This window comes from Camponotus vicinus, unplaced genomic scaffold, assembly GCF_025532165.1.
Source record: "Camponotus vicinus isolate PSW18456_S1 unplaced genomic scaffold, iyCamVici1.0 SCAF_5, whole genome shotgun sequence".
In the NCBI taxonomy this organism is placed as follows: Eukaryota; Metazoa; Arthropoda; class Insecta; order Hymenoptera; family Formicidae; genus Camponotus; species Camponotus vicinus.
Genome location: NW_028141977.1, coordinates 8,850,978 through 8,960,973, shown reverse-complemented (window position 1 = coordinate 8,960,973; position 109,996 = coordinate 8,850,978). Strand labels below are relative to the sequence as shown.

At 35.4% G+C, this 109,996-nt stretch overlaps 1 protein-coding gene across 1 annotated transcript; it reads right to left on the bottom strand.

Moving 5' to 3' along the window:
- Positions 1-274: 274 nt before the first annotated feature.
- Positions 275-108,623, bottom strand: LOC145972387 (uncharacterized). Its single transcript, XM_083100950.1, has 4 exons — positions 108,563-108,623; positions 98,345-98,477; positions 86,979-87,167; positions 275-341 (listed from the first exon to the last, which is right to left on the bottom strand). The coding sequence occupies exons 1-4, from the start codon at positions 108,621-108,623 to the stop codon at positions 338-340; spliced, it is 387 nt and encodes a 128-aa protein (XP_082957076.1). The 3' UTR covers positions 275-337.
- Between the last annotated feature and the right edge of the window lie 1,373 nt (positions 108,624-109,996).

Below are 109,996 nucleotides of genomic sequence, written 5' to 3'. Positions count from 1 at the left end.
CGCATTTATCGGCGTACAACGTTCAACGCGATACAGAGGATACGAAGACGTCAAAAGGGCCGAAGAGCAACGAATATCGAATAATAGTGGCGCCGCCAAGTATTTCATGAATCCGCACAAGAAAGGTCATCAGGCGCGAGCGCGCATTTGCGACCCCCGCATTTGCGAGCGATTGCGAATCGCGTGTGTCTTATATAAGCGCAACGCACTCACCCAAGATGCGCCGCAGTCAGCACCGCCTCCGAGAGTCTGAAAGGCCGGCATGCATCTGAACGTCATTCTGAGCTCTACCGCCGAATTATTATCCAAAGGTCGATCGCGGTTCTCCGGTCACAACTTACCTAGAACAAAGCGAAACACTTAGTTAGCGATCAAATGGATCTTGTTCGTTGTGGGACGCAAGATGTCATAAAGATTACGATTCAGGGTTGGTAAGGAAATTAATAAACTTGTAGAACGTATGCTAAAGTTCATCTTAAGCAAAAAATTCAGGCATTATAGGTCAATTTTTATCGAGATGTGAGAAATTTAATTCTTGTCAGGAATGTTGATTCTATATCATGATCGATCTTCTGACTTATCATCTCTGGATTTTTGTTCATGGGAGTGTTTGAAGTCTTGTATATATACAATGATAGTAAACCAGAGATCTGTCAACATTTAGTTAACATAATAATAGAGATCACAATAATATTTAAATTGAATTTGGTTTAATTAATTGGTGGTGATCTGTGGAGCAGCAGCAATATTGCTTGCAAACAAAAGATGGATATTTTGAACAATCAATATGATTAAGAGAATAAAATATTCACGTAATAAAAATTATGTCTGGTATTTCGTATCTGTTGCAATATTAATAAAATGATCTAACTATTGACAGGTCTCTGGTTCATCGTCATTATATGTATAAAACTTCAAACTATCTCACAAAAAAAGTCCAAAGATAATAATTCAATTAATATGATTAAGAGAATAAAATATTCACATAATAAAAATTATGTCTGGTATATTTTTGATCTGTTACAATATTAATAAAATTATCTAACTGTTGACAGGTCTCTGGTTCATCGTCATTATATGTATGAGACTTCAAATTATCTCACAAAAAAGTCCAGAGATAATAAATTCAATTAATATGATTAAGAGAATAAAATATTCACGTAATAAAAATTATGTCTGGTATTTTATCTGTTGCAATATTAATAAAATTATCTAACTGTTGACAGTTCTCTGGTTCATCGTCATTATATGTATGAAACTTCAAACTATCTCACAAAAAAAGTCCAGAGATAATAATTCAATTAATATGATTAAGAGAATAAAATATTCACATAATAAAAATTATGTCTGGTATATTTTTGATCTGTTACAATATTAATAAAATTATCTAACTGTTGACAGGTCTCTGGTTCATCGTCATTATATATATGAGACTTCAAACTATCTCACAAAAAAATTCCAAAGATAATAATTCAATTAATATGATTAAGAGAATAAAATATTCACATAATAAAAATTATGTCTGGTATATTTTTGATCTGTTACAATATTAATAAAATTATCTAACTGTTGACAACAGGTCTCTGGTTCATTGTCATTATATATACGAGACTTCAAACTGTCTCACAAAAAAATTTAGAGATAATAATTCAGAAGATCAAGCAAGCCATGATCAGACAAGATTAGATTGTTATTGACAAGAATTTAATTCTTCATTTCGATAACTAAACTAAATTGATTTATAATGTACAAACTTTTTTCTTTAAAATCTCCTTATACGCAAAAAATATTTCTCAAAAATTATCCTGATGTGAGATTACAATAAACGCGTAAGTAACTTTCCTTTAGATTCCCCGATGCTTCCAAGATCCCGCGTTCGAGCGTTCCATAAGACGCGCGATTGGTAACGCATCGTTCGACGATTATCTCCCGGCGAACCGAATCTGCATAACGTCCTGCAGATGCCGCAGAAAATACGAGTATATATATGTATATATATTGCAGAACGAAGAGTCCGCCTGATATCAGCGGCGCCCTTCGCGATCGCGTTTATAGATACCGAGAGATCTACCGGCGATAAGCGAGGGTGCTCATCGTAGAAGGGTCCGATTATCCGAGGCTCATTAAACGCGCGAACGCGCGTGTCCTTTAAGCGGATAGCCTGGCATTTACGCGGTAAATTGAGATTATTGTGGGACACATTACGAGAAGCCGTAATCGTCGCGACGGTTCGTTTCAGTAGCTCACGTTGTATGTTAACCGTCGCGGAGGAAATTGTGGAACTACGTGCATTTTATTAGGAATTTTTTGTGATGCTCCCCTTTTGCAAGTTTTCATTTTCTACGTAAATGTAAATTATAAATAAATAAGTCGTCAAAAATAATGACGATTCTATCGCTTTTACGTCGAGATACCGATAGTTTTATAAAATTATGTACATATAATATTTGATTAAATTTTAGATAAATTATACATAAATAAAAAATAAATAAAATTATACATAAATTTAGATAAATTACACATAATATTAAATTAAAGTTTAGATAAATTAAATAGTATGGGAGCGTAATATTTTAGCTCGCATTCTTTTATTATAACAGGGAAATTTAATTTAAAGTCCTTTATTATACGACGTTTAATATGGATAATTAAAAATGCATAATATTTAGCTGATTTAAATTTGAAATGGACTCCGAAAGTAAAAAAAATAGGAATTCTGAAATTTGATTCGACATTCGTCCGGTATGATTCACCACGCATCATCGCGTTCGTCTGGATCAGAGCTGCGATTCCGTCATCGACCATTTGAAATGTTAGTAATTCAGGAGCAATCGAGATACGGCGGGAGATCACGATGTGTTTCGCGCGGCGAAGGAATCCCAAAAATCCGGCCGCACACTGTTGCGTAAGCGGAGCTCTCCCCTCGTCCCTTTCGAAGGGGTTATTAGGCCGAGCGCAGGGCGCATTCTTTCGCGCGTCCGAATAAAACTACAAGGAATGAAAAGGAGATGTAAAAGAAGAAGAGGATGTCGACACAGAGAGAGGAGGATAGAACGTGGGTCTGTAAGAAGAAGCGAGAGAGACGGTAGAAAAAGAGGCGAAACGCGCCGAGATGAGATTCCGCGAGAGATGGAAAGGGACAGCGATAGAGACTATATACACTTTTTCTCATCTGACGGAGTCTATTCGATTCTTTCAACCAACGACTCGTTTATACAATTTGTTTCGGTACAAAATGGTAAATAAAATATCTTAACCAGAGAATATCTATTCAAATCTTGTAAGAAAAAAGTCTGAAAATTCTCTGATATTTTCCAGGTAATATTTCTATAAAATTCCAGATAAAGAAGATATCTTGAAGAGATATCTTTTTTATGCTACTTTCTAAAATAAGTTTTTTTATCGGATGCGTTTTCTAATGTTTTTTTTTATGAAAAAAAAATCATTTAAGTTTCGAGTGCTAGATTTGCAAATGTTTTGAAAAAAAAAATAGCTTTCGTAAGATAAATATTTTTTATTTGCATAAACGTTTTCATTTTTTCATCACTAAAAGTTACAATAAAATATATGTAATTGCATGTATTTAATATTTTAAAAAGATCAAAAGATAGATACATATTTATAATATATTTTAAAGTACATAATTCACTTGAATAATTACTTACAATATAGGAGCAAAATTATCAAAGAAAGAATTTTTAAAAAATTCCACAAACTCAATAAAATTCCATGAGAATTTCCCGATTTTTCCATACAATATAATAGACACAGTTACAAAAGAAATTTCTGAAAATTCCAAGTTTTTCCATGTTTTTCAGGAAATAGAAACCTTGCCTGACACAATCTTTGCGGGCATTTGAAGTAAATAAAAGTCTAAAAAATTTGCACGTTTAGGGATTAAGCCCGTTCTCTCTCGATGGAATCAATCTCGCGCGGATTCTGGAATGAAAAAAAAAAAAGAGTCGAAAAACGAAAATTCGACTTTTTCGCTTTACTCTCCGCTGTCTGTTTCGCGCTCCGCATTTCGGCGCGGAAAACGCGAGCCCTTGCTCATGTCGCTGCGGGAATGAATAATGGATTCGCGCGCAGCCATGCCGGGTACGCTCGGTTGAATATTCATAATGCATCTCTACGTCACCCGTGCGTGAGGACAACACGCGAGAGTGTGTGCGTGCGCGTGCGCAACAGAGTCCGTTTCGTTGGCCATGCCGCTACACGCGTGGCTCGCGTGCGTGCTTTGCGCGCGCGCGCGCGTAGCTTAACCGGAGCCGAATCGAAGCGAACCGCGCACGCTAGCGAAGGGACGCTTAAATTTAATCAGCTATCGGTGCTTTTACGTATTCAACGTCGATAAGTAATAATAATGTCACTTGGAAACTTCTTGCTGGCAGATTCTCTTTGATAGTTTATGAAAAATAATTGGTTTTTTTTTATTTCGTGATCCTTTTCTCAAAATGTTTCAGAATATGAGGTAACAAATATGTAAAATATATGTTTTCAAGGAGAGAAGGGCGAGAGAAAAATGAAGATGTGCTATTGGTGCTTTAGTCAACATCGAACGCCGCGATAAGTAATAATGTTACTCGGAAACTTCTTGTTAGCAGACTCTCTTTGATGGTTTATAAAAAATAATTGAAATTTTTTTTAGTTCGTGATCCTTTTCTCAAAATGTTACAAAATACGAGATAACAAATATGTAAAATATATGTTTTCAAGGGAAGGGAGAGAGAAAAATGAAGATGTGCTATTGATGCTTTAAATAACATCGAATGAATCTGCGATAAGTAATAATGTCACTCGGAAATTTCTTACTAGTAGACTCTTTGATGGTTTATAAAAAATAATTGCAATTTTTTTTATATTTCTCAGGCGATACAAGAGTAACAAAAGTACATGTAACGTTTTGAAGAAGAAAGGGAGGAAGAAAGATGAAGATGAGCGGATCCTTTAGCTCTTTTGATGAACGGGGGAATTTTTCGAAAAGTGAATTTATATAAAATAATTTTTATATAACTCTTTCCCCGTTCAAAACATTATATATACTTTCGTTATGTAATATTTTAGAGAAAGCAATACTCGCTCATGATATTTTGTTTTCCTTTTCTTTTCGATTTTCTCGTATATGATTTCGTTTCGCAATCACTCGAAAAAATATTTTGTTGATGTAAGTAGATTTCTAGCTGTAACAATGAAAATTTATCGCCATTTCTTGCCATTTCTGCAAAAACATCGTTTGTAACATGTAGAATTTATAGTAATATCTTTAATATCTAGTAATGTTTAGTATATCTTCTAGTGTTTAGTATCTTCAATATCTTTATATCTAGTACAATATATATAATAGTAATATCTATTTAGTATTGTTATAATAGTAATGCCTTTAATATCTAATAATATCTTTTGATAAATTTATGTATTTATTCTCAAATACTAATCATTGCATTGATTAAATATGAGTTTCGATACTATAGTTGGAATGATCTTTGTGAAAAAAGATTTTTGTGTCAAATTTTATAACAAATATGATTAACCTTAACATGATTAGACGCTACAAAAAAAAAGACTTTCTTTCTAAATTTCACTAATAGTTCAAATACAAATTCTGTATTTGTCATTCGAATTGTTTGAGTGCAAAACCTACATATCACAGTGTTTGTTAATTACTTATCTACCTCAGTCAATTTTTCACATTCCGAACATTGTTGCCGTAATTGCAAGACCATTTTTTTTTTAATTGAATGAAAGCACCATTGAATCTACGCGACTGTTCTCGCACTAGAATATGAAATGGGACGCATTACAATCGCTCGAACGAGCATCAAATGTACACCATGTAAACGCGAGCACGCATGCGTACGTGCATTTCCACCCAACTCTCTCCCAAAATTGGACCGCCAGATTGAAACTGTCGCCTATCCTCTTCTAGCGAACGGAGTGACGGGATGTTTGGGGGAGCGAGGAGGGACAGGAAAGAGAGGAGACCGCGTCCCGGGTCTCCTCGATGTGTTGCTCGCACATCCCTCGAAGTCTCGTTTCATCGGAGAGGACACGAAGACACGAGGGTGCCGCCCCTCGTCACCCATGTTACAGCGCGATGCGACGGTGTGTAATCGTCGAAGCTGCGCGGGCAGGTTTAATCTGGGATACGTTTGAAGTGTGGAGAATTTTTGCGCCAGCTCTCGAGAATTTAAGCCGACTTTGCTCCGAGAGATGGGATTTTTCAATCTAAGATCCGTATATTTCTCCTGTGCCGTCTCTTTTTTCCGTTTGGATATATGTACATGGGTTTTCATTTTCGATTGCGGTAGGAATCAAATCTGACTTCAGCGAAAATATGCATTTCGTCTTCATCTCATTCTATTTTTGTCGGCATAATTATTTGTCTTTTTATCGATAAAAATTAAGAAACTTTATATTTTTTTAATTTGTTCGCATAAATTGTGTAAAAACAGGCATATAATATTAATATAACAGCTGATAATTTCATAGAAATATTTTTAAAAATTTAACATTATGAAGTACTTTCCAAAGGTATATACATGTTAGAGTTACACGATTGCATCTCTTTGAAATACATACATCTTGTAATTCCAATATTACTATAGCCTTACCACGAACTATGCAACGAAGATTGGAATTCATCGATTGAGATGCAAATATCGTTACAGCATCTTGACTATGACTATGAAATAGTCAATTGTAACATATAAATTCATTTCACAATACAATGCAGAATAGGTACAATTGATGTAGAACGATGTAAGCTGTAAAACGATTATCCCTAATTTTGAATAATAATAGATATTGTAACAAACCTCGAATCTCTTTATAGAGCTTACCGCCTTTTCTTTACGGAAATATTTATTTTATTCGATACACATCTTCATCATCTTTTATATATATGTATTTGCATGGAACTTTTGATTAAATAATATTTTCTAAAGCGATTATAAATTTTGCATCATATTTTAATGCGAATCATTCTATTAAAAAAATAGTTTGTTCCAGTTTCAATATGTAATATTATATTATTTTCTGATTAATTTTGATATCGAATATAATCTTAAGACATTTTATTTTCTTTTTATTTTGGTGCGAACCTACTTATTCTATTGGCATAATTAATTCCATGTTAAGATATTTCACTTGTGTGTTAAATTGCTGGATAACAAGGCGCCGCACGCGAGAAACAATAACGAGAGAGATAGAGTTAACAGAGTTATATCAGGACTGAATGAGAGAAGTTTTACACCGGCAATCTTCGGCGTTATCATCTTTTATAGGTATTGTTCGCGCGTGCGAGACGAGAATCGGAGATACGAGGTGAAACCGGTAAGGCACAGATACAATAACACGAATGTGCATCTCTCTCTTTCTCTCTCGAGCGTTAACGATTCCCGGTATCCCAAATTCCGAGTGCATCACCGTTTTTTATGGTCACCAGAGCGATCCCGGGGTATATACGACTGCTAACGATGTGCCATTAAATCGAGTTAACGAGGGTGGCCGCGCTATTTGCCGAGCTATTTCCTAGCCGCCGCGATCGTTTCGCTTCGGCATCGGTAAACCACAAACGGCGCGGCCTTTCAGAGAAACAGCATTTCCGTGGACACTTTCGCGACAGGCTGTCTCGATTCGTTTCGCAATGAGAATGGATTCTTTTTTTTATCGGGGTGCAGCGTCATCCGGCGCGTCTCCTCCCATTAATTCACTAAGATCTATGAAATTCGATGCCGTCATCGATCCTCTCGATCGTTAAGAACATCTGAACAATTCGCTCTCGATGATTATCCTTGGGCGAGTCAATCAGATTGAAGAGAACCGAGTCTTTCCTCCACGAGAATTTGTATATCATTGAGAATAAAAATGAATTAATCGATGCAATTCCACAGAGACTCTCTATTTTAACTTCTTTAATACATTCAACGAAGATTACGTCGGACATTTTCTTGTTTTAAAATTACGATTCCTTGTGAATCTATGTAATTTCATTTGTAATTCTATACTTTGAAGAATAATGTGATTCGCGTCAAGATTTTGATTGATAGATTCTTTGAGCATCTACTTGTGATGAAATATATTATTAAAAGAGCATTTCAGATACTTTATATAATCTTCAATTAACCGCAAAGCGTGAGCAATATTGATAGAGCATATAAATTTCGAAATCGTTATTGTAACCGGGATAAGTGAATATCTTGCGAATGCATCGAATTAATTTAGCGCAATAAAGTATACATTATCGTTATCATTAGAATAATCCTTTCATTCGCGCTGACCCGGCGATTTATGAAGGGTTAAGCGAATATCGCAACACACACAAATCATAGAAAGCTATTCGATTATTTAACAATAATAATAAGCAACGCACATTTCATCAACGTGCCTTATAGCTCGTTGGTACCATCATACGTTACGAGACGCTGATTTATGAGTCCGATGAAAGGGACGATTACATTCCGCCATTATCCCGAGCTTCATTTAATGCGCGGAACCCTATACCTTTTCTATTACTTATTCATTCGGTACACTACCATCCTCTTATTTCAGGCGCATAATTACGGACGACGGTTATCCGATCGCGACGCTGAGCCAATCTTACTTTTTCCCTTTGTACATTATATTTTCGATCTTGCTAAGAAAGATAAATAAGAGAGCACTTCGAATATTACCATAAAAAGTTTAACACATTTGCTGCTGTGTATTGTTCATAAATATTAATATCGCGAAAATAGATAGTAAGTAGAGCATTAAAAAGAGATAAGAATAAAAAATATATTTTAATTAAAGAGCATAAAAGGAAATAAGGGCGATATAAAACATTATAAAAAATATATTTAATGATAAAAAGATTTGTAAAAGGACTAAAGGCTCTTAAATTTTAAATTTAAGCATTATAAAGTAACGTGTACGAAAAAGCTGATAAATTTTGGTCCTTAATATGCTTATATTTAAGAAAGAACATGAATAAAAAATTTAAAAAAATATAACATACTCTTTTACACGTTTTTATCGCAGCATAATCAAATTTCTATAAACACATTTTTCAAACCGAAAATCTTGACTGTTAAATCTCTTTGATACACGATTATAGATTCGAGAATCGATAGAAATAAGATTACGCTTTGTATAATCGTCGGGAGGAGAAAATAGTCGTGGATCTCGATGGGCAACGCGAAAATACTCAAGAGATAATTTGTCATATAATATAATTACACATCGGCGTTACCGCTTTAATTGCCATGTGATTTATGTAGCCGGTGCATTAATTTCGAGCCGTGGTCTTCCCGCCGCGATTTTCTCTCGCCCGATTATTTCGTCGTGCTTTATTGCGAACGAGACCGGCGACAATTTCGCCGCGGTATATTGAATATCGAATAGGCGACTAGAGTGGTTCAGCTTGTAGGAGCGTAACGCCGTGCCGGTTATACGCCCCGAAGGCGTTTCTAAATCGACCGCCTGAACTACATCGGGTGTTCCCTACTTCTGTCCGATACGGCGTGGACCTAGTTTACTTCTGGCCCGATTATTACTTCGAGCGCCGAGCGTCCGGGTGATCTTCGTCTAGGGTATTGAGTTTATCCTCCTAAAACTTTTCAGACAGGTTCTAATGGTCCGCCAGAGTGTCGCTTAAATTGTAAAGAATATGATAATAATATTTATTCGCAGATTAATTCATCGCAGATAAGGTCTAAGTAATATTTTCTCCTCTTTCCCCCTTTTTCCGTTTATTATTAAATTCAAGTAATTTTTACTTTAAATTTGTAAAATTGCTAAAAATATTAATACTAGAAATTGGAAAATTGTGTTAAACAATTTCGATGTCGCTGAATATCCTTGTCGAGAAGAAACATCAATTTGTCGGAGAATCTGTGCTCGAGATATTTTTAGATAAATCTCGAACACCATGTATAAGAGGAGAGACATGTTTTTCACTATTATGCATAAGCTTCCCACGTGCGACGCATCGCAAAATCGAAATGCGTGAGACATTCGTAATCATATATCTAAAAAAAAAAAAAGAAAAATTATATTCGCCGCGGATTCGATAATGGCGAATGCGAGGAATGAGGAAAAATAAAATAAAATAAACGCGCAAGATTCGAAATTGGTCTGGGAGAGAACCAACTCCTACCCTAAAGAGCGAACGCGCAACATTCCGATCCATTACAATTACCGAATAATTCCAATGTTGGCCCACATTGAAGGAAAGGAACCCGAAATTAGGTTGATTAGAGGCTACCGTTCGTCAGGATAGCCACTACCGGAATTTAACCAGTTATTATATAGATACGGCCTTTCTCTACGGGAGAGAGAGCCATAGTACGGGCGCGTTAAAAGAAAACGTGCTCCACAAAATTAGATTCTCGACCGGCATGCGTTGCATGGGAAGCGCCGTGGCAGGTCAATAATTATGTCATAGAGAATCAAAGTTTGCACGCTGCTCACGTAATCTCATCGGTCTCTTGCACCAGTGCAGTATGCAAACAGTGACTCTGACTTTAATTTAATTCTACAAACTCACGAGACGTGATACCTCTATTTGTTTGCGAAGGAGAGATAGAAATAGATACGTAAAAAATAGATTAGCTAGAATAGATGAATTGATAATGGCAGTAATGACGATAATTTCAGCCACGCTGTCATCCGAGGCGGACGATGATATTGATCCACTTGTTTTCGGAGTAATTAAACCATTTTGTTAACGGAGATAAACGGCGAGCCGAGCCGTTCTGCCAGAATTATCCGCCCCGCTGCTCATGCATCCGATTATTAAAACAAAAATACTGAGACAACGTGATTGCGTTAGCTATGAAGTAAATGCCGTGCGTGTAATTTATCTGATCGCGTGAACCACGGACCGTGGACGAACCTCTTTTTCGTTTCCCTTCTAATGCGTGCGCTCTGAAGAATTCATTCTCCCCGTATACGCACTAATGACATCACCTTATTAGCGTTATTATTTCAAGATTAAATAAACAGACAAGGGCTTATCGATTTAAAAATGAGAGAAAAAATTTCACGATAGTATTTATAAATACAATCACATCAAATCAGTTCAATTATTCGAAATTATCAGATGTAGAATATATTTTCTTTATATTTAACTGATATTAAATATTTATATTAAATATTTATATTAAATATTTATATTAAATATTTATATTAAATATTTATATTAAATGCATTTGACTAGGAAAAGATTTTCATGCGCTGTAAGAGCAAAAGTGCGATGAACAATGGATGATCCGTTGTGGAATATTGAGAGGCACACATTTGAAGAAGAAGAATGAAAGCCATACATTTGAAATTAATCTACGGAAAAGCACTTTATCAATGATATCGCAACGTGCGCGTGAAAAAGATCATAACGAAAGAAGATGCGATAGAGCAAAAAGCTGATATGCGAGATGCGTGAGTAACTGTCTTTTCAATTTCGCAGATAATTAATGTCTGACGATATAATTTCATTAAAGACAATAGGCTCACGGTGTTTGTTTGAATTATGATACCCACGTTGATAAATCGCGCGCTTTAATAGCTACCACATGCCGAAGTAATTATTGTTGCGCCAAGTTCACCGGTTGTGCGATGCTGCCCACGCAAAATGCTCAAGTGAATAATATAAGGTAATGTAATATATATATATTTATTACGGTTACATTAATAATTATTTAATTAATAATTATTTTATTAAAATTAGAGGAGCCTCCCCCTCTTAATTATATTTTATATTTATTCTTTTCTAAAATTTTCTTTTTAAAACTTACATTTATATCACTCTTGATATTTCAATTTCTTTTTACATTTTTTACATATATAGAAAAAAATAAAGTGAAATGAAAATGCTAAGAATGATATAAATTTTAAAAGAAAGTAAAAAAGATACAGCTGAGAGGGAAGCTCTTCTAATTTAACTAATTTTGATTGACTTCATATTTTTTTCTCTGAGATGTAACTTGACAGTTAACGTCGAATTTTTGGCATGATTCATTCAAATGGAGTACACCTGAATTTATAATAATAAAGTTAATAATAAATATTCATGCATATACTTGATATATTTTCTTGATCTTTAAGAAAATTATCTCCATGATAAAAAAAGAATTCAAAAATTCTCTCTCTCTTCAATTCTAAATAAATCGCATAAGCTAAAATATCATCTGTTGAGCAGTTGACAATTTTTAAACAGTAGCTACTTTTTTGGATCGTATCAATATAATAGTCCTCGGATAGAAATGTTCATTTTGTTAAGAGCATGGCTTAGATCCGCATCATTTTTGGCGCTTGAAGTGCAATCGAATGCGTAGGCGTTGCTACGGCAATATCGCGGCCAAAAAAAATCGTAATGGCTTACCCCCCGACGACGCCTCCGCGCGCGCGCGAAGATTTACATTTTCATTTTCCCCCGATATCAATTTTTGCAGTTTGTTTTCATACGTGGGAGTAGCGGCGCCGTATTCCGGAAACGCCAGATTCGGCGATATCGAATACGTGATATCGAAAAAAATATGCGAACGAGATACCGACGAAGCCGCGCGGGCTCGTTCGCCGACATCGCGAGCGTTTGTTTACGCTGAACCATTCCTCAAAAAACATTACAAAGAAAAATGCGTCAGATGCGAGTACCTATCTGTGAGCGATTACAATATTGCATACGATGGAATATGGTTTACTATTATTTTAGCGCAAAAATATTTTTCTCTCGCCCATGATATGATACAACAACTCAGATAGTAACTGAAGTACACACTCGATTAATTCAATGTCTTCGCCGTCAATAATTTTTCGGTATCAAAAAATAAAAAAACATTACAGAAAATATTGGTTTCACAATAATTGAAATAATACGAGAGTTACTCGCGTAAACTTAAATGTAATATAGATTGTAGATCTGTCTTCTCTCTCTCTCTCTCCCGATGTAATGTTTCGCTCATGACGCGGTTATGACATTACTCGCCCAAATTCTTTAATACCGAAATAGGCTTGAAACCGTTTCGTTTCAGAGGTTAACCAGGGTCCCTTCAGTACGCGTCTGGCAGTTCTGCCGTCTGAATGGCTAGTTAGCACGAAGATTGGTTTTCTTCGCATTATTCGTCCCTTCGTCGGGCGGCGTTATTGGGATCACCCAAACACACGGCAGTAAAATCAGCTAAGCTGGCGGTTATTTATTGCTCGCGGTGGCACAGGTGAAAGATACGCGCCTCACTCACGTTCTCGCCATCCTCCTATCCCTATTCGTCTCTCGCCTACTTTTTCTATGCACGTGTCTCTTCTTTTCGTTCTTTTCTTTTAAAAAAATGTGTGACGTGCCGAGATTCCTACTGCCCGATTCGGGTAGAAATGTCTTCGACGAGATAATATGGAGACTAAAATCATACAGTGAATACTGTTATCACTCTTTTGACAGCATATTTTAATTTATATAAAGCGCTCAATAAACGCTGTTCATCGCCAAGTGAATTTTACGTTAATTGAATTTTGTTAGCCAGTAAATTTATGTTTAAATTGCAGTCATAAATATTTTGTGATGAAAAGAAATAAATAAGAGGAGAAAATCGTGTAATTATATATAGGTAATATAAATATTCAAATTTTTATAATATAAAAGAATTGAATGAAAAAGAACTTATATTATTTTTTGTCATCCAGAGAGGGTGAAAAGATTAATGTGTACCGAGAAATTTAATGCTCGATTCGTTGTTGAAGAATATTTTCAGCGAGGAGAATCATAAATTAATATAATAAATATAATAACCGACACATATATACCCTCTTTTTCTCTCACTCTTTCTTTCTCTTTGTTACATGAGCGAAAACTATCAATTTTTATGAGCGTTTCGAAACAATTTTTACATTTCCTTACAATTTCCCACTGATTGCTCTTTTAGATTGCTGAAAACATCTCTATACTTTCTCCTTCTAATGACATATATGATTTTATAATAATATATGATTTAAAATATCCAATGTTATTAATCATCAGATATTGTTTCAGACATTAGTGTTCGAAATTTATATTGACGCGTGCTTTAGTAGACTTTCTTCAAACTGAGTAGAAAAAACTACTAATGAGATACGGTATATCTAATATCAAAGTCGAGATTAACACAACATAGTGTTTAGAAGAAATTAAGTATTTCACATTTTAATCTGCCGAAAGCATATATATTTCCTTTAACAAATTTCCATAAATTTATATATATGTATAAATCCTAACTCACACACATAATATGCGTGTACGATTTTCTTTATGCGTGCGTATGTAAATTATTTTATATGAATATTTTTATAAACTTTATACAAATTTATCTTTCTCATCTTTTTATTGTTTAATTAACTCGATATCATTCGCAAAAATAATGTACTCTATCCCGCAATCAACAAAGGTCTATCTGCATTTTGTAATATTTTTTTATAAACGAAAAAGAAAATAAAAGCGACGATGCATTATATTGATGCATCCGCTTTTATTAACTTTACTATTTTCGTGCGTTGTTGCACAACTTGTGTTTTGTATACTTTGTTACATGATTTACGTCTAGTTTGAATTTCATTTGCATGTCCTCGTTATAATTTGCACGCCTTATAATTTCCGAGAACAGTCTATCCAGATCGGGCGAACACAGGCTAAAGAAGACGGGCTTAAATAGCGATGACAACAAGGTCTATCATCGATCTTATTTCTTACCGGTCGGCCATTAATGCCGTGTTCTGTTAACGAGCGTTGCATTATTTCCAATAGTACCTGCTCGCGAGCCGGCTATCGGCCTCTAATTTATGGCTGTTTAATAACGCAAGTCCAATCAGGAAATACGGTCACATTTCCGTTTTTCACTTTGGCGACGCTCGTCGTCCGGGAATAAGTTAATCTTGATTAGTCCGAGCACAGATGACATACCCGCCAGCAGATTGCGAAACGTGTTTTGACGACAAACCGCGAGTTTCATTTAGTTACATGTGGTCCACCCGTTTTAATCTCTCGACATAGAGATAGATAATTTCAGGATAGCGCGTGTGCTATTCCTTCACATGATGCGCTTGATGCTGAAACTGGCGAAATCTGCACTCAAAGTTATCAATATCTTTCGTTTATTCCAGAATAAACATATTTCTTGGCCGAGGGGTAAAATCAATTTCTCCGTCGCTAAAATCGATATTGTTAAATATAGTATTAGTTCGATCGATTGAAATGATTAATCATAAATTCTAAGAAGAATGTAGATGTTACAAACTGTGTGAATCATGTTTGAAGAATTGCCAATAAGATGATCGAACAACAATACATCCAGGAAAGATATTTTAATGGAATCAAAAGTCTTAGAGAAAAATCAAATACATATCACATTAATTATTTTGCAATAATCAAAGAATTGAGAATTCAAAGTATCTATTATTTAAATAATGATTAATGTGTCTAAATTTTTATGAAGAATATTTCTTCATTTCTTTTTCAATATATTTGCACATATAATTGTTTTTAAAAGGATTTGCTTTTCGATAAATCAAATGATTAATTACAAACCACAAATATGATATTGTGAAAATATTATTCGCAATACAATGTTATTGACGAGTGGCAAAATCAGCATTGCTGGTCATAAAGAAGAATACTACGTAACAAAAATCGGGGAGCGGTTGATTGAAACGTCAGCTAAGAGGAATTATGCGTCTGTGATGTACTATAGTTTATGTGGTCTTACGTAGTCACGTAGTAGAACGCACTATACAAAACTTACATGCGTACAATATTTAGTTTACAAATTACATATAGGTGTCGTATACTGATTTTTTATTATGTTTTTCATCGTGACATAATTGTATAGAATTTTTCTTATTATTTATAAACAAAAGGATTTATTTAATAAAAGTGAATAAAAAAGACAAAAACAAAAAATGTATCTTACTAAGTAGTTAAGATGAATTATTAATGTTTCATAAAAATTTGAGTATAGTTATCAAGAGTTCAACTAATATTCGTGAAAATTTGAGTATAGTTATCAAGAGTTGAACTAATTAATAATTAATCAATCTCTTTCGTTCAAAAACTCTAATAGAAATTTGAATTTAGAGGCATGTATATACTTATACTATATTAATCTTGCCGAGGATCTTTCACCTGCCGCGTCTCACATTGGTCGACCGATTTTGGCCAGTCCTATAAAAGCACGTACGTGCATACACGTGCACATTCGGCTACACCGTCCAAGTAATTGGTGATCGTAAAGCATCGAAGGTGCTAACGAAAATGTTGCAGGCGCATCCACTCATCCGTTCGAGTGATGATTAACAACCTAAGAAAGATCTGCCTCAACTTAAAGTTTGAAATTATAAATTGCAAACTAATGTAAAGTATGTCATGCCTAATGTAAATTTTATATTATATTATTTTATTATATATATTATTTTTTCTATTATACTTTTATGCATGAATTATATATAATATGAAAGATTTCCTCACAATCAGTAAAAATAGGAAAGAGAAAGTTTAATTTATTCATTAAAAAAATTTACTCTAATGTGTAAAACCAAATTAAATCTAGATCTGTATCCAACGTTATTGTTATTTTGATAAATCTAGAATTGCTTTTTCTAAAAGAAAGAATTTATGTGATAGCGACAACAATCTTTTTCTTCTTTCTTGTCATTTTTAATTTTCAATATTAAATATTTGCATTTAAATATTAAGATTTCATCTTTTATTATCATTAAAAACTTGCATTTTTATTCTTATATCATTTTGATTATATATTTTTTCAAATGCAATATAACATAAATTATTTATTTATTAATATATTTGAAAAATTCTAATTGCGCACTTCTAGAATTGCTTCATGATATCTCATTACAACAGCTAAAGTAAATTTGTTAAATTACAGCATTTAATGGTTGGTTTGCGGTAATAGCATTACATTTCGCTTTGTCAATATTGAAGCCGCTAGTCGATCGGACTTGTTAATTTGATATCAAACATTTAACTTCAGCTGGGAACGCAGGCCTATTTTGCTTCCATATTTACAATAAAATTTATACATAATCGTATGTGTACGCGTCAAAATACTTGCGCAATGCAAGATGCGACGTAATGAATGTAAATGAATGCAATCTCTCTCTCTCTCTCTCTCTCTCTCTCTCTCTCTCTCTCTCACTCTCTCACTACTTGTTGCAAATAAATAACAAAAAGTAAGAGAGATTCTCCTTCTTAACAATACTATTTTCTTTACTAATCAGGATCGATTAATTTAGTATTAATTTAATTGCAATAGCAATATGCATTATATGCTTTATATTAAAGCATAGATGAAAACATGTATATCTTTTTAATCTGATAATTCATATGTTTTTCTCTTCGACAAGCGATCAAAATATATATACTTCTGGAAAAACGTTTATTAAAATTAAGTTAATTTTCAAACTAATGTTTAATTTTTAACTCCAATTTTTAGTCACATTCTTCTTAAGATAGTCCAAAATTAATATTGCTATCGAGCAATTTGAACTATTTCTTTCAATGAGAAATTTATAAACGAAAACAAATTATGTATTTTACTTTTTTTCCTTCAAATTCTGTTGTTCGGCCACCACAACGCTTAAGAAAATTCGCCAAAAAAAAATAAATTGTGACGAAAATGATAAAAATTATTGAAATTAAATCCAACATTTCATTTATCCTGCATTCTCTCTCTTTCTTTTTCTCTCGTATATATATTTGGCGCATTTGCGTGAATATAGAACAAAAAAATCTTTTTATATTATTCAATTTATGGCATTCCACGTGTAAAAAATCGAACACATGGATATATTTGCTATTTCATGTCTATTATGATACAGAATGCAAATGCATCTGTAAGAACATCGCGCAACGTTGCGGAATGATTCCATTGTACCAAGATTTTACGAGTCGCTCTTAAAGTCTGTCATTATACGGCGTCTGTGGTTGGCAGTGGGCATGTGCGTTTGCGCGTGGTACGTTCCAAAGAAATCTTCAATGATTTACCGCTCAATTTTATGAACTTATATTCCATAAGACTGACGTATCTATTTCACTTAAACGCGTCCTCGGGGCGCGTGACGAATTGCGTGTCGTAACGTCGTTGTAGCCGTTTATTACTCGCGACCAGATGTACGTTTCAGATCTAAGGCAGTGTCAATTGTCTATGAATAGACTTTCTAATTTAACGCTATTTCCAAATACACCTCGATGCTCTTATGTTAGACGCAATCATTAAAACGCGATTTCAAGTACGAGAAGACGCAGCATGTAAACAGATTTCCATCCCCATATTTGGCACAGGTAACATATGTATAAAGAATTAAAAATTTTCAAAAATTGGGGAAGGATTAATTATTGCGATAAATTACAATTTCAATTATTGCAATAAGTTACATGTAAATATATTTAATTTTATTATTTTATTGCATTAATTTATCTTCGAGTTTTTCTGTAGTATTATTTCTGTAATTTATTATTTTCAAGTTTTTCTGATATTATTAAATTGTAAGCTAAATCTTTAGGCAATACCAAATTAATAGATCATCAAGGTTTCTCTCAATATTAATGATAACTGTTAATTATAATGACACTGTACATGTTTCCTTGCATACGTTACAACTTCACCTTTTAAAATTAATAATACCCACGTCCAATAAGAGAAGCAAACGACTTATAATATAATCAAGTATATTTTGAAAAGAGTTTACCATTTGATGCATTCTCGCGGTATTGTAGTAGTCTAGGTTCGGCATTCGGCTGCTTTGTGTGTAAGGAATGTCTACGATAATTCAAACTGATCCACGATCGATCGACCGTCCATCGGTCCGCAAGAACGCGATATGATCTGTATATCCGCTCGAATCTCCTACGCTCGCTCGTCCATCGCTCGAGGCGCAAAGACTGTCCGCCGCAAAAGCACTCGATGACACCACTATTGTACATGCACCACTTTCAGAATCCAGCAGATACTAAGCACCGGGGTGTAAAATGCGAATCGTTGACAGTATCGATCCCGATCGTCTCACCGACGAGCCAACGACATCCTGGACCGACTCGGCGCGCACCCAAGATATCCGTCGTGTGTTGACGTTGATGCGACGGGCCCACCGAAAACAGCAGAGATGGACCTCTCCCCCTGATCACTGTGCACAGATTTCGTAACTCGACGGCGGATCTCGCTTCGCGACCTCTAATTCACGGTTTCCGCGGACTTTTCGGAGTGCTCCAAAGTTTGGTGACTGTTCGCCGGCAAAGGACGAGAGGGAGATAAAGTAATGAGAGAGTAGATGCGCAAAAAGAAGAGAGAGAGAGAGAGAGAGAAAGATAAAGAATAAAAGATAAAAAGAGAGAAAGGATGATGGGTGAGTCCAAGATATATCGAGTTACTGGCACCGTGGATATTGTTTTCCGATATCTCGACCTTTGTATAGGTATTCGCCTTAAACCGTCGTACGCGCAGGAGGACTCGAGGGTTACTGCGCCCGCGGGGCCTTAGCTACCAGATAGACGCACCGGTGGAACGGTCGGGGTAGGAGCTGGGACGGGCCTCAAGGCCCAGGTATTTCTCAGCTTGGTACCTCTCGGACCCGTATTGGCTGACCGATGCGAGCTGGGACCCAATAGAACCTCGTCTCTTGCCGCAACGTTCAAAGAGACGGGACGCCCAGACTCGCCCGGATTGGCTCGCGCTCGCCAACAACTCTCGTGGATAAACCTCCGGATAATGTCGTGGAGATTTTATTTCTCGAATAAAGGATAGGTCTCTATCTCGCGAGCATCTGCTCCGCGCGCCCCGCCTGTATCGCGATTGCCGGCTGGGGTCTTGAGGATCTCGCCGCGCGATCGCGCGTCTGGATCCTGCGATCGATGAATTTCGAGACCGAGGACCAGGAATCTTGATCTATTATCGACGTAATATATAACTCCGATTTTATTTTCTTTGGCGATCTGCGCTCGACAAGAAACGTATTGCCGTAGAAAATTAACATTTTTCTCAAGCGTTACACGTGGAGCTTGATAAACGAGTAATGAGTTTTTGCATATCATTATACGTGTATTACCGTTCAAAAAAATACTGACATATGACACTAATATTTCTTTGTAACGCTTAAAACCTGTCGGATGATATTGCAAAAATGTAGCATAGTTTACATTTTTTGGATGGACTTTATAATTTATGCAAACCGCGATTGTGTGCTTAAACACAATTTGAAATAATGTTTAAGTGCTACCATGCATTAAACATTATATCGTGTACTATACAGAATAATATTTTTGCGCTTATTTTAATAATATCATGAGCAAATGATCAGTGATATCAATCATATACACATGATAGCTGGGCGCACGAATATATCAATGATGTAAATTTATTCCATTATCGGTAAAATATATAAATATTATTATTACGTATCATTTTTTTTGAAAAAATATTTTTTAGATAATACATAGTATATAAAGTCTGAGATTCTTTTAAATAGATTATAGAAAAATGTATAAAATAAATATCAGAAAATAAACTTTCTCGGTATTTTTTATTATGCTGAATTTTTCTTGATAATTAATGATTGATGATTTTGCAAAATAGTGTATTAAAAGTTATTATTTCTTTATTATCGTGTATCATTAATTATCTTGGAGAACCTAAAGATAATTGAAAAAGTTACGCGCGATTACACGATGCTGATAAGCACGTTAACAAAATTAACGACGATAAATTTATCGCGTCGATATTTCTGGGAAATATTTCTCGCGTCGTTTCACTAATTACACGACCGCGTAGTTTCGATCTACACGAACCGCGATGACCACGCAAACACACCGAATGTGACCAGACTATCGTTCTGGTCGACGACCTGGTTTCAGCCGAGGGCGGTCTCGAGGGTAGATTTTTGATCAGCTACCTGAGCAATAAACGAATGAATGGAATTCCTTTGGCATTCCCGTAGGACATGTCTTTCTTGTTTTTAATTTTTCGCCTAAGCTCTTGGTTTCTAGGCGCACGATGACGTTGATGAAGACACTCGGGTGATTCTTTTAATTAACCCTAAGTTAGACCGCCAAAGAATTAGGGATCTCCGCTATTGGAACAGTTTAACTCTGTTTTTTTTTTCTTTACGAGAATGAAATGCGACACTCGAGTTTGTGAATGATCGTAAATTCTCGCTGTCAAAAGATGCTTTCTCTCGTTTCACAATATTTTTCATCAACTATTTCTTTTACTTTTTTTAATAAAAAAAATTCCTATTTTTTCATTAATTATTTTAGAGAGAATCTTTCCTCTCTTCCTTGTATAATCAATTTTTTTTTAAGAATACTATTTTTTCATTAATTAAAAAATTTATACAATTTAATACTGCTCTGAAATGTGATACTTTTTAATTTATTATAAACATTCTCTGCAAATATTGTACACATAAATAAAAGTACATATACATGTATACTCGTACTCTTAAGTTGTATAAAGAAAATTAAATATTCTAAAGTTGATATTATTCATATTGCATTGTGAAATCTTTCCATGGCACATGAGGCTGGATGGAAATATTTAAATTACATGTAGATTAATCAGAGAATTCTTGTTTTTCTACTTAACTTTGAAACGATAACTGTAAAATCGGCTTTTATAACATGCGTTTTCCGTTGAAATGTGCTCGTTTCGTATTTATTTCACCATCATCAGCACATCGTGTGGTTTCTATGCGATCGCTCTCGTCACTTCATAGACACGTAAAGAAGATTAAGACGCACTTATGAACGAGTAGCTCGAGGTACGGGAGGTATGCGTACGAGGGCAACAGGAATTCCAAAGATGAAATTACCTTACGAGGAATTCCTGAATCGGTTATACGAACGCGGCAGTTAGGTCCGAATCGTGACAGCCCAGGGCGTGCACGCGAGCTTACAAGAAAATTTCAGATCGACCTGGCGAAATTGGAAGGGAGGCCTTTTAACGAGATACGGTCATCGTTGCGGTCCGACGTGTGGTCATCTTTTTACGGTCATTTTTTCGACGCGTGTACTCCCTCCCTCCTTCTCCCCCTTTCTCTCTCTCTCTCCCCCTGGCCGACCGACGATTGTAATTACTTTTGCGATACTTCACCTCCGCGGCTTTTCAATTGCGCACACCCGCTATATCGCGCCGCACCGCAATTTTTTCTCCCGTTACGCTTTACGCATACCCATTTGCAGACTCTGTTTGTAACATATCACATCTGTGTAATGCAGTTCGTATATTTTCACGAATGCACTATGCACAATGGAAAATTGTTGTTCGCGTTTAATGGGTCACAAATAAACCCGTGTATTTTCTGCGAGTATCGTATCGTGTTCCAAGGCTATATATGCGGCCATGCACGAGTAGTTGACATGAAAAATGTTACGCGTTGCAAATCACGAGTAATAAGCGTTGTTGTTTATCAAACGAAAGAACCCAACTGAAATTCGGGATCGAATCGTTTTGCTTCACCGAGATAAAATAAACTGAAAATGCAGGAATATATATTGCTAAACTTATTTACAATCATATTTTTCACATAACGTACAATGTAAATTTTGCGCTGATGCCATCATATGTCCACAGCATAGTTTCTCTAACTATGCATATAACGGAAACAATTAAGTATTGTTATTTTAAAGTTTTCAAATAAAATTTAAAACAAACAAAAATGTCTCTCTTCGAAATAAAACGCACAATAACATGTTCTTTCTTTTATGATTAAGATTATTACACGTCCAGATTTTTAATTATTTGTGAAAACAGTACAAAACTCAATGGACAATACAAGTTTGATGTTACAAATTTACGCAGAAACACATTTCTTTTTAAAATTTATGTAAAATAATTCTTCGAGGTATACATATAGAAAGAATTTTCAGAAAAAGCAATCGCTGTAAGACAGCTCTCGCTTCGAAAATGTACGAATATATTTGCTAAACTTATTTATAATCATATTTTTAAAATAGCGTACAATGTAAATTTTGCGCTGGCCATAAGATGTCCATAGCATAGTTTCTCTAACTATGCATATAACGAAAATAATTAAGTATTGTTATTTTAAAGTTTTCAAATAAAATTTAAAACAAACAAAAATGTCTCTCTTCGAAATAAAACGCACAATAATATGTTCTTTCTTTTATGATTAATATTATTATATGTCCAGATTTTTAATTATTTGTGAAAACAGTACAAAATTCAATAGACAATACAAGTATGATGTAACAAATTTACGCAGAAACACATTTCTTTCTAAAATTTATATGAAATAATTCTTTGAAGTATATAGAAAGAATTTTTAGAAAAAGCAATCGCTGTAAAATAGCTCGATCTCTCGCTTCGAAAATGTACGAATATATATATTTGCTAAACTTATTTACAATCATATTTTTAAAATAACGTACAATGTAAATTTTGCGCTGGCCATAAGATGTCCATAGCATAGTTTCTCTAACTATACATAAAACGGAAATAAAGTATTGTTATTTTAAAGTTTTCAAATTAAATTTAAAACAAACAAAAATGTCTTTCTTCGAAATAAAATGCACAACATGTTCTTTCTTTTATGATTAATATTATTACACGTCCAGATTTTTAATTATTTGTTGAAACAGTACAAAATTCAATGGACAATACAAGTTTGATGTAACAAATTCACGTAGAAACACATTTCTTTTTGAAATTTATGTGAAATAATTGTTCAACGTATATAGAAAGAATTTTTAGAAAAGTAATCGCTGTAAGACAGCTCGATCCCTCGCTTCGATGAAATCCAATAAAGATTTTCCCAGTCATCACATAATGCTGAAGCTCAAAATATATTTCAAGCCATCGTTCTGGCACTACCTCATATGTCAAATGATACAAACCCGACTACAAAAAGTTTTTGATGCCGTTTATCACGTTTTAGTGTCCGATGTACGTATATGCGGTGTTCTATGGTAAACGCAAGTTCCTAGTCGCGAATTTAAACCGACGACGGTATATATCTCAGGGCGTAACCAAAGAGGTAGGTAGTTGGTAGGTAGGTATAAGGGATCTTATTGATCTGGTAGCCCGGGGCGTGTCATCCTGGGCTGTTGGCCGCAGGGAGGACCGCGGCTAACCCTAAAGCAAAGGGGGATCCCCGTAGCGCCGCGCATGCGCCCGAGAAACCGTTTTCTCTGCCCAGAGGGCTAACTTACACCAATCACCAGGAGCTAGAAACCCTTTTCGCCGAGGGGTCCTCTAAGAACTTCCCTCTGAAAGGGGAGAAAAACTATATATTTGCCGCCCGCTCTCTCTTCTGTCTCTCCCTCGCTCCTTCTTTTGTGATTGTTCCGCTCTCCGCTCCAAATTCACCTCTCTACCCAAATGTCTTACCTCCTAAAATTTCCCGAAGATGAGGCGACTGAATCAACGAAAAACTCGCAAGAGTTTTAATCTTATTATCGAAAAATACCGTTCCACATGTTTACATAATTTTCATATGATTTGGGCAAAATTATCGAAATTGTAATATCTCATTTGATACGAAGGAAGTGAAAGACTATAATATTGTTCCTATTAATTAATTGTAAAAAAATACAAAAATAAATACAGCATAATCTCTGTACAGTACATGTGTTATGCTAGCTTGGATAATAAATATTCCTACTTCTCTCTCCTTTCTTCCTTTGACAGAATAGTAAATCGCGAAATAATAAATTCTGCATTCAGTATTAGTACAAACAGTGCTTACAGTGTTAACTATGTTATCATAAGGTAAAAAAATAAATGCACGATTCGAAATGAGCATCGCCTACGACTCTAAACCAGTTGCTGGCGCGCATATAAAGATATCCCACTCGTAACATCGTAATTACGGCTGTCGGAATAGTCATAATTTTACCGGATACATTCTCACATCCATAGACCGGGAGGGCTATGTCGCTATTGACGTACATACAGAAGTGTTAAATGGCGCAAGTTTATTGTGGGTAATCGATACCGACGAGTACATACCAGGTGCAAGACTGCGCTTACGTGCATAGAAAAGATCGTCGACAGAAACGCATATTCTCTAAGTCTCGAGAGATTTATCATTATGACACGATCCAGGAATGAGTTATTGCAAATTTACATTACGCGTATTTACATCTCTTTCGATGCGCAGAATTATTTCACGTCAGCGCGATATTATCCTCGTGTGTTGCAAGTTTTCATATAATTTGCGTAGGAGAAACATTATCTTCGACACTGCGTTTCTATGGATAACAATCTTAAAATCCAGTTAAAGATCTTTGAAAAAAGATTTTCGAAATCAGGTCTGATAAAATCAATTAAAAAAGCCACTTGTGATAAAAAGACTTTATCTTTATATCGTGTACTTGAGATAAAAGGACTTTATAGACATTTTAAAATTTAACATTGTTCAATTATTACCCTAAAAATTTAATTATTAGTTACACTTTACATTCAATAAGGATTTCTGAGAATTAAATTGCTGAAACCTTATTAACGGCGTATGTTCTAATCAAAGTACATAACAGGAGTAATTAATCGATGAAATTGAAACAATGAAACATGCTTATGTATCTTCCTACTCGACGCTTTTAGAAAATCTTGCACAAACGGTCTTCATTCAGAGCCTGAAGTCGATTAAGACCCGGGTCGGTTGAGACACGACCCTTGACTCACGCAGAGCACGCGTGTACGCACGGGGGGTTAACGTAGCGATAACGTTATGGGCTATTAAAGGGACGGTCTCCGAAGGGAAGCGCGGGGGCGTGAATGCCGATATTTAACGAGCACGCTAACTATTGGTACTTATCCGCCGTGTTTACACGCATCGCGTTATGGACTTCTTCTCTCGCGAGCCCGTTCCTTCTTGTTCCTTCCACGCCTCGGAGAAACGTCGGCCCGCGGCGCGCGGCCGTCGTAAATCACCGTGGAAGTCGGCGCTTCCACCAAGTGCACAGGATGCGTCTATCGTAAGGTATCGACGAGAGAGCATTTCGAGGGGAACAGCTTAAAACAGATCGGTAGACAAGTATTTAATTTTTTTCACTCCTTCTCAACAAAATCTATAAATGCACGAGAGTTTTCTCCTTTCCCCTTTTTTAGAGAATTAAATAATTATAAGCAAAATTTCCTCGATTCTCTTTACATTCGAATTATTAAAAATATCTTAAAGAATAAGATAAAATAAATTTTCAATTTTTTTTAAATTGAATATGTATTAAAAGAAATCAATATTATTTTCCATAAATTTTACAAATTTATGAAAAATGATTTTTTTTTATTTGAAAAGAAATATCATAGAGCAATATTTAATTTTTTTTACTCCTTCTCTTTCTCCAACAGAATCTACAAGTCCATGAGAGTTTTCTCCTTTTCCCTTTTTAGAGAATTAAATAATTATAAACGAAATTTCCTCGATTCTCTTTACATTCGAATTATTAAAAATATCTTAAATAAGAATAAGATAAAATAAATTTTCAATTTTTTTTAAATTGAATATGTATTAAAAAAGAAATCAATTATTATTTTCCATAAATTGTTACAAATTTATGAAAAATAAATTTTTTTTATTTGAAAAAAATATCGTTGTATTGTAAAGATAATGTAAAATATTAAAGTAAAAGTTGGATATTTGCATATCATCATACAGATTAAGCTTAACACAATTGCTATCAATAATTCATTTGCTGACAATTAATACAAGACTTCGAAATTGATCCTTTCTGAAGGATTTGTTTCAAAATTAAATCCAATTGTTTGCTGTTTAACAATCTACGAGTTTATAGGGTTATCGTAGAATCTTATGAAAATTTAGCACGCGTATTCGCATATTCAAATTTGATCGCCTGCGCTTTACATAATTATCTAAATATGTATCGGCCACCTAATATTTATTTTCGCACGGTTGCTTATTAAATTTAAGATCGTGTATTACTAAATACACGATGATAGCACGGTACGCTAATACGAATTCCAATGCAAATCGCCCGCAAAGATCCTCGTCCCAATCGAGTGACGCTGTGTAACTACTGAACCTAGTTTCGATGTAAACCTACTGAAATACGGTTTTGGCAAATATCGACTTCGATTCCGGCAGTTGCCGTGTGTACCGAATTCGGTTTCGGTAAATACATTGGCAGCAGTTAATCGAAAATTTCCGCTATCGCTATCTATTATAACATACCTGCGTTAACTTATGCATACGTCGCATTACACAAACGCAATATTTGTCGTGAAAAATAAGACGAAAAATGAGAATACAAAGATGAACATAATCTCCGAAAAATAGATATGATGTTTCTCTTTATCGATATCTTATCAAAGTGTTAATAATATAAATTATATGTATAATAATAAAATTTTTAACGAAATACATAAAATTTGTGAAAAAAATAGTAAGAGAAATTAAATCCAAATTCATGAGAAATAATATAATTTTCCACGAGAAGACTCTAAAATAAAATATGCAAATTATATTAATATATAAGAAAAAAATATGTAATTCAAAAAGATGTAGACAGGATAAATAAAATAGATAGATATTAGAAGATACAGATTGAGCAGATTTTGTGCTGGATACTTTCATCAGAAATATGTAGCAATCATATGTGCTCATAACACGTGTGCAAGGAGAAACCTCTAGTCTTGCCAGCGGCATTCTAAACTCTTTCTCTCTTTCTCTCTATTTCTCTCCAGCGATCGTTATCGCATCCCGATAAATCGGGCACGTTGTATCGTTAGATACAAGTGCGAAGATAAGCGTCGGAGAACCATCGTATCCAGTGCGTGCACAGATTGCCGTCGTAAAAAAAAGCGGAAGATATTGTGCGTAGAGGCAGGTTATAATTCGCGTCAAAAGGGAGAAGTATGTATTTCGAGAAAAAAAAAAGAAATCGACCTAAGACGCGAATAATAGCGGAACTAGCTAATAATGAAAGGTGCAAAATGATTACATACTGAATCTAATAAATCTTGTGCTAAAATTAGACGGAAGAAAATTCATGTATTCTCAATTTAAAAAATATCTCGTTATGGCAAATTTTGCACCGATACAATCATTTATCAGTTGATTAAATAAAATAAAGTTTTTTCTGTAAATTGAAGTTAATAAGAAAATTTGAAATGAAAAATCGAAATTTTTTTTCATTTAAAATTCTCTCCCTACATGTCATCTATTTATTTCCTTACATGGCGGAAATTGACACTAATGTAAGCAATGATGGAGTGTCGTTTCTGGGATTTAAGATTCATAAAAGGGGAAAGAGATGGGAAGGGAGAAGCGTTACTACATCCGACACAATCTGGACGTCGAATCTCCTTGGTCCAGGAGATAAGCACCGATCCGCGATGAAAAAGACGAGTCTTGAAAATTCGCAACGCATCCACGCAGATACCCTCATCAAGAGAAAGGGGAAGGAGAAAAGAAGAGGAGCATTCACGCTCTCTTCCTTCCTCTGGCTTCCTTCGGCGCAATCTACTTTGTATATCCTCTAGTTGCTATATAATACGTTGTTCGCGATTCTCTCTCGAAGCACGAAGAAGTGCGAGAAGGACGACTAAAAGAACGAGGATCAGGACGAGAATGACGACGACGACGACGAGAACGAAAGCAAAGAAGGGGGCAGTGGATCGCGGTGGAGAAGAGCAGGAGGGAGGGGGGGACGCAAGGGGTTAGACGTCGGTGCATAATCGATGATCACAGTCATAATAAATGAAGTATGTCTTGGTAGAAGGTGGGTAGGATGTAGGTACCTGACGACGGCCCCGGGCGTCCGCAGGAAGATCATCTTCCCCGGCCCGTAATCCGAGGTGTGCGTCGCGTATCGCGTATCCGATCGGAATCTCCGGCGCTCCCCGGGACCGGACCGAAAGTAGCTAATCATAATAACGTGCCGGTACCCTAGTACCCAGGTGCGTGCACGCCCTGCTACGATTACCCGACATTATAAATTTCAGTTGCCCTCGACGCGCACATGTACCCCGTCGCGCCCGCCATCCCTTCGCTCTCCTGCAAAGATGTAGTACTCGATGCTTCTTTCGCTGGTTTCGACGCGCCGTTCCAGCCTTCTTCACGGTCGTCGCGACGGAAATAAGCTATGGCGATCGGCCGAACGAATGGCGGATTATTCAGCGAAAGCCGAGTGCTTATCACCGCAATTCAATTCATTAGCGTTATTTATCAAACTGCCTGGGAATTCTCTGGCTCTATCGCAATTTTTAACACCTTTATTATCAAGAGGAATATACCTGAAATTACCCGAAAGCACAATTTATGTCGCGTACACACATCACGACTACGAACTATACAATCCTATAGCTTTGCAAAACACGTAAAGCCGGAAATAGAGAAAACATCGGATCTATATTCCAGATATCTTTGATTAAAAGTATTTTTTATTCACATCTATAAACCACATCCATGGAAAAGCAAAAAGAAAAATATAACATTTTAGTCATATTTCTCGCGTCAGTGCTGTGGAAAGAATTTTTCATTCGTAAAAAAACTAACCAACTGTATTGCAATTTTATGAAATTTTGAACAAAGCATTTTTTTTATATAAATTAAAATAAAAATCTTATTACACTTATAATCTCAATATCATTCATATTCGATGTATAATAATTCTTTTCTTAATTCATTTAGATTAATTCAATTACTTATAGAAAAATATATAGTGTTTCTGAGATCTCACGCATCATTTGATCTATCTCCCATGTAAAATAATGCCTGACAAGCTCCCGAGCCGCAATCACAAACGAACCCAAGATAGAGAGCTCGAACAGGAGTAAGCGGGGCTGCGTCGTACGAAAGACACAAGGGGAGAAAGATGAAAGATATCCCTTCGAGACAAGGACGATGGGACATATGGACAAAGAAACAGGATGTAAGATTGCCGCGGAAGGGAGAGTCGCGCAAAAGAGACGGAAGCGCGCGGAAAAGCGTATATACGAAGCGAGAGAAGAGAGACGAGGGGTCTCGACGACGAAAGGACCGGCGGGGGAGGACGCAGGGGGGAGGAAGAGGGGGCGGAGGGAGAGGGGGTAGAATAGAGTCGGAGAGGCACCGAAGTTGGAATTGATCGGAGGAGGAAGGATTGCAGGGACGAACGCGGAGGGTCGCCCGCAGCGCAAGCGCCCCTCAGGCGACGTCACATTGATTCCTCCGGGAAGAGCTTACAAAATGGCCGCCGGCGTTCCATTCCTTCCTTGCTATTCGTACGGGGTAGGCTTCCGTCTATCTAGGTCTCTTTGTCTGAGAGGGGTATGTATGCGTGGGCGGCTGCCGTGGCGTCGGCGAGGCGGTGTGAGGAAATCGATGCACCTTGGAGGAGAACTATGAAGCTGCGGGTCTCCTCTCTCGTATAATCTCGCTAGCTTCAGCCTAGAAGAGACGACGACCGGATGGCTGGTTGGTTGGTTGGCTGGATGGATGAGAGAACGAAGGAGAGTTACAAGCGCGGAAGGAATCGAATTATCAACCGAGGCGGAAGGTGCAACCTCCAAGGATAAACTGCCTGTCTAAAGTGAATCTTAATCCGATACTGACGATGTAACAGTTTATCAGATAAGGTTGCCGCGGCCTACCGAGATTAGACGACACAGTAGAATGCACAGCTTTCCCTGTTCGTCGATCGGGAAACAACGTTGCCGATTGTGAGTTACGTTGCACAACGTTACCTGTACGTGAGCTGTTCTTGAATAATTAATTACGCAATAACGTGATGTAGCTATACTGAATAATATATAAAGCGAGATTTCTATCAGTTGTTGATCGCCGTTATACACACATAAATTCCAAATATATAACTAACTATATAACTAACTAACTACATTATGTATTTTTAGATTTTCAACTTGATATGCAAAATTTACGTTCTCATCACCAAACAAGAAACTATAATTCTGAACTGGAAAGAAACCGAGAGAGTGTATGATGTTTATATAATAGCAACACTATGCTTGTGTGTATAACACATATGTTAACTAAATCCAATAACAATTCCCGGACTTGAATAAATTATTTTTTCTCTTTATATATAACCATTTTTTATTTCCATCTCCTTTCACAATTTGAGGAAATAACGATACTATTTTAAGCGACGTTAAATCCGCAGATTGACAAACGAGCTAAAGCGAAATCCACTTCCTCGACTCGATCCAGATTGCAAATTTCATCGATTATGACGCGCGTCTACAATGCCTCGAGAGCAGTCTGATCGCTGGCGTTGCACGCTCGCATCGCCTGTGGCCTCCACATGGCTCGTACATACACACACACACACGTGTAAGAATGGATGTGCGCGCGTCTCTCCCCGAGAGCTCGAGCTCTGCGCCATAAATATCAAGAAACGCTATAAACAAAGTCATCGATTATAATAAGACGAGCTGCATATGTCGTGCATCTCGAGGACGCGCACCTGACATCGAACCCATCGCGAAGTCACGGCCGATATTATATTTAAAGGCAGGATAATTGGGCTTAAATATTGTTGCAAAATCTTGTGTTAGAGAACGCAAGACACACGAAAGAATTCGGCGATCCCCGCATCAATGGTGCGCCTTGTTTTACAGCCCCGAAACAGGTACCTTTTTACGAGCGTTGGTAATAAAAGAGAGGAAACAAAGATGCAAAGCACTGCGGGCTCTCGCGCGGAAATTTCAATTACCCTTCATATCCTAACTGCAATATTGACGCGTACATCCAACGATTGCACGTATTTGTCAGCGAGATTATAACGTTAACAGTCGATGACAATTACATGTTATTCACAAAATAGCTGATGCCTATGGACGATAAATCAATGTGCGAATACGTTCGATAAAGCCTGCTGATGATTTATGTTTAAGCGTGGTGACATTTGTATAAATTGCTATATTTCGTTTTATGATCCTTTTCATCTTAATGACACTACAAAACGTGCCGAAATTAATTTGCCAAATTTATATCTGGTAATTTTAGACGTTATTAATTTTATTATAATAATTTGGCTTTTTACAAAGTACGTGATAATTGAGAATAATTATCGCTACACGGTGATTTAAGGCAAGAAATGAACGCATACTCTTGCATTCGTAAACATTTCTCTTGAAATTGCGATGCGACTTTCCAGCTGCGCATAATGATGCAGAGTATTAAAACTTGTTTTCATATGGAAAAATGACTTCCTCGCTTATTATCGCATCACAGCGAAGCGAATTGCTAGGTATCTACAATGATTGCCCGGTATTAAGGTGTCATGATCCACGCGTATCCATAAAATACAGAACATCATATATTATATCATATAATGTTGACTTTTTCATATTTTCGATATTATCGCACGGTTATTTAAAAGAATAATCTTTTTCGACCCATCTCTTGATGCATGTTTCATAAATCTGTCATAAATCTACGATATCTTTCCGATCACGATGAAAATGAAATATTTATTATTATTTAAAAATATAAATATCACATTTTCCTATAAAATAAAAAAAAAATATTTTTAACAAAAAAACAAACTCGTTAATATTTTCAATCAAAATTCTCGATATTCTCACACATGTCTATTTTTATAGTTAATAGAAACGAGAGAATTGATTTTATTCACAAAAATTGCGAATACTTAAAATATATAAAAATTACATGTTTCTGATTTAAATGGCGATACTCTTTTAGCGCTCATCAAACGCCAACCGTTTAAATGTTCCAGGCGATCGCGTCGTTACCAGAATACCCTACAAACTCACCCTCAAGTGGGGACTTTCAGTCTGCGGTGACCATGAAATGACGCTTCAATATGCATGTGGTACGCGGTCCTTTCACCCCTTTGGCCACCACGACATCCTTGTTGCTCTATCGGCAACCTTTGCTTCCTCACGTCTCTGTGTATTTTTCTTCTTTTTTCCTTCCTCTTTCTTTCTCTCCCTCTCTCTCATTTGTCGGGTGAGCTCTTCAGTAGGGTGGTTGCTGTTAATGTCGACTGGATCATTATCCATTCTCTCTCCCCTCGTTCAAACCACCCTCGGTCTCTCTCTCTTTGTCTCTCTTCTCTCTCTCTTCTTCGCTATATATATATATATATAGAGAGAGAGAGAGAGCACATATGATATATATATTTCCTCCCGTTTGCGCAGCTCGTCTCTTCGGTTATCCGGCAATCGTGATTTTCCGTCCCCGCATCGACGCCCAACGTAAACCGAGATCCGCCGCCGCATGAGAGCGGGCCAGATGTGACTACATTCCGCTTTGTGTCCCGCGGGTTAGCAAAATTCCCGCGTGAGCGAGTGAGACCACCGCCATCAACGGTATACCGCGCCGCATTCCCCACGCGATTCCCCTGCTGTCTCTTACTCTCTTATCCCCTTCTCCATTCGATATATCCGCATTTCTGCCTCGTTTTCCTAGTCGCGTCTTTCATTGGCTATCCCGTTCTACATTTCCGAAAATGGCAGAGTTGCATACTATGGAATTCCAGCCTAATAATATTGATTTATCACAATTATTTTAAGTTTTGATTTGTAACAAATTTTTAAATTATCCTAAATTATAAGCTTATGAGATAGATAAATTTCTAACTAATTCCTCTCTCTCTCTTTCCCCTTTTTTTGCTTTTTAAAATCATTAATGATTATATAAATATAATACAAATAGATAAATATAAGTCAATAAATAATTTAACTAATAAAAATTGTTTTAAATTTAATGTTCAATTAGATTGTTTTCGAGCGTATATTTTAATTTGCTTTTATCATTACATGTATTTTCTTTTTATAGTGGATTATCGTATTCGATATTATCACGATATTATGTTAAGGAAATTTTATACATATATATGTATATGTGCATGTGTGTGCGTGTATTTAAAAATAGATTCCTATAAAATTATAATATAGTAAAGTATATATATATATACCCAATATTGTATATTAAATTCTGATATTGTTACATGGTAATATATGCATTGTTATTACAATGTATCGCATAACGAACAACGTTATTATATTACAAAGTTGTTGCATACGCACACAAATACTCATAGTCCCATTTGCGCATCTAAAATTAATATCGGCGTCGATAAACAAACATCGAGCGCGGCCAGATTTTCGTACCTTTGAGCCTACTGATCATCGGACTGCTTAATCATTGGTATATACGTGCCCACGATGTAATGTCTAATAAAGCAGAAATGATTAAACAAAGGAACAGTACACACTCTCGTTCCCTCAGGCTGCATATACATTGTAGTTCGGTACGCAGCTGACACAGCTATTGCAATTTCAAAGCAATAATAATACAGTTCGTAAACACAGGCAATTACTAAATTCGGAGGATTATATTTAGAACATTAATTTGGCGTTCAGAAGATTATCATTGAGCTAATATCCTTTACGTGTTCTAGTACTGTAAATTTCGCCAGCAGAACTGCAACATTAGTAAACTTTGAGTGGTTTGGCACACGCTTTCGTACTAAAGTGTTAAATGTAATGTAACATAATTAATTGCACATATCCTATATAATCAATGTGTGTCCATGTATATATATATATATATATATATATATATATATACATATATATATATATATATATATATATATATATATATATATATACATATTATAAATTCATTTCATAAAGTTATTAGAATTTAGTACCTATCAATTAGCTATTTAGCATTTAATATAATAATAAAAAAATAGAATTTCTTTTTTAGAAATCATTTTTAAATTAATATTTAGAAGAAATTAATTATTTTCGCTCTTTTTCCTCAAAAAATATAGATATAATATAAATTTTTGTATACACAATTATTATTATTTACTGATCATTTTTTCATTCAGTGATAATTTTATACTTTTAATGTTTTTCTTCAATTTTGGAAAAAGAAAACTGAAAAGAATTTTTTTTTAATTTCAAAACTAATAGCGGAAATTTATATTTTTTAATTCTTAAAAAATATGTAAGAATTTAATACATTTTCAATTGGCAAAATAAGATTTGCTTAATAATACTTTTTCAAGTTTAAATGTTTATATAGAAGAATTTCATTCAATAGTTCCGCTATTCTTATATTGTTCTTCTAATTATTAATCCCTTTCTATATTTTAATAATTCCTTAATAATAAATTTTCCTTATAACATCGTGAATGAATGCCTTTATCGGCAAAGCGACAAGTCGCGTATGTATAGCCACGTGCCGTGAGGTCGCCCCGCGCTCACTTCCGCCGCGGTCGTCGAAATCCAGCGTGTTAGCGCCGGAGCGGCAAGATTGATGTGCCTGGTGTCAGAAACGTAATTGAATGAGTGGCCGGTACCTGCGTCAGTGCCCGTAGCAAACGCCGCCGCTGTCCTCGCTCTTAATTCCGCCGCTCGCGGGTACGCGCACGGGTTTAGGACCCTAAACCTGCGATCAATTAACGATGAACACCTGGGACGCAGGTCCGCACGTCAACTCCGGAATTGGTCCTGAGCGTTCCTTCATCGATTCGAGCCTCCCCATTCTGTGGGGTCGTTTCTGCTGATTCGAGCGATGCTGTCACGTGCCCCGAAAGAGTGAACTTTCCGATGAAGATTCTACTTCTTGGGTTTATACAGGTCCCTTCTTATTTTATGACTTTTAGATTCCGCAGTTATTGTTGTTTGTTATTTGTATAAATTTTTAATATCCACGAAATGAGAGAGAGAGAATTGATAATAGCCATTAAGCTTCTATGAGATATTTCGAAAGCTGTTTTCATAATTTTTATCTATTAATTTTTTGACTAATTCTTGGAGAGTTATTTTTTCGATATATCTGTTTCGAAAATCAGCTAGTTGAATATATATTTAGAAGATACGAGATACTCTATATATGTTTCATATGAATTTTATAGTGTTGGACAATTTGAATTGATTGTAAATGCAGTCTGCAACGAAATTATGCCATTTAGCGCCCTAGAAACGTGAATTCCGGATTACACTTAGCAATTAATCAAAACATGAACTGAATTAAAAAAAGAAGCGCTCAAAAAGTTTAGAAAAATGATATTCTTGCACGATTTAAAAGAAAATCATATTTTAAGTTACAAACCTAACCAATCTTTTATAAGATTGGTTATGAATTAGAAAAAAAAGATTTTTTTTATTTACAATTGTAAAAGTTAAAATATCGAGCAGAAATAATTTAATAATATATTTGAAATAAAATTGTAAAATTAAATATAAGAAGAGGACAAGGTTTATTAAAGATTAATGATAATTTCTGGTTATATTGCAGAAGAGAATTTTTTTACAAGAATTTAGGAAACGTAGCTCGCATGTCATGTCAGCTCGCTTTTGACGTTGCAAGTTGCTTTCTGTGAAACGAAATGTCCTTGCACAAAGCTTCAACAGCAAATGTGACCGGTCGCGCACGCGATGTCTTATTTCTCTTCTAATTCCGCAAACTCTTGCGAAGCTATTTCAATTACAGCGCTAGACAGCAATTCTTCTTTGATCCGGATGCATTTAAATAAAATATCACTCGGTAAGCGCCGAGAGTCTTCTTTGCGTTTTCTTGCAAATGTCTGTAATGCATCACTTGCCGTTCCTCTCAAGTAGTTGCTTTTATGCACTACCTGACCTACAATCTCAGTGCGATGCTATTTCTAGACAGTTTTAAAAAATGCGTCGGTATATTCGCATAAATATCTTAAAGAATGCGCACCGTTTGGTTCATATGCTGCTTTTTAATAGCGTTTTTACAGAGAAAAATAAATGAAATTACGGAGAATTGGCGATACTTCTCTCGTATGCTTTCGATTGTAATCAGTCAGAGCAATTGATTCCGTTTACGTTACAGTAACTATTAGCGTCAGGACAATTATCGTTGTTTGTTAAGCAAACATGTAATTGTACGCTTCGCCTAAACATTATCGTTCATTTACGTTCATCATTTATTAATTCGTCCACTCGGAAAACTTGATCAGATTTCTTTGAAGAACAAAGCTAATTATTAGTTATGAACGTTTTTAATTTTAATTTTTTCGCTCATTATATAAATCAATATAAACTTTTATATGATTTTCTCATCGCACACATATTTTTTCGTAATTTTAACTTTATGATATTGTACATTTGACAATTTATATTAATTACAAAAATTAATTAAGAAAACATCCAATAAAAAAATATACTCCGAGATCACATGAACATTCCTTATCGCGTGTACTTTAACTCGAGGAAGTTAAAGGAATACCGTAGTGTGGGAATCTCACGTACGCCGCGGTGGAATGTGTGGAATGGAGGGCACGAGTAGGCTAACCACCCATTAAGGGGAGCCCTAATCTCTAATTATTTAATAAAAATATGTTTACGACGTGGCGCATCGTACGCCCCCTTCGAGCTCGTCTTGCACCTTTTGCTTGTTTCGAAAAACACGATTGTGGTGGGGGTCGGGTCTTCGAAGGGTCGGAGGTCGATCTAACGAGCCGACGGAGATACCAAGGGCCGAAAAGAAAAGAAGTCGTGCACGCGCGAATATATGCCAAATTTACGATTGGATAAAGACCGCCACGAAATTTCAGCACATTTCAAACGCTTGTTAAGGTCGTTTCATTACAAAAATAATTTTTAATTAACGATTGACGATACAGTTCGACATTAACATCTCTTATATGTTGCAAAAATATTTTTTATACTGTTGTAAATTATATTTTCTATTTTAAATATCTCGATAAAAAATCATAGTTTTTTTTAATTAATAAATTAATAAATTTTCATCGCACGCTAAAGATTATCCGAAAGGACGAGTATCCACGGTTGTTCTTTGCTTCTGATCTATATACTTTTTTAGAATAAGTAAGTGAGAGGAGAGAATGCCCGACGAAACATTTGCTCCATCACGGATCGCCGCGTAGCTGAATTGGAAGCCCGGTGCTCTTCTGTTCAAACAGACCAAGGTGCCGTGTGTACACTGGTTTCGTCCACACATATTTCTCTGTCTACATGTATATACACATATACACATTCTCTGTCTACATATACGCACAAACATCCTACACAATGATCGCGAATGGGTCTAATATCGTACTCGGCTTTGTCGCACTTGTTTACCTTGGCCCATTCTTGTCGGTATCGATCTTGTCCGCAATTTGGCGGAAGATCGAGAATAAAAAAGAAGAAAGAGAGGACGGGCTAGACTTTTCACAAGGCTCTTTCGATTGAACATTCGCCTTTTGCTAATCGAGAGAAGCATGATTCGAGGAAAATCTTATTAATCCAATTGCAATATTCTATTATAAATGCGATATAATGCAATTTGCACATACATTGACAATGAATGCAGCAAAAATTAACACTATATATGTGACAAATTTGAAAGCATCAATGAAAACAAGCTTGTACATAAGCCATCTTTTCATTCGCTGCACATATGTATAAAAAGTCGAGATGAGAAGGACAGACAGACGCGAATCAAATTAATAAACTCGTTAACAAACTTTTCTAGAAATCTCATCTTCTCACAATGTTTCATTGGTCATGAAACTCTCCCACAAGGATACAGTAGATTCCAAGAGAATCGCATCTTGGAAAGCGAGCGAGGGAGGCACAGAGAAAAAGAGAGAGAGAGAGGGAGCGATTGCCTAGCCGAAACAGTCGAAAACTGTGGTTATGCTCTTCAAGAGCCACTAAAAGGGCGCCTACCTGCCAGAACCATTGATTACCGAAACGCTTCCCACACAGTCTCGCAGTCGGAACAAGTCAAACTCAGTTAAAAAGCGCTAACGGAGTTCACGAGGAACGGTAAGTATATCCTTGCGCCACTTAGGGACCACTGTAATTTCCATTAGGGATTTCGGTGTGTACTCGCCACGAAGAATAGTCTCGACCGCGGATATTCTACGCCCCGAAATGCCATTGCACGATACCGCGAATTCGCGAACCAAATTGGAAGCTCTCTCATGCCACTATTCGAAAATCAGGAATATGAAACTTTGAAATATATTTTTTTTAAATACTTAGTTTTGCAACATAAAGTATACATCGTACACACGAAGATTTGCAAAATTAATAATGATCTAAATTACAAAATATCTGCATGACTAATGTTAAAACTTTATTTTATCAATTAGAAATTTTTAGATTTTTTTAAAAGCATGCATTAAGAAATATATTTAAAAAAATATTTTGAATGTATCTATACATGCCGTTTAAAATTTATAATTTTTGAAGCTGTATAAATTGAATTTTTATTTAATTTAGCACACGTGTTATTATTTCAGTATTTACTTTATAGTAACGAAAGATATTTTTCCTTATATATTTTCTTCTTTAGTTGTACTTAACGTGTATTAGAATATTATTCTTAAGTCGATAGAATTGATTACGTAATGCTGGTAAAAGCGTTTATCTAGAAGAGTTATCTAGAAGAGTCGTCATTAAAGGCAATGATTATTACATATTTGTAGTTACAAGATAAGAAACTTGCTTGTGAAGCTTCATTGCCATGATTTAGTATCAGATAATATAAAGGATGACCAGAGGTGCTTCAAGAAAGTGACGTAAATAAGAAATTATACAGCGATATGTATCTAAAAAATCTATCCGAAGGATTAATCAACGCAATTAACATCTTATTTTTAAGTTATCTTATCCTGTTTATTATACAATAAATCTATGAGATTCAATTGAGAACTGTAATCAATCGCTTCCGAAATCACGATTAGATTTTAACGATTACATTTTAGTTTTTTAACACTGTAAATTTATTTATTGATGAGTGACTGTTCTTTCTCCTCTTTAGAAAATTAACAATATTGAAAAATAAATTTGTTATACTACTGTTACTCTCTATTTTAATTTTATTTATTTATATTAGTATCAGATAGCACTTGCAATAAAAGCAGGATGTTGAATGATATCCGGTCGACCGTTATTCACGGAAATAATCAATTTCGTTATTTATCTGCTCTCCACACTGGTCATTTATCATATTTTCACTAATTTTATCACAAGATATTTCAAAGTTGCCATTTTTATTTTTAGCAAAATTGTTTCTACAGAAATAGAATTTTAATTATATGAACATAAAAATCATAATCTATGGAATAATAATATTTAATCTAGCTAAAGGATAATTTCAAAAAGTTTCATATGATAAAAAAAATATATACATATATAATTAAATACATAATTAAGTTTTTTCTTGGATATAATTTTTCACTTGATGCGAGTAAACGTGGTGAAGTCAAACACAGGAATTAAATAGGAAACTTTGCCAAAGATGTTCACGCAAAAATAGGAATTTAGCAGCGTCTAGTCTACGTGGGCGGCGGATTTGAGGGTACCACGCTATTTCCTCGATCGGCGGGGTGATGATTCGCGGAAATCTGAAACTCCACCGCGAAATTTCTCATGAGCCAGATTAGCGGTGTACCTTTCGTTTCGGGGAGTCTCTCTCTCTCTCCTCTTTCTGTCTCTCGGCAAGTAGACGTATATCCGGGCCAAAGGGGATCCCCAGCTAGAGAAGAAGGAGGCGCCAGGGCGTTCTGGCGGGGTCAAGTAACCTTTTCATTAGCTAACCCCGTGCAGGCCGCATCAACCGCGGCCTATAAAGTCCTAAAACATTGACGCGATCCCCTACGGGACCGACCAGCGCAGCCACGGACAAGTATATAATTACCAGCGTGCCGCGGATAAGCCTAATAATTTCGTGGCGCCATGGAACACTCGGGCGTTTGGAGACACGCGAGCGGTAATTATCACCTGAACCAGATGGAGGGCCCCCTGCCCTCTCGTTCCCGATTTCCGATCTCTCGTTCTTCATCGCGTCTCATCTCCACCCACGCGTCGAGTGGCGATTAAAGCCGTCTATGGATTATTAACACACCGCATAGATCGGGATTTTGTTCGTGTTTTCTCTCTAGACACTAGAGATTGTTTTGTCGATATCTCGAAAATTCTGTGTGCTTGTTTTTTCCCTGTTGTGGAATCGATGAGCGAAAAAATTCTACGACGAGGAAATATCAAATATCATTTCGAAATCTCGATGATAAATATCAAGATGTCTGTTGTTTAATAAAATATTATGTAAACCATCTATCTAATTGTGAATACATTCAAACGTGCGCTCTATTATTCTTATTGCACGAACTAACAAGCAGATACTAGTTGACTTTTATTCTCTGGAGCTTTTTTTAAAGATTGGGTTTCATTTTACCTCCATTCACCTATCGATTTATTCGTCACGTTATAAAGTGCAATACGCGAATCGTTTCGCTCTAACACCAAGTAGTTATCTCCACAGCATATTCAAGGCCTCGTTAATCAAATATCATTATTATTATTATATAGCGATTGCCAATATATTGACTTGAACCCATTTCAGATTTTATCGTACATAAATCATGTGTGAGTGTTTAACTCAAGCGCATTTAATTGCTCGGAGACACGCGAAAGGTAATTATTAATTTTACGCGCCAGATGAATGAGCTTTGCTCCGATTCTTTTCACACGATAGTATGTCACCTTTATACACGTGCAATGCTCAGAGATTGTTAATTCAGTTTACGCAAGAGAATATTGCGCGTAAACTACTAATCAAATAATCACCGCGAGACTATTTTTTTGGGCAAACGCAAGCAATCAGAATCTCTAACTGATTGTTAACATTAAGATTCATGAAATGAAGCCTCATCAATATAATCATTACAAATTGATTATATTGTAAGAAGAAGAAAATTGAATCTTTTGAGATGCAAATGACAAACCGATGCTGCAAATGACAAACAAGTCTTATTGCAAAGTTTTTGCTGCACTTCGTATTGCATTTTTTATCAAATGTAATTTTAACTAATTATATTCTCAGAAATCGACCGCTAATTCCATAGCTCTAACTTTGGAGGATATTGTTAAACTCAATTTATGATGTGACGATGCGATAATAATCATTCTCGATATGGAAATATCTCTGTTAAACAACGCTACGCGACCTGCTTTTATGTATAATCGTTTATTAATGCGTGCAAGCTCACCTAATAACGATCCGATCACAATAAGAAGTTTACCTTGGCCACAAGCGCGACGACGTTTGAAAAGCAATAACGATGCAATTTCCGTCGCTCGTAAACTAATTGCCTGCAAGTTACACGGAATGGCATGTGTTCACCTTTCCGCGATATTAATTATGAAATCCGCTCCTTTCGCGCGAGCAAATGCAGAAAGAGCTCCGATAATACTTTCGCATAAATTAATATCTAATTTATCGCGTTGATACTGCTTAAAGTCGCATCTGCCATTTTGCGTTAATATTATACAGATACGCGGCAGTTTTCAGTACTAGTTCAGTTTCTCCTTGTTTCTTTATTCTTCAATTATATTGGAACACGTACCGGAAGATATTTTCAAGCATCAGATGTAAAATAGCCGATCATTGGACGCATCATATTAATAATAAATCACTATTATTAGAGAGGCCACAGAGGCAATAATTTGCAACTAACAATTGTTATTAAATGTTTATACAATATGGTCCTAAGTAGATAATTGCAGACAGACAAACAATGAATAGGCAAGCTCGAGGCGATGCAATGGAGAGAAATAGAGAAAGAAAGAAAGTCGATTATCTACTAGATCCAATTGCTCTCTATCATTTATACGTGTAGAAGTATTGAAATTCGAATTATATAGCGCATACACCGTATTAAAGTATGCTTAATTCTACTCTGAGATATCATCTTCTTTCTTAAGAATCAAGGATATCAAATTAATAATTCTTATTAAATGTCGTTAAAGTTGACAATTTGATGTATGACAGTTCGAAGTACATTCTTATTACTTTTAGAAAGAAATTCGAGCATATTTATAAAGTTGATATTATCAAAATATATATTCAAAAGATTCAAATATATACGCAATATAATATTTATATAAATATGCAAAAGAGAAGTAATTTGATGTAAAAATATATATCGCATAAGAATAACTATAACATTGCAAAGTATATGTGAAAATACATTTGAAATTTTATTTTCATATAGAATCACACATAATTTCTTCCTATATATCTGTGTTAAAAAATTAAGTATACATAGCTAAAAGTCCAAGTTTTTCTTCAATTCTTTACATTTCAAGAAATTCTTTATATTTCTTATTAAGAATTGAATATTGTAAAAATTGAAAACTCGAAACAGTTGAAATCCTTTCAACAAATAATTCTTATTAAATGTCGTTGACGTTGACTATTTGATGTATGACAGTTCAAAGTATATTCTTATTACTTTTAGAAAGAAATTCGAACATATTTATAAAGTTAATATTATCAAAATATATATTCAAAAGATTCATATATGCAATATAATATTTATATAAATATGCAAAAGAGAAGTAATTTAATGTAAAAATATATATCGCATAAGAATAACTATAACATTGCAAAGTATATGTGAGAATACATTTGGAATTTTATTATCGTATAAAATCACACAATTTCTTCCTATATATCTGTATTAAAAAATGAAGTATACATAGCTAAAAGTCCAAGTTTTTCTTCAATTCTTTACATTTCAAAAAATTGTTTATATTTCTTATTAAGAATTGAATATTGTAAAAATTGAAAACTCGAAACAGTTGAAATCCTTTTAACAAATAAACAAAGATTCTCTCAACCAGGCAGGAATAAATTACATCCGCTACAATAAAATCGACGTCGACACTTCAATTTCCTGCGTGCGAAATCCGGTATCGGTTAGTCGCGAATTAAACATCGCTTGATTTTCTTGAAATGGAGCGAGAGCACGCGCATATGTGAAGCACTTAACTGCTCCCACATGTACGTACGTACGCGCGCAAATTGCCGGATCCTGTATCGGCGAGCCCTAAGGATATGCACGCTCTTCGTTCTAGCGAGAGTAGCGGCAAAGGGACGAAGCCGAGCGAATAGACGGACGAACGAACGGATGGATGGGCAAACGGGCAGACGGACGGATGGACGGACGGACGGACGGACGGACGGGTGGACGGGTGGACGGACCAAGGTACAGAATGCGCGTGCGTAGGCGGTGCTACGTCTTACACGTGTTTCCACGTAGAACCCCAAGGTTGGAGAACGAGTGGTAGTTAGCTAAGGATAAACCATTGAAAAGTAAACCCGCTGAACGTCGCTTGAAGCCAAAAAGTCGGCAGTCGCGGAAAAGCACGGATATTTTCTGCTCGTAATCTTTTCACAATGCAATAGCAAAATAATGTCTTATATTTCAGATACAATTTTAATAAATGCAAAACAGGATAAAAACGAGGTATAAATTGGTATGAAGGTACATATACTGCAGCGTTACGTTATATCTGCAACAACGTAACTGAGAAACGCGACATAAACTGTAATTAATTAAGAAAATAAATTTTCAATTACTTTCGATGGTGATATTATCGTACTTTCAGCAGAATAAAAGGGCAAGGAAAGATAAAGGACTTTTTGATGGTGGGTAAAAATGTAAAAGCGAACGTTTAAATTGGAAACTTTAGAATAAAGGGTTCGATATCTCTTACTTGTGAAGTCTGCCTTTTCCCCAAAAACTTTCTACGCTTTTCGTCCAAGTGATTTACCGTCACCGATGATCTATACGCTATTCAAGCCGGATTGGAGGTTAAACAAGATGAGATAATGCCCAACAAAAGGCCAAAGTGGAAGATTAGAGGCGATTATCATGCGATCAGGTGCGCGCATATTCGACCGTAATTCAGCCAAGCCGACGCGTGGGTGGCTTTTATTTGTTACCAGCTGGTAGAACAAAAACATCATTGTATATGTTTCGGCTTTTTAAAAAATCAGATCGATCATCTTTAGTCATCCTTGCGAAAAATTGCTTGAGAAAACTTTCGTCCGTAAAAAAAAAAAAAGATTATTTCAATATCTATCAAAAGAGATAATTATAAATTATATTGCATGTTGTTTTAATTCGTATTACATAAATCTTATATAATATTATGTTACTTTGTTATATCATAGGCAACATACTCCCCCTCGATAGGCAATTCACGTAGTCTTGTTTCAAGCCTTCGATCAAACTATAAATTTGCTACAATCGATAACTTCTAGATATCCGCCCCCTAATTGGGGTTTTCGAAAGAATGATTTTAAGACACCTGACCGTTATAGACCTATGCTTGTCAGTTTGGACTAAGATTTAGAATCGATCAATTGTACACATATGAGATTTCGAAAATCGTGTAAAGTCAGATATTAAGTGTGTAGATCCTTAATTAGTAGCAACGTTGTTGGCGGAATAAACGCGGAATTATAAGCGGCAGATTTCAACGCGCCGGATTTCAACATGAGATTTCAGTTTTGAAAATTTAATTCGGGGCATTTTGATCGGAATTACAAAATGCGGATCTCGTGAGAATATTTACTTATTTTTTTTCTCCAATTAAAGAAATTTTTTATATAATTTTTATATAATTTCAAATACATACATACATATCACATATATATGTAATATATTAAAGAAATGAATTGACTAAATTCATATTACGTAAATTTCAACAATTATATCATTTTTGTATTAAAAAATACTTGATAAAAAATATTTATACATGCACAAAAAAAATATTTATATATTATATATAATTTAATATGAAATATTTATTTAAAAATATTTAAAAATTCAATGCTTTCTAAAATTAATTTGCATCTACTATTAATAGTTTGCAACATCTGCTGGTAAAAAATTTAATAAAAAAGGAATAAAAAAGAAAACCGACTTTAGTGCAATATAATTTAAACAATTGGTTCTATTCTTATTTTTTAAATTTCTATTTTCTCTAAATCTAATTGCAACAAAGACATACTTTTTATATAAAATCAAACAATACACGAAAGATAAAAATCCATTAATGAAAAAATTTGGGAAAGAACGAAACAATTAGGCGCTATTAAAATTCATGTAAGCTGTGCGATATAAATAGCTTATCTGTTTATCTGCTGCATAGCCTCTCATCTGGAATAATTCCACGCTCAAAGAATCGATATGAACGATATATCGATATAATCATACATATATTAAAATTGCGAAATGACAGCGGCCGCGAGAATACGAAATGACCCTAGCCGAAAAGTTCGTACAGGTATCGTCCGTGGTGAAGATCCGAATCTCCCGCTGATATTCCGCAGGATCGAGGTGGGGACTGTATCATTTGGCGGATTAGCATAATGACTGGGGGATTTATATTGCGCGTCTTCGCGAAAAGGGCACGCTGGTAGCAAATGCGCCGAATGAAATAATGAATAGCATAGTTTCTGGTATTCGATGATTATACGCATCCCAACAGGCAAATTATAGATTTGTGGTTCCTGCGTTGCTCGACGCATCAGATCGAGGAGAAGCGGGAGGAAAGGCACAGCGAGAAACGTATGGCGGAGAGAAAGAAAAATGTGCAATAGATATAAATTTAGCGCCCAGCAACGAACGGAAACCGTGCGTTTATTGCGAAAAAGAAGAAGCTACACGCGATATTTTAATGTTAAATTATGGGACAAAAGATGTTATTAAGCTGTGATAAAAATAGACAATAAACGGAAAAAAAAAGAAAGTAATTTATATTCATATTGTATGTCACAAGAGAGAGAATTTAAAAGAAAATCACATCCGATATAGTATCAATTAAAAAATTTTTCGGCAAAGCATGTATTTAATTAATTGGATTAATAATTGTATCAGTAATATAATAATAATATAACATGCCTTCGCAAAAATGGACTTTGAGAGAATGAAAAACAGATGCGTATAAATCAAGGCTGATAGATACTTTGATATATTAGAAATCTAAAAAACTGATTGCATATTCCAAGGAAATAGATCCAAACGGAAATAGCAATATCGATTTATAATAGTGAAAGGAAATATGATAAACTAGATAGAAAAACGAATATATAAAAACTGATTTACATGCGCGCCAAGGATTTAAAGCGACAGAGATGCTTGTATGCGCAGAAGAGGATAAAGAAGATTGTGGCAAAAGACAAATAAAAGGAAATGAAAGAGAAAGGAAGATTCAAATAAAGTTTTCTTCTACTTTGCGAAATGAGTAAAAACGTTTTTATTCTATTGAGGAGAAAAAACCTATTATAATTCGATAGACATAAGGTGTGGAATATATTGTTGAAGCGCTTTATATGTATATAATTCGTTAATTATATTTTCCATAAATTTCTTTTACGCTCCGTTTCGTACTGTTTATGTTATCGTCGGCGGTATGATTTTTTTTTTGACGGTAATAGAGCGAGTTTATAACATCATCGATGCACACGATGCGATATATTTATTGATATATTACAAAAACAATTATAAAGCAATAAAAACAATTCATTATTGAAAAAATCATAGCCTCTGGTATTCTTTCTTTGATATTTTTTTTTATATTTCATTGTTTTTTTTGTCCAAATAATAAAATACCGCGCAACAAATCTATTCCTTTTATCTTCATAAATAAAAAATTCATTGAAAGATAATATTAGAGTCATAAAGAAATCGTTAGAAGATTGTTGAGGAGATCGTTGCAGTTAGCGTGACGAGAACTATCTATGGACAAAAACGTTTCGAAATCGTGTGATTGTTGAGAGGGGAAGGCAGGGGAAAGGGGAGACGGGCCATAGTGCGAGCCATACCGCCGAAATGGGAGGTGAAATGACAAAACAAGGATACACACAGGGATACTGAAATACCGGGTATTAAGTATAAATCTGAGAAAATGAGTGTTTATGGCTCTTACGTCGCAATTATTATCGAATAAAGAGTCGTTTATGAGAGCTGCTCACAAATGACACACGATCTTTATAACCGGTAATTCTAGACTTGTAGACTCTTCTAGACTCGGATATAGTTTAAACTTTGCAAGATTCTCGATCGCACCAGATTATCCAATAAAATATAACATCTCGCGTTTTATTCTCTCTCATTTCTCGTAATCCGTGTGTCATATCACATTTCAATAATTTAAATAAATCACGCAGATATAATTTAATTAAATTATTGATATAAAAATCATGTACTTTGTATAAATTACTAAATTATATAAGAATTATTCTCCAGTCTAAAAATATACATATTTAATTTTACATTGATGTTGAAATATCCAACACAATAAAATCGCTGTAAATCACGCTATTTTTAACAATATTGCGAGATATTAATCGGTGCAGTCTGCTGATATAACAATCAGTAATATTTTCCGCGTAGTAATAAACAGAGCGTGTGTCAAGATTTAACAGAAATTAGCGAGCATAATGATAAACACGTTTTTCTAGAGCACTATAATACGTTTCTGCCTTCGAACACGGACGTGATAAGTTCCACGAAAAGAATACACGATTCTATCTCACGGGACGAGGTATGTCTCATTGTTAGTGTCAGCTTGACGGCAGAAGATGAGGGTGGACTATTTAGGAAATTATCGACAAGCTGGAAATTGGAAAATTATAGGCGCGACCGGGGGTGGGAAATTATTTTTTTTTTCTCTCGGATAACGTCTGGGATATTTCGTAATAGTTCCGAAACGCCATGAACGATACGCCACGGTACCAATGCCGTGACTAACTCTCGGGAACAGGTGGGTTCGTCTAGGCCAATTATATGGCCGGGCTATTATTAAACCCAAGCAACGAACACACGATGCCTGTCCTCTCGCTTGATATCGCTATCGATTTTTTTCCGCAACGCGATGATAATCAAGCTTTATGCCACATGTATAAACTAAATAGTTATATATCCTGATTATCAATTTTAAATTGTGTTAATATTTGTAATAAATTTTTAATAATGAGAATCATAAAATAATAAAATTATAAAAAATTATAAAATTATGAAAATTATAAAAATCCAAATATTAAATTGTTAGCTTTAAATCTAAGTCATTGCTTTCACAATAATATTAAACCTTTTTAATACATATAAAAATACTTTATAAATTATTTTTGAATTTCTAAATCGCTTGTTTAATGCAATAAGAAGATAAGTGAATAATGAAAAAATCCCAGAACTTCAAAATTTCCAAATCTATAACATGTGTTTTAATATAATTGTTTAATTATGAAAATTAAATATCCGATTTCACGCCATTTTCTACATTATCTAGATAAAGAAAAAAAACCGTTTTTGTCAGATATTACTCATCGTTCTACTGACGAATAAAAACTATCACTTCCACTCTGTTCATCGTTATCAGATTGCGACGTCTACGATAAAAGCTTGATTATCTTGGTCTATTTCTTTATCAAGTATATCTTAGAAGCTTTAAAATGACGCGAATAAGAGAATTATAATATCTTTATATATTGGAAGCTGAGATACAATGATATATAATGTCAAAGCTATCTGAATTTCGATAAAAGTTTCTGCCACCTAGAAATAAATAATAAACTAATAATAAACAATAAATTAATGAAACTATATTAAGCATATTTTAAAAGCATATATAAATTTTTAAAGCGTTTGTTATCAATATATTTTACGTAATAAAATTTCATACATATACCTATGTGTATTATTTGAACTGTATATTTTATCATATTCATTTTCATATATTGAAAGATATAATAAAATATTTTATTGCATACAATATACAATAGATACCGTCCTTGTGCATGTTTCATTACATTAAATCGCTTATAATTCAAACCAATGAATGTCGCGCGTATAGAGTACGATTTTATATCAAATTATAAAAATAATTAATCATATGAAAAATGTTGCAAGCAATTATAGGTAATATGAAGCGTAAAATATAAAATATATATTATTACTAATAAATTATTGTAAAAGAAATATCAAAGTAATTTGCAAGATGTAAGATGACAGTGCAAATCCCTCCCCGATCTTAACACACAGAAAGAAATTGTTCTACAGGGTGAGCCATTTTAATTAACGCACGCAATTATTTCGGAAACAAAGCATTTTAGAGAAAAATGTTTCAGACAAAAGTTTTATGGTTTCGAGGGGGCCATAAGATGGTATCATTGGTTTGACACTGAAGAGTCATTTGAAGGTCACGTGAAGGTCACTTCAATTTTTTTAAATGGAACACCCTATATATTTTTGCACACTCTTGTAGCTTATCTCGAGAGCTTTCCAAAACACTATAATTAAGTACCTTTTCGTTAAGTACTTTTTGAGTTATGAGGCTTGAAATAATTTCTCAATTTTACATAAACCGTAAAATATCTTGTAAAATATTCATTTTTCGATTATCTTACCTTAATACTTTTACGTACAAAATAATGAGAGGAATCAACTGGTGTAAAGAAAACACATAGTTGTTTTGAAGAAAAAATATGTAATTTGCAATTAACAATTCCATATTTCTTCTTAAAAACAACTATGTGTTTTCTTTACACCAATTGATTCCTCTCATTATTTTGTACATAAAAGTATTAAGGTAAGATAATCGAAAAATAAATATTTTACAAGATATTTTACGGTTTATGTAAAATTAAGAAATGATTTCAAGCCTTATAACTCAAAAAGTACTTGAGGGAAAAATATTTTATTATAGTGTTTTGGAAAGCTCTCGAGATAAGCTACAAGAGTGTGCAAAAATATATAGGGTGTTCCATGTAAAAAAATTGAAGTGACCTTCACGTGACCTTCAAATGACTCTTCAGTGTCAAACCAATGATACCATCTTATGGCCCCCTCGAAACCATAAAACTTTTGTCTGAAACATTTTTCTCTAAAATGCTTTGTTTCCGAAATAATTGCGTGCGTTAATTAAAATGGCTCACCCTGTATATACAAATTAAAAAGTATTTCTCTTAAAAATCTAAAATTAACGCGCAACTAAGGTATCTTCGAGATACCAGCATCTTTTCTATCCAATATTGTCATCCACGAGTACGAAAGTCGGCGGTTCATTTGCGATCGGATACGGACTGCGCGGGCGGCGGGGCCCGAGGAAACTGCAGCATCAAGTAGGGGGAGAGAATATAGGCAGGGGGACCCCGACGGACAGACGGACGGATGGACCGACCGAGCGAGCGAGCGAGCGAGCGAGCGAACGCCAGCTCGGCGAAGTGGGGCCGGAGGGGGTGGTGTGTAAGAGGGGCCTGACACGCGATGCCTGCCCCGGGGAAGCAATCACGCGGCGGGCGGCGGGGGCGGCTCTCGAGAGGGGGACCACGTTGGCTCTTCCACCCTGTTCGCTACCCCTCCTACACCTCCGCGCGATCCCTCTTCCCGTGCAACGGTGCCCCACCTCCCCCACATTGCCCCCCACCTCCCCCCCCCGGCAAACATGCACCAAAGTCCCCCTCCGGTGGCATCGAGCCGCCTCGACGACTCAACCTGCCAGCCAGCGCCTCCAACCCCACCCTGTCGGACCCCCCTTCCACCCTTCTACTTCCACCACTTTGATAGGCAGCATCTCTCTCGCCCCCTTCTTTGCGCGCCGCGCGGAGTACGAGGGAAAAAAATGATCCCCCTGCCTCTCTTTATCTCTCTTGGAGCCGATGCCGCCGTCACCGTCACCGTCGACGCGATCGCGGCCGAGCAACCCCCTCGGTCCGCTCTCTGCCTCATCCCTTGCCCTGCATCCGTGGGTTACTCGGGGCCCGAGCGCGCACCGCTACGGGGCACTGTGATTACGTGGTATAGAGGTACCGACCACCGCCGACAAAACGAGACGCGAGCGCGATGAGGAGCGGCGTTGTCCGGACACCCCTCGTGCTCTCTCTCGTCCGTTCGCGTAATGAGCATCGGGCCTAAGTGCCGTCGGAGGCGTACATAGCGACGACGTCCGGCAGGATTTGTCGCTCTTCCACGCACCCTTCGGTCATCTCCTCCCCCGCCCCCCCATCCCCTCGCTGGCTAAGTCGACGATTTGCATCGACCGGCCGACATGTTTATCGCTGGAACGTGAAGCACCGCTCGTGAATATAGGCAGCTGCGAGCTCCGAACCGAGAAAGCAACAGATTTCCCGCCCACGTGGAATTAGCCGCCGCAATTAGCGAGCTGTTACTCCCGTGTGATTTGCTACATTCCCCGAAGTCTTCGTAGAAATAGGCGAAACGCATGTCCGCCGCTTCGTTATTCAAACTCGGCCTCGGTATTCGCCGGGGTATTAGTTACGTCGTCATCAGCGAACCGTAATACCATTCTCCGTGATGAATGCATCCACGCAATCGTTTGCAAGCAGAATTATCGGCCCCGATCGCATAACAACCGATCGCTTGTCCTCCACGCGTCTAGTTTACCTCCGGAGGCATACGTATCCCGTTTCCTATCCCAGGATTCGTTAGTTAACTCATCTTATCGACGTACACTCGTGGAGAAATTGGAATTGATTTATATCTTTGAGTATGCTCCGCATAGTTTCGTTGTAAAAAAATTGTTCCAGTACGGAAGTAGCACTTAATATGTTCGCGGTTGTGATATCTCAACTAAGGAAGAAGTCTGCATTAAATCTAGCTTTAAGAAAATTTATAGGAAAAAATAATAGATTAAATTACATAGAGAAATTATTAATTTTTCCGTAAATGTATAAATTACTTAAAAAATGTATGTCGCAAATAAATAATTATAATATTGAATAGTTTATGACCATATTTATATTAGAAAAAAAAACAAGTTCAGAAAACTTATACTTAACAAAGCATATGTCAAGATTTCTTAACAAATTTCGTTTATGCAGAAACGAAATAAATATTTTCGTGCTATAAATTTTCTGACATGGTTTATTATTATTATCTTAAACACATCTGACAATAGCATTTCTAGGCAGTGTGATTCACGAAAACCCCCCGAGGTAACAAAACGCGTACGTGTACAATTCGCCCTCAGCCCGGAAGATCATCGTCATGCAACGATTGTCGGAATAAATGCAGCAAAGTTGGAGTTGCCAAGAGTGTCAAGTGGCAGAAGAAAACGAGAAACAGAAGAAGAAGCAGAGAAAGAAACAACAGGGAGGAAAAAATAGAAGGAAGAAGTAGAAGTAGAAGAAGAAGAAGGCAAAGAAGAGGGCAACAAAGATAGGAAGGTAGGAGGTGGGAGAGGGCATCTGCAGCTCCGGGGCTAACTATGTAAATGAGAACGGAGAACGGATCGCCTCGGTTCAATAGACCTTCGACCCTTGAGTCCGGATAATTTGTTTATGAGCAACGCACGCGGCTATCCTCTGTATCCGCCGCGGGGTAAGAAGCCGCACGGTCCATCTCGCCGCAGATTCTATACGGGGCCTCCTTCATCCAGGCGGTCGCGCGACCAGGACGGGAGAGATCTGCTATACGATTTACATACGATTACCGGGCAAAGTGAAGGCACGCACACCCACGCCACGCAAACGAAAAGAAGGGAGCACCGGACCGGACCAGCAGTCAGAGAAGCGGAGCCCGAGGAAAGGAATACGGTGACGGGGAAGCGGGAGAGAGTAATGGAGAAAGAGAGAATTCGAGGACGGAGGAAGAGAAAGAGGGTTATTCGCGAAGGAGGTGGAAGAAGCTGCAGAAGAAGAAGAAGATGAAGAAGAAGGACGGGTCCGAACATGGGGAGGATCGCGAAGAGCCGTTCTGGATTCGAGTCCTGGGGCTGTCGGGATGTCGATGAGCGGCAGTCGGCGTGGGCCGCTCAGTAGGACGCCAGCAACCTGAAGAAGCCCGCGCCCTTCGGGCGAACTCGCTCGGAAACAATGCCCACAACCTGCGGGACATTGCACACCTCCCCCGGATGAGGCCACCTCATTTTACATTGTAGGAAAAGGAGGACTTTAACGCGCGGGTGGCTCAATCAAATCTCATTTAAATGCGTACTCCTATCAAGAACACGCGCTTATAATATAATGTTACGAAAAACGCGCGATTATTTGAATGCATTAAAATATTAAAAAATTTAAAGCTTTCGATAGAAACTGAAATAAATTTCTAAAATATTAATTAAAAAAAGTAAAAGATTCTCTACGTTCTTGAACAAAATGTAAATACATATAATCGATATCAACGATTGTAAATTTTTGTATGTATATGATAAATTTAATTTTAATAAATAAAATATATATTGTAATATAGTAAATTGATAGCAATTGCATCATTACAATCAATTTATAATATACTCATATTTCTTACACACAACCATTTTAATATTATAAAGACATCGTTCATGTTTTTATTTTATTAATCTTGATTTTCGATATATATATATATATATATATATTATTTCCGGGTGAATTATCCGCGCAATGAATAAATTTCTCTCCCGCATTTTGCTCCTCTCATTCGGTAGAAAATCTGTCGAATATGCATTCATACATATGCATGCACGCATATACATATTAGAGTTCTCTTGTCTCATCACTATTCATCCGCATATGTATTTGTTCCCGGTTCCCGTAGGAACGCAAGATTCTGTATTTTCGACATAGCAACTACCTCCAAAACTTTTTCGACTATTTTTATTAGCTGTGTAAAAAAATTTAGAGAGTAACTCTAACAATAGAAAATCAATAATATTAATAGTAAAATATACAAGAAAAATAAACGATAAAATTTTGATTAAATGCGATATTTTTAACTAAAAACCTGTGCTTCGTGCTGAATTAATAGAGTTTGTTTGTATCAATTTTACCATTATTACTTTAATATCTTTAATAGAAATTTAATTTTTAAAAGAGCTCTGAAAAATCATTTTGCGTATCAATTTAAAAAAAATTGTATCTACAAAATAATTTTTTATACACTTATAAATTTATAAAACTTTTTTTACTAAAAATACAGAAATAATCTTTCTATGTGTAAAATAAATTTCTATTTTCAAAATTATGTAAGTATAAATTCTAAAATTTTATATAAATTAGAATTAAAAATATGGTATTCTCAATTTAAGTATTTACTATCTATTTTATCCCAATGATACACATAATATGATTATCTTTGTAATTCTTGATTATTTGTAATTCATGAATTTTAATTGTGAAATTAATAAAATTCGCTTTTTTTCAGATTATATTATAAAAATATACTATAAAAATTATATTATAAAAATTAATGAACTTATCTCTGTTTGCGCCCGCGAGTCTTCCGCGACATGGGATTATTTAGAATATTTAGAATGGCATACTTTCGTATTGCATACTTTCACTCAGTAATTCACGAAAGTTCAAATGTCAGATAAGATACGGTAACATTTACATTCTATTACTTTACCAACTTTACTGTTCAAAGCTTTCTCGTCCAGCTAAATTGACTTGTATGATGAAATGCACGCGTGATTTTCAAGTGACAAGTTATTAAAAAAGGTATAAATAAGATGCTCTTTCAAATACTCGCCGATAATCGTGCTGAATTAATTTATCCGTCTTTATCTTATCCAGTTTAATAAATGAAATCGATTTTTCGATTTTAGAAAAAAATTTTTTAAAATATATATATTTTTTAATATAATTTCCTGACTTTTGGAACATTTTTCTCAAATTATATATCTTTTTTAAATCTTTTTAAATATGAGATATTTATCTTTCCATCAATTCATATAATAGATTAATAACAAATTGATTTATTACCTATTAAACTAACGATTTACAAACACATACTTTCAGAAGCTGCACTACAGCTCATATATTTCGTAAAATTATTCAAATATTATAATAGTGTTTAATTTTCAATATGTTGAAGTTTGTGTCAGATAAAATACATGTAAACCACTTAAAATTCGAAACAATAAACATAAAATCTCATTTTCACCTCAAGAAATTTTAGAAATATCTTTTTATCTTTTCACAGTAGTATTCATTTATCATTTATCTTTTGTCAATTATGACAGACTTTTAACAGAAAATATTGTATCAGAAAATATTGCGCGGTTATCTTCGTGTCGCAAAATGCGATTCAAGACTCCGAGTTGCAGTGGCGGGATTTTTTAATTATCAAATGCGTTAAAAGAGTGTCCCACCCGTGAAAGAAGAGCAATCCTATTTTATGAAACCGTTTACATTCGAGCGAAGGGACAAACGAGTCGGCGAAATACCGGAGAAGCACACATGGCCTTATCTCCCATAAGTCGTACGGACGCCATGTAGTCGCGCCCGCCATCTTGTAATTAGGGGATCAAGGAGGCATCGCGCTTTAATGAGCCGCGGGCTCGGTTCGTTCGCTCGTTCGCGCTGCGCAATGCGAGAGCAAAACTCGTAATATAAAAGCACACGCGGGCGCAGGAGCAAAAAGGTGTGCTCGAGCAAAGTATTTCATACGCTAAGACAGAGATGAAAGACCGAGAGAAGAGAGAAAGAGAGAGAGAGAGAACGACGCAGAAAAGCGAGGACAGCAGAAACGTGCACCGAGAGAAAGAGAGAGAGAGAAGTTCAAGAGAAACAAGTAAAGGTACAGTGCAAAGATGCAGAACTGCATGGCACGAAGAAGAAGAAACAGAAGGACAGAGAGACAGAGAGAAAGAGAGAACTGTAGAGATGATATAAGAAGGAGGAAAAGAAGCGGATATGGAAGAAACGGACGAGAGAGAAGGCAAGAATAGAGAAAACGATCAGAAGGAGAAAGAGAGATAGAGATCGCGGAGAAGAGAAGAGAAGAGAGAGGAGACTCAGGAGAGCCAGGAGTGCGCAAGGGTAAAGAGAGAATCCAGGACGAGGAGGAGAGGGGGGGGAGGGAGAGAGCTGGAAAACCGAGAGGGATTCAATTGCAATAAAAGCACCGTGTCCGTAATCTTAGACGGCGAGGTGTAGGAGAAGGAGAGAAAGGGTCTGGTAGGTCGAGCCACCGCACGAGTTACGTATGAGGAATCCGCCACGGGCGTGGCTACATCAACGAGTGCGCGAGCGGAGAGAAGCTCTCCTCTTCCCCGTCGCTATTTTTTTTTCCTCCAGCGCGGCATTACACGTAGGGAAAAGAAAAATAGCGAGATTTTAGTTATCTCGAGAGTTAATTATTATGTGCAGCAATTCGACAGGCTGCTGGAAATCCGCTTCTTTGCGAAACTATTTCGTCCATTTCAATTAAAACGTGTACCTTGACTCTTATATTTCTATAAATGTTTGCGGAAATTCTTAAGTACCAAAAAAATGATTTCGATATAAATATTATTAAGAGGTAATCTTTAAATTTATTTAAACATTTTATTTAGAGAGGGAAAAGTTTGATCGAAAAATGTATTGGAAATGTAGAAAATAATAAACACTGCAAACTTTCTTGAAGATCCCTCTTATGTATCCGACGATTAAAATAATATTTGTATATTTCACGAGATATTTTGATTATCATAGTAATCTGTTTAATCTTTTAAATCATACAAAAACTTCTTTCCTTCTCTTTCTTTTTACCAATTTATTATACAATATCAGAACAAAAGATGCGAGCAATCGAGCCAAAAATATCATGTAACATAATAAGAGATAAAAGAGAAATGCCGAAATCGAGAGTATCAAATAAGGTATCGGTATTTTTTTCTAGTTGTATGCCATCGTAATGGTATCGCGGCGGATTGGAATACTATATCGATATAGCACTCTGGCATTGAAACGCGGCTGTACTGAAAGAATCGAGTTGTGCATACATAAACGATTACTATGAACCGGTATCTACAGAGCCGGTTGTGCATACACGCGTGATACACGGGCAGATATCGAGCCGCCGGTGCAGTATCGGAGTCGCCGATGCATATGTATGCGTGTGTGTGCGTGTATATGTTGCATATGCCGCATGCTGATTTGTAGAGTCAGCTACACAAGGCGGGTTCCAGCTGTATCCAATACTATACGTATAGAGTAATGTACAATACATACTACACATTCTCGCGCATTCAGTCTTAAATGTAATTATATGAATCAAAGTTCATGAAGATATCGAGAGAGAGAAGAGAAGCGTGTAAATAAATACTGGGAAAAACACGAGTAAGAATATTAAAAGTTTATTCTGAATAGGTGAAGCAAATTATCTGTCTTAATAATGAATGTAAATATTATGTAAAGTATAATTATGAAGAAAGTATTTTTTTATTTTTAATTCGTATATATTTAAACTCCATATCTGAATTATTATAAATGGAAATATAAATCTTACGATTCTCCCAAAAACTTTTGATAGAAAATAGCAATATGATTATTGATACATTAATTTTTAAATAAAATTATTTTTTAAAGAAATTAATCAATTGAAAAGTAGAAAATCAAGATTATAAATACTTTAGAATCTTTAATAAATATTATTTTTTAAAATGTAAATTAAAGATCCATGTCATCATTAAACATATTACAAATTTTAAACTTTAAACATAAATGTCTGTAAAAAAATCCTGTACTAAACTACCTTGCACATGTCTGCAAGTTCATCATGAATTTCGCTACAGGGCAGGTTACGAGTTACGTCCTCCAGATACTGCGAAATATACGCTGATCTACGCGTCGTTCGTACCCAGGCAAGATTAGACGTGATCTATCGCGTTTGCAACAAAATCTCGCATGTTACGTGCATCTCATCGATTGCTATAGATCTGCCGCGACCCAAGGCATTATCGAGACATGCAATTGCGCCCATTTCCAGCTAACAATTTACGTGCGACCAATCTGCACCTTGTTCGAGGCGGTAGGATTAGAAATGATATCCTCGATCCGTCATAGGACGTAATGGTTCAGCGAGCCATAGAAACCTATCGATCTGTCGATCATTCGTCCAAACACGATGTAGGCATTATTGAATGGCAATCGCGCTACCAATCGCGTTGCAGTTGTACTTTGTTCGCGATATAGCCGAGTAAGTGTACGCCCAACCGATCAACGAGAATCGATAGAAGTATAACTCGAGTTTTCTTAGCATCTGTAAGGTATATCTACCAAACAACTCGCCATATTGTATTCCAGTATGACTATCATGTGATCAAAGTTACGTAATGGATGAATAATTTTCTCTGATTAATAAATATAATATAGTTCAATTAAAATATTTTAACTTCTTTTGTCAAATATATTGAAAATTTATAAACAGACTAAACATTATGTTGATTCTTTGTAATTGATATTGTATCAATGCATGTTACGCGCGATTACAAGCAAATCTAATACAAAAGCTATAGAAATATCAAAAATTTAAAAAAATCGAATTCATTAATACATTTATTTTTTCAGAGAAAATATTTTATTTCCACATTTTTCAATTTTATTTTGAATGTTTAAGATTCATTTATCCGATAACAAAATGATTTAATATAAAAATATCTTTAAAATTATAACAAAAACCCTCTCTCTCTCTCTTTCAATAAATATATTTTTTCTCTTCTTTATCTTTTATACTTTTTAGTCTCAAGTGACTTTTCCTATCACTTATATCCCTTGCTAATTTATAAACATTTATTGGGAAAAAATCGTAATGCTGCAAGGGACAATTATCTACTGCCATTCCTGCGCATAGATATGAATTTGTAACAAGCGCAGTTGTCAATTTGCCTGCTGCAATAAGTCCAACGTAATTATGTATTCGTACGTATACTATTTGCCTAGTTAACGTATGCCCTGCATTAATGATCAGGAGGATATAACATCAGCTATGCGAAAATACACAAATGGAGACATAGATTGCAAGATAACCGTATAAACTGTACGGTTAATTATTCTCTTCGGGCGATCCACCCGCTGATGAGCCAAAGTTTCTCTGTACGAGTTCCGCGATATCGCCAACGGAAATCTTATCGCGTTATTCGATCGCGAAACAAGGACTATATTTGCCATATTAACATGTTATTCGAGACAATACGTCATGTCCCTCCCACACTTCAGCGCCAACATTGCCAACCAAGTGGTTAAATGATATGCCGTTCGACATCGTTCTTGATTGCACACCCAAGGAAAGTATGTTACATATACATCCACACGAACATGTCAATTCGTAATTTTCTGGGAATATCGCGGCAACAAAGGATCATAATTGAGCTACGCAGATGTCCAAGTCACGAATCGCTCCTCATCATCTGCTTACGACGTAAGCGTTTCGATGGAATCGCCGATTATCACCCTCGATAGCTAAATTTTGAATACCCCGAAGAAGAGAAAGAACATTAAAGAATCGAATGTCGCATCATGACTTGGACTGTGGATGAATTTCAATATCGTTATATATGTGTATGAGACAATAAAATATATTAATATAAATTAATATAAATGCTCTTCTAAAATATAGAGTTATAAATTATTACATTTAAGTGTACCTGAAACTTTAACAATTGGCACTTGTATGTTTGATATTTAATGACATGAAAATTTGAACTTTAATAAATAGGAAAAGGAAAGAAAGAGAAAATTTGTAATGTCACAAGAGATAAGATTATGCAAGATATTCGTAAAAAATTCTACCCGTTTATTATCAAAATAATGCACAATCCTTTCCGAAATTAAAAAGTTAAATTTTCCATAATCGCAAACCCACGTAACATTGACAATTTCGCAAAAGCTAAATGCGACTCTCGCAAAAGATTAATACAAACTTTTCGAGGAGAATAATCAGCAAGTATCCAAACTAACGAGATAGCTCGTTTGGAAGTTGACGCAGAGAACGACGGAGCGACGAAGGAAGCGGAGGAAAAGTATAATTCTCGAAATGTATAGTTAGCACAGAGAGCGGAGTTTAGTTACGTAATACTCGAAAGACGTAACGAGCGGAGCTCGTATATATCAGGTCACCCGGAGCTTTCGCCGTGTTATTAGCAAATTCCGTCGAATCCCGTGTCCGACGAAATCGATCGAGCGGGCGGTCGGATTTATCGAGAGATCCGCTCTTCGGATCTCTCGGGGTCCGCGCGAAAGAGGGGCTCGCGCGCCTAGAGACCCGGGGAGACGAGAGATAAACCAACGTCGGATACACTTTGGGTTATATTTAAATGAAGCGTCGCGTCCCTCCCCTCCTCGCCTCCCTCTGTTATTTGCCGGTTGTCTAGGATAGGGCCCCGCTCGCTTGGGCATCGCTCGCGCGCGGCTCACGGGGCTTACCAGAAACGTGCTCTTATAGCACGACTGAAAATGTTACTCCGTTTACGCCAGCTTCACCTCGTGGATCAGATACAGGTATCTGCAGCATAATATATCACACAAGAACGTTTGGCTCGAGCCCCTCGGGACATGCGGGTGTATAATCTTTGGCCGGTCGAGCGGAGCTAAGAGTTTGGGCCCAATTACAGGGCCAGTACCACCGAGCGGACGGACGGATGGACGCTCGGACGGACGGACGAACGAACGAACGAACGAAAGAAAGAAAGAACGAACGCACGTCTTCACCTTCGAAACTTTCGTGCATCGCGATTATGGCGATGGTATGTGTGTATATGCGCGAGCATATAAATGTACAGCGCCGCTGTTTCATCATGTTGCAAAACGATGAACGTTACAGGAATTTGCAAAGGGAACCCGCCACGTGGAAAGAGGATAGATGATAATAAAATTCGAAACATTTCTGTTGTTTTTATAATCCTTATTGATCATTATTGCCTTCTATGTATGATAAGTAGATCGACTAATCTGATGAATTTGTTAAACGCGAAATGATGTAGAAACAGTTTTCAATTTTTAAGATACATTTCCACCATTTACTTATTAATTTTCTATAAATTTTCTATAAATAATTGATATTTATATAACAATTTTGCGCAAGTCCCAAACTCTACTATTAAATTTATAAAATTCTTATCTGTGAATGTTACCTCGTTTTTTAAAAATTGGAGAAAATTTAACATTCATCTATCTTCGAAAGAAACATTTATCATAAACTCGTTAAACATATTAATTAATTAACGCATTACGTCATACAGAAAATCACGATGTAACAAATATTAGAAGGACATAATTTAACAAACGAAAGTGAAATTGTAATTTTGGCGAAATATTAAATGTGTTATTGGATGAAACAGATTCGCGACGAGTCAATTAATATTCCGGCGCTAAAAAGTGTTAAATACGGATAGCGTTTCTGTAATTGCGAGCAAATGAGGTACGTAATCAACATGCATTATAATCGAAACTGCGATATAATTGGGTAAATTAACCGTGGGAGATGCCATACCCGTAACAATTATTGAAACAAATATTAACGATTTTATAAGAGTATTTGGAATATTCGCGCGGAAATGATAGCTATTCGCGGGTGACGGTGGCGATAATATTAAAATGCTTATATCACAGAATAACGAATGCGCCAGAAATTGAAGATGGAAAAGATACATACAGCGCGAATATCCGAAAAGTAGTATTCAATATATGAGATTATCCAATATAAAATTAAATAAAATAATAAAGTTAAATAATTAAAATGATACCATTCGATATGAAATAATTGACGATTTAAGCTGAAATTAATTAGATTCAGAAAAGGAAATTTATTTTTTGATTCCTTTAATTCAAAAAATTTTCACAGTAAAATCTCTTCGTTATATCGAATATTTTATATTAATTTTTTAATAATTACGACTTTAGGCGCTTCTTTTTTATGTGAAAAATTGAACAAACTTTAAATATGGCTTTAAATAACATTCAGAAAAATGTGCGATTACATGTGACCTACCATTTATATTATTTACAAAGAATTTGCTTTACGATTAAATATTTTATACAACTTATCTTCCGTTCTGATCTTTCCCCATAGTTCATCGCAACGTACGTCTATTCATTAAACTATAATTATGTCGTTATATTCGCGATATTTTTGCGAAATCCACGAGGCGATTTTATTGTCAATGGGTGGTCGCGAACGATATGACGAGGTCCAAAGGGCGAATGTAAGGAAGGGCTTCTCTTCCTGGCCAGACGAAGCCAGGACTTCTCGGGCACATAATTAGCCAACATCTATCAGCCCGGAGCTATCAGCTCTGTATCCGAACCACCCTCGAGACAACGTTGCATACGGCATTTGTGTCTTCTTATAGCAACGAGTTATCTATCAAGTGAAGAAAAAATGTCCGTTATATGCTTTCATCGAAACAAACGTATCTTTCTCGCAAGGCTTCGGTATGTCATCATTGTATGTAACAAGGTAATATAGAATTATTATAAAATTTTTAGAAAGCTGTTTTCCCTTTCTTTCTTTGTTTTAAAGACAAGAACAGAAATAATGATGTAATAAATAAAGTAAAAAATAATAAAATACAGATGTATCTCTAATAACGAATGCATCAATTATCTAAACTATCGCAACATTTGATAAACGTTATTGTATTATGTTATAGAAGCTAATTTATCGTCAAATATTTATTCTCTGTACAGTTTTATAAATTAATTATAAAAATTGAAATTTAACACATTTCTTAAACAATCAATAAACTCCAAAAATTTTTCATTTATAATATATTTAATATTCACTGATGAATTTATATCAAATATATTCATTAAATCAATTATCTCAATTTTAACTGTCGACAAAAAATAATGTAATTATTTTTTTAATGCGAGTCATTAAATGCATCAGTTTGTTTCATTTGAAATCGGAATTAATTTTGCCAAAATTATGAAAATCGTTTATCACGTGATAACATGTTTCGTGACAATTCGAGGTTTAAATATCCGACATTTTGTATATGTAATGATCTAATATCTCCCATTATCGCTCCATTCGATGCACGTAATTGATAATGTACACGTTAAAGGGAGCGTGCTAATTACGAGATACAGTCAGCCTGCGCTCGTCGGCAGGTGCGCGCGGTGCGTGCTTTTTTCTCGTCGAAATTCCGCCACACGCGATTTTGACAAACAAAACCTCTCCCGTGCGCGAGGCGAACTTCCGAAACTAATTATTTTGTCAGTTGCATTTCGACGAGCCGTAGCCAGAATCGACAGTTGAACACTGAAGCCGATTTCTCATCCGTCAAACGATCCGTCCCTCGAAATATTGAATTCACCGTTTACCGAAGCTCCGCTCCGCGTTACGAATATTAATTTTCATCTATTGTCTACTATTGACGTGTCTCTGGAAACCTTGCCAATCATCGAGTGTTGATATTACGAGAGATGTCCGATTGTTTATACTGAAAGAATTGCAAATTGAGAGACATTTTTACTACTAATACTTTAAAAATTTTTATTTTATATAAATATAATAAATAAGAATGAGTTTTATGTAAAATGAATTAACAATTTAGTGATAAAAGCAATTATTTTTTTAAATGCTATACGAAAATTCACCATACACAACGTGTAAATAAAAATTTAGTTTTCAAACTTTTTCAAACTTTTATCAATAATATAAAAGTCACATTTTTAATAATATGTGAATCTAAAATATTTTAATATAAAAGCATATGTAAAATTGCATCAAAAATATTGCAAACAAATTTTTTTTAATTTTATAGTGAAAGATGTATAAATGATAAGTAATATGCAATATTATTAAAAAATTCAATTTAGTATTTTTCTCCGTAAAAAAATTGCTCAAAGCACAAAGACGATATAAATTTTTAGATATTGTTAAAAAGATATTGTTAAATTAAACTAGATATTGTTAAAAATTTCAGAGTCGGCGAGACAATGTCTGGTAAAGTGGTCAATTATCGATAGCCTCGTCTGATAAAAGTGTGCAACACATATTGTTGATTATCTGTTCATCAAATGCACTCAACAAATTTCCTCAAGCGATCTACCTTTCATGTCGGTAAACGAAACCTGCGCGCTGATTGTGGGCGAAAATTGAAGAAAATAAAAGTATGTGCGCCGTATGCAGTGCGAAATTTCTAAGAACAATCAGTAGAATTTTGAGATAATCTTGAAATGTGTGGCACGAGCTCTATATTATATTAATTATATTCTGCGCGCTATTATATAATATTTCTACACCACGGAAATTATTACCTCGTTTCTGCTAGCTTATCAGATGATATGTTATACAATACGTAATGAGAGTCTCGAAACAAGCAAGCATTGCACCTGCAGCCAATCATCCGCAAAAAGAATATGACATAGTTTGGCCTGCTGTTGCACGTTTCTGAATTTTAAAAATTTATGATGTCTATAAGACACAATTCTATTTTATATTAAAAGATGATTAAATATTAAATATAACTGACATAATTCATAAATTTAAAAAGCACAACATAGAACCTTAATTTTCAATTAAGAAAATTAATCTTTATCTATATGATATTCTTAAATTATTTTAATTATTATTAAATTATTATTTTTCTAAAAATTATTTTTTTAAGTTCTAAGAATGTAAAAAAAGATCTTAAGAGAGATCTTTAGATATTATGAAATTTCTTTTCGTAGTCTTATATTTCTATGTATAAATATAAATATCGAAGTGAAAAGAGTTCAAAAATGTTTAAAGATAAGTGAGAGAATAAATTTTATAAAGTACAAATATCATTTGTTTAAATATTTAGGATTTAACATCTTTGAATGCTAAATCTTTGATTCTTTTGAATTTTTCAGACTCTAAATTGTAATATCCAATCTTTCGCTTTGACAGATCATCCGCAAGAATAATAAAAACGTAAGATAACTGATAAAATGTATATATATATAATATACGTGCCGTAATCTTTAACGATAATCTTCAACATTGAAAAAATATTAATTAACCTCGATCGATTTCCTGAAACGATTATGCAGATTATTAATTAGATATTGCAGTAAGATATTGTTGGTTATCTAGCAAATCGCGCGAAAGCACGCACGTAGTTTATCTCAACGTTTCGCGATGCTTGACACATCCGCACGAGGAACACCTGCGGGCAAGCCGCATACGAAAATTCCTCTGGTTAACATTCGTGCTGGCGGGCACATCTGGCACACTAGCAACGGCCGGGCTAAATCTTAAAAGAAAGTGAAAGCCCGATTTATATTCATCGTATAACTTCCGTGACCATGGCCAATATTAATTTTCATAATCACGCAGATAATTCCAGGCGAATGCTTGCATCGTATAACAAAAATTAAGAAAATAAGGAATATAATTTTTTAATATATATATTCAAACTTTTCGAAATAATCTTAAAAGCCCAATTTTTTAATTCTATTTTATATATAAAGATATGTGTATCAGAAAAGCTGCAATCTCCACATTTCAATGATACATTTGGTGACAAATTCGGTTTTCCGTTAAAAGAAAATTTCAAACAAATCAATTAGTTGTTATAATTTATCAAAATATACAACACAAAGATATAATTTATAAACTTTTCTCGAATTAACATCACTTATTATTTTTTTTAAACTGATGCGCGTATTCACGATAACCGAATCGAATCGATCGAGTTAATAACGAGAGCAGCTTTGCGATTTATGCTTGATACGATCCGATCTCGGACGAAACGAAGAAGTGACATTCGCGATTCAAAAATGCATGGTGATATATTCGCGCCGCGAGCGATGCCGGGATCCGTACCCGCGGATGCAGCTTCGTATATGCACCGCGGCTCCGCGATGTGCCTCGGACGATCCGGACCTTTCGGGTAAAGGGGAAGAGGGAGGAGGAAGGGAGGGTGGTCCGGTCTGCGAGCGTTTACCATAATTCATGTTAATTGTCCTCAGCACGCGCGCAGCTGTCCCAAATCCCACGCGCCGTGATTGCATTTCGCTGCGGGACAAACATTTCGAACAGTTTCGGAGTCTGTACTTAGGCGCGCAGACTCAACGGGGCATTATCGTCTCCGCGCGGCTAACGCAAACCCCCTTTGTGTCCGGGAGGTACGTTTTTTCTACATGCATTTCTACGTGCATTTCGCCCCGATCTCGATCTTTGTAAATCTAATGGCGGATACGCGGCATTGGGGCGTTATTACGAGACGTTTCGCAGACGTGGAATGTGATTAACAAGAATTAAGCGATAATAAGCAAAAAATTAGAGCGAACCTAATCCCGTATTATTTTGCAAGATTTTATGCACTTTAAAAGATACGCTTTTTGCCATTAAATGGTACATCTCCGTTATTTCTCTCATATACTTTATTATTTGGGAATCTAGAATGTGGTCCTGTTCACACGTGATATGAATATATGTCAATATTTTCTATTATTTGATTTTTTATTATCTTTTATTATAAAAGAGAAGAGTTATATATAATAAAAAAATAAAATATATGAGGGAGAGAGAGAGAGAGAACTATTAAAAATAGTTTTAATAACTTTACATTTATATAATAAATCGTCTCTCTTGAATTAGAGAATCATTAGTTGTCTCTTATACTTTACTCTTATATTTCTTGGATTTTATAATATATCTCATAAATCTTTTTGCGATTAAAAACGAAGCAATTATAGAGCACGAAATTATCCGTCGAAAATATTCGCCCAAGATTCACTATTAGATGCATAAAACGGGCTGTTAAAGTTCCGCAATTAATTACTCGTTCAACGTGAAACCTTGTGTATGAAGCTGCCATAAATCGACGCTCGGCAATTTCATTATTTAATCTTACGGGGCGATAATGGGTACTCTCCGTTGTCGAAGCGCGATGAATTTAATTGGTCGATCGTACCATCGCTTGAGTGAAGCTTTTATATATTCACGGATGAATGTCTATCATCAGATCAGCTACATTATTATACATTTCGTATATCGTATATACGCACGATGCGTGTCCCATATCGATATACAATTTTGACAGCTTATTGACATATACACAATTTTCATTTTGGTACATTTTCATTTACGTACATCCTTCTATCAGTATAAACCATAGATGTACCACATAATCTATGTAATTATTCTTATATGTGATTATTCCTGCATGTTTATAATATATATATAATGTGTAATGATTTTTAAAGCAGATGAAACTTGAGTTTATACGCTTACAAATATATGCACTGCAAGTAAATTAAATATATAAGTTCCAAATAATTCAAGTAAACTTCGAAAAAATTTCCTCCTAAAATTTATTTTCATTTAATATTAAACAAGAATATTTTGTACATTTATACATTTTCCTAAATCGTTCATGCATGCAATATGCATAATAATATTACTTTTGGTTATTTGGACAGTTATCGCTTTTACATGGAAATAATGATGCTCCACAAAAGGAGAGCAAACCATGAGTATCATCGAGAAAACAAGCTCAAAATGCGCGACGATTTCATTATTTAATCTCACGCAACGATAATGGCCGCCCTCTCTGCTCCGCGAGGATCGTTCGTACGCGAAACTTTTCGTCCTGACACGGGGCAGGAGAGAATGATGCCTGAGCATATCGGTAACACTAACTCGGCCCCACGCGAGCCGAGCTGGTTGCTCGTTTCCTCTTCACGGGGTCGGCGGTGAAGCCACGTGGCGGCGCGTGCCATAAACTAAAAAAGACCCTTCGTGCTCTCGAGAGAGACCAAGTTCATTCGCGGGACGAATATAATTAACCATGAGTTTTGGGTTTCTTCGGAGGAACAACACCCGGCGCGCACTCGTGGCGTGAGCTATTCAAAAGAGCGCGGAAGAAAGACAGCAAATCGAACGAACGGAGCGAGAAAGACAATGAATGAGAGAAAAGGGATCGGTGTAGTCAAAGAATGGAGGGAGAGAAGAATCGGTAGGAGGGACACGAGCAGCTAGAAAGGCGGCATATATATTACAGCTCAAAACAGTTCGCATAAATAAATGAGATAAATGAAACGAGAGAAGAGAGCATCGTGCAGTCAAAGAGCCGCGGAAAAATTATGCGTCTAGTAGAAATAAAATCGTAGCCAAAATAATAGTTAAACGTGTGTGCAAATAATTAGACACCGAACTCAAATTTCCATTAAACAATATTTCTTCAAGACTTTCATTAATCATTAGAAATAATAATATATAACCTTCCCTCTCTTCAGAGCTTGTTTAAGGATTCAAGGATTCTCTAATCAGCTAAGTTTTTGATTTACCATAATTTTAAAATATAAAATAAATATAAAATAAAATATAAAGTATAAAATCAATTTTTTTCCTATTAAAATACGCGGTGTTTAAAAGTTTGCGATATTAAACAGAATTTACTCAAATGATCTTTTCAATGCGTAGAAACGATCCAAGGAACATCTGGTTACAGAAGCGGTCTTGATTTAATTAGCAGAGTAATTGCAGGATCGAATCTTTCGATATAGCTTAAGGGGACGTTGACGAGCTTGATTGAAATGTTAGTTGAAAAAAAATAATCCAATTTGACCAAGGCGGTCGTTATAACGTTAATTACGTATAATCTTCATCCCCAGAGCTATATCCGTCGAACCGAGTAATAGTCGTAAAATTATCAAGACTTTCTTTAGCGAATCTTGATAGATCATATTGCGAAACCGCGAAAGAATGCATTTTTTTGTTTCAGAAATACAATTTTATTTTTTTCACCATATGCATAGAAATGTGTATTATTAACGAATAAAATTAATCAGATTTATCTCTATACATGTTAACGTTATTTCTAACATTATGAAGTATAGGAACAATGTTACTAATGAACAATATATATTGACATACTATATACATGCTTGTTGTTTGACAATTTAGCTCCCCGCCCTTTTTCCCATCAATTATTACACCCGTTTAATTAATCAAATGGTAAGGTTCGTTGATTAGAAGAGATACGCCGTCGAGTCCACTTCTGATCTCAAATCGGCGAACATTTGCGGAAGAAGCACTCGAATTCGAGCGGCTCTTGGCATGCATCGTCCAATAAACAAAACAGGGTTCTCTAACGCTCTTCACTTAGCAAACATAACGTACCGATCGGACACGTGCTAAGCTAAAATCATGATACTGTAAGCTTCACTTTTGTTACAGGCAACCCCTAGTTGAGAGAGGCTATCGCGTCTCAAGTAGATACACCAACATTGAACGAAGAGGCAAATAATTTCGGTTGCCCGAACAAATTTAGCTAAAAGTGGGTTTCATAGATCGAAAAATAATAATACTAATTATCGTTATGTATCAATATTCGATAAATTAATGTAAATTGTAACTGTTACAATTTTTTATTTAGGACATCAAAGAGCAAGAAATAAAATTTTAACTTTTAAAACTTTTTTTAGTCGTATTGAAAATAATATTTAATTAGTGCAATATTTAAACTCTTCTAATTTCAAACATTTTTCTCCTAAAATATCGCATTGTTAATGAAAAATCCAAAATCAATCCGCAGTTGAGAAATTCATAAATATGTATTTTTATCGAATTTATTTTTAGTAAATTTAAAGAATTATTTTAGACATATTTTAGATTTATTTTTAGTGAATTAAAATATAAATTGAATTCAACGCCCAAGATTATAGAGGAGAAAGTATTACGTCAGAGAAATGCGTTTCGTACAGATTTCGATCGCTCGCTTCCGGCTTCCGGAAGTATTCAATGGCGAGCCGGAGGCGCTCGTGGAGACGGCCTGGGGGCACCGCGGGCCCAAAAATAACCAATAAGTGCCCAATAAAAGCGGACCGTTAAACGACCGGAGTTACGCTCTTCGCGAGTAAAAGAGCTACCGGTTAATTACAGGTCTAACCCTACACCGTATCCCGAACGGACTTAATAGATCCGTCTTTCGGCGCGCTCGCGCCTCCGCAATCTCCGCCGCGTGCACATGCAATTTTCGACGACGATTAAACGCGAGCGAACGAATTACAAAGCTGCATGCGCGCGGCAAGCGAATGTGTAATTAAGTAAAGGGTCCGTGTTATACGTGGTGAAATACGATCTGACCGTTTTTTTTATTTTTTACGCAAACACTGGGCGTTATCTCGTGGAAAGATGATCTTTTTAATTTTTGAAATTTTATGAAAATATTTAAAGTTTACATTATAGAGTTTTCATTAATCCATAATTTTTTCTAATTGCGTAATGATGGTAAATCTGTTAATTAATACAAAGAAGTGTAATTTCAAAATGTAAAATAACATTGACGAAGACCAAAATTCCAAAATCGCGCATAAAAAATAACCTTTAAATATTTGATTACGTCTTATTTTATTAATGAAAATTAATTAATAATTTTTTGATATGTAATAAAAATTATTTTTGCCCGATAATTTATCATGCAATGTAATTTCACAGATTTGGACAAGTTAGTCTCTGTTTCTACCTCTCGCGTTCAATAAATTTTTCTCTGTCATGTGCGATAAAATTAGTTACCGGTGTCTGCGCGCAATTATTTCCAGACGTTCGCCGCGGTATTATACTACAAATCAATCGAAGAGTAAATCCGCACGCGTACTCCACAAACTCGAACACCCGACCGACCGCAAAACGCAAACACCGATATCCGGTCGGCGAAAGTAATATATTGGCACCTAATAATGGCCGCAATCTATAATCTCTTTCAAGCCTCGTTCGTCATCAATTTCGACCGCCGACTCGGAGCAACGGTCGACAGGTTGACTCTGGTGGACGAGGAGGCGCGATTCCCAAACGGAGGCTCTTTCGGGAGTCGTATGCTCGCAACGGGGGTCGTATCCCGCAGGGCCTTAACACCGACACCTTCTGCCTCTGTCTCTCTTTCCCTTTCACCATCCCTCTCCCGGATATTCCCTCGCCCCCATCTCCTCCATCTTAAAACGCATGACGGATGCGACCGCTCGATAGAGCTGCCTTCGAATCACGAATATCTCCGTCGCTCTCTGTCGTCGTTCCGTGAAATTTCCATTTGCCCGCAACGTCTAGCCCAAGTTCGAAAGAAATTTTAAATCTAAATTTTAAATCGGCTCTCTCCTTTTCTTTTTTATAATTTTTATTAGAGAACAGAGATGTATGTATCAATATTTTATATTATACATTTAGGCATAATAACATATATTGTATCATTTAAATTATATTAAAACTATTTCGATTTTAGTAAATGACAGATCTAAAATCCTTCAAAGCAAAAATCCTTCAAAGCAAATTATAATATTGTTTCTCTATTAACTTCGTGTAACTAATATAAATATTATGTGCTATTCACTTTACATATGTATACAAATATGTTATTCAATTTTCAATAAAATTTACAATATCATTTTTATTATAAATATTCATAAATAATTATTTTCTAAATTTCTTTCTTCGCTTCTTTTTCTCTTTTATTATAATTCGTCGCATATATTTATAATTCTTACCTCTACACATAACTTAATCTGAGAATCACAAGTCCTCCGATTCATTTAGATTGCAGTTCTTGTTTTAATAACTGCACGAAAAAACTTGAGTACAGTAATCGAGAGGATTCAAATTATCAAACGAGCAAAAAAAATGAAATGTCTGAAAGAGATACCGCGATAAATTCGGAACGCTAGAACGCGCTTACGCATCCGATATATCACGCACATACACATTTATTGCGATTGCAATTAATTAAAAACTAGCACAAGCTATATTATTCTCGCGAGGACGTTTTTGGTGGAAACGTAAGCTGATCGAATATTGGAACTCGTCCGGCAGCGGTAGCGAGCGGAATGTACGAAAAAGCTATCTGCGCGCGGCGTTAATGAATTGATTAAAACACAAAATGAATCACGGCCCGGTGAAACCCGCCACTAAAAACTCATTAAGCTAAAGATTCCACCGATGATTTATCGTGGATTATCGTATCCACTACCTGCACCGTAGACACAGCATTAAGCCGCGCGCGATATAAATTAGCGGACGGATGATACCGCGTTGGAAAAACAATCGCCAATTGAGAGATCGAATAAATCGCCATTCGACTGCGTATGATAAAATGGCTTTTTAAATACCAGATTAGATTTCTCCGACAAATATGTTAGTCATGAAATTAATGAATATGTTAATCATGATTTTTATTATCATTAAAAATTACGTTCTTTATAATTATGAAATAAATATTTATACTATTTTGATGTATATGTGCGCACGGTAAATATTTTATATACTAATATTCTTTATTAAATATTATAGAACGCGATTAACGAAGCGCGCAACTGGTGGTAAAATATTTATCGATCGTTGCACTTTAGGGAAAGTAAATTTTCAAATATAAATCTAAAAATTTAACAAATTATTTGGTCAATATATTTATATATCTACGTGTTTTAAAAACAGGTTTTTTTACCGTCTTCTAACTTATAATTGCGAAATGTACAATATATGTAAATATATTATATTTTTATCGAATATAAATATTAATTTTTTTCACAACTGATACAATAAATATAAATATATACAAATTTTATTATTATTGATAGAGTCCAATGATTATATTTATATTACCGGTCGATATAACACGATCTTTTTTATTATTGTGATAATAAATGTTTTCCGCGAAGAGAGAATACTTGTGTACTGTATCTTGAGCAATGATGCATAACCACTTTATTGAGATGCATCGCAGTTATAAGCATACATGTTCACTTTGTTCACATTGCTTTGATATCGTAATTTACTCACTGCTTTTAATTAATTTATCTAATTAAATCGTCTAACTATTTTATATTTTATCATAATTAATTTTTAATTTGCCTAATGTGTGTAACATCATTATTGTAACATCACAACGTATCATCTATAGAATTATATTCATATCGATAAGCACACAAGTTAATTAATTTACATTTTATGTTTTAAAATAGAACTGGAAAATATATAATTTTTATGAAAAGATATATTAGTGAAAAACGTACATCACACGTACACACACATCTCGGGATTTTTATTGAATAATTTTAGATATGCAAAACTGCTTTATATTATACCCCCTTACAGTTAATTGGAATTGGTGGTGGTCAGAACATGTGTTGGAATGCACAATCGAGCTCCTATTAAAACGCAGCCGGCCAATAAATCCCCGTCGTTTCTTCGCACACCCGAAACACGGGTGCGGCTCAGAAAAATCGCGGCTTATTTCGTTTTGCACGGATGCAACCCTGTCCTGTCGGAGAAAGAGACGGTGACCTCCGCGCCAGGTATATATCCGTTAAACGACTCGTTAATTGTATTTTTAGGGGCTTCCTGCGAGAGGCCTCAGTTCCTAATTTACCGACTCGGCCGTTTGGTTTATAGGGGCCTCGATGTACCGTTTATAGTATAACCGACACCACACCTCGTTAAATCAAAGGACCGGAATATGTTTATAGCTATACGTTCACCAGAGAATTATAACCATAGAAAAGAAGCGTCTTCTCTGCGCCTTGGTCGGATCCAAAACAGATACTATTTCCATTTTCTCTGTAACGAGCCTGAGTTGGCATCGCGGATTTTACACGTTTCTGCGTTCAGGATTGTTTCAATTAATGTCTTAATATATTTTAGTGACGCGAGCTTCGATCAAAAGTGGTAATCGTGTAATACAAATTTGAGAAAGCAGTTTCTCAAAATCCAGAAAATTTTTATATTGTTTTAATCATGTCTTTTAATCGTTATTCAGTGAATATATACGTCGAAATTACTTACATTATATGAAAAAACTGCGTAAAATATTTCAAGATTTAAATATACAAATTTTTATATTTTTCTCAACAAGCTAGATTTTATAAACATTATTCGGAATGCATCTTAGACGTGTAAAAATTTGTACGCATTGAAATTCATATTTTCGAGAAGAGAAATTCACGCTCGCCTATTTAATGACTTGATTACTTTTCAACTTAATTAAAAAATATATTATTAGTTTTTTTATTAAGATACAGAAAACCCGTCCAATAGTACTTTGCTTGGGACACAAAAATCGTAAAAGTTCGTTTCGACTTTATCGGATCACCCTGTACAGAAGTTCGCGAGCCGGGAGGAAGACTGGACGCAATAGAAGCAGCCCGAAGAAGAAAAGGAAAAAGGCGACGCGAAGAAGGACGATGGGGGCGACGGGTGTAACAGGAGGGGAGGGCGTCAGCCATATGGACTTATCCAGCAACATAGCCCGAAAATAATAAATCTCTGAGCGTGCTGCGGGATTATTAAAAGAGTCCCTAGCTCGTTCCCCTTCGGGAGTGGAGAGCGTGGTGAAAGAGAAACAAAACGCATTAGCGTTTCTTAATGAAGCTGAGGGATACGAACGAGCCGAGAGGCAACGAACGAACTGTGCAAACGGCAACCACGGACGGACGGACGGACGGATGGACGGACGGACGTATGAACGGATGGACGGAGGGATAGACGGACGGATGGACAGTCCGACGTTCAGAACTAATTGGAGCCACGAGATATTAGGAGAGCCAAAGAAGGACAGAGCGGCGCGTTTGCGGAAGGAAGACGGAGAAGTGCGAGCGACGACGTGGACAGCGAGAGAAAGGGTTGGGGTTAAAGGAAAGAAGGTGTTTGCGAGAATACTTAAATGGGTGTACGCGAATAAACCCGCCGATATCCATATTAACAGCTAGTTTGTCCATGTTATGAGTTTGTTTAACGATATTGCATCGAGACGCACAAACAGTATCCTCGGGTAAAATGATGTTTGAATGAGCCGTGATGCTTATTTGCCCGCGCTTTGTATGCTAATGCATAGAATGCGACAGAGTAGCAAGGAATTCAGAGCTTACATATTTGAAGATATGCAGATTCTATTTCGATATTTTAAGTTTCGTAATTTATAAATAATTGATTAATTCACTAATTGATTTTGGAATAATTATTTTGAATTATATATATCTTGAAATAATTATTTTGAATTATATATATCTTGAAATAATTATTTTGAATTAAACCAAAATAAAAGATAAAGTTTCGATTAATATTATTAAATAAACTCAATGATTATTAAATCAGTTTTACATGATGTAAGAAGATTAATCGCTCCTTTCTCCCTCTATGATTCTTTATTATTTAAGATATTCATATTTTTATTTAAATTCATATTTTTTATTAATTAAAAATATACTTGCTATACGTCTGTAGATTAGAAAAAGATACTAAATTTAAAAATGCCTTGATTGAAAATGATGTACATTTTATAAGTTTCAAATTTTGTCGACATAATGTTCTGCCACGAAACTTTTTTTGAAGATGTGAAACATTAAAAAATAGAAAACATTCATTACATTTTCGTAATAATCAGCGACGTGATGGCCAAAAAGACAAAGACGATTATCATTATGAAGTGTAAGTTGACAACGAAAACGATCGTTCTGTCTCTACTTGGAAATAGCCTATGATGATATTTTAATACCTATTTTTACGCTCTCACAAATTATAGTGATCTCGGGTTACGACAAAAGCGGAATTAGCATGCCTTTATGATAAAATCCGTGCCCTCGTATCATTATCGAATTATGCTACGCTGAAGATCGTAATCGAACTAAAACGATTCGTCTAGGAGAGTAACCCTCGTAACGGTATTTGTCTTTTTTTCCTTTTTTACAGCAAAAAATATAAGAAGATGCAGGTGGCTCTTCTCCTACTTTCTAAACAAAAACTATGTCGAGACACAAAGAAAACGATCGTTGTAAACAAAACTTGTTAAATAAATCTGAAATAAAACAATCAAATTTAAAGAAGAAAATAATGCAATATATCACGTCACTTTTCTTGTGTCAATTAATATACAACACTTCTATTTGTTGTAAATAAATAAAGTAATGGTCAAGATTATTTGTATTAAGTAAAGGTTGTGAATATAAGAAACTAAAACGATATTTTTAAAAATCCTTGACAAAAAGATCTTAGAGAAAATGAAATAGTTCTTGTAAAACTGATGATTAATCATAAGTAATATTCACAAAATATCGCGAAAGAATTGGCTACAGATTTATTTTATTCACGATAGAGCAATAGATACTCTATTTGAAGCGACATTAAAAACATTGTGGACGTCAATATACTCGGTCAGAAGGTCCGCGATGTTCGTCACTTGAAAACGTATATTCCTTCAATTTTCTAGTCGAGTAAGCGACGTTTGAAGGGCCCTTGTGCGTCTGGCAAAGCGTGCACTATCCTGTTACGCGATCTCTCCCAGCCCGCAATCAAAATTCAAATCACACTTTTACAGCTGAACATAAAATCAATATTCGCCCTTTTGGACGCGCCCCTAAATTCCGTCGAAAACAAATCAATGTTCTTTTGACAGTTAAAGTCGACATTTCAATAAGTCGAAAAACATCTCACCTCTCTCAATATGATAATTTCTTTATTTTTAACTATGATATATTTATTTTATCTGAACAATTGTTAATATTAAAACATTCCAAAAAATGGCGCATACTACCTTTCAAAGGTGGCTCATAAATTATTCATATAATATTGTGAATTATTAAAAGAATATAATTTTAAAAAAATATTAAAATTTTAAAATAAGCATATTGAATTTTTGTATTTTAATCGATGTATTCAATTTTTTAGAGAATTAATTTATATATATATATATGGGGGAGGTGAAATGTATCAGAAAAGTTGTTATAATTCACGATTCATTTCTGATATACGATATACTTATTCATATTTCTATCGCGTGCTAAAATATTTCATATATCATAATAACCGTGAAACAGATCATTGTACACGCTGGCATGTACCTGTTGGGACGAAAAATAGATCGTCTGATGCGTTGCAGAGTCCAAAGTGTAGCAAAAGGAAAAGAAGTTTCTTAGGCATCCGGAATAGTGCCCTTATAAATGGTTTTTCTATATTGCCTCGTGTCTGGTTCACGTTGGACATGGACATGGGTTACCGGTTCATTTAAATAAGTTAAGGGTCTCGCTTAGTGCCTTAGCGGGTCCATTACAGCTGGGCAAAAGCGGCTAATTACTTGCCTGACGTGAGTTATAAACCCCTCTTCGGCCATCGCTCCCTCCTTTGAATATTTTTAACCGGTATCTCGATTTTTACAATGAAAACGTCGTGCGTCTGCGTTCCAAAGTTTTACAACGTTGCGAATCGACCTGAATGTGTACATATATACCACTGTCATCGCGTATACAAGATACACGTGTTTTCGAAAATTGCAACTGTGATCCGTGATTCGTTTTTTTGATCGTACATTTCGACATCATGTTCAAGTTAATCTCATAATCTCCATTTTTATCTTAATTAAATTACATTCAATTAAAAAAATTAGCATCTTACAATTGCTATATTTTTAATAAATAATTTCTACATCTCTTGTATTTTATATCAAGAAATATATACGAAGTATCGAATTAATGCGCCTGTTTCTGCCGATCGTAATGATGTTCCTCAAACGCGACGAATTAAATGCCAATTTCTGAAACACGTTGCGAAGCGCAATAAAGTAACGGCTGACAGTTGAAATTTCATAACAAACGATCGCGAAGGCGGTACCTTTTGGACAGAAAATTAATCTAGTTTGTCATAACGTGGGCGGGTTAGTTCAAAGTGCCGCTAATGAGAAAAAGGCCGACCCGCGTCTTTCTTATTTGTCAATGGGATCATCGTACCCATGAATCACAGCCGGGAGACGCTCGCCTCGAATCTCGCATGCTGTAGGTGGAATTCGCCCGGGAAAGGACGGACGATATGGCACATGACATTTTATTTTTGCACGATTAACAGCGTGCATTAATGAAACCGCATAGGAAATAAAATCATTTTGTTTTATCTAAAAATGTGCGTAATGCTTTCTCTCTTAAATGATACTCGTAAATCATTAAAGTACAATAATAAAGTTCCTGTTTACTATATATGTAACATTTGTCAATTTATCTATATAATTACATGTATATTTAGCGGAATCTTTAATTCGAAATTTAATTGACATTTAGTAAAACAGAATTATATATGCATTAACTCAGGATTAATAAATAATCCCGAATTGACGAGAGTAATAAATAGAAATGTAAGCAGAGAATATTTATGCTTGCGTGTAAGTGAATAGTCATAACATTGTAATAATACGATATATTGTATTAATCATACTTTACAATGCAATATATATTGCTATTAATTATACTTTACTATAGTGCACATACGTATATAAATATTGTTATATTACTTTACTCGCTATATTGATTCGTGTTTCATATGTACAAACAAGCAAATTCAAAATTTAGTCGGTATACATAATAATATAGTTTGCTTGATTAAATAATTAAGTTCTAATCACAATTAATCAGATAATATAATATATCGTAAACATTCGATATGATATACCGTTGCCATAATATTATTAAACATTGTAAAGTCCCTTTCCAATACGCTTTAGATACAGTAATTTTTCCGCGTTCAGTGATAGAGTCGTGTTTCCTTTAGAGGCAAAGGTTCAATTTTGTGTGCAGTGGCCCTAAAAGGGCCTACGGGACTGGTTAGCTTTGGTTAGTGGTCCTGGAGCGATGCGAACGACACGAGCGGCTGACGAGATAGACAGACACTAGGGAGGGAGTCTATTTCATGGTTAATTTGGCTAACTCGATTTCACCACCACCAACGTGACCAGCCCACCACCACCCTCGAAAGACTAGGGCCACTAAACTACATATAGGGTGAATTCGACGGTCACCCTCCCGTTAACGCATTGCTCGCGAATTTTTGTCTACGAGAACGACCGGGGATTGCGCAGGTTACTCGGGTGATTGCAAAAGTAATTTGCGACTTTGTACACGACTTTTGGCGAAATGTCAATAAGTAAGTATGATGTAAAAGTTAGTTTGTGTATATGTATAATTTATCTATATCGAGTAAAAAACGTTATTATTTAGTTAAGAAGATGTTATTGTTGTAACAATAAATTTACATATAGAACAGATGAATTTTTTTAAAGTTAGTTTTTACAAAAAACTTTAAAAAAACAATTTTTGAAAAACACGCGGCAGAGATCGCTGTTTTTTTTATTTGTGTGAAATGATGTTGATGAAAACTGAGCTGTAATAAAAAATAGCATAGCATTTTACAATTTTATTTGTACCGAAGATAGATAACAACGACCGACGCACTTCCAATAAATTGCAATCGATGGTAAGCAATAAATGCGAAACAGATCTAATGGAAATCCCATTGTATATGTGTATGTGTGTTTTGCGCGTGTGCGGTGAAGAAAATGTATCGTTAAAATATTTAAACTCTATGAACAGTTATTCATGAAATAATATTCGTACAGAAATATTCAAGAAATACTCGAAAATAAATATGTTTCCTCGTTTTCGTAATATCTCAATAAAAGTACAAAATAAAAAAAATAATAATGTGCAAAACATAGTAAAATATTCAACACCCATCCATTATGCAAATTAATAAAGTTCTCGCGTGAAATAAATTTGATCAAAAATATTTAAACGCACAAATGCGTCAAATTAAAAAAAAAAAAGAAAAAGATGCGCGAAACACATAATAATAATTGTCGGCGAAAAAATTGTCTCTATGTGTTAACAGTGAAATAGAAAAATCCTTTGTTATTATACGAACGACATTCTTGTATACGTGCTATCTTCCGAGCCAAGGAAAAAAACGCCAGGCACACAATGTACGAATATCAGGAACTCGCTTTTACGCGGTCGTGTAAGACGACAAAGAGACACCTTAAGCACTGGTTTATTCCGCAACCACCGGGATATCTTTCCGCAGTTTGAAGCACGCGGACCATCGTCTGTCTCTCTGACAAGCACGTTATCTACGTCATTCTACCAGTCCGCGGTTCTCACTTCTGCGACAAAGAGAAAAGCGCGCGCATATATAGCGGAAAAAATCTCAGGGAGAAAAGTTAGACGCAAATATTAGTCGCGAACGGCGGACCAGTTATTATTTCTCTTTGTACTCGCAAATGCTACTCGCTACGGTGTCTTTCGCAAAAAGCCGGAACAAAAGAGCGTGTCATCGCGCGGTGTGTTCTATCCCCGTCTCCTCAAACTCCCATTCTCCCTACCTCTAATCTAAACCCGGTCCCGAATCCCCCTAACCACCCTCGTCTCCACCGTTCTCCTTTTTTTTTTTAAACTCGAGTCTTAATTACTGGAAGCAGAACGGGTTAAGGACTAAAACACAAGCCGACGTCGGCTGACTGATCATGGTGCGTCACAAGTGACGGCCATACCAAATGAAAACAGTCCAGAAAAATTATTATCGCGGAAGATACGTGGCACCTGCTGTCTCCCTTTCTCCTCTTGTTCCCCCCGCAGTTCTATTTCTTTATTTCGCGCATTCTCCTTCGTATCCTTTCATTCCTATTTTTCATTGTTCCGGTATCTCGTCGAAATCCTATCAGATTTTTTTTAAAGATTTGCTGCATCGTGATAAATATCTGCAAGGATATCCCGGAAATCGCGTATAATTTTTAAGTACAAATATATTCAAATTTAAAATTGCAGTTATTTCAAGGTTTAAGATAATTGTCAATTATAATTTGGATTAGAATTTATAAATTTTTTAAATTAATGTGCTGCAAATTGAAACATGAAAATAATTTAGATATCAGTTATACTCGAGTCTAATATGTACATCGTTTTTAATTGTAATATACAGGGTGTTTCTTAATAAGTACGAAAAATTTTAGATGATTCTTTGTCGAAAATTAAGGGGGATTTTTCATACAAACATTAAAAAATTTTAATAAAAAATTGAATAGGGGTTGCTAGTTTCATCCCCTTATAATAATACGGGAGGCTGAAAAAAATATTAATGAATAACCTTTTTACTAGTAGAAAATATCCATCTAATTTCAATTCTTTAACTTATTTCAAATTTGAGAAAAAAATAAAAACCTAATTTTTATCCCCATTTTTGGAGGAGTGTAACTCCACAGGAAGGGATGTATATGTTTATATGAAAAACCCCCCTTAATTTTCGACAAAGAATCATCTAACATTTTTCGCACTTATTAAGAAACATCCTGTAAAATTAATATTCGTTTTAAAATAATAACTACACAATATTTCTTAAAGTTGCATATTTTATAGCAATCATTCAATAATATATCCATTGTAACGTACTTTTTGTAAAATTTCAATAAAAATCAAGAGAAAACATGCTCTTAAATGACCTAAAGATATAAAATATCTTTTTGCAGTTACATAATGTCTCGATATCGCAAGGGCGGTACTGCAGGGCAAAACGTCGTGCAATCGGCGAATACGTCGTCTGTATTATGCAGAAATGTGTCGTACGACATACACGGCATGTAGACACGTAGGAACAAAGTGCCGTAGCCCTTTGTACATTGCCGGGGGTGACAATGGGCTTCGCTCTCAGCATTGTCACGTGGGTTAACCAACGTTTTCGAGGGGACTATCGGCGATGTTTGGCATCGTCCTGCTCGCCGACAGCCACCGTCTTTTATTCAATCCGAGTACGCCCCGCGAATCGCGGCCGGAACTGTAATTGCAGCGTATTAGATACACACTTTTACATGATTAACACGCGCCGCTATAGTAAAGCAGTTACCTCGACTGTTACTCGCTACAATCGCCTCGCGTTCGGTTCCGTGTATTTGAACAGACGAAGGTTCGCCGGTCAATAACTGTTCTATTTACATACTCTATCGACGAGAAACAAATGATGAAAGTTTACAGAGTTTGAAGCTAATAATTTTTAAAGGTTGCCAAAATTGGGGAATAAAAAGATATTAAAAGTTGTATTCTATGTGTGTATCTACGTATTCTACATAATTTAAAATAACTAATAAATATCTTTTTCGAAGAAAATCATTTTTCAGGATTTTTTGATAGTTATTCAAAAATTGAAAATCGGGCTTTAGCATTTATGTAGATATTTACCCCAAGTTTTATCGATAATTCATTTCCACAAAGTTATTTGTATAAATTAAAACACGCTTAATTCAAAAATAATTTTTAGATTTCATATACACAAGTAATAATGGCCTTTTATCATCATTCATATTTATTGAAAATATGATTAATCATTATTTGTGTAATCATTATTAATAAAATTGAAATTTTTCAAGATAAATATTTTACAACTGCAACGTGCTAATGAAAATGTTATCATAAATACGTTTCACGTTACATAATACAGTTTCCTCGACGCGATATGATAATATCGATTTACGATTAGCATTAAATATCAGTATTACGATACGAGCATAATAATAAAGCGTAACATAATTTTAAAAAATACAAAACGACCTCATTGATCGAGTAAACAATGATTTCAATCACACAATTCCTTTTTTTTACTATTTCGATCACGACTTTTTCGTGATGACGACCGTCTCCGCGCGAAATGAAATCGAAACGCAATTTGTCGTTCCCCATGCCGCCCCCTCGCCATGTATCTCCCTCGCAAAACCATCACGCGATTACGCTAATTCGGGTATCATTTATTTTTCGTTCACCCTTCTTCTCCTTTCTTCTTCCGCCCTTCCTATCGTCGCAAACGAAGCTCTACCCCCGTCAACGAGAAGGACGCGAATCTACCAACTTTGAAGTGCCGGTGGGTTTTTGATGTAGCCACCAACTGTTCCCGTCATGCAAAATAGTGAATCACGCATTAAGCGCAGATAAAGCGACAAATAACTCGAGTATATTGGACGGATAGATAGAAGATCTTAATGCTCGGTTACACTAAAAGCGAAACCGATGATCACTGACACCCTAGAAAAATGTTTCCTTTCGTTAAATCGAGCGGCGCATCTCGGACAAGATTAGACGATTTGAATCAGTCGAATTTAATGACATTTTTAATCACAAAATGCGTCTACAAGTTTCTTTATTCAACAATATTCGAAAATTTATCTTTGATATTTGAAAATTGAGAATAAAATAATATTCTTATTTAACCAAATGATTCAAACTAAAACTATTAACTAAAACTATTAACTAAAACTATTTTATCAACGATTATTCGCTCGCAATTTAAAGCGCAGTATTTCTGTTTTCATATTTTTTAACTAAAATTTTGCTTATTTTCCAAAACTACGAGAAATTTAAAAATGTTAATTGAAAAGTTTGTGCGTGCTAGAATATGTTTGTAAAGTTACGGAAACGCGAGAGAAAATGATAATTATTAGTAGAACGTATTTTTGACACTGTTTTCGAGCTTTAGAAAACCTTGCAAGAAGATTTTACTTTCAGAAATAGAAATAGAAAAATTAATTATAAGAGTACTTTTTGTACAATCTTGGCATCAAAAGAAATAATGTTTACTTAATCCCGGCGCGATAAAATGATGCAATTTAACGTGATCGCACATATGTACTCGCCCACATGTTCGCGATAAAATATCGCGAGTCGTCATATCGTTTGTTGAACGAGTGATTTCGGTTACCCTGTCAATTCGTATCCGCGGCGAGACTTGCGGAAAGCGAGAGGAGAAAGGGGAAGAGGGGGGAGAGGGGGCGAAAGACACGAGAGTGATCTTCGGCAAAGATGACACGTGAGAGCGAAGTATTAATCCTCCTGCGTGGTGGGCACGACCCTTGTTATTTCAGCCAAAGACACAACCCGCCACTCAGCTTTCGCACGTGACCAGGATCATACTTTATTGGAAAATGTGCAAATACTCGTCGCTCCCGCATCGCGTTCCCGCATTTCGACGACTTTCTTTCTATATCGCGCATTATTATTTCCCCATATTTTTCGGCTAGCTTTTTCAATACACCCGGCAATTTTATAACGACGAAGCTCGGTCCAATGAAGCAGCGTTTTGACGTATTTTGTTTTGTCAAGCTTGTATTTCCGTGTGTAAACAAAAAACGATATAAAACAAAACGGTAAAACTGAATTTCAACAGTAATTATTTTTATATATAACAGAACCAGACATTCTCTCTATTTGGTAACCCAGTATAGTGGCTGCGCGTATAAAATCATTTCAAAATAATTTTAAACATTTCGTGTTACTCTACTCATTACATGAGAAATAACTTATCTTGAGGATATGAATATGATTTTATATAATATTTCTTTCTTTAGTATATGAGATAACAATAGAATTATAAGAATTCGTACAACAAAGTTTAATCGTATAAGCGCACATTATAAAAAAGAAAAAATATATATACACGTGTATGAAAAAGAAAATAAAAAACCTGCGAGTTCATCTTTATATACCGTATATTTGCAATTGATATATAACAGCAACATGTAACTGCAATCGCAATTTAAATAAGTGACTGAAATGTCTAAAAAAGTATTCTCCAGGTACTTATCACATTAAAGCATCAACACAGGTGAAGCTAAGATGACAAGTAGCAGTCGACCGTTGCTGGATTGCCTTTCAGACAACATAGGTGAAGCTAGAGAACTCGGCTAACAACATAATTCAATACGGGGCTACTACCTAAACGTGTTTCCGCTATCCTCCATGCTCGAGAACTTACATTTCCTGCCGTTACTATGTGATTTCCGTGACCATCACGAAGGGGAAAACTAATGCGCGCGCCATACCGTATCCAAAGTGCGGAGGATAGGCAGTTTTTTTTTTTACTCTATCGAAGATTTTTTATCCGTCTCCTCGCCATTTGTGCGCAAGCTTTTTTTATATCTCAACGGACGATTAATGTCGACTCCGTTATTCGTAACATATGTGATCTACCGGAACGTCCAAGATGATAAAATACACGCAATGATATAGATTATCAAATAGTAGCGCATAAATTATTGATTTACTGTTTTTAAAAAATTTTTTTTTTAAAACAGAAAAAGAAAGAATTGTATTTTGGTGGACCGATCAATATATCATTGATTAATAATAAATGAAAATAAATGATTCATACGTTATCGTTATAAAAATCCAGACAAAAATAATAATGAAACGAACGAGCAATATTTGTTGTCAGATGTAAAGTGTTGCATAGTAAATTTTTGCGCAAGTTACTAAACAATAGGGAATAGATTGAACGATTTTATGAATTGTAAACTGTACAGGGAAATTTATTGTAAATAATTCTCAAATAAATTGACAATGCGACGCAATAATGAAAAAATACGATTTCTGGACGAGTAGCCAAATGCGTGCCACTCATAAAATTAATAAAATCAATAATCTCCATCAATATTAGACGCATTTGATATTGACAAACAATAAGACTGCATTTTGCGTATCTCCAAATTTTTAAATAGAATAATTATTTATAATTATAATTCGTTCATAAAACTAATAAAATCAATAACCTCCATCAATATTAGACGCGTTTGATATTTGACAAATAATAAGACTGCATTTTGCGTATCTCCAAATTTTTAAATAGAATAATTATTTATAATTATAATTCATTCATAAAACTAATAAAATCAATAACCTCCATCAATATTAGACGCATTTGATATTTGACAAATAATAAGATTGCATTTTGCGTATCTCCAAATTTTTAAATAGAATAATTATTTATAATCTCGTCTGTATTTTAGCGAGAAAGCTCCAGATATTATATTTTTCCACCTTCGCTGTCTTCGCATCTCCGAGGGAATTGGACGTTTCCTAGAACTCGATAGTTATCCTAGCATTTGTATAAATAATAGATATAAGAGTCTCGTATGTACACACAGGAACTTCGCGTTTGCGAGTTCCTCCCCCTCCCCTACGCCTAAATAACGACAAAGTGGCCGCTGCACGTAGGGCTTCTGCTCTAGGGCTCGTACGGTACGGTTTCGCGCGATCGCGTGCGCGTTATTACTTGTAAAACCCACCAGCGTCGTTTTTCAGCGCGAGTACACGCGCGTAATCGCGCAAACTCGTTCTATGCATCGCATGCGAAACGTCGGAACGTGGATCGGGCGTCGCTAATTTGCGTCGGTAATGACCACGTCTACGAGAGGGAGAATTAGCCGGAGGGGAAGGGAGAGGGGTGAGGCAAAATTGTTAAAGGGAGGGGGATGGAGAAGGGTGCACCGTGCCAGAGCGGTGGCAGGCATCTCTCTTTTCGATTCGTATCCGACGTCTGGTTGGCTGGTTTATGAATGGGGTGGATCCGCGCGTCGATCGTCGTACGCGATCGCCAAGGAAGATTGATCTGTCCTCTCGGTGATCTACGATTATCAGAAACGCTCGTGGTAAATAGGGCCCGTTTAACTCGCTTCGCTCGCGGCGGCGTATGCGGAAGTGATTAAGCGGTTAAGGGAAGTATGCAGGAAGTCGGGCGACTGGTAACGCGGTCCTTTTTATACGTTTTTTCGATAGCCCAACGGATTGTTGAGAGAAGAACCTTTGTGCGCATGAGAGACGCGATAATTTGCAGAGCGAATAACATTTTGGCCACGTCTCTCTTTCGTAATCAGGCGCTGCTGCACGTATGAATATGCGCTTGTCTCGCATATAATTAATCCGTATAAATTGCGTAAAGCAAATTTCACAAATTTTTTAATTGCGAACAAAATTGGCGCTTTAATTTTAACACTTACCTGCCAGGCGTTGGAGTCCAGAGCGAGGTAAGACATGTTGTTAGTGTCCTCCGTGGTTGCAAAATTGTTAAAGTATCCAGGAACTCCTCGCCGATCGGCACACTACCAAGATCCAGCTTGTCACTCACGTTCCGAGATGATCGGCAGACGACATCTTCCGTCGGCGGCTTCGTCAAGACGCAAATTGTACTGAAAAAATTGTCAAAATGCACGAAAGTTAGAAAATCGAATATATCCAAATATTACGCAAAAGTATTCAAAATATAAAGGCAAATTAAATAAAAAAACTAGTAGATGAATCCAATTAAAGTTAAAACATTGCGTCAAGAAGGTATCATATGATCCAGCAATGCAAATAATTGTGTTCTTCCCTGTAATAAAAATATTAATAAAAGAGGTTCAAATATTTATTGAAATAATTTTTGAATCTGTAATTTTATTTACTTGTCATTATTGTTCTTCAATTACGCAAGAAATACGTGTCTTTAATGGAAATTAGAGGGAAAAATATAAATTTAAAAAAATTATATACATGCTTCTTAAAGTTTCTTCCATTTTTTCATTTTTACATCATAATTGAACCGTGCGCGTATCACGCGAAATCATGCGAGGTGCGAATATCAAGTAAGATTTGGCGAAAATTTTCTGCGATGAGTAACAAAAATGCGAATTACTTTCGTCGGCTGGAATCCCTGGGGCGTCGCGTCAACGGATCGGGAACTTAGTTAAGCAAAGTTAAATACGGCTCCCCGAGGTGGCACGACCGCTTTTTAATTGCAAACACTTTCACAAAACGAGAAGATATCTCAAGACACTCGGCAAGCGGAGATTATAGTCCTAGCTTCTTTCTCGTTATTGCTACAAAATGTCTATAAATATAATCTCTATATAAATATGTGCACTTTCCAAAATATTTACAAGCACAGTTCAACTTTGTAAATTTTAACTTACGCTTAACATCGATTGACAAGCTTTATTCGTAATTTTACCAAAATAGTATTGATAATATAAATTTAAATTTAATAAAAATATTACATAAAATATCACAATGTGCCAAGATTAAGAATTATTTAAGATTTCAGAAAATATTTCAAAGTCTTTAATAAGTGAATAAAAAGTATAATAATAATTCTAGAATAATATTAACGTTGGATGTAATAAAAATCATATCGTTCCAATTTGGATATGAAAAATAAATCAAAAATATATAAACTAATAAAATATAACCATTTAATTGCAAAAAGATTTATATTGAATGGAAAAATTTGTATTCGCATGAATAATATTTTCATCGCTCGATGAATCTAGTCAATAATGCGAAAATAATAGCGAAACTCTTTAGAGAAGAATTTATTATTGAAATCTCATCAAAACGCTATATTCATAAATGGCTATCAAATGCGATTACATCGTTCTCGCTTTAACGCACGCATAATAACACTACGCATCTTTTACCACACATCTATATCCAATTCATCGTGCGAATCAAAGAACATCATTATTATTTAAACGCAGGAAATGTAACACACATATTTTCTGTGTAGTATTGTACAATTTCAATCGACATCCTCATAGCCACTTTACATTGATTGTACTCTCCTGTGCATTTAAATATCAAATAGTGATCAAATTATCGGCGTCGCTGATTTTAGCATTTGATATCATGCAACGAATAAACTAATCTAACCTATAGATTATTATCTCTATATTATTCATTATTATATCAAATTTGCACTGTTTTCACAAAAAAAAACAAACAAACTAAATCAGATATTTACAATCAAAAATCATTAATTTCCCGAAATTAAACTTGACGATTGAAAAATTACTACGATTTTTATATTGCATTATTTTGAATATCATTTATCCTAGTATATTTGGTATATGTAATAAATCATAAAATTTGCAAGCTTCCATAAAGAAGATGTTTAACTTTCCTGAAGAATCATTGTTCATGAATGACGAAAAACTATCTATATGTTTCTTATATTTTTGCCTCTATTAATATGTCTACTTTTAAATAAAATATAAATTTACAGTTACATTTATAAATATGTAAAAAATCGCTAAAAAATTCTACAGTAAATTGAGAAATATATTACAATCTAGTATTTTTTTTGTATTTTGTTCACAATAACAATAATATCTCTACAACATTATTTCTGTTTCTTTCATTGTTTAAGATTCTTTGTTAAATTATAATTTCAAAAACAAAGCGTAAAACTTATTAATAAATATCACGTTTGTTAAAAACAAGAAAATTTGATATATATATATACACGTTATATATAAATTTTTTTATATAATACGATTACCTTAATACAATAATATTCCTTAAAGCGTTCGAATCAAGCAAACCGTTTTCTACGATAATAAAAATATTTAGCGAAAAATGTGTTCAAGAGCAAAGTCACAATAGCTATTTTCAAACCTTCTAAAAAGTGGCAACTCTATGCGTCTACGATCGCTTCAGACTTCACTTTTAAACATATAACAACCCAAGGTCACTGCAATGCAATTCACCTAGCGTTCACTCGCACGAGACACTAGACATATATGTATACATGTTCCTTCATTATATTTTCCAGAACACACTTAATCCCCAATCGCTGTCTAAGAGTTAAAAACGCGGCCTCTCGAAGTGCGATGCAAACTCACCTCGTCTCGTATTTCCGGTCTCGCAACGAGATTCACCGACGGGCGATGACGGGCAGCAACCGGCAGCAAAACTCGCGTTTTTGCACGAGACTCGAAAAATGAATGCAGGAAAATGCGTTTCCGCGAGCGAGAACCGTGCGCGCACGTACGCACACGCGTAACTTAATCCGCGAGCGGATTATCGGAGGCTAATTCGAAACGCAGTCAGTTTATCCCTCTCTCACACTTTCGCGTTCTCCTTGTCCCTCTCTCTCTTTATTTCTCTTACTCTCGCGTGGTCCTACCAACCGGCTCCCTTCCTTCTCTTTCCTTCTGCAACTTTCTTTTTCTTATCCCCTCTCCACCCCCGGTTGCACGTTCTTCCCCGCGCTCCTTTTCCTCTCTTTCTCTCCCTCTCTTCCTCTCGTCGCAAAATATTACTTGTCGCAAATATACTAGACGATACGTGTACCCTCGATCGCACCTTGGAATCACTCGGCAGCTCGTCGAAGATGGCAGGCGAGCCGGCACGAAACGAGGACGCGCGGGACACGAGGGAACGCGCGAAAGTAAGGGAGGAAGCCGAGGTGCGGTGACCGAGGGCGACTTCCGGTTTCGCGTCGCGTTACGTTATGTTGCGTTTCCCGTGTACTTCCGATGTGTATTGGCCCACCGCACGTGGCGCGTCGCGACGTCGCACTGCGCTTCGGGCGAGAGAGGCGCCGCGACGCCTCCCCCCCTCTTCCCTTCCAAGCCGCTACCCGGCCGCCCTCGTGCAACCCCCTCAGCAGCGGCGACGATGCGCCTCTGCTACCACCCGCGGCGCGTACTATCGCCTGCCTACCCCCGCGGGGGTGTGGTGCCTCCGCCTACAGTCACATGACGGACCCTGCGCGGCTCTATTCCGTATACCTGCCTGCTGTGGAGCCGGAGAGGGATGACGGGCTCTAACCTAACTTAACTTAACCTAACCCTGCGAGCACGGGGCGACGCGGTCGCGATATAACCTACCTACCTATCCTACGCGGGTGAGAGCGGCAGGATTGCTTATCCTAGGAGAATGAGTAGCGTGCGATTTAGTGGGAAAAGTTAGCGGTGAACGCATTTGCGGGACATTTTCCGGGACGGAAAAAGGGTGAAAGAGGCATCGAGCAAATCATTTTACTGTCATCAATGAATGACCGACGAGAGATTTATTTCTATTTATATTTCAGAGATATGTTTATTTAAAAGTAATTTAATTTTTAAGTTTCATATATGTATATTTAAAGTTATATATATTTTTTAATCAACAAATAATTTACTTTAATAGTATGCATGTGCGTAGATATAATTATAAAATAGCTCTCGATATAAATGTTTTAGTAATTTTATATATCATATTTGACTGGGAAAAAGATGAGTTAAAAAAAATAAATGTTATTTTTATGATTATTAAAAAAAAATAGTAAAAGAGATAGACACTTTATATAAAGCGAAAAATAGAGACATATAGACATATTTAATGATTGTTTCTCATCATATCATAATGAGAAAATTTAATGGGAAAATCATCGCGCTAGCAAAAATAAATACTTCCAATTTTTGAGCTTAATACTTATTTAAAAAATATAAACAATTGTATTACTGGCAAAATGTTTATCGAATTTATCGAAAAAATATGACATCATATATATAATAAAATATAGAATAACACAATAACTATAAATGCGAAATTCAAAGATTACACGAGGTCATTTAATATCAAAATTGTCCAAAATCAATCAAGTTTACCAAAAGTTATGAAAAGTTTAAAAAATTATTCATAACATTCATACAGAGAATGTCAAATGTACTTAGAAAAATACTAAATTTTTACTAAAGAGGGTATTGCATTGTTGCAAAAAATATAGTTCACGCAAATAGAAGATTAACCTAGTTTTTATATCTTGGAATCTCTCTTTCTCTTACCCATTAAATACCGCAAGAAAAAAGCGTAATGCTCTCGATAAAAAGAAAACAGAAAATAATTAATACAGAATTTTTCTCTCATTTTTTTGTTTGTAAAAATATTTCGATAACTTCATATAATAACTGTCACTTCTAATTAATTTTTTCAAAATGTGACTTTTCGAGATTACTACTCGACTACTTTGTATGTAATCTCACTCCGCATATGATATTCAAATCTATCCGAAAAATTCCGCAGATATATAACATATCAGTAAAAGTAGAAGAATGTAGCAAGGTAGAAAATCGAGGGAAAGGGAAGATACGGGGGGGGGGGAGGAGAGGAGGATAGACGGGGTATCGTAGAAGATGCGTTTGCGATGCTTGGATTGTGGGTACCACCGCCGCATCCCAGTTCTACCTCGGCAGCGTCGCACAATTCACAAATACATTCGCACGCGGACGTACACGACACGATGGAAACGACAGGAACCTAGCACAGTCTGCGCATGACCGATCGATGCCCCTTCCTCCCGTTCCCCCTCGTTTCCTCCCCCTCTTCCTGATCCGTAAGCTGCTCCTTGGGTGTGCTGCCACTACCGCACGCCGGTTCATCCACCCCTCCTCCTCCTCCTCCTCCTCTCCTCTTCCCGCCCTTCCCCCCGGTTAACCCCTCCATGCTGCTGTGTGCACAGCGCACTGCGAGCTACCACGCTGCAGCCCCTTTCTTCGTACGTCCCTGTTGTCGTTGCCTCGACTCCTCGCCCATCCCACTCGTACCTTTTGCCTCCGTCGCGTTAAGGAGAAAACGGGAGCGGCGCAGGAAGAGGGGAAGAAGGAAGAGTGGAAGTGGGAAAAAGTGACGGCATGGAGGGAAAGAGAGAATCCTCTACGAGTACGACGCCAAGACGCAGCTTCTGTCTCCCCTCCTTCCCCATTTTCTTTCTCTTTCTCTCTCTTTCTCTCTCTCTCTCTCTTCCTCCCCCGTCCATCTTCTTACATCCCAGAGATTTCGGCGAGTTTTCACACCGGCGTTATTACCGCCCTCTCTTCTTTCTTCTCCTCTTCCCCTTTTAGAGTCGGCTTCTCTCTTTTTTTTTCCCTCACTTCGTCTCCTTTCCCCGCAGTATTTGGTCTCGCGTATCTACGCCGAGCTCGTTTGCTCCCTATGCGCGGCGGGGGTGGGCGAGCGGTGACGAGCGCCGCTGATTTTATGTTGGAATGCAGCCATTTGGAAAGTGTGTTTTCGTGTATGGAGTCGGTCGATATCTACTTTATAGCAGGCGAAAAACTTCTCCAAAGTTTCTCGTTTTTCTTTCTGTTTTTTTCTATAAACCGAAAATTTCTCATTTGATTCTTTCATTTAGATCGATTAGAAAATGCTGAGAGATTAAAGGTTGTTTGATTAAAGAGAGAGATTGTTCAATCATCCATCAATTTTCTAAATTTTTATATATTTGTATGTCTTATTTTTTATATTAATTTTTTATATAATTTTTTTATATTAATTATATTTATTATTTTTATATATTTATATATCTTATTAATTTTTATTTCATTCAAATAAATTCAAATTTTTATTTCATAAAAATATAAATTGTTAGTTACGCACATGAAAAAAAATTATTATGTATTAATTCAAAATTAAGTTTTTATTTATTATTAATTATCAATTATTAATTGTACTTATACAATTATAAATGCATGCGAAAATGGATTACAATACAAGAAGTTACACGTTATAAGAAAAGATAATATAAGAAAACAAATTTTTCATGATGCAATTATCATTGAATTTCTATAAAAATTTATCTGTGCGTTGTCATTTAATTTTACATTTATTTTACATTTCATTATAAACATTTTATAGTTCAATTATAAACGAAACAACGAATGTCTTTCAATTTGAATTTTACTTCAATCCTTCCTTCGAAACAATTATGGATAATCTGTAACTGTAAAGTCTAACATCGCGTCGATAATATTTCATATATAGTCTCATTCAAGAGAATATGGACCGAATCAATGATTCATACATAGACCGAATCAATGATTGTACCATGCATTTTAAGAGATTCATCTTTAATATATCAGATACTATACATAATAGGATATATCGTCGACCAATCCTACGCTTAACAACATTAAATATTGATTATTTCCAATAAATAACGGTATGTCACAGATTCATTTCCATGTAATTCTCTTCAGTCGAGACTACGAATGTCATGGCAGTTTAATACAACGGTCCTCAATGCAGTGCCCTTGGGCGCCATGTCGCTCGCCGATCCATTTATGTGTATCCGCGACTGACCGTGCAATCGATTTCAATATAAAAAAATTTAAATTAACTGTTATTATTTATAAATTAATTGTTTTCTATATGATTCAACATATAAATGTTCATTGAAAAAAAAGGTATTAATATCCGCCATACTTTTTGTTGAGATTTCAAATATACTTAGCAATAAACAGATAGATGCTTGTTTTATTATATTGAGAAAAAATCAATTCTATAAATCGTACATCCTCGTACAAATGATAAAGTGGTAAGTGATAATTAAAAAATTGTTATTATTTATACAAATTAACTGTTTTCTGTTCAAGTGCAAATGTTTATTGGAAAGAGCCATTAATACCCGACATACTTTGAGATTTCGAATACTTAGCAATAAGCAAATGCTTGTGTTATTACACTGAAAAAAATCAATTCCATAAATCGTACAAATGATAAAGTGATAAATGATAATTAAAAAAATTAACTGTTATTATTTATACAAATTAACTGTTTTCTGTTCAAGTGCAAATGTTTATGGGAAGAGCCATTTAATACCCGCCATACTTTAAGATTTCGAATACTTAGTAATAAGCAAATGCTTGTTTTATTATATTGAAAAAAAATAAATTCTATAAATCGTACAAGTGACTATAGTGATAGTTCATTAGCTCGTCTGCGCGATAATTTTAGTCCAGTTACACATCGCGCGAGTTTTTCAGATATTAAGGAGAAACCATAGTCAATCATTAGCCCCGCAATCGACGTCGCAAGAACCGATTTCACGGGCGGATGACGGTGAATCGCCATTCTCGATCGTGGCGTCCGGCAACAGATCGAACTCTACGTTAAGTTGCGGGAGAGGTCAAGCCGTCCGTCTTCTCGTTGGAAAGCGCCGCGCACCACGCCTATGTTGGATCGTGACTCGATCGAGAAGGAGGAAGAAGAAGAGTGCCGGTGTTATATTAGCGCCCAGGAACAACCTGATGCCGATCTCCGTCGGTATTCATCGGCGGCGGTTCGTGAATCGCCCGTGGAACGAATCTTGGAGTAAAAGATCGACAAACAACGAGGCCTGGCGTTGCGCAATTAACGAGACTCCGTCGATTCGACTCCGAAGTCGAGTACAGATCGAGTGTGAGGTCGAATGGGGTCAAGTCGAGAGCGGAGTCGCGTGGTACAAGTCGTCACTCGTGCCACACGAACGTTGTTACGTCGACAACGGTTCCGATATCCCGCCCGTAAATGCGATTCGCGTGCATAGATGGAAATAATCAAAGGGATTACCATCTCCATTTAACCTACGGTAATGAAGAGAGGAAACGGAGATTTCTCTCTATATTTTTCGTCGATCACACGTCAATATTCAATGATCGATCGCGATTTACTTAAAGAAAATGAAAATTATTCCTCATTTTAACTGTTAATTAGAAATTACGCGATGATTACTGAACTGCTGCATAAATAGCAAATGTATGATAATATTGCTATTTTTTCACTAAATAGTTTCTTGATTTTTAGAATAAAGTATAAAAATATTTAAAAAATTATATATATATTTAATAATTATATATATATTTAAAAAATTATATATTTTTCGTCAATCACACGTCAATATTCAATGATCGATCGCGATTTACTTAAAGAAAACGAAAATTATTCCTCATTTTAACTATTAATTAGAAATTACGCGATGATTACTGCTGCATAAATAGCGAATATATGATAGTATTGCTATTTTTTCACTAAATAGCTTCTTGATTTTTAGAGTAAAATATAGAAATATTAAAAAAATTTTGATAAAAATGATTTAGATATTGGTAAGTTTGATGAAAACTTACAAAAGAGAAATAAAAATATTCGACTTAAAATTCTAAGCTTCCTCTTCTTTTAATTTTCCTTATCTTCTTCAGTATAAATAATTAAAAATAAAACTCAAAATGCCAATAGATAATACCTATAATATATTTACAAACATTTATTTAATTTTTAATCCTACTTTATTATTTAATTTTTAATCCTAATTTTCAACCCTATATATTTACATATTTAAAACGTTTTATTTTTAATTATAATACTGAATCATGTTTCTTAATAACATGAAATATTTTTGACGAAATTCTTTTCATGAGCCAATTCTTTTATACGACATTGATATCATATTCTAAATTTTTTTACGATTTATCTTATTTTAAAGGAGAAAAGAGGCACATTTTCTAGAGGAATATTCTACCTTTCTCTCTGCCCTAAAAGATATTTTCCAAGAAATCCACTATAATCCACTTTGTTTTAGAGGACGTGACGTTGTAACGCCGTAAGTCGTTCGTGTGATGCAATTTAACTACCACATCATTACTCCCGAAGTTAAGCCGCTGTAAGTTCGAAATTACTAGTTAAATTGCATATATCTATGCGAGAGCCGAGAGCGCCGTGTAATCTGCCCATGTGTTTATCCATCGGTAGGTAGTCGCGCATATACCGTGCCACTCCATCATCGGGCTGGTCACCAGGACCATCTTAGCCTAATTACCTAATAATCCGAGGCGATGGCCTAACTTCGACTACGTCTAAGTGGTTTGCGCCCGTCGCGAGAAGACCGATATATCTATAACTGCTAAAGTGCGATTGACGCGCGTACCACCCTGTATATACATCCAAACTCGACAACAAATTTTCTTATTATCCACGATAAAAATAGCATATGAATTTATGATTAATATTTTCGCATTGATATATGAGAATTTATAAAATTTACTAATGTAAAATTCTCACAAAATTTTTATCATATATAAAATGATAGATATATAATAAAATATATTTTAAATATATTTTAATCTTTAAATAATTTTTATTGCAAGCAGAATTTTTTGATATTATTATTTCCTATATTAATATAAAAAAAATATTTTATACACATAATAAATCATTGACAAGAGGCAATTTTTTAAACAGCTGATTTATTATCTTAGTAGACAAATGATGCTTCGATCGAAGGGACGTTTTCAATCGCTCGGCTCGATAGCAAATCCTTCCGTGCGTCAGTAAAAAGGACGAACAATCAATAGAACGTCGGATCAATAAGTACCCGGTGATCCACAAATTTCCCGCTGCAAAAGGATACTACCACAAATCGATCCTCTATTGATTGCGAGGACCGCAAACGAAGTGCGTCCCCCGGGTATCCTTTCACGTAGCGAACGCTCCGGGCTGTCAGGTGCCAGGACCCCATTCTCGTTCCGAAAACGTGAAGATCGCGAGGTGATTTTTCTATAAACACGTCCGCACAAACTCGAGAGATCACGTTGTATAGTCCTCCGCCCCCATCCTTAAAGCGTGACGTAGAGCTTGTTGACTCAAGCGCGTGGCAAATTTTCGATACCCTTTCAAGCGCTCTTCTCTCTCGATACGCATCGAGATGGGATTACACCTACGTAATACGTATCTCGTCGTATTGTTACGTCAATCTACTCGTCTCCATCTTGGATCCTATCGTCCTTAAGCTCGCGGAGAGCGAGCCAAATTGTCAGGCGACGCGAAGAGAATTTTTTTTTTCCTCCGCGACGAATAAATATTTACCGCTTCTCCGGGAGAAACGCGCGTAATCGGTATTTATTCAAACGTCCATTTTCCGGCGTACAACTCTCTGTGCGACTCCTCTTTCTTATTTTCCTGAAACTTCGTTTCGCGGAGGCTGCGTGGGCGCGGATAGCGAAAGGGAGCGAGCTCGGGAAAGAGAGAGGGAGGGAGAGAGGGAGAATCCAAACTTTCGTAATTATAATAAACAAGTCCCGGTAAAACGCGCCCCATCGTCGCCCAGGAGTACAAACGCCTCGCGATAATAGCATGCAAATTGCCGGCTTACCTGACGTCTGGACTTTGCGAGTTCTTTTTAAAATGTGATTTCTCGTGCTACTTTGAATCCGAACGGCGCGCGCGACGCCCTTTGAAGTCCCCGCGGTGTGCTTTTACACAAGGGGGCCGCGTAGATCTCCGCCAGCGGAATATCGATGCGATCTGCGATTTCTTTGATCGCGGATTTATTTCGCGGCGCGATCGAAACTACGAGATGCGCACTTACACGTACGCCATTAAACGTCACTTGTTGCACGATGTCACTATTTTCAGATAGATGGCATCACTTATGTATCGAGCAAGATTAGGTTAGATCAAGTTAGGCCCTACGCACAATAGGAAAAATATTAAATATTAAGTTTATAGAACGAGAGAAAAAGAAAGGAACTCTTCTCTTCTCTTTTTCTCTTTCTATAAATTTAATATTTAATATTTAATATTTTTCCTATTGTGCGCAGGGCCTAAATCTTATTAATTGTGCAATTGACAGCGAGATAAAATGCATAAATATGAAGATGGGAAAATAGAAAACCAATAGAACGAAATAATGCTAACGTTTTTCCGAGAAAGAGATGTTAGGGTCGATTGTTACGTAATAATCAAGAGTGAGAATCTCAACGAGACGAAATTCTCGGTAACTCGATACGCATATGAGATAATAAATACGACTCACCTCGGGTGATGATTCGATTCTATTCCCCGGAACGCAATCTTGCCAGCGACGTCGCGATGCCGAGTCTGACGTACGTTCGAATCAGCTGGTATCCCGCCAAGCGAAACGTGGAAACGACCGACAACCGCTCGCCCTCCGAGGCGAACTTAACGATCCTAATAACAGTACGACGTACCTTTCGCGCACCAGCTTACGTAGACGACATCGCGTGGCCCCGTCAGGGTACACCGTACACCTCACTTCGCCTCGCGTCTCCTCCCCACGTCGTAAAACAGCGACTCTCGTCGTCGCCGGGGGCGCCAGTTACGCGGCGTGATCCGGTAGTATGTTCCGGAAAAGAATCGGGAGAGGACGGGGGGGGGGAAGGGGGCGCGACGAGCACTTTGCGCGCACGGGAGGACATTGTCGCGGCGTGCCTCCTCCCCCCTGCTCCTTCACCTCACTTCCCTTCCCCTCGTTCATACGCTTCATCACTAATGATCGTATTAATTAATCGCCGTGTCAATTCCTCGACACTTTCTATTCCATCGCGAGGAGGGGAGAAGGAGGGGGACGAGCTGTTCCCGCGAAATGGAATTTTTTTTTGGGAAGGAACGGTCCGACTAGGAAAGATTAACCTAGTGAAAATGTTGCGCGCGTTATCTGTCATATTTTGAATTTACCGCAAGCTCGGCGGGCAATTTGACTTTGATGCGACGCATGCTTGCGCGGTTAAATAGAATTGTTTTCTTTCATTTTCTTTTTTTAAGTCTTTAATTTGTGAATTTATTATTTAGAAAAAGGATCACTTTTTTTTATTACGTTGATTTCAGAATATTGCAATTTATGTTGGTTTCAAAATATTGCAATTTATGTACAAATTACGTATATTAATCGCGATAATCAAATTTGTTTTTATCAAAATTCGAAATCCAAAATGGTTGTATTGTTGAGAAACAAGAAAATTCTCAAAGTATTTATAAATATTTTTCAACTACAATACACGCTTTACAATCTATTTCCGCTAAACTACAAATAGCATTTTCTTATTGTTAGTTTTTAATTTTCTACTGCGGCTATCTCTTTGTTTCGGTAACATGTTACGGCATAAACTTGGACCAATAGGCAAATTGGGCTGTTGCAAATAGCAAACACACCGTAGGGCTTCTTTGGTCATCGGTTTAACGATGCATTCTACATTGCCAGGAGAGTACTCTCATAAACAATACGATACAATGCGTTTTGTTGGAACATGATTTTCTCGATTGCACAATACGCATAATTTACTTGATTATCCCGTATTAAATATTAGCAGAATAACATCTATCTCTCACTGTTATCTACTTTTAAGATTGCAATTATAAATAAATAATAGACATGCTAATATATTATTAGATGTGTACACAAGTATCTTCAAATAAATTTCAATCGCTTCAAAAAAATCAATTTTGAAATTTCTTATTCAAATCACATTTATCAAAAATATGATATTTCAGTTATAATTAGATGTGACAGTTAATATAATTATTAATAATATGTATTAATATAATTATTAGTAATATGTGTAATTTAAATATATATTTCAATTTAAGTTACAATTAGATATGACATTTAACATATTAATATAATTATTAATATGTGTAATTCAATCCCATATTTTTTACACGTATATGCAAATTTTAAACAAACATAACGAATTTACAGACGTCCCTTGTATGGTTTAAAAACATTACATTGGTATGCCACCCTTCTCGTCTACGCTATCATTGCTTTCCTAAGGTATAGCGACTTGCGAGAGATCGAGTCCTTAAAGGATTAAATTCGCTCTGCCCACGAAACACATCGGCGGTGCCCCTGAAGAAGGAGTAAAGGCCCCCTTCTCGTCGTGGTCGACGGAAACGATTCGGGCGTTAGTATGGAACGAACGAGCCAGAGACTTTATCATCGCGGTCGCTGGTCTCTCTCATTAGTTGGCTGGCACGCCGCCCCCGGGGCCGGACTGTGCGTGAGTTTAATCTGTGCGGGCCGCAGGCGCGTGTGCGTGAACACTTTTTCCCTCTTTCTCTCTCTCGCTCAACCCCGTCTCGCATCTACGTACGTACGTGCGCGCGCGCGCGCTCATGTGTGTGTGCGTGTGCGTGCGCGAGATGCAGCGTGGGCGGCGCGCACACGCTACGGCATTCCGATGCGGGGTATGCGGGACGCGAAAAGCGGCACGAAACCCGCGTAATATGGGAATGTGAGGCGGTTCGATTTTAAGTGGAGAGAACAAATATCCCTCCTTATACATGCGCCGGCTAGACCTCAATTATCAAAGAATCCCGCGGTGGCGGAGGTGAAACGCCGACGGGAGATACCGGCGGGGGCGGATAAATTCGAGACTAAAATCGCGCGCAATCGACAGGCCACGTATCGATACTCGCCGTCGAGTTCCCTCGCGGAAAGGGAATCAATTTGAATAATCGTAAATTTATGAGTCTCTCTTAATGTACAAGTGCTGAAAAAGTTAAGAATAATTTTGTATCTGGATAATTTATCTGCGAATTTACTTGTATCTAAATTGTGTTAAATTATTTTATTTTCATAGTTTAAGTTCGCAGTCAATTTATGCGAAAAATACGTCATTGTAATATTACATCATTTTTTCAAAACTAAAAGTCACCACACAACTATAGCGCTTTAGCATTTGTTATCAAAATGTAGTTATTAAACAATTTTTATATCATTAGAAAAATAATAACTTTACTAATTTGAAAAATTAGTAATTAATTAGAGAAATAATAATTTTTAAATTAAATTAATTTTTATTAAATTAAATTTTAATTTTAATTAAACTAATTAGAAAAATAATAACTTTTCAATGTTAATTATCAGTATTACTACCTTCATTAATCAAATATTTATACACACATTTGTAAATAATAAATTTCACAAAAGCAAAATTTCATATTAAAAATAGAGAAGAAGTAATAAGCGTAAAAAATATAAGCGTATAATCATTTTCCTTAAAAGCTTTAACTTTATGTGTGAATAGATATATGTGAATAGATGTGTAAGTGGATACCTTTGATCATTATACCATCGAATACGCCAGTTTCTCACTTGAGCGTTCTCGCGTGACTTTCGTTAAGGGTCTCGATAGCGCGCTAGAGAACCGCATTCTATCCGCACGCGAGCGACGCACGCGTATTTTTTATTACGCGACTATACGAAAAGGAGTTCTCCGGTATTTATGGCGATTTGCAGGATCGTGCGGTCGTAAAATCGATCAATCGACATTGGTGTGTGTCACGGGAACAACCCTAGTGGCGCGCCAAGCAATTCTCGTTCTTCAAACAACGCCAATATGTTGGTTCGTGGGTCACTGCCTTGGCATGAAACTCGTACACACAAGACAGGGAGGCAATAGGGAGAAAGAGATGGGGAGGAAGGGAGGAAAACGGAGCGAGGTGTGCGGAAGGGTGCTCTCCGTTTGCGAGGTATAGGGTGAAATTCAGCGCTGAATGTAAGGGACCCTCCCGAGAGCTTGGCCTAAGGCGGGGTTTACAGCCCTCCTTGTGAATCTGGCCGTGTGCGCATACATTTTCAAAACTCACTTCGATCCATCAGGTTGGAAGGGACCGCATTGTGAGAGACAACTCTCTTATTCTCCAGCCGGGTCTCGTATCGCCGTCTGCTAAAAGCGAGAAACGGACGTAAACCAGCTCTCGACCTTCTTAGGGAGTCGCTCCGATCAAGAATCACGCCCTTGAAGAGGAACGTCCCATTTTCTATCCCCTTTTTCAGCTGTTAAAAACCGATGATATCGACGAAGCGATTAACGTTTAGTATGATTTTTGTCTGGTGACCGAGAAAATCTTACGTGCTAAGTTATTTCGAATGTCATCGATACGCGTTCGCGAAATTTTGCGCTATAATTTTTCGTGAATGATTTACTGTGGTATTGTGATTTCGTTAAAAAAACATGTAGCTTTTTATTAAACTATTGAAAATCAAATTTGAAATCAAATTTAAATTATATAGGAAATGTCTAAATATTTTTAGTACATATTTATAAATATATCATGATAAATATATTCGTCTAAAATAATAATCCAATTTATAAATATATAAATAATAAATCCAATTTATAAATATATAAATATATAATTTATAAATATATCATGATAAATATATTCGTCTAAAATAATAATCCAAATATATTCGTCTAAAATAATAATCGACAAAATACTTGAAATCAGTCGAACGCAAATGACTCGATGAAATACAAAAATTACTTTTATAACATCGATTTTATATTAATACATATACAGCACTTTCGATATGTAACGAAATCATAATATCGCAATGAATCATTTACAAATATAACAAATATTTATCCATTACAATTACCAAGTTAATAATATTAGAATCGTGTTGTTTCAATGTGCATATGCTTGTGTTTTAATTTAACTGGCTTTAGAAATTCTCGCATAATTTTCACGCGCTCTTAATCTCTCGACATATCGCTGAACGCGTGTAAACGCTTTGCAAAGAAAAGTAACGCAGAGGAAGAAAAAATCAAAACGAATTCCCCTCCATATCACGAACGTTGAAATTTTACGACGAAGAATTCAATTCGCGCGATCCGCAGTCCTCGTCAACTTGTGTGCGTGAGTGAACGCAGTATGAAACGCGCGGGCGCGTCCTCCAGAAATCTGTTTATCGGATCCCTGGTACTCTCGACGTGACGTCCCCGCGTACGATCCGCAAAAATACGGACCGAAGAGAGAGTTACGAGGGGGATATCGAGCTCACCCACCACGCGATCGTGCGCGTGCACGTGTACGCATCGGGCACGATATTCCTGCGCTGCAATCCCTGTCCCCTATCCTTCCAACCCCTCGCCATCAAACCGATCTTTTTCTCTCTGGAACGCGCGTGCGATTTTGCTCTCTTCCTACCCGAAAAACGATTCCGACACGCATATGCCCTGTACCTTCGCCAAGCACGCATTTACGCGAAATATACACGAGATATACACCATATGTGCATAGAGCGATTCATGAGGAATGCGCATGATTTTAATAGACTATTATTCAAGTTTCTGCGATCGATAAATGTGCAACTGATTTTTAATAATTATATACGAAATTAAAGATAAGGAGAGAGAGAAAATCATGAAATAATATTAAAGGTTTTCAAATCAAGTAGTGCCAAACGTTACGTGCTGCTACTAATTTCAGAAAATAATTATTTCACGCGATTAAATTTTGTATTTGTTCATTAAGCAGAGATGCAACGATAGAAATCATAAATGCCAAAATAATCTATCTTTAAATATATATAAATGTGTATAAAATATATAATAAATAAAGATCTAATTCTTATAGTACAAAAATAATTTAAATAATATACTTTAAACATGCAATGTTGTCCAATATTTTTTTATAACATAATATATATATATATATATATATGTATATTATTAATACTTTAAATATTAAAAAAGAATATTTTGGATATTTAAAGACATAATGTTGCACAATGAATCACAGAGAAAAATGTATACTGTATTCAAATAAATATTATTAATTTTAAGTATGTATATATCATAAGTTTGTATATCCGCAATTATATCATAAGTTCACCACAAGCATTAAATTTAATTAAATATATTCTGAATTTTAGCAAGTGCAGTATTTTAGTCAAAAATATTAAATTAAAACAAAAATTTGGTTTGCTTATTACAAGAATTGGCGTAAAGTAAGTTTGATTTTTCTTTGATATACAACTTTACAATATTCTTGAAGAGAAAATAAATTGTTCTTTTGAGTACATGATAATGAGATTTTCTAACACTTCTGATGAGTATATTTTAAGACTATTATCAAGAATATATTCTTTGTTGAAGAAAACTATTACTTAAAAAAAGAAAAATAAACTGAGTAATCGCTTTTCTTGGCAGTAGAATGATATTTTTCTCTGTGCACTATTGCAGAGATGAATGCGCAGTTTCACAAAAATAACAAATAATAAATTAAATAAAAACTTACTCTACAGTTGCTCTGTCATCGTCTGACGCCTCTCGGAGTCTCCTCGTTCTCCTCTCTTCTTTATCCTTGCTGCTTTTTCATGGCACTCACTCGCAAAAACACGTTAATTACGATCGCGTAGCACTTTGCACGGCACTCCCGACATTAATCGTACACGACATACTTTATTATTTTTTTGCGACGGAAGACTAAAATTAAAAACTATATTTGAGTTCTCAAAAATCGCGCAGCTAAAATTCACGAGACATCACCTTGTCAATGTTAACGAAAAGTATGGAATTCGCGCGCACTTTGTAACGTAAGTGAATAAATATATAATTCGTTCAAACCAATGATCTGTGATCAAGTATCTGCAAAACATGTCGTTTTATTGACTATTTTTATATATTAATCGCGATTATATTTCGTAAGATGTAACATTTGATCAAATTTATCTCTTAGAAAGACGATCATATTTTATTATAATTATTATAATTAGCGATTAATCATGTTAACGTAAAGAATTTTATTTATTTTTTATTCATTTTATTCATTTAAAGAATCGAGTAATTAAACTAATAAAAAGAGACCCATGACTCAATTAATTATTTATTAATAATTAAATGAACAGAGATATAATGTGTATAACATTTATAAATGGAGCGATCCGTCTCACTACTTGCTCGCACGAGTGTTGCCGTGTGAATGATAATAGGACGACCGAGCGTAAACAATACACGTCTTCGCTCTATACGTCACAAAATTCCACTTTTTCATATTATCACTTTATAAGAGAAGCAATAGAAGGTACTAAACATATATTGTTTACATTCATCTTGTTATCATTCACACATTGAGCCTCGGAAAGTGACATGAGTCGCGCTCTCCACACTTGTATACATATAAATATTATACATGTTATATCTCTGTTATATTACATCTGCGAATTATTTAAACTAGAATTTGAAGCGACAGAATAAATTGAAATTATTAATTCATTCCGAAATTTAAAGTGACAATTATTTCTTAATATTCGGATTTTTTTAATCGCATCGCACGCGCACACATACACATTGAATATTTCGTCGTCAAATTAATTTCTTAGAAAGACAATCAATCATATTTTACGATTATTGTAATTAACTACTCGTAAACAAAAACAATTTTACGCGACTTATTCATTTCAGATTCGAATAATTAAAGTAATAAAGAGAGAGCCATGAGACTCAAAATTAACCGTTTAAATTAATTCCACAAGAAACGCACATGCATACGGAATATCGCGCATTTATTTATAATGTAAGTAAAAATTAAGTAAAACAGCGTGTTAAATATATCGTGGTAGCAACGAAATTCGTTGTATTCGGCCTTGTTTTTGTGTATGCACGTAGCACGCTATTGTTGACAGTTAGTGGCCTTGTTGTCATACGCGCGGTGAGACTCGAGCGAGTAAGCAACAACACAAGCCGTTCCGTCGTCATATTATTCCGTCGAATTTTGATCACAAGTATTAGCAAATTCTAAGCAATTCTATGTTTTCGGATGGTATATTGAATCTTAATTATATATATAATCAATTCCAATTGCATAATATTACGCGGTATTTAAATAAAATTGCCGATATCATTTTTCGATTATTGACAAAATATCGCGAGTACAGAATAGGTTAAGATCGAATCGAGTTTATCTTAACAATGTATTTAATTAATAAATCGTGTTTAATCACGTCTACTTTAATGTTTGCCAACTGCGTGGTAAAAATTCGGTATTTTTACGCTTCGTCTCGTCAATTTGTTCAAACAGATATCTTACGCAACTTATTCTATCAGAATCAATCGCGCGAGTAATCAACGAAGCAACGAAATGTTATCGAATATTGCATTTGGATATTTATCTTTAATATGTGATTAATTTATTCACTTACGTAATAATATAATTAGTATACTATTTGTCGTAACGAATTGAATTATTGTAGACGAACCGATCCACTGGCGCGTAAAGTGCAAATCTTTTTCAGTTTTACCAACTGAATGCGGAAAATTAATAAGTGATAAATTTGGTTGTTGGCACTACACTGCACTAAAGTGTACTAAAGGTTACTATACATGAAATTATTTACTATGAAATTATTTAGCATAAAAAGATAACATAAGCATTTTAAATAATTAAAACAATAGTGATATATTGCTATGTTAATATATTATTATAACAGTATATACATAAATTATTTACCACTAAAATGTATATTGCATTTAGATACTTTATATGTAGCAGTTTTCAATGTATCTACTAGATTACTAGATTAGTATATTTTAAAGGCTGCTATACATGAAGTTATTTATAAAGAAAATAATGTAAATATTTTAAATAATTAAAACAAGAATGATATATTGCCATATTATTTAACAGTATATGCATTAATTATTTTATTGTCATAGTGTTTTTATGTATTGCATTTTTAGATATTTTATATAGTAACTTTTATATCTACTAGTACACGAGTGTTCGAATTCACTATGAATGATACATATTAATATATTCCTATTAATAGAAGTGGTGGTAACACTGCGCGATGGTACATTTTGCCGCGTGATTTCATATATCGAGCAGATTATGGTTTTCGCATTGTTTTTCCGTCGTAAAATAAGAAATATAGTATACGTGGCATGTGATTAATGTCGGGAATGCCGTGCAAAGTGTCGCGCGATCGTAATTAAAGTGTTTTCGCCGGAGAGTACTACGAAGGAGCACCAAAGCATAATAAGAGAGGAGGAGGAGGAGGAGGAGGTCCGGCGACGCATCAGGCGACTACGGAGCAACCGTAAGGTGAGCAATCTATAACTTATATTTAATTTATCAATTATTATTATTATTTATTAATTACTAATTATTTGCGAAATTAAGTGTTCGCGTATTTTCGGAGCACAGTAATTTTTACTTTATATATTATTATCTAATATGATTATTACACATAATTATATGTACAGAAAAATATATTCTAGATTTTACATGCGTGTCGAAATTTCATTAAAGATTTTAAATATATTTTTTGACATCGAATTAAAATATTTTATACACATCATGTACAAATATATATATAAAGTATTGCAATATTGCTTCGAATTTATAATTATTTAAATTATATAATAATTATATATTTTCATTTATTATATATTTTATAAATGTTTATTGAAAAAATCTTAGTAGATATTATGTTACTTCTTTTAATTAAATAGTTTTAAAAAAACGAATGAAAAATTATTAATTATAAGCATAATGATTATCTTTTGAGATATTATTTTAGATATTGGTTTATATTGGTTAATTTTTTAATTTGTATATATTTGCATTTTATAGAGTAATGTGCTCTATTACAATTCCGCTATTGCATATCATATCGGTGAGCTAAACTATTTTCCATCTCGAGATAATGGATTTGTGTAATGATATGCATAAAATAATATTCTTTATATATTATTCTTTATTTATTCTTATTAATTGCTTGATATCTGAACTTATTTGTTTAAATTCAATTCCTATAATTATTACATATATTATATTTAAAAAAATTAAAAATTTAGTAAATAAGAATATTATAAACATATAATATCTTTATAAATTATAAAAATATCAGAAATTTATTGCGTCAGAAATACTGAGACAAATTAATATATACATATATGAAGAAACAACTTTTTAAATACATTTAACTATCCGTCAATTATCATACAAGGATTTTTCTACATATATATACACATACATGTAAATCGGAATTTATAATTATTGATCAATTTGTCAATATTTGATATCCATTTAAAACAGTTTAGCATTAACGCTGTATTGATGATATAGAAAAAACACTGCTATCTTATCTTTTATTTTCGAAGAATTTTTCAAAATATAATATCAATCTAATATAAAATTAGGTAGAAATTCTGTTATCGAAATTAAAATGTTAATAATTGCAGAATTTTATATTAAAGATTAGCTATGAAGGTGTCTAATATTTATTTATTAAAAAATTACGAGAAATAGCGGTCAAACTAATTTTTACAAAGATTCCAAATTAATCGAAGAATTTCCAAGATGAAACCGCGACGAACGCTCAGAACACCCTGTATATCTTAGTGGCGCTTCAGAGAGCCTTGCGGGCGGTCCCCGAAAGTTTGCCGATTTAAGGATCGCGAGGAACATAAATTGAAAGTAATGGGTGCGGCGTATGCACCAGCGTCAGGTCGAATGTCGGCCGCGGCATCAGGCCCCAGTTGACCGCTCGCTGCGACCATCCTGACCCTGGGGCGCAAACGTTGTCCTCTCACGAAAGCCGCCGCGAGAGAGAAGCCTTTTTTCTCCCCTCTAGACGATGTCCGCGCGTGTCGACTAATACGCGTAGTACGATATCCGAGCACGGCAGCTTGTAAGGCAACCTCATTCCGTGAACGTGCGTGATTCACGCATCTAGAATTTGGTCGAAATTATTAAAGAAAAAAATACAGATAAAGACAAGATCGTATCTTATATAATATTTTGATATACAATTGAAAAATTTACGATATATTGTATTGATAAAATTAAAATTGCATTATACAATAAAACAGAAAAATTATATATATTCCTCTAAAGTAAGAAATATGTCACATTTGTTGTTTAATGTCAGTACGTGTATTTTGAGATATAAAGAGCACGGAAAATTAAAATGTTTGTCAAATAAAATGTTAAAGGTATAAATTGATCACAAAGATTACTTTCTTGTTTAATACCAGAAAAGCTGTAACAGATTTTTCTGTTTATTGATATTAAAAAAATTATGATACGATACTTATAAATTTTCTGTTAATCATATAAACATATTTAAAGTATAAAATAAAAATCATTGTTGATTAAAATAACATTGATGACTAACAAGTTTATTACGAGTTTGATGAAATCAATTTTAATTTTTTTTTTTTAATAGAAAGATAATATATATGTCATCACGAATCTTGCAATATATAAATATTTCAAGGATAAAATGGAAATTTGAAATATCAAAGTTATACGCAGTATTGTGCAGTTGTGATATTAGGCTAATATCGGAATATAATTAAACATATTGCTGTTCAGATTTCGGTTGACTGTAGAAAGAAAGAAGAGCTGAGGCATGGGGTGTAGTAGCCGTGGGCGCGATAAGGTGTTTCGAGCCCCAGGTGGTGGCCAACCACCTACTGGGACTAAAGAACTCTAAATTACGCGTGGACATGGGTTTACGTCTTCATTGGTTACAGCCAACGACCGGTCTCCGAGGAACTGACGTTATGGTTATTCTCGTATCTTTATTGATATTTCTCGCCTTTTTGCAAGTCCCGCCGGTTACGCGAACCGTGGCCGTAAAATATAGGCCCGGCGGTTGCATTCACGAGTCGTTGGATAATTATTTAGTTATGCCAGTTGGAGCCAGTATTGATAGATGTGAAAATATACGTCGTTTTTTGCAATCTTTTTTTAAACTTCCTAACATACTTTGGATATCAGAAAAATTCTTTGCATTGTGAATTGATATGTATAATCTTTTTATCATATATATTAGATACGTTCAACTAAAATATATAATAGATTGAGATTTTTATATTAGAACAATGATTTTGATTCACATTTTTCAGAAACGTGTATCATACAATTT

Coding starts and splice junctions, on each gene's coding strand:
- LOC145972387 (XM_083100950.1), bottom strand. CDS start 108,623: ATGGTCGCAGCGAGCGGTCAACTGGGGCCTGATGCCGCGGCCGACATT. Junction 98,478..108,562: donor CGACATTCGACCTGACGCTG/GTGCATACGCCG, acceptor TTCGCCTCGGAG/GGCGAGCGGTTGTCGGTCGT. Junction 87,168..98,344: donor GAATCGAATCATCACCCGAG/GTGAGTCGTATT, acceptor CAATTTTTTCAG/TACAATTTGCGTCTTGACGA.